General features: G+C 38.4%; 7 protein-coding genes and 1 long non-coding RNA gene across 14 annotated transcripts; 4 read left to right on the top strand and 4 right to left on the bottom strand.

Annotated features, from left to right (window-relative positions):
• Nucleotides 1-29635: 29635 nt before the first annotated feature.
• Nucleotides 29636-41248, bottom strand: LOC105043830 (probable methyltransferase PMT2). Its single transcript, XM_029264185.2, has 7 exons — nucleotides 41109-41248; nucleotides 37110-37758; nucleotides 36510-36720; nucleotides 36053-36344; nucleotides 34707-35096; nucleotides 31923-32000; nucleotides 29636-30276 (listed from the first exon to the last, which is right to left on the bottom strand). Exons 2-7 carry the CDS (start codon nucleotides 37752-37754, stop codon nucleotides 30048-30050), a joined length of 1845 nt encoding a protein of 614 aa, XP_029120018.2. The 5' UTR covers nucleotides 37755-37758; nucleotides 41109-41248; the 3' UTR covers nucleotides 29636-30047.
• Nucleotides 41249-48506: 7258 nt separating this feature from the next.
• LOC105043829 (eukaryotic translation initiation factor 3 subunit B) lies at nucleotides 48507-56357 on the top strand. The gene is made up of 11 exons (XM_073255575.1): nucleotides 48507-48745; nucleotides 49038-49278; nucleotides 50837-50983; nucleotides 53531-53659; nucleotides 54171-54302; nucleotides 54383-54460; nucleotides 54562-54686; nucleotides 54772-54970; nucleotides 55057-55589; nucleotides 55702-55810; nucleotides 55917-56357. The coding sequence occupies exons 1-11, from the start codon at nucleotides 48624-48626 to the stop codon at nucleotides 56259-56261; spliced, it is 2160 nt and encodes a 719-aa protein (XP_073111676.1). The 5' UTR covers nucleotides 48507-48623; the 3' UTR covers nucleotides 56262-56357.
• A 2170-nt stretch (nucleotides 56358-58527) lies between these two features.
• On the top strand, nucleotides 58528-72355 carry LOC105043828 (5'-3' exoribonuclease 4). The gene is given in 25 exon segments (XM_019850128.3): nucleotides 58528-58879; nucleotides 58978-59080; nucleotides 59153-59229; nucleotides 59314-59505; nucleotides 59592-59711; nucleotides 59829-59891; nucleotides 59974-60090; nucleotides 61930-62094; nucleotides 62305-62382; nucleotides 64162-64239; nucleotides 65327-65398; nucleotides 65580-65660; nucleotides 65751-65846; nucleotides 67032-67102; nucleotides 67346-67474; nucleotides 67576-67652; nucleotides 67745-67785; nucleotides 68275-68349; nucleotides 68443-68600; nucleotides 70951-71055; nucleotides 71244-71319; nucleotides 71398-71480; nucleotides 71599-71944; nucleotides 71946-72044; nucleotides 72046-72355. Coding segments are annotated over 25 exon segments (2757 nt in total). The 5' UTR covers nucleotides 58528-58675; the 3' UTR covers nucleotides 72097-72355.
• A 4518-nt stretch (nucleotides 72356-76873) lies between these two features.
• On the top strand, nucleotides 76874-81887 carry LOC105043892 (uncharacterized). 6 transcript variants are annotated; one of them, XM_073255580.1, is made up of 5 exons: nucleotides 76874-77201; nucleotides 77286-77424; nucleotides 80576-80643; nucleotides 80907-81021; nucleotides 81290-81887. In XM_073255580.1, exons 1-4 carry the CDS (start codon nucleotides 77042-77044, stop codon nucleotides 80945-80947), a joined length of 408 nt encoding a protein of 135 aa, XP_073111681.1. In that variant the 5' UTR covers nucleotides 76874-77041; the 3' UTR covers nucleotides 80948-81021; nucleotides 81290-81887. The 6 variants fall into 6 exon arrangements, 5 of the variants coding, with proteins under 5 accessions (XP_073111681.1, XP_073111682.1, XP_073111677.1 ...); XM_073255581.1 differs by having other exon boundaries at nucleotides 77298-77424; XR_012140635.1 differs by having other exon boundaries at nucleotides 77303-77424; nucleotides 80576-81021.
• A 3556-nt stretch (nucleotides 81888-85443) lies between these two features.
• Nucleotides 85444-96198, bottom strand: LOC105043826 (uncharacterized). Of its 2 annotated transcripts, XM_010921542.4 has the most exons (5): nucleotides 95728-96198; nucleotides 95584-95637; nucleotides 90416-90541; nucleotides 86589-86668; nucleotides 85745-85874 (listed from the first exon to the last, which is right to left on the bottom strand). In XM_010921542.4, the coding sequence occupies exons 1-4, from the start codon at nucleotides 96112-96114 to the stop codon at nucleotides 86624-86626; spliced, it is 612 nt and encodes a 203-aa protein (XP_010919844.1). In that variant the 5' UTR covers nucleotides 96115-96198; the 3' UTR covers nucleotides 85745-85874; nucleotides 86589-86623. The 2 variants fall into 2 exon arrangements, with proteins under 2 accessions (XP_010919843.1, XP_010919844.1); XM_010921541.3 differs by lacking the exon at nucleotides 86589-86668 and having other exon boundaries at nucleotides 85444-85874; nucleotides 95728-96186.
• Nucleotides 96199-100319: 4121 nt separating this feature from the next.
• On the bottom strand, nucleotides 100320-101854 carry LOC105043824 (expansin-like B1). Its single transcript, XM_010921540.4, has 5 exons — nucleotides 101660-101854; nucleotides 101439-101545; nucleotides 101175-101356; nucleotides 100765-100897; nucleotides 100320-100663 (listed from the first exon to the last, which is right to left on the bottom strand). The coding sequence occupies exons 1-5, from the start codon at nucleotides 101805-101807 to the stop codon at nucleotides 100460-100462; spliced, it is 774 nt and encodes a 257-aa protein (XP_010919842.1). The 5' UTR covers nucleotides 101808-101854; the 3' UTR covers nucleotides 100320-100459.
• A 4075-nt stretch (nucleotides 101855-105929) lies between these two features.
• On the top strand, nucleotides 105930-110104 carry LOC105043823 (uncharacterized). The gene is made up of 2 exons (XR_831767.3): nucleotides 105930-106244; nucleotides 108014-110104. It is a non-coding gene; the product is annotated as an uncharacterized lncRNA (long non-coding RNA).
• Nucleotides 109270-119993, bottom strand: LOC140857142 (phragmoplastin DRP1E-like). Its single transcript, XM_073255582.1, has 15 exons — nucleotides 119710-119993; nucleotides 119546-119609; nucleotides 119324-119431; nucleotides 115953-116054; nucleotides 113359-113409; nucleotides 113206-113267; nucleotides 112104-112194; nucleotides 111880-111944; nucleotides 111544-111738; nucleotides 111332-111451; nucleotides 111170-111240; nucleotides 110251-110476; nucleotides 110106-110156; nucleotides 109656-110024; nucleotides 109270-109576 (listed from the first exon to the last, which is right to left on the bottom strand). The coding sequence occupies exons 1-15, from the start codon at nucleotides 119848-119850 to the stop codon at nucleotides 109448-109450; spliced, it is 1845 nt and encodes a 614-aa protein (XP_073111683.1). The 5' UTR covers nucleotides 119851-119993; the 3' UTR covers nucleotides 109270-109447.
• Between the last annotated feature and the right edge of the window lie 24186 nt (nucleotides 119994-144179).

A 144179-nucleotide genomic window follows, 5' to 3' on the forward strand; every position in this document is an offset into this window, starting at 1 on the left:
CCAATAAACCAATTGACTTGATCTAATCAAGTCCAAACTAAATCTAATTAAATTATATTTAATTAAACTTAATTTTAGTCTATTGGCTTAATCAAATCAAGCTAATTAGCAATCAAATTTCTAATCGATCCTCCTGCAATACTGGTACTAGGTTAAATATCAATCGTATTGATCATTTAACCCTAGAACGATTCTTAATAATTGATCAACCATCCAATCGAATCATAAACTCTAATATGTGTGACCTCATAGGTCTGAATCTAAGTCAGTAGTATAGAAATAAATTCTTGTACCAATCGAAGTGACCATCTAACAATGGTACCCGACAGCCAGATAGGTCGAATGTGTAGAACAACATCCTTAGAACCCATGCGGATATAGTTTCCATATAATTCATCCCTTGACCAAAATACTCATAGGACACCTCAAAGTTCAACTGTCAACTCTGATCAGGTTGTCCACATTGTATTTCAAAATATCAAATCCATCTGATAGATTACCCTGGCCAAGGTTTTGTTAAATTGAAATACAGCGACTCATTCTTCTCCAACTCTTGGAGTGGTCAATCCCATCTCGATCACACTCTGACTTCGCAAGTACTTGACTGTGCCCAGAAGCTTCCATCACTGAATTAGAAATTTAATTAGTCCAGTACCAAAGCACAGTGAGTTGCTTGCAAGTCACTGAAGCGATCTCAGATCTAAGGGACACTTATACCTATATCCCATCAGAGACATTCTCGACAGCAGAATACTCTGGAGTTGGTCACGTTTAATGATGATGTATCCTTATATCTCACCTGTATGCCATACCAGTATCTCCACACTCCTTGATTAAGAGGATAACCAACTTATATGGCCTACAGCGACCTATGCTCGATAGAAGCTGTCGTCCTTATTAACAGCCTATCATTTGGTCGTGAACAATTTTAAGAACTAATCGATAAATCTTCTCTTTATCAAACCTAAATAGTCCTAAAGACTTCATCACAAAACGGAGTTCATTAGAAGATGAAAACTTGTAATGAAAATATCAAAAATATATTTTATTTATTAGCAAATCAATTACAATACAAAGTTGCTCAACCATCAACAGGTTGACGATTGGTTTTTGGGACATATTTTCAATAGAGTGGAGTGTGTAGATAGGGAGGCATGACTCTAAGAAGACTATGTCAGGTGCATCAGTTACACAAGCACCGACAAAAGAATGCAGTGGCTTCTCCAGAAAAGTCCAGGACAACAATTGATGCAGCTGTCAAGCAGTATGGTACCCACAAATAAACTCCAGGATGGTACAAAGGAGCAAGCAAGGATCTTCAATAATGGAGACAGTCATCCTAAAGGCCTCAAAGGGAGCTCAGCAGCTGAAGAGAGTTGGTGGAGATAAGGATGTTCGCACAAGAGGCTGTCAGGATATGCAGCGACAGCAGGATCGTGCAGGAGGACATTGCCTGGTGTGCCAAGACTTGGACACATCAAGGTGAAGATTGTAGAAGTTAGTGTGTACTACCAAACCTTGGAGGCCACAGGAGGAGTCAGAGTATTGGCTTCAAGAGACTAGGATAGTTTTGGATCTTAGGGCTAGGATAGGAGTGGTCCTACGGAGATAGTGTATAGCCCTCTATGGGCTTGAGGTTTGGATATTCAGGACTTTGAAGAGCTTGGTTAAGGCTCCGGATATCTGAAAACACAAGATGGAGCAAGGAACCAGAGTCAGGACTAAAGATTGTAGAAGAAAAGCAATTTCAGGATACTGAGTCGACTCAGACTGAGAGTAGGTTGACCAAGTCTCAGAAGAGATGCCAAACAGAAGACAACATCTAAAAAAATCTGGCATAACACCAGTTCCAGATTAGTCGACCCAGTCTGAGATTGGGTCGGCTCAGTTGCACGTTTAGAGCTGCATGGGATTTTGCATGGGTCTTGGATTGGGTTTGATCTTAGGTATCTTAAGACCTAGTTTGATAGGTCTTAAGAGGAGCTAACTCAGGGTTTGGACTGAAATTAAGTTCATGGAATGAGAACATGTGAGACATGGGTGTATATGGGCTCGGTGAGTGGTTTTATGTATGGGTTAGCTAGAAAAATTTTTGGTCAGGACTATTAGTTATGTATATATATTATATATATAGATTGTATTAGGGCTTAAATATAATAAATACATTTGATCTTTTTCCCTAACTCTCTTCTTTCTCTCTGGTTCCAATGTCAAAAATCCTAGCGTCTCCTAGTGTCTCCATCATTTACTTCTATATTTTTTCTTCGATTTTTGGATTAACATCCAGGTCCATGATCACTGTCGTAGGCGATCAAGAATAAAAAACCAACTCAAACTATATAGATAGGGTGAGTCGGAATCATTTTCATAGGGATTTAAGATGATTATCTTTTTTTTTAAGAAGAAATAAAAGAGAATTGATTGTAGAAGGATTAAAAAGAAATAGAATAAAAAAAATTAAAATTAAAAGTATAAATCAGAGAAATAATCCAGAAATTTGAATCCACCGTACAAATTAGATTTATTTTTTTTATGTTGTAAATTTAATTCTTGTGATTAAGGTATTAGTATATCTTATTTCTGAGTACGGACTGTATCAATAGATCATAGCTCATCCTATCAAAGTATAAACTATTTAAATTCAATAACAAGATATAAAATTTTAATCTAACATACCACGATCTATCTCTCCTAAATCAGAGACCGTATCCAGAAATCATGGTACGTCAGTAGAGGATATAGAACATGTAGGCTAAATCAATACCTTAAAAAAATAAAAAATATATAAAATAAAAATATAATTTTATTGCATAAAAATTAAATATAATGAAATAAAATAAAAATTTATTTACAGGTTTCATAATATTTCTGGGTGGAAGAGATTTAGCCACGCATCAAGATCTTTAGCTCCATATTCATTCTTTCTTTTGGATCTTTAAATTTTTTATTTTTTTTTAATTTTTTTTTATTGATTTTTTTTCCTCAACGCTTATTATCTCTGTTTCTTTTTGTTACCACGGTTTTCTTTTTATAGCCTTCAGTGTCTCCGAGTTACAGGCGTATCCGGACTCTTGATTCTTCAGAGTTCTTATTTGTTTCGGTCCTCGATCTTCGCCATGTCCCAGGCTCACTTGTGCGACACGTTTAAATGCGTGCGTTCCACTCTTCATGCAAAGCCTGAAGTCCCTGGCTTTTTAAATCACCCAACCTCAAAGCCCGTGCACACTTTGTTTTGATTTGAATTCCATGACAGCCCCTAGACCCTGCCTGTTTGCTCCCTTTTATTTAACTTAAACCAAACCACTGTCATAGCTCATAGATGGGCCTATTTGAAACCGCCAAACCCACCAACACCCATCACAGTAGCTGGAATCTTCTTTGAACTGGCACAAGACCCCATGCAGATCTATATGAACCATTATTCACCGTGCCTTTTCTTTGGGCCGAGCAGAGCTTCCGTGGATCGGGCTTCTAGATAATTTGTAGGCTGTTTTTTGAATCACCGTTCGAGATTCATTTAAAATTTAATTTATTTTTAATTTTTTTTAACCTACAAATTAAGCTCTTTATATTGATAACTATTTTTTCTATAAAACACAAATAAAAGCATCGATTCTTAAGAAATAAAAATTAATTAGTATATTTTTGATGTTTTATTGAAATATTTTTTTACTTATCATATCCTCCAACTTAAATTTTACTCGTCCTCAAGTAAAAAATAATTTAAAATTAAATATCATTTAACTTAAAGTTTCAAATTTATCAAATAATTTTAAAAAAGTCCACTGATGTTTAGTAGAGCGTGAGTGAAATATGTCATTGGAGTATTAATACGAATCAATATGAGAGTTAAGTTAAGAACACTAAATTTTTTCTGAACTTTTTCTAAATTATCCCTACCTCTGTCTCCAAATCATTGACCTTCGTATGGACAAGTATATTATTACTTCTGTCCTTCATTTATTATTTTTTTCTTCTTCTTTTTTAATATTGTACCGCTATTGAGTGTCTTAACCCCTTAAGCTTTCTGTTTGATCCATGTATCGAGTTTTTAGCCAATGACTCCCAAACCAGATGACTTTAGGACACTAGATATAAAATACCTCTCGGACCTACTTACTCGAAACAAATAGGCTACGAGTTAAAACTAGCTTTACAACAAGCTTCTTTGCCCTGCATACTTTTTGACGCGAAACTCAATGCTTGCTTAGACAAAGAGGCCTAGTTACTCAGCATGAAGTACTTGAAAATATATATATATATATATATATATATATATATATATATATATATATATATATATATATATATATATATTATATATATATATATATAAAGAGATGTATAGTTATCCTACATAAGTCCATAGAAAGTAAACTCTTCTTTGATGCTGGTAGAAAAATTTAGAAATACTTAAAGAAAACTGTTTAAGTTCTAAACTTAACTCTTTATTGAGTTTTCTTAATACTTGATTCCTCGATATCTCACAAACTCTCTGGTCTGTATATCAATTTTTTTTAAAAAATATTTGGTTTAACTCGATTCTTAAGTGTAATCAAGTGCTTAAATATTAAATACTAACTTACTTGAGAACTTAAAAAAAATTTTATATTATTCTCCCTCTCAACTTACTCGACATTGTCCTCAATGGAGTAAGAAAAATAAAGGGTGCATACAAAAAGAAAGAAAAGGAGAGATGTCACCTGATCTAGAAGTCTTTTCAAAATTTATTCTCCCCCCAACTTAGCCAATATTATCCTCAAATCTTTACAAAAGATACGAAGCAAGACTCTAAACAAAATACAAAAGAAAGCAAAAGCTAAAACTGGGTTGCCTCCCAGAGAGTGCTAAATTTATCATCTTCAGCCAAACCACATTTATCGACAGGTGATTCCATACAGAGCGGTCCTTTATTCTGAAAAAAAAATAAAGATCAATTAAAATAAAGTAAAAAAATATCTGCATTGTTTCTCAAAAAGTGCTAAATTTAACGTCTTCAACTGGACGCTAAAAGAGTGCTTATCCTACTCCTACTTGAATCTTAACATGGGTCTGTAATTCTCTATGTGATTCAGGCTCTTCCTCAAGGTATTTTCTACTTGAGACCATTATGTGACTCATTCTCCTGATAACTAACAATTCTTCCTCTATAATTAGATCTAGGTATAACTTAAGTACTAGTCGGGTTTTAAGAGACCTAGATCTATACACTCAATGTGCTGAGGGAGTGTTTCTGGATCTCCTATTATTGCCTCTTCCTTTATAAGCAGAGGTTCAACCAGTGTCATGAGAGGTTCAACAATTAATTTTGAATTTAGCTGAGTGTAATGGTCACTAGGTGTGGATACCTCATTATTATTATCAATTTCGGATATCTCCTCCAGTTCCTCAAACCAAATATTCTCAACTGATTGAACTGGTCTTTAAGTTTTAGACCATTCTGAGCTCTAGGGTCATCATTTAGTTGGCTTGATAATTTATTCTTTTCTAGTTTACTAACCGCTATAGTTGATTGGTCCAATTGTTTAAATAACTAGTCAGTGGTTTGCATGAAATTATTAAGAGTATTTTAATGTCTGAGGTTGATTGCGCTAAACATCTAGACTCTTTTCTAATGTGTTGACTCCTTCCTCAGGATCTAAACCTGATTGATCATTTAGTGTTTGGTTGGGCCTTAGATAAGGTTGATAAAAATTATGAGCTCCTAATGTTGCATCTTGTGACCATGTAAAATTGGGATGACTTTCCGACCCTGGGTTATAGATTGGTGCATAAGGTTCATTTATGTAGCTTTTATTGAATGCACTCTCCTGTATGAACTCAGTTTGGGTTGGGTTCATCAAATAAGGACACTCTTCTACAACATGATTTGGTACATCGCATCCAATGTACATGGGTGCTAGCACTTGGTTAAATTGGATATGTCTTTCAAATTCTAAAACTTTAATTTTATTGATCAAAGTTGCAATTCTAGTGTCTTTAAACTTCCTTAAATAAAGGTATGCATCTTCGATTTCAGTGAATGTATAATGCATGTTAATCGTTTGAGAGTCAATTTTAAAATTGTTAGCCGAGGATCTAATTCTAGACGGTTGGATAGAGCTAATCAGATAACACAGGTCCAACAAAGTTCTAGGTTGTCTATTGAAATTCATTTCTTCCTCAGTGACCTTATAGGCTTGTAGGCTTTAGATTGCATCTGGCAATCGTTATTTTGTCTTAATAGAAATTTTTTAATTTTTTAATTTTTATTTTTTAAATTTAATATATGAGAAAAAAAAGAGGAGAAGAAGAAGAGTTCTAGAGATGAGAATCCTAAGAGAGTCCTAGATCGATAGATGAGAAAGTTTTAGTTAGATTTAATATTCGTAAGTTAGTAATCAAGTTATGCAGTCTATTCTATCTAAAGGTAACTCTAGATCTAGACAGCTCCTAACTACAAAGGTTACCTTGAGCACTCCAGATAAAAGACTAGCCATTCAACTGACCAAGTAAGTATAAAGTTGGAGAGGATTCCCCTGTTGCTTTTCTTAGACACCAACTATGGCCAGATAAACGAATAAAATTAATTAAATAACTACCTTCCTTTAGAACGTAATTTCTGAACTACTTTTCTAGACACCAGTCAAACTGACAAACTCTAATCCGGTCTAACTCTCAGGATCCCTGGTCCTATTGAGCTCCAGAGTCCTTAGAGGCCAACGTCTAATTGATTTTGGGTTAAAATTTAAATCAATGTAATATGCAAGATGGTGGTTTGTAGGTCAAAAAAAGGTGATGAAATCTCCACCTTATTTTATTTAGGATTTGTATCCTTAAGATGTTTTATGAACCTATGTAATGCAAGAAGAAAAGGTGGCCAGATTTGGTAATTAGTCAAAAATAAATTTATTTGTTTCACTTTTTAAGTTTGTGATTAAGTATCTAATTGTCTAAGTAGATTATGAGGTGTGAATGTAGAGATTTTTTTTTTTAGAAGAAAGCAAATTTGATAAAGTAACTAAGCAAGTTAGAAAGCAAATAAAAAGAAACTAAGAATAAGACTAAAAAAAAATAATCATGCCTAGATCCCTAATAACGGTGCCAAAATTTGATCGCTGTCATAGGCGATCAAGAATAAAACTAACTCAAACTATATAGATAGAGTGAGTTAGGATCATTTTCACAGAGATTTAGGGTGATTATCTTTTTTTTTTAAGAAGAAATAAAAGAGAGTTGATTGTAGAAGGATTAAAAAGAAATAGAATAGTAAAAATTAAATTAAAAATGTAAATTAATTTGTGAAAAAACAAGTCAAAGAAATAACTCAGAAATTTCAAATCCATCATGCAAATTAGATTTTTTTTTTATTTACAATATTAATTCTTGTGATTAAGATATTAGTATATGTTGCGGCCAATCGCCTCGTCGGTAACCGATCGTCGGGAAGCGTGCACCTGCAAAAGGAAGTCCGCACTGACCGGAGGTGGCTCCGGCGGGGACCCTCCGACGATCAAGTCAGAGAGGTGACTGGGGCAACAGTGAAATATGACAGAAGCTCTGAGAGAGGGAGAGGGAAAGAGGAGCGAGCCTGGTATGTGGAAGAGACGGGCGGATCGATCCCTCGCACTGTTGCCTCCCCCGGATATATAGTGGAGCACAGTATGGGCCGTCATTAATGGCACGGACAAGTGAGGAACTGTCAACTCACTGTGGACTGTCAGAGTCGCCGTGAAAACGTCATGTTGCCGATTGTGGCTGTCCAATCACCAGGGTTGACTATGCCCTGTGCGAGAAATGCCCCTAGGTAGCCGTGCCGCATGTCCGTGTCAGAACTGACAACGATTGGCGGCTGTACGGTGGTTGGAGGAGCCGACCGACCCAAAGTCGGTAGCTAGCTGAGTGGTGTCGGGCCCCTCCATTGGTCGGCGAGCATCATGTGAGTCGGCCATCAGTCCACTGGGTTCAGTCGGTCGGGATGGATACGCCCGACATATCCCCAGTCGGCGATGGGTTGTTGAATGGCCGGTGATGGCATCCGTCAGTTGGTCGCCCCCGACCGACGATCGGTCGGGTTCTCGCCAGTCGGAGTCGGTCGATCCGTCAGTCGGTCGGGCCGTCGGTGGTCGGTCCGCCAGTCGGTCGGTCGGGCCGTCGTCGATCGGTCGGGCCGGTCGGAGGTCGGACCGAGTCGGTCGGTGGGTATCCCCCAACAGTTGCCCCCCTCCGCTCCTAAGTCGGGTGGTGAGCTGGCCGATGCTTTCATTCGGGCAGCAACCCGGACGACTGGGAGTGGATTTGTCGCATGTGTAGATCCGACCGTACCGCCGGATGATCCGGTGTCAGACGCCTCATGAATGCCAAGCGATCCGGACGTCTAGTCGGTGTCAGAAGTCACGTCGGCGTCAGGTGTCAGACGCCATATCTTGTCGTCGTCAGACTTACGTCGGTGTCAGAAGATCGGACGCCGGACGATACGGCGTCAGACGACCGGATATTCGGCGCCGATCGGGGAGAGTGGGCCGCTGTCGGACGTCCCATCGGGAATGCGAATCGGCGCGGGCGCAGTGAATGCGGAGCCGCTCCCCGTGTGCCGCGTGTCAAGGTGGTTGGCCGGCGCCCCCTCCGGCATTTAATGTGGGCGGTGCGGCCGTCCCGGGATGGGGCGCGTCGACTCGTCCGTCAACCGGCGGGCGCCACGCGTCGCGCATCTGCAGGTCTTTGGTCGGCGCGGAAGCATCTCGGCCGTCGGTCGGCCCTATATATATAGGACCTACCGGACCCCTGACCCACACTTGCAACATTTCGCTGGGGAAACTCTGTCCGGGCGATTTCTCAGTCGTCGCAGGCAGAGCTCTTCTTCGCTTGCGGAGGGTCCATCTGGTTCGTGGTCCCCTCTTCTCCTTCTTCTTCCCTTTCTTCTCTTTCTTTTCTTTCGGTTCCGGCATAATGACCAGGAATCCGACCCAGGGAGCTCGGTCGGGGAACCCGACCGACGACTCCCGATCGGCTCCGGAAGATGAGGCCTCCTCGCTTTCGGGGCCGAACGTCGATCGGCTTCGGGAGCACTATCGCATCCCGGAGCAGTTTCGGCTCTCTGCTCCAGGGGCCGGCGGTCGGGTCAACAACCCTCCGCCTGGCGATCTGGCGCTGTACGTTGAAGACCTTCGCGCGGGTCTTCGACTTCCAATTCCGGAGTTCGTCCGGAATCTACTTGATTACTACGGACTCCGTCCGGCGCAACTGGCGCCGAACTCTGTTCGTTTAATCATTTCTTTCGTGCTGTTGTGTCAGCTCTTGCCGACCAACCCCCGCGTCTCACTCTTCCGGGCATTTTTTGTGCTCCGACCCCACCCTAAAGCCCGAGGGTGGTGGCTCTTCAACCCCCGGAAGGGTCTTGCTTTCATCACCGGTCTTCCATCGTCCATTCATGGGTGGAAGAACCAATTTTTCTTTGTTTCCTCCTTTTCTCCTTGGGGCTTTCCTTCTCGTTGGGGTGTACCCCGAACCGAGGCCAATGACAACAGTCGGGTGGAAGCGGACGACTGGGAGGACTTCCACCGACTGAAGGATATGTCGGTACCGAGGCAGAGGGAGCTTGTTACCGAACAAGCTCTCTATGATGCCGGCTTGAGTCTGGTCCCCCGAATAGGTATCGCCCGATCCTCCGGCCTTTCTTTTTGTTCATCTTTTTGGTCGGCTTTTGGTCCAGCCTTTAACGTTCTTGTCGGTATTGCAGGGACACCACCGAGGATGAGGCCGACGGACGTCGAGATTCGGCGGTTTGCCACGAGGAAGAGGCCAGCGTCGGGGGCCGGCCCTTCACTCCCTGCAAAGAAACCAGCCCCAGCCCCGCCGACCGTCGAGGCGTCGGCAACCGACCAGTCGGAGCTGGTCATTGCCCTCGCGGCTCCGACGGTCCAAGCTGAGGAGAGGCCGACTGAGGAGGCGGCCGAAGGAATATCGGCGGCTTCGCCGGTGCGGGTGGAGCCGGATGGTGTTCGGGAAACCGAACATCGTCCGGCGGCGTCCGTTGGAGCAACGGGGGGCGCCGGGTCAAACTCCAGTGTCCCGTCGCTGCCAGTCCCGTCGGTCGGGGCGGCTGATCGGGGGAAAGCCCCGATGGAGCCCGCGGAGGAGGATAGGTCGGGGAGCCGCTCGATGCCTCCCAACGCATACTACCCCGAGGGTGCGTCGGCGTTGGCCGACCACAACCTTGCGAGGAGGTTGTGCCAAGGGATCCTCCTCCCAGCCGACGTAGAGTCGCTGCGGTCTCGGCAGGTGGCCGAGATGCTGTCGCGTTCTACCCGACGATGGTTGAGGTAAGCTTTGCATCACTTTTTCCTTTACCTTAGAAATTTTTCGTGTTATGCGATTCTGACGAAGCTTTTTTCCATCGGCAGCTGATCTTCATAATGTCCGAACTGGAGGTCGGGTACCGGAGGTTCGGCAACGTTCGGGCAGCCTTCAAGGAGAAGTCGGCAGCGGCCGAGGCTGAGAGGGCAATGTTGGCCGACCAACTCCAGCAGTCGGCCGACCGGGAGGCTAAGTTAGTCGACGAGGTCTCCCGGCTTGGGTCCGAACTCCGGTCGGCCAAGAAGGAGGCCAAGCACAAAGGTCGGGCCGTGCGTCGCCTTCGACGTGAACGAGATGGTGCCATGCCGAACTCCAAGGGGAACGCGAGCAACTTCAGGGCAGCCTGGAGAAGCTCGCGGAAGCCGAAGAGGAGCTGTCCATCGCCCAGATCGACGCCGAAATGGCGAGGGTCGAGGCGGAGTCGGCGAGGCAGGAGCTCGCCCGTGCTGAGGATGAGGCAAGGTCGGCGAGGGAGTCGGCCGATCGGGCGGTGGAGGACTTTCGGTCCTCCGACCAATACCGGGAGGAGATGCTCGAATCGGGCTTCGCCTCATACCGGGTCGGGTTCGAGGACGGTCGGGACATCGTCCACGCCTTGTACCCGGAGTTGGACGTCAGCCGCGTCATCCCGTCGCTAGCCGAGGAGGAAGGGGCCAAAGGAGAAGGGACCGAGGAGGTGGCCGACCAGCCGTCGGGAGGCGTCGTCGTGGCGGAGGAAGCCATCCCGGAGCAGGTGCCGACCGAAGTTTCCTTGCCGACTGAAGCCCATCCTCCGGCCGCCGACCCAGCGCCGCTCATGGCCGAGACGCCGATCATCCCCGATCCTCCGTCGGTCGAAGAGATCGACTAGGACGGATGATCGGCCCTGCCGACTATCTTCGCCTTTTTGTTTTTCGAAAATACATGTAACCGGGCTTCGACCCGACTTTGTAATTTCTTTTCATCAATGAATGAAACTTTTTCTTTTTCTTCTTGTTTGTAATGCCGATCATTGCTGCGATGTCGAACTTTAGTCGCTAACTTAAGTAAGTTGCCGACTCTCGTAAGTCGGTAGAACTTCGATAACTTGCGCAGCCCTGAAAGTAGAATGTGTCCTGACTTTAGGTCGGCTTCCGATAGTCGAAGTCGTCAGTCGGGTGCACCTGTTGAGTCGGGAGCCGACCGAACCTGGTAAAGGTTCGGTAGTCGGGCTTCCGTAGATGCGCTTAGTCGGTCGTCGTCCGCCGCAGTGTCGGGGGAACGATAGCAAGTCGGGTCCCCATACTCTTGCACCGGGTTCTGTGTCTTCCGACATACGGTAGCAAGCCGAATGTCGTTCAGCCGGTCGTAGGTTGGTCGGCAAGTCGTAGATGCGACTAAGGTCGCGTCGTGTGATAGACGGTGGCAAGCCGAATATCCCTCGACCGGCCGTAGCTGGTCGGAAGTCGCGACGACAGTCGCGTGGGCTTTTAGCCTTTCTTCGGTCGGGGCCCGATCAGCTTGTCGGCCGATGGTTCGGCCCGAAAATTCGACCGTAGAAGGAGTATGAACCCCCGTCGCAACAGATGCATCGGCCTTTGTCAGGGGCGGATGTGTTGCCGAAAGTCGAAGGAGTGGAACTCCCGTTCATAAGAGTCCGTCGGCCCTTGTGAGGGTCCGACGCATCGTCGAAGGAGTGTTAACTCCCGTCATTGTAGATGCATCAGTCCTGGTAAGGGTCCAATACGTTACCGACGATGAGGTCGTCGGTTTTAGGTGGATGCTAGGTCCACGTCGATACGTCGGGGCTGAGCACCGATCATTAGTTGAAGAGTTAAAACTCCAAACTTTCAAGCTGAACTTGTATTCCGACTTTTGAATTATAAAATTCACTGGTAATACAGTTTCAAGTTGTCGGCGTTCCAAGTCCGGGGAATGGGCTTCCCCGCAAGGGTCTCCAGCCGATAGGCCCTCGGCCCGAAGGTGTCTGCAACCTTGTAGGGTCCTTCCCAGTTGGGAGCCAGCTTCCCTTGGTCCAAGGGCTTCGACACTTCTGCCTTCCTCAAGACCAGGTCGCCAGGCCTGAAAAGCTTCGGTCTGACCTTGGCGTTGTAGTACCGGACAACCCTCTGTCGGTATGAAGCCATTCGATTTGAGCCTCATCTCGTAGCTCGGGGAGGAGGTCTAGGTCGGCCCTCCGACTCTCGAAGTTGTCTGGCTCTTGGTACTGCTCGACCCTTGAAGATGGCAGGCCAATCTCGAGCGAGATCATAGCCTCTGTCCCGTAGGCCAAACTGAACGGCGACTCCCCGGTCGGGACGCGGGGGGTCGTTCGGTAAGCCCACAGAACGGAGCCCAGCTCGTCGACCCAGAGACCTTTGGCTTCATTGAGTCGGGTCTTGAGTCCATGGAGCAAGGTTCGGTTGGTCACCTCAACCTCACCATTGGACTGTGGGTGCCCGACTGAAGTTAATCGATGCCGGATGTGGAACCTGGCACAGAAGTCTCTGAAGTCTTGGTTGTCGAATTGCCTCCGTTGTCGGTGATGATGGTGTGCGGCAATCCGAACCTGAAGATGATGGACTTTTGGATGAAGTCCTCCATCTTCCGCTCAGTGATCCGCGCCAAGGGTTCGGCCTCGACCCACTTCGTGAAGTAGTCGATGACGACAACGATGAACTTTCTTTGGCCTGACGCTGGTGGGAACGGACCGAGAATGTCGACTCCCCACTGGGCGAAGGGCCACGGAGCGACAATGGGAGCGATTTGGCTGGCCGGTTGGTGCTGAATATTGACATACTTTTGGCATGGCTCGCACCTCCGGACCAACTCTGCCGCATCCTTCTTCATGGTTGGCCAGTAGTAGCCTTGTCGCAGGACCTTGAAGGCTAGGGACTTGCCCCCCAGGTGATTCCCACAAATTCCTTCGTGAACCTCTTGGAGAGCGTAGTCAGCGTCGGTCGGCCCCAAGCACCTGAGCAAAGGGAGGGAAAACGACCTTTTGTAGAGTCGGTCGTCCATGATCGCATATTGCGAGGCCGACCATCGGAGCCGCTTGGCCTCCGCGGGATCTTCGGGACTGATCCCGTCGGTCAGGTACCGGACGATCGGGTCCATCCAACTTGGTTCGGACGTTAGCTGTTGCACTTCTTCGACCCGATCGATGCTCGGTTGCTGGAGGTTTTCGACGAACGTCCGACCCAAAGAGTCGTAGGCCGACGTTGCCAATCTGGAGAGAGCGTCGGCACGGGCATTCTCCGTCCTGGGGATGTGGGAGATCTCGAAATACTCGAGGCGTGCCACGAGGTCCTTCACTTTCTGAAGGTACTTGATCATGGTCGGATCTCGCGCCTCGAATTCTCTCTTGACCTGCCCCACGATCAGCTGAGAGTCGGAGAATGCCCGGAGGCAGTCGATGCCCAGCTCCTTCGCCATCCTCAAGCCGGCGAAGAGTGCCTCGTATTCGGCTTGATTGTTGGAGGCCTTGAAGTCGAACCGGAGGGCGTACTCGGTGACCACCCCATCCGAATTTGTGAGCAGGAGCCCGGCCCCGCTTCCCTGAGCGTTGGAGGCTCCGTCGATGTGGAGTACCCAGGTGGAGATCGGGTCTGGCTCAGAGACCGCATCTCGTCCCGGGTCTTCTGCTCCCGACTCTCGGTCGGTCGTCGGGCATTCGACGATGAAGTCGGCCAAGACCTGGGCCTTCAGGGCAGGCCTTGGTCGGTATTGAATGTCGAACTCGCTAAGCTTCATTGCCCACTTAGCGAGTCGTCCGGATGTGTCGGGCCGGCGCAGTACTGCCCTCAGGGGCTGGTTGGTGAGTACCACGATGGCGTGGGCCTGGAAGTACGGTCGAAGCCGTTGCGCGGAGACGGTCAGGGCGAAAATTATCTTTTCCGTCTCCGAGTATCTGGCTTCGACGTCGTGGAGCACTTTGCTGGTGTAGTAGATGGGCTGATGAGTTCGGCACTCGTTTTCCCGAACAAGCACCGAACTGATCGCCTCGGATGATGCGGCCAAGTAGAGATACAAGGTCTCCCCGGCTTGCGGCTTCACGAGCAGCGACGGGGAAGCCAAGTACCTTTTCAGATCTTCGAAGGCCTGCTCGCACTCATCCGATCAAGAGAAACCGTTCGCTTGACGCAGAATCTTGAAGAACGGGAGGCACCTTTCAGCCGACCGGGAAATGAATCGACTAAGAGCGACGATTCTTCCGTTCAGCTGTTGGACCTCCTTCTTGGTGTTCGGATGACGCATGTGAGGATTGCCTTTATCTTCTCAGGGTTGGCCTCGATCCCTCTCTGAGAAACGAGGAAACCGAGGAACTTCCCTGAGGTCACTCCGAAAGCACACTTGGTCGGGTTGAGATTCATTCGGTGTCGTTGAAGGGTGCAAAAGGTCTCCTCGAGATCCTGAACATGGTCCGGGATCTGCGCGCTCTTTACCAGCATGTCGTCTACGTACACCTCCATATTACGCCCGATCTGGTCTTTAAAGACCTTATTGACGAGTCGCTGGTAGGTGGCGCCGGCGTTCTTCAATCCGAAGGGCATCACCCGATAACAGTAGAGGCCCTTGGGAGTTACGAACGCGGTGTGCTCCTCATCTTCAGGCGCCATCCGGATCTGGTTGTACCCGACGAAGGCGTCCATGAAGCTAAGCAGTCGAAATCCGGATGTCGCATCCACCAGCTGGTCGATCTTCGGAAGTGGGAAGCTATCCTTTGGGCAGGCTCTGTTGAGGTCGGTATAGTCGATGCAGATCCTCCACTTCCCGTTGGCTTTCTTGACCATGACAACATTGGCGAGCCAATCGGGATATGTGGATTCTCGAATGAAGCCTGCCTCGAGTAGCTTGTCCACTTCTTCGTCGATGGCCCTCTGCCTCTCTGGGGCGAAGGACCTTATCTTCTGCCTCACCGGCTTCACCGTCGGGTCGATGTTGAGTCGGTGAGTTATTGTTTCTGGAGGGATGCCCGACATATCTGTTGCTGACCAAGCAAATATGTCGGCATTGGCCGTTAGCAGCTCCGTCAGTCGGCGTCGCTCGGCGTCGGGCAATTGAGACCCGACCCAAACTTTCCTGTCGGGACTTTCTCCTATCGGGATCGCCTCGAGCTGCTCGGCGGGCGAACCCCGTTCTTCCTCCTCCCTTTGGTCCAACTTGTCGATGGTCAGAGGATCCTTCGTCTCGTTGCTTTGAGCGGAGATTTGGAAGCATCGCCGGGCGAGCTGTTGATCTCTGCGCATCTCCCCAACTCCATTTTTGGTCGGGAATCGAACAAGGAGATGGTATGTCGAGACGATCGCCTTGAGGGCGTTCAGTCCGGGTCGTCCGAGTATGGCGTTGTAGGCCGAAGGAACTCGGACGACCGCGAAAGTGAGGGAGACCGTGCTTTGCCGTGGTTCGGCGCCGACCATCACTGGCAGGGTAATTTCTCCCTCTGTCGTGACGGTGTCTCCGGCAAAACCGATCAGGGGCACAGGGACCCTCCTAAGTCGGTCAGTTGACAGTCGCATTCGGGAGAAGGTCGAGTAAAACAAAACATTTGTCGAACTTCCATTATCAACAAAAATTCGTTTTACATCATAATTGGCTATTGTCGCCGACACAACAACAGCGTCATCGTGAGGGGTTTCGATGCCCGAACGTCGTCTTCTGTGAAGGTGATTACGTCGTCCGGGCGCGATCTTTTCGTCGGCTCCCCTCCTGCAGACGTCCCCGGGCCCAGCCGCTTGGAGATTATGTTGATGACTCCGGCCATCGGCTGGTTAGTCGGCGCCTCTTCAGTCGGTTGGGGGCGTCGATCGGTAATCGGTTGGATCGACGGACCCTTCCAGAATTTGCCGAGGTACCCCCGGTGGATGAGATTTTCGATCTCATCCTTCAACTGGATGCACCGCTCGGTGTCGTGGCCGTGGCTCGGATGGAACCGGCAGTACTTCCGACGGTCGAGGCCTTTTGCCTTCAGAGGCGGAGGCCGTCGTAGGTATTCCTCTCCCTCAATCTCCATCAGGATCTGCGCACGGGGAGCGGAGAGAGGAGTGTAGGAGTCGTACCTGGGACGCACTGGCCTCGGAGTCTGCTGCCGAGATGGCTTTTGGATTCGTCGGGGTGGTGAGACCCGACTATCGGTCGGGGGCCTGCTTGGTTCGGCGGGCTCCCGACCTTTTCTCCGCTTCTCCTTCGGGCCTCTAGGCTCGGCCAAGCATCGGTCGGACGCTCCTTCGTCCGCGCGCATATACTTGTATGCGCGCTCCAGTAGTTCGGTATAAGTCCGGGGGAGGGTTTTGTCCAGAGAATAAGTGAATCGGGACGCCCTCAAGCCCCGCTTCATGGCTGAGACAGCCATGTCTTCGTTGAGGTCCCGGGCCTCGAGCGTGACCGCGTTGAATCGCGCCACGAAGTGTCGGAGCGTCTCGTTTTTCCCCTGCTTGAGGGAGAAAAGGCTGTCCGACGTTCGCGGCGGCTTTCGGCTAGTGCTGAAATGGGCCACGAACGAGTGCTCGAGCTGCCCGAAGGAATGGATACTGCCCGATCGAAGACCGGAGTACCAAGTCCTGGCAGCCTTGCGGAGCGTGGCGGGGAAGCCGATGCAGAAAAGAGCATCGGTTGCCCCTTGGATCGTCATGAGAGCTTTATAGCTCTCGAGGTGGTCGACTGGGTCGGTGGAGCCGTCGTATGGCTCCACGTGCGGCATCTTGAACCGGCTTGGAATCGGCTCGTCGAGAACCAGTCGGAGAGAGGTTGGGCGGTCTGGAAGTCAAGGTCGTTGGAAGACTTCTGGCCGTCCGTCTGCAGTTGGGCGAGTCGGCGGTCGATTTCCTCGAACCGTCGCTCGTAGTCGCCCGCTCGTCGATGCTGGGAGACCCCAGGAGTGGAGTCTCCGGAAGATTCTGAAAGGGAGGCCGACGGTGTGTGCGGCCGCTTCTCCTTCCTTGCCCGTTCCAATGGGGAGGGAGAGGGCCGCTGGGACCATCGGTCGTCGCGCCGTGGTCGTCCCTCCTCCTCTCCGTGGGAGTGCTGTTGGGAGCGCTCGCATGGAGGCGACGGGGATCGACGCGGTCGTCGGCGGCTGCTCCTGGAAGGCATAGGTCGGGCCGTCGGTTGCTGCTGGAGGCTTTTGACTGCATCGGTCAGTACGGTCATCTGCCGTACGATGGCCGCAATCTGAGCCTCCGTGGTCACTACAGGGCGTGGAGAGCTAGGCTCCGCCGCCGGTGGTGGTGGAGAGGCCTCTTCCCGACGGGAAGAGCGCCTGGCCGACCCAGTGACTCTCGATCGTTGAGCTCTTGTCCTAGTCATACTGGCCCCCTTCCTGGCGCGCCAATCTGTTGCGGCCAATCGCCTCGTCGTCCGATCGCCAGGAAGCGTGCACCTGCAAAAGGAAGTCCGCACTGACCGGAGGCGGCTCCGGCGGGGACCCTCCGACGATCAAGTCAGAGAGGTGACTGGGCAACAGTGAAATGTAGACAGAAAGCTCTGAGAGAGGGAGAGGAAAAGAGGAGCAAGCCTGCGTATGTGGGAGAGACGGGCGGATCGATCCCTTGCACTGTTGCCTCCCCCGGCATATATAGTGGAGCACAGTATGGCGCCGTCATTAATGGCGCGGACAAGTGAGGAACTGTCAACTCACTGTGGACTGTCAGAGTCGCCGTGAAAACGTCATGTTACCGTGTGGCTGTCCAATCACCAGGGTTGACTATGCCCTGTGCGGGACAATGCCCCTAGGTAGCCGTGCCGCATGTCCGTGTCAGAACTGACAACGTCTGGCGGCTGTACGGTGATTGGAGGAGCCGACCGACCCAAAGTCGGTAGCTAGCTGAGTGGTGTCGGGCCCCTCCATTGGTCGGCGAGCATCATGTGAGTCGGCCATCAGTCCACTGGGTTCAGTCGGTCGGGATGGATATGCCCGACATATCCCCAGTCGGCGATGGGTTGTTGAATGGCCGGTGATGGCATCCGTCAGTTGGTCGCCCCGACCGACGATCGATCGGGTTCTCGCCCAGTCGGAGTCGGTCGATCCGTCAGTCGGTCGGGCCGTCGGTCGGTCGGTCCGCCAGTCGGTCGGTCGGCCGTCGGTCGATCGGTCGGGCCGCCAGTCGGTCGGTCGGTCGGTGGGTATCCCCCAACAGATTTTGATAGGCCAAAAGCAACGTGGCAAACAGTGAACACATTAAGATTGTATTTGATAGCTAGCAATCTATTCAGAGTGCTAGTAATTTAAAGGGACCCCATCAAATTATCACATTTGGTATACTTTTTAGATTGGTAATTCAAATTATCTTCCATAAGATAATTTGGATTATCAATGAGAGAGGTGACTATCCAGATTATCACGTATTTGATAATATTGTTATAAATTTTTTAGACAAAAATACCCTCAAGAATCCGAACGATCTTCTTCCTCACGATGGGCAACAAAAAGAGGAGAGGCCAAAACCGACGTCCTCCTCCACAAAATCCGACCGACAACAATCTCAAAATCGATGAATCGACGGACCTCCACCATCTCCCAACCGTCGACAGTCAGTAGTCGTAATAACCCAGATATATACAAAAAAAAAGGAGAAAACAAAAGATATCGGGAGGAAGAAGACTCCCGTTGAGAGTCTTCTTCCCACCGTGAAAAGGAGAGGGGAATCCGAGTAAAAAACGGATTCCTCTTCTATAAAACCCCCTTTCCCTCCCTTTAGGTTTTTATCACGGGATTTTGAGAGATTATTAAGAGTTTAGAGAGATTTTTTCAAGATTTTTGCTGCGAGTTGTTTGAACAGAAAGAAAGGATCGTCGGAACTCTTCTCAACCGCCGGAGCAAGGTAAGCTCCTCCCCTTCTTCCTCTCCCTCTTCCCTTTCTCCCTTGGCCCAAAGCCTCGTCGCCGGCCACCGTCTTTGCCGAAAATCAGTCGCAAAAGAATCTCCTGTTTTCTGAATCTTTCTTTGATTTTTGCCGGCCGAACCTCGCCGCCGGCCGTCCATTGCTCACCGCCACCTCCACCTGTTGCCGGATCTCTGGCCAAGCCACCGGAGCCCGAGCCACCGAGGGGGGGACCTCACGGTCCTCCCCTGTTTCAGCCAAGGGAGGCCGTGGGAAGAAAAGAAGAAGGAAGAAGAAGAAGAAGAAAAGAAAAGAAAAGAAAAAGGAAAAAGAAAAAGAAAAGAAAAAGGAAAAAGAAAAAGAAAAAAAAGGAAAAAAGAGAAAGAGAAAAATAAAAATAAAAATAAAATAAAATAAAATAAAAAGAAGAAGAAGAGAGAAAAATTTTCTCTCTCCTCTCTCTACCTTCTCTCTCCAATTTCTCTCTCTATTTTCTCTCTCTAGATCTTTCTCTCTTTTTATGAATTTTATCTCTCTAGAATCTTTTTACTCTCTCTGACTGCATCACGGACCCTAATATAAATTTGAAATAAAAATATGATGATCCGAGATTGCTCCGAAATTCGTGCGGTAGATCTGATCCCAGTCCGATTCTATTTGAAATTTGTAACACTTGATTTATGTTAAGTCACCCTGATAGGACCTCTGATGATCTTGACCATGATTGCCTCATCGAAAGAATATGAAGATTTCTCTCTCTACTTTCTTTCTCTACTTTCTCTCTCTAGAATTTTCTCTCTCTTCATGAATTTTCTCTCTCTAAAAGTCTTATGGATCAGTGGAGGATCTAGATACTTAGATAAATCCTAATTTTGATTAATCCTAAGAGAGGTCCTCAATCTGTGTTATTAGAATCGATTATCGGTAATTTTCTCCATATATGATCTTTATACTTGATCAGGGTTACGAAGAGATGATTGTTTGCAAATGATATCGAGTGGAATATTTTGTTAAAAAATTCATAAATCAAAGAAGAACATTGATTTTTGTGCTTGGATCAGTCACCGGTAAAGGTAAGAATCTCTGTACATGATCATCATTATATATGTTATTTTACCATTGGTTTTATTTCATTGATTTTGCATCGTTGGATTTGAGATCGATGAATTTGTTATATCTGAGACATTATTATTTATTTATGTAATTTTGAGCATGAGTATGCTATATCAATACATATGTATCAGCGATTGATGGCATGATTATGTGTATGACATATTTATTTCACTGCAAAAGATGAATTGATTAATGAAGTCAAATATTTTAATTTTATGAAAAAAAAAGAAAGAGAAATATGGTTTGGATTGGCCTTGTTATGTGGAATAGCTTGCCAAGAGCTTATGCCTGGGATAGCCCCCACAGGCTTATGTGTGGAAGAATATGATCCAAGAAAGATCATGAAGAATCTGATCCGAGAAAGATCATGAATGATTTGATCCGAGAAAGATCATGGCCATTTTGATCCGAGAAAGATCATGAATATTTCGATCCGAGGAAGATCACAGAAATCGATCCGAATAAAAGATCGTCGCATGATCCTGGTAGTCCAAAGCTAAAGCCAAAGCCAAAGCCAAAGCCAAAGCCAAAAAGAAATGATTAAAGATGATGTGATAATAGAAGAAAATAGAAAGATAAGACATGAAACAATCGTTGAATAAAATTGTTTCACTTGTTTAACATATGATGATGCATCTCTTTTGATAAAACAGATAATCTATAAATGTTGGCAGTATTCTGAACAGTGAACATCGATTTTTATGTGATATTGCCTATCATTATTTTCAGATTATATTATTATATTGGTGTGATATGAAAATTCTTACTGGGCTGTAAAGATCACACCCCTTCATTTTCTTTTTCTTCTCAAAGTTACAAGATGTCCATGGTTGGCTATGGTATGGATTTGTGAGTGAGCGGATGCATAGATAGAGTACCGTTAATACCTGATCAGAGGATTGAAGGAATGTTAATTATAATTATGCAAGTTTTATGAATTATTGTTGAAATAAATTATTATGGTTGATAAGGTTGTAATGATTTAATTTGGCCTTGCATATTCTTTAGGGCTTGTTCTAAGGAGTGTGCGGCCATCACGTATCCGACCCGAGTGTTGGGTTCGGGCGTGACAGAATGGTATCAGAGCTTAGGTTATGATCATTGGAGATTACGATATAAATGATTAGAATGTGATAAAATAATATCAAAGCTTAGGTTTAAGATCACTAAGATTATGAAGTGATATCAAAACTTTATGTAAGATCAGTAGGATGTGACAGAGTGGCATCTGAGCTTAGAGCTTAGGTTATGTTCATTTGGAGACAATGATACAAGTGATTAGGATATGATAGAACAGTACTAGGGTCCAAGTCTAAGGTCACTAAGGATTGTCATATAAGTGATATCAAAACTTTGAGATTATAATCAATAGAGTATGATAGATAATATTAGAGTCTGAGGTTATAATCATTAAGGATGTGATAGAATGATATTATAATTTAGGTTATGATCATTAGAGAATATGATTTAAGCAGTATTTAAGCTTAAGATTATAATTATTTGAAATTATGACTTTAGTGATATTTAAACCTAGATTATGATCATAAGGAACATGATTGACATAAAAAAAAAGAATCAATATTTGGAATTTGAATCAATAAATACTATGATGAAACTTTATGTATAAGTGGTATATGATGACTATAATAAAATTGACATGTTATATCTTAGATTTCAATTAGTAAGGTTGACCTAAGTATGAAAGAGTTGATCTTGAAATGAAGTGGGAGGTATTGATAAGTTATGTTGAGTATACTAGATGATTTTGGAATATAAAACTTATATGATCGAAGATCATGATACTTTTTCTAATTTCGATGATAATTGACTGAGCATTATGAATTTTGGACTTATCAAAAGAAAGTTAATTAGGGTATGGTCTAAGAAGAAATTTCATCATATGAGAGAAAAATATTTTTGAGTATTGAACCTACAAGAGGATCATATATGAAACTCAATTTTAAATGAAAAATATACTTGAATTTTATTATGAGAATATGAGATACACATCTTGGTGAAATTTTTTGGTTACTCAAAATATCATATTCTGAATATGATTCCTTGATCTTTCAAGTTGCATTGAATTTCAAGTCAAAAGCTTACTCTTCTAAGTGGTTCAAAAGTATTTTGATATTATTGTTAAATTAAATAAGAAAATTTATTATGTCAGAGAATGATATACAGTTTATGATGAAATCTTTTTAATAATTCATATTACTATCTTTGGATTAGATTTTTTTTGTGATTATTGAAGATGGTGAAGTGTATTAATCATTCAAGTCAAAGTTCGGATTTTTAAATTAAATTAAGACATTTTGCTAGTGTTAAATTTTGAATGACTTATACAAGGGACAAGATTTTCTATAGATTTATCGATTAATATTAAGGGTTGTGATGAAGAGAGCTCTATAAGAAATAATCAAGTTGATTCTACTTAAGGATGTTGGCTTGAGTTCTTTTAGTTGTCAAGTTAGAATTAATTCTTTTAAAAAAAAAGATTGATTTAGAAATTATCTAAATGATTGTAAGGTAAATTTAAGATTAACTCCAATTAATTCTAGACATGTCAGATTTTTGAAGAGTGATGAAACTTATGCAATGATTTCAAACATAGAAAGTGGATCAAGATTTAATTTTTATATGCATACCCGAAGGTAGTAAAGATAAAGAAACTTAAAATTTTGCCCTAAGTCTTATATGAAATTTGAAGGTTGGATCTATCTTGGATTGATCTAACATATAAGGATATTTTATCTTTGATAGACTTATATAATTTGGTAAGTTGAGATCAGAGTGTGCAGCAAAAGCGTAATGGTCTGAATTGATTAGAAATATTAATCCTTTAAATCAAAAGTTATGATGGAATACATTAGTTGCAAATAAGGAAGATTTTATTGATAATGAAAGGATGCTAGAAATTTTGATCTAATCTGATCATAGCCTGATAATTTTTGTCAGTAGGTTGCTTCATTGTAGATAAGGTCAAGAAATTTTAGATATCTCAAGTTTATTAACAGCTTGATAGTTCTGATATTAGTTCAAACTTAGAATGTCCTGATATACATCTCATATTTTAAAAAAAAATTTAATATTATTACTTAAACTGATATAGAAGATTGAGATTTTTCTTAAGATGAGAGTCTATATATAAAATTTGTTGGAAGATCAAGTGAAGAAAGAAATCGATGATTGTGAAGAGTGATCGATGTTTGACCTTTATTTATTTTCTATCAAGGGTAGTCTGAGATAATTATGAATTTTGAGTGAAATGTATTAGACAAATAACGGTGGTATATTAATACAAGTCTAAAATATTACGGTTCTTCGAAAAAGTTGAGAAATCAATAAGAAGGGATGTGTTTAAAATTTCAAATAATTTTTGTTATAACAAGATCATGAGAAATAAATAATATATATATATGACATTATCGTAAGTTTGTGAATGACATGAAGAATGTATACTTTAAATAGGTATCTCGAACGACGTAACCTAATTTCGAGGACGAAATTATTTTGGAGGGGAGAATGTAATAACCCAGATATATACAAAAAAAAAAGGAGAAAACAGAGGATATCGGGAGGAAGAAGACTCCCGTTGAGAGTCTTCTTCCCACCGTGAAAAGGAGAGGGGAATCCCAGTAAAAAATGGATTCCTCTTCTACCCCTCCCTTTAGGTTTTTATCACGGGATTTTGAGAGATTATTAAGAGTTTAGAGAATTTTTTCAAGATTTTTGCTGCGAGTTGTTTGAACAGAAAGAAAGGATCGCCGGAGCTCTTCTCAACCGCCGGAGCAAGATAAGCCCCTCCCCTTCTTTCTCTCCCTCTTCCCTTTCTCCCTTGGCCCAAAGCCTCGCCGTCGGCCACCGTCTTTGCCGAAAATCAGTCGCAAAAGAATCTCCTATTTTCTGAATCTTCTTTGATTTTTGCCGGTCGAACCTTGCCACCGGCCGTCCATTGCTCACCGCCGCCTCCACCTGTTGCCGGATCTCCGGCCAAGCCATCGGAGCCCGAGCCACCGAGGGGGGGGACCTCACGGTCCTCCCCTGTTGCAGCCAAGGGAGGCCGCGGGAAGAAAAGAAGAAGGAAGAAGAAGAAGAAGAAAAGAAAAGAAAAGAAAAAGGAAAAAGAAAAAGAAAAGAAAAAGGAAAAAGAAAAAGAAAAAAAAAAGGAAAAAGAGAAAGAGAAAAATAAAAATAAAAATAAAATAAAATAAAATAAAAAGAAGAAGAAGAGAGAAAAATTTTCTCTCTCTCCTCTCTCTACCTTCTCTCTCCAGTTTCTCTCTCTAGATTCTCTCTCTATTTTCTCTCTCTAGATCTTTCTCTCTTTTTGTGAATTTTATCTCTCTAGAATTTTTCTACTCTCTCTGACTGCATCACGGACCCTAATATAAATTTGAAATAAAAATATGATGATCCGAGATTGCTCCGAAATTCATACGGTAGATCTGATCCCAGTCCAATTCTATTTGAAATTTGTAACACTTGATTTATGTTAAGTCACCCTGATAGGACCTCTGATGATCTTGACCATGATTGCCTCATCGGAAGAATATGAAGATTTCTCTCTCTACTTTCTTTCTCTACTTTCTCTCTCTAGAATTTTCTCTCTCTATTTCTCTCTCTAAAAGTCTTATGGATCAGTGGAGGATCTAGATACTTAGATAAATCCTAATTTTGATTAATCCTAAGAGAGGTCCTCAATCTGTGTTATTAGAATCGATTATCGATAATTTTTTTCATATACGATCTTTATACTTGATCAGGGTTATGAAGAGATGATTGTTTGCAAATGATATCGAGTGGAATATTTTGTTAAAGAATTCATAAATCAAAGAAGAACATTGATTTTTGTGCTTGGATCAGTCACCGGTAAAGGTAAGAATCTCTGTACATGATCATCATTATATATGTTATTTTACCATTGATTTTATTTTATTGATTTTGCATCGTTGGATTTGAGATCGATGAATTTATTATATCTGAGACATTGTTATTTATTTATGTAATTTTGAGCATGAGTATGCTATATCAATACATATGTATCAGCGATTGATGGCATGATTATGTGTATGACATATTTATTTCACTGCAAAAGATGAATTGATTAATGAAGTCAAATATTTTAATTTCATGAAAAGGAAAAGAAAGAGAAATATGGTTTGGACTGGCCTTGTTATGTGGAATAGCTTGCCAGGAGCTTATGCCTGGGACAGCTCCCACAAGCTTATGTGTGGAAGAATATGATCCGAGAAAGATCATGAAGAATCTGATCCGAGAAAGATCATGAATGATTTGATCCGAGAAAGATCATGGCCATTTTGATCCGAGAAAGATCATGAATATTTCGATCCGAGGAAGATCACAGAAATCGATCCGAATAAAAAATCGTCGCATGATCCTGGTAGTCCAAAGCTAAAGCCAAAGCCAAAGCCAAAGCCAAAGCCAAAGCTAAAGCTAAAGCCAAAAAGAAAGGATTAAAGATGATGTGATAATAGAAGAAAATAGAAAGATAAGACATGAAACAATCGTTGAATAAAATTGTTTCACTTGTTTAACATATGATGATGCATCTCTTTTGATAAAACAGATAATCTATAAATGTTTGCAGTATTCTGAACAGTGAACATCGACTTTTATGTGATATTGCCTATCATTATTTTCAGATTATATTATTATATTGGTATGATATGGGAATTCTTACTGGGCTGTAAAGCTCACACCCCTTCATTTTCTTTTTCTTCTCAGAGTTACAAGATGTCCATGGTTGGCTATGGTATGGATTTGTGAGTGAGCGGATGCATAGATAGAGTACCGTTGATACCTGATCAGAGGATTGAAGGAATGTTAATTGTAATTATGCAAGTTTTATGAATTATTGTTGAAATAAATTATTATGGTTGATAAGGTTGTAATGATTTAATTTGGCCTTGCATATTCTTTAGGGCTTGTTCTAAGGAGTGTGCGGCCATCACGTATCCGATCCGGGTGTTGGGTTCGGGGCGTGACAGTAGTCATCGGAAAACAAGAGGAAAATATCGATCAAGGCAGGATCCGACGACCCTTGTCCCCCCCTTTTTTTTTTGTTTAGTTAATCGGGCCACCAGGAGCTACGTCCGATGTCGCCACCTACCCAGATGTTGCCATCGGAGTTGTCGTCGCCTCCCCGAATGGCGGCCTACAGTCATTGTGCGGAGAAGAAAGAGGACACGGCGTGGAGGAGCTGGCAGTCCCTTTTTCTCCTCTTTTTTCTTTTTTGTCTGATGTGAGTAAGGAAATGATCGGGCTTGGCGGGGATCAAGCAATGCCAGTCGCTTCTGACGGTGTCGTGCCAGACAACCACGGAGGATGGGGTGCAGAGGACCGATGGCACGGGTGGATGAAGGTAGCAATGGAGGCGACTGCAGAAGGTACGGGTTGTTGGTTCGTCGGGGGGCCAGGGGACGGTGCAGGGGGTGGCACGGACGGTCGAGGGGCCAGGGGCAGTGCCAGAGATGCGACTGTCGGGGGGACCGAGGGCGGACGGCCAAAGGGCTGAGGGCGGAGCAGTCGAGGGTTGGGGGGTTGTGGCGTGCGAGAAAAGGAAAAGAAAAAAATAATAATAATATATTATATTATATTATATATATTATATATTATATATTATAATATTTTTTTATTCTTTTATTCTGAAAAAATAAAAATTTTGTGCATGGGGTCTGATTTTTAATAAATTTGATTTAAAAATATTTTAAAAATTTGATATTACATTATCAGTAATTTGATTGTCATACCAAACATGTCAATCAAGATTCTTAATAATTTTACTAAAATATTACTTGTATGTACCAAATACAGTAATCAATATTACTAGTAATCTATCCAGATTATCAGGTAATCTAAATTATCACTACCTGGCAATACACCAAACACAATCTAAAGGCATCTTTGATTGGAGAGAGTTGAGCTCTGAAATAGAAATGAAAATGAATGACTTATATTCCAACTATTTAGTCGAAGAAAATCTTATTTTCATTTTGATTCTACGGAAAAATAGAAATGCTCCAACCCTCCATAATCCAACGGGTTCTTTTCTAATATTCAAATTTGATTCTGATTTTAATCACGAGTCAAACATATTGAGATATAATTTTTTTGATTCCTATCCTGATCAATTCCAAGTCTGAATCGGTTGTGAAACAAATGCATCCTAAAAATCCATCATACACACCTTCATTTTAGAAATACTTTATAACTAAGAGGCTTATTGGTGTTTGTGTCAGTGAGTGAGAAACAGATGAAAGATATACTCTACCAATGCGGGCAGCTGATTTAGGAATGTATGGCCGAGATGAGTCCATGGACCGGTGGAGCCTTTCATCACTTTACCACGCTTTGGAAAGCGCCCAACTTGCCTTGGAATCACTCTTAAAAGAAAAGAGGTCCCGGCCTCCCTCTTAGAAATGGGCATCAAAGTGTCCTTCGCTATCTTACGATACCTCTCGGCCTTTTGATCTAACCTGTTGCAGGTGAAGGTCGTTGTACTTTTCTCACATTCCAATTCAAACAAAGATTCCAATATTCTCGCTAGTGAGAGTTCTTATGGAACACGCACTGTGTGATGTCCCCACCCACCAATTGCAGTTCCATTTTCCATTCTTTAAGCTTTTTCTCATATCTAGTGCCCCACATTCTACCATTAAAAGATATTGTGGTGCATGCATGTTTAAACCATAAAACCAAATCCTATCTTATGAGACTTGTACAATCGACTTATTACATCTCATAGCAATTTTTAGAGTTAGAACGCATGTGATTTACAATCAACTCATTGGCGGATTTACCTGTTCCAAATAAGTACTCGAATCATCAGCATCACAAGCTGGACCATAAGATCACAATTGGACAAGCCCATGATTGACCTTCCATTCGTTGTGTCATTCATATGAGGCCCATCTCTTTCGCAAAAGTTGCTAAATTCTTCATGAGTGCTACATGCACGAAATCACAACATTCTAACTGAAATTGTCACCAGGCCAACATTGGGTTACGCAAGGTTGGTCTGGAGCACTTTGTCATAGTGCTAGATATGATTATGACTGCCCAGCCACATAATATGAGCACGGGGGCAATATTCATTTGAAGATTGCCCCCACCTAACTCCCGCCTAGAAGATTTCCAAGATATATGTTGTTCAGGAGGAGAAGGGGAAAACTGTTGGTGGAACGTGGAAGGGGATTCTACCGTCTACCCTTTTTTTTTTTTTCTTTCTTTCTTGGGAGTAGGTCTAGCATGTGAATTTATTAACCGAGCCACTTGGCACCTCCACGTCCACCAAGTTCTTTTTCTTCTGTTTAGAAGGGAACCGGTAGATGATGGGCTAGCAACAGCGGAGAGTAACCCTCCAAAATATTCTTGGTAGAACAATCAAAAATTCTACCAGCTTGGTCAGCCGTCATACTCAATGAAACCAACTAGTTGAGTGGCCTCCAAGAGAGGCCATAAGTGTGTCACACACATCCAATGCTGAGGAAACTGACCAGCTAATTGCTTAGCCAATGGGCTACAAAAACTAGAGACTTCTATCTGAGTTAAAAAGTGATATACAGCTAGCTTACGTTATTGAAAGAAAAAGAAAGAAGGAAAGGAAGGAGCTTGGAACTTCAATGACGTATATTGCAGCTTTTATAAACTAATTAATTCTTTATGACCCTTTCTTCTTTTCTTTTTTTTTTTGTTGGTTGCCTATCCGGGCCTCCACCGGGAAACATTAGCGTGGAGCACGTGTAAATATTTTTCCAATGTAAAAATGTTTCAGGGCTTTTTATGGTTGGAAGAAATTGTCCATTCTCTTTCCATATTAGAAAAATTCTCTCCCAAGAAAAGTGGTATCAACCCCACCTACTTTGCCTTTTAATCACACGTTCAAAATTTCAACTCTACGTATTCTATTCACCCTACTTAGCTCCTTAAGCACGCATATTCTTCTCCAGAGTATCTCACCAGACCCAAAAATTGCCATCCGTCAAATGATCGAAGCTGTTGCAGTTCAGCACCACTCTTCCAACATGAACCAATGGGTACATCCAACATTTTAATAGCGCCCATGGTAACAAAAGCTACATAAAACAAGCAGATTCCTCATAGGAATCCACCAAACTTTAAAGATGATTTTGGAATCATGCGTTATGTTGGAGAATTTCGTAAGTTGCTGCTGCCACCTACAGTTTCAAGTTCGCATTCCCAGTCGATGCACGCTCGTTCATTCAATGGAAGTTGATGATCATAATAATACAAATTATGGCAGAACTTTATAAACCATTCGGAATTGACATAGCCATTTTCTTTACCAAAGAAAAGAAAAAGATCTCCGAGATAATAGCTATTTTCAGTAATCAACCCATTCATAGTTAGAACAAAACCCAACAGTCTCACCTTGCAATTCAACTCAGTTCGCATTAAGTGATCAAATAACTTGCTAAATTCAAAAGCATGGTCACAGATAAATAACTTAATAATCAGTTCAGCCACTCCTATGACATTCCTTTTAGGGGCTGTGAATCTGATCACAATACAGCTTGAAGCTAAGTTTGCCGTGGATACAGTACACTGGAGAACTCTATTTTTGATCCTCTAAGTGACGTCTAGAGAACTCAGCTTGTCTACCTGAAGCCCTCTCAGAAGCATTTACTCCTCCATCTCAAAAAATATAAGTTAAGAGTTGACATAACAACATTGGAACCAGATGATGCCACAAGCAATGAAATTTCAATATCCCCACGTTCCGAAAGGTGGGAGGATAATTTTGCATCTCTTTCCACCGATGCTCTAGTTGTTCACTCCTTAAGAAGTATAATTACCTCCATTGCCAACCCAATACTGTTTAACAGTGATTAAAATCTTTTCAGGCACAAGAGGACCATCTTCATGATCCAGCATCTTGGTCTTCCACCGCATGCCGCTCACCATTTTCTTCACCTTGTTCAAAACATCAACATCATCACGGAGTATGACCGAACCTTCAGGACGTAAGATGCGGTCCATTTCCAAAAGGATATCTTCCATTTCACACCTGCTTTTTCAACATATGCTGGATAAGTTTTTCAAAGATCAAACATGTCAAGACCAGAAATGCTACCCGTGCACTGCAAACTAAACATGCTGTCTAATGTTTTCCATCATCAAGCCTAACAGCCTCGCTACATAGGACTATAAATGACCGCGACATCCAGACACAGAAAAATATAGTTCCTCCTTAAAAGGAGAGATTTAGTCTCTCCTTATCTTATGATGGAACACCTGATCAAGGGCAGTGCTATAGCACACATACCATACACATTTTTCATAAATAAGGTTTCATCCTGGCATATGAGCAGTACAATGCTAAACCTAACCTGAAGGTTTCAAACTGGAGTAATCAGTTGGGGTATTTAACCTTTTTCAGTAGATCGGCAGAGCGTGCACGCATGTAGAGGAAGCAGCAAGCAAACTGCAGAGCAACAGCTTATGGCAGTAGCAGGAAGCAATAGCAAATGAAGCATCAAGAAATGAGAGGGGAGGTAGCATGGTAAAAGGCCAAGATGCAAAGCAAGAACGGAAGGCCAACACCTGATAAAGCTGTTGGAGGGGGAGCAAGAATGGAAGGGGTGGGGAAGACAAAGATTAGTGAGCTAGGAAAGGCATCTAGAGGGTGCTTGGTTGGGGGGAGTGGGGGTCTGAAATCGAAATCGGAATGGATGACTCCCATTCCAACCGTTTGGTTGGGAGGAGTTCCATTCCGATTTCGATTCCGAAGTAAAATGGGAATGGCCTAATCTACATAGAACACAATCCCAACTCTTCTATATGGATTCAAATTTTCATTCCGATTCTGATTCCGATCACGAACCAAACGCTTCAAGGGATTTGGCCATTCCGATTTCAATTTCAAGCCACTCCGATTCCGATTCCGGTCGTGAACCAAGCACCCTCCTAAAGTAGATAAATAGAAGGAGGGAGAAGTATAGGCAAAATGTTAGGCATCACAACCATGACCCACCTTCTGACCTGCCCATCATTCTCACCTCCATGATTGAGCAAACTCCATGGAATGGGACATGGTGGAACCAAGGAGAATGATTTGAGGGAATATAGAAAAGAGGTCAAAGGAGGAAGGAGAGTACTCTACCTGTATGCCAGACACCCTTTAGTTTGCTTTAAATTACAAGAGAAACCTTCAAATAGCGGACATTAACTTTGACTGCTACTTCTCATTGGCACTCAGAGTTGTTGCAGCAGATTAAATATGTGATGAAACAAAGATTTAACAAAAAAAAAAAAAAAAAAGGACAAAAGTTTGTGGAAAATTTACATAATTGAGGTACGGAGCATAGAATTTGCCCTCGATCTAAGATATTATAGTACTTTGATATAAACTGTTTATCCTTCATAGAACCACTCAATTGTTTTTTCTTTCCTTTTTTTTCTTTTTTTCTGAATGCAAATCAAGGACTTCATCTTCTCTACATAAGTGCTCGTTCTCATGAAACCATGAAGCTGTTTCAATACAATTTCATATCGAAGGCATCCTAATTATTGCTTCTAGTTCAACATTTAGCAAAGAGCTTACTTCTTAACTAATGACCAATGGCAGTAGCACAATTGACAGCTAAGGCAGAGATCATAATTTTAGTTTTGGTTTCTCAGAGGAAAGTGAAAAAGAAATCAGAAGCAACTTACTTGTTCTTATATAAGCTGAAGAGACCACTTGCATGTATCAGATCATATGTCCTGGGGTACGTAGAGAAGGCTTCACACCTGGAGCAACATTATAAACATGCAGATTAAATTTATGTAAAACAAGACATCAAGAATCTTTTAAGTAAATTACCAGTCATGAAACTGAGACATCACAAATGAAAAGGCAACAGTCTATACTTATGGGAAACCCTATATGAATAAAAGTTACATAAAACAAGATGCCAAGAATCATTTATGAAAATTGTTGGACATGAAACTGAGACCTAGCAAATGAAGAAAAAACAGTTCATACTCATGAAATGCCCTATATGCATTGTAGCAATTACCTGACTTATATTTGAAGTTCTATCAACCATGTCACCATAAGTCAGTCATTGACTATGCAACTAACAAAAGGACTATTAGATATTAACTAATACAATGTAAAACATGCTTTCTAGTTAAGAAATATGCCACTTCCCATGCTAAAGGCACTCTCATAATCCTCAACAAAATTATCAAACACCGGCCCTTGCAGACCACCTTTATGATCACAGTCACCTTAAATGTTAGCAACCATCTGAAAATAAAGCTTGTTTTAGGATGAAAAACTTTGAGATTTTAGAAAAAGACATTTGATTATTTAATAACTAATAATTTTTATTTTCTGATACCACAGAACAATTAGAGACCAGCAATGGAAGAGTAACTTAGAAGAACAAGAGTGTTATCTATGAAGGATGGGTAGTTCACGGTGACCAGTCTGCATTTTTAAATAACCAGGAGGGGTAGTTCACAAAACATGAAAAAGCATAAAATGACATTAGAAAAAAAAACAATACCCAAAGCACTTTCTATCCCACAAAAGAAGAACATCCAAAACACTTAATATATGGGGGTCTTTAATTCAAAATGTAGTCACTAAGATCTAAAAAATGGGACATTATCCTGGAAATAGGCAATAGAAAGGGCCTGTCTGGGAAATCCAGCAGGATTGGGCTGGATTTCCTGTTGGATCATGGATTACATAGTCCATTTAAGTAAGGCCCCTATCAAACCAATGATTCTCCACCCCAAATCCTGTGGGATGAGAAAAAAGGCCTCCATAGGTCGTTTTTTCATTCTGCAGTCCAACAGACAAGGACTAGGCTTTAAAAAGGAGGCGCTGGCTAAGCTAACAGGCCCAATTCCTATAGGAAATCCAGCCTAATCCTGCTCGATTTCCCAAACAGGTCCTAGGAAGTATTCAACTGTCAATTCACATTCATGGGAAAACAGCATCATAATATACAATACAAAAAAAGAAAACAAAAAAAAAAAGAAAAAAATCTTGTCATACTTTTACATCTCAGCAGAGGGATTCCCTTTAAGTTTATTAAATATTTTTACATCTATAATTAGTGTTTTCCGGTGTAGTACTAGATCATGGAAATGAGCTTAAAACAATCCAAAATAAATCTATCAAGGATTTGTGTAGCTATCACCACTAGCATGAGGTGAACCAAATTTAGGTATTGAGCAACTGCCACTGTTTTCTCCAATGCAGCTGCTGTGAACTGAAAAATTGAGTGGGATCTGCCACAAGGCCACAAAACAAGATGTTTTCTTCTCTATATCAGACCAGTTTCTCCAGACCATGACCTCCTACTGTAGATGTTTTATTGTCTTTGCTAATTAATGTTCTAATCCTAAATCTATTAAATTTACAAAAATTTAAATAGTAAGCAGCTGATTAGTCAATCCTAAATTCCTAATCTTCTACAGCATATTGCTTATCTATTGCCTTTCCAAGTGGAAACCCTCACCGAAGGCGCCATAACAGGAGCTGGATCCCTTCTCTCTCTGTCCCTTGGCTCGCAACAAGCAGATAAAATACACCATTGTGCCAAGAAAAGATCCCAAAATCAGGACCAACCACCACTATGACAAGCATGAGAAGAGAATGAACATTATATCAAATGATTTTGGCTGGGAGATCAACAAGATGATTCAGATGGGTGGAGAGAAAATTCACACAAAAAAAAGATCCTACAAATTTCTCCCAACCATGCATGTCATAATTGAATTATATCATCCAGAAGAAAAAGATCACTACTGCAAGTTTATCAAGTGTCAGTAAGTTCTACATTTTATCACTATACTCCAGGTGATATACATACATACATATATATGTGTGCTCGCATGTGTGTGTGTGTGTGTGTTCATACTTACAATCCTTAAATAGAATAATCATACACTCAAGAATAACCATCTATATATGCTGAAGTGTTTCAACCCTAAATTGCACACTGGTAGCAGTAATACATGGGACCAAATCAAACAACCCAATGAACAAGAGCAACCCAATGAACAAGAGCAAGAAATACATGCTCTTTAAACCAGATGTGGTCTTATAGGTAATCTTTATGCTAACCCACTTTTGATTTGCTCAGGCCTTAAACAGATGGTATCCATATCACTCATTCAATAGATAAAACTTTTGTTCTGTAATAATCTCCTTCATATCTGTTGATGACAGTAAATTCTAATAACAAAGGTAACCATAGCAACCCAACATCCTTTTGTAAGCGGGGCTTAACTTCAAATCCTTAAATATAAATGGCTAGGAGTGGTTTAAAGCTCAAAGAAATCATGATAAAGGCTTACAATTTGCAGTAAAGAGGTAGTCTGTTGATAAACAGTGCAGAAACTGTGCAACATCTAATGAATTTCAGGTAAAACGGACTTGCTCAAAATATTTCATACAGAAGGGTTTTACAATGGAAAACCAAATGGAAAGCATACCAGTCATGATATATGCCAATCAGACCTCGCTCGTAGATAATGCCCAAAGTATCTATCTCTGAGATGGTAGGAACAACATTCATTACCCATGACTTTGGTGATTCAATTGCTGCTGCAAAACTTCCAAAACCTGCATTCATGTCCATTATGTTTCGATACCTCCCTGAGCTGATTAAATTATTCATCTTCTTATAAGCATTAACATGCTTCTTCCATAATGTTTTGTCCTCCTCGTAGGCCTGCTTTGTGACACCTGGAACATATCCCCCAGCTATTCTGGGAGGAACAGCAGATAGTCTATCTGGAAACCTTTTTAACTGTCCTCCAGCTACTTCATCTTGATTGTTTACTGCTGGGAAGGGAGTTATGCATACTTCCATCTTCTTGTACCTACAATATATCAAAGAAAAAGATTAATATCAAAATAACCATCTGAACTTGCCATAGTATGTTACAGATAGAGAATAAGGTAGCGTTTCTAGCAATAAAAGACTCTTCTGCTGCCTCAATGTTTGGCGGAACTGGGGAGTGACTTTCCACATTTCTATAGTGGAAAAAACACCAGTAAGGGAAAGGTGTTACTGTGAGGTAGTCTGATACACATAACATGTGGTCCCAGTAAATGTGGTTTCCACCACTGCAGGGTTTGGAGAGGGTCAAATATACATAGCCTTATCCCTACATGTGGAGAAGCTATTTTCGTGTATCGAACCCATGACATCTAGGTCACAATAGAGCAAGCTTTCCGTTGCGACAAGACCTACCCTCTCTATAATAAAATGTTTTTTAATAAAAAAAATCCTTTAGCTTCAGATGTCATAAAAAGGCATAGGCATCCTCTTTTACTTTCTCTATAACCAAAAGGACATTTTTAAGTTCAAGGGGCAATTCTATCCAGAACAATACTTTGAAGGAATGATAAATCAAGTTGCTGACATAATTAGATCATCCTTTACGTCAAAGATACATGGACAAATGAATCACTAGACAGTAACTTTTCTTTGCAAAACCAGAACCACTCTTACTACAAAACTGCACCTCCCTAGCATGTTCTGTAAGAATTCAAACATTTTAAACGACAGGGCATAATTCAGTCAAAAGGATAACTTACATACCTAGACTGCTGACATAAAGCACTGTCAATACATTACATATGGCATACGGATGATGGCAAATAAGTAAAACAATGTATGCACTCAATTACTGCCAAAAATATGATACTAGTGTTGGCAGAAGTGACTAGACCAATGAAAATAGTGCAAAAAAAAAAAGCCTTACCAATCCACCTTCATATAATGCAAATAATGAAAATATAAACATGAAAAGTGAAATATACAGAAGCATACCAAACATCATCAGAATTTGCAGTTTTGCACGTCCTAACAGAAAGATCTTTTCTCCTATGGCATGCATCTGCATTTACTTCCTTCTTCCAAATAGCAATATCTCCTTTTTCATACTTCTTTTCCCAGCAAAGCATTTCAGCCAACTCCTCAATTCTACTCTGTTCCTCCTTGAGCTCATCCCTAGATCGCTTCCATGTCTTATAGTAAGTCTTCCAATTAATAGGAGGACCAGACAATATCCAGTACCCTCCAGGTCTGAGGACTCTATCTACTTCCATCATGTACATCCCATCTACATAAATGAACCAGTGTCTTAAAAGATATAGATGACAGAGCGTGTTAAAGAGCTGAAGAATATTAAGTCAGTTTGCAACATAGTTGAGGACTTGAAATTGTTGTGAAGATGGTGTAAGTCATAAAATTATGTTTGTTTCTGTTTGGTTTTATTAATGCCCACCATTTGACGTCCACGGAATCAAGCAGCGAGAACATTGAGCCATATCAAAGGCTCTAGATGGATATGGAAGCTTTATTGTTCCAAGCACCCCAATTACTGCAGGAACACCTCGCTCTAGAGCAAACTGTACTTGAGCTTCATGTGAGTCCCTTGGTGCAAAGGACATAGCCAATACATTTCTTTTTAGGAGGTAAGCACCCCAGCTTGCAACCTACATGGACATTCTGGAAGTCAGTCCAACAACAATAATGAATCCAGATGCACCAAAAATGCAAATAAGCAGGTAAGAACAAACTGATAAACCATAAAGAACAAGGCAAATAGAAAAAGTGAAGATAGAATATTTTCTTAAATAGAAGTAATTGTGAATTAATTTCCTAGACCTTCTCAGCTTTCCACTGAGTCAGTTTCTTTAATGTTCTGAGACCTTCGCATGGTCCATCAAGGTTTGGTGCTCCCATAATATACCAAAGTTAAATTAAATTGAAAGGACTCAGACACATGTGCGCAGAAACACATGCATGCACGCATGCGTGCACACACACACACACACACAGAGAGAGTAAATTAACAAATATATGACCTCAGGTTTGAACATACCCCACAGCCAGTATCAAGTGCAGTTCTAACAGTTCCATCCGCAATTGGAATAACAGATGCAAGTTCATCAATATATGCATCTGCTCCCTGAGGAAACATTGTTCCTCCACCTGGAAATTTAAATACATCACCCTCAAGTTGAACCCAATTCTGAACAGCTTTCTCAATCGTCAAGCTTTTGTAAGGAACATTTGCATAGGGGACATAGTCACGGCTCTTTGGCCAGGGGAAAGGAGTCACATAACCTTCAGGTGCTGGGATCAGACAATGTAATTTCTCATTCCCAGGCGGGCAGTGCCTCTCTCTGTAGGCCATATTTTCTCTTGGAAATTTCATTGCTCGATTTTGATCTTGACAGGGACTATAATCTGTGTAATGAACGTCACATGGTTCAAACACTTTCACTTTTAATTCAGAAGGTTCCAGGCTAACTCCACCACTATGATGAGTCTCAAAATTTAAATTTGGCAGTGTGGTACAATCTGTTTCTTTTGTAACCATAAGAGCTATGCTATCACCCCTTCCAATACCACTCCTTTGCCATGCACCTAGTACGTAGAAGAAACAGCACAGCCCAATCACAATAATTATTGACATTGAGCTGCGAGTCCTATGGTCTGTTGGGCTCATGTTTGGGGCCATCATATACCTGAAAGAAATGAAATCTTACTTTAGATTGTCTAAATAGAAAATTAAATTTACAAATATGCATTACCATATTAACAATCTCAACCAGTAGTAGGTGACAAAAAACTGTGTTTATAGAAGCAGACAGGCCCCACACCCAAGAGTGAATATAAATAAAAGTTGCAATATTTATTGGATTTGAACAAATAAACTGAGCAAAGTAAAAAGTTACAGCCTCACAGGTTTAAAGAAAAGATAAAGCTTGTCAAGTAACAAATTCATCAAAGAATAATTACCACTCTGCTCATTTAATTAAGTTGTTCATCAGTTGCATGTGTTTTCCTACCATATTTGCCTATCACAGTCAATCACATGTAAGGCTGAGATTCTTCACCAAAAATCGTCGAAGACTAAGTGGACAAGCAACCAGTGTTCCAAATTCAAGATCTGATGCACAATACTTCCAATTTTAAAACCAATTCTGTCTTCTATTTCCCAATAAAGGAGAAAGGCTTATTTGATAACTTATATTAAATTAACAGTGTTTGTCTCATTCCAAGCAACCTTTTCTCTCTCGTATATTCTACACTTAGTTCCATCTATAAAACAAAGGTTCTGCCAAATATACCTCATCATCACCAAATTATTAGGAGCGAGCATACATATGGGCACTAAAGTAGGGAAGGTTTTAAATCCCGTGCGATGGAAGTGTCTCGGTTTCTCCATAAAAAGGGATATCCCGCTGGCTTATCCTGTGGGGATTGCAGTTTTGGTCATACATCCTAGTAGATATCCTCCGTCTCTCTTCCCTTATTCTTTTCTTTCTTTTTTTCTTTCTTTTTCTTTCATTCTTTTCTTTCTTTTTCTTCTACCTTCCTTTCTTTTCTTTTCTTTTTCTTCTTTCTTATCCCTTCCTTTCTTTCTTTTTTCCTTTTTCTTCTTCTTTCTCTTTTCTTTCTTCCTTCTTTCCTTCCTTCTTTTTCTTCTCCCTTCTTTTCTTTTTTTTCATTTTTCTTCTCCTTCTTTCCTTTCATTTTTTTCTTTTCTTCATCTTTCCTTCTTTTCTTTCTTCCTTTTTGCTTTTCTCCTATCACGTGAATGGGTTTCAGAGTCCCGACCCTGTCTCAGTCCCATTTTCTCATGATGCCTCCCATCCTACTAGGGCATAAAACCTTGGCATTAGGATTTCAATCCTATTGGTGAAAAATAATAATGGCCATTTATCGAGAACCACACTATTGATCCTAACCTACAAAATCTGCAATACCAAGAAACCAAAAAGTCATGCTTTTTAGAACTCATTTACCAAGACATCCAATGGGCAAAAAATACCCAATTTTGGTGGCTTGATATAATGTTTTGTTATGATGTGTATTTTTAAAGAATATAAACCGACTAGGTTCATACATGTTTTAAAATGTATTGATCATAATCAGTGATGTGGATTTATAATTTATATGCATTCTCATCTATTAAACATAAAAGGACTACTAGTACCATCCATCTGGTGCCTATTTGGTGCATAGGCAAATGACATAAAAAAAAAAACATGTTTTTTTACGTATTTCAAATGTTGTTGATTATGATCATGTTCTTTTTATGTATTTAAAATGTTGTACATGATCAGTGATGTGTATCCTCAATTAAAAATGCCCATCATAGATTTTGCATGGGTGGAACTGAAATCTCAAAAGATTTCTTCTCATTGATCAAATTCTCGAAAACTTCCAATTCAATCATTTGGCATGGCAATGGTTCCGTACCTATTCTGCAAGAAGGATCACTACCTTAAACTTTTGTCTTTGTTTCCTCATCTGAGTTGTTGGTAGATGAATAAACAAAAGTTGAAACAGTACTAAAAATGCGTAAAAGACCATATGTAGTGTATGGTTTAATTTATGTTTTCTCCATTAAAGAAACAAATAACCCTTTTATGAATGTTCACATTGATCAAAATTCTTTTATTGTGAGTATTTTCTTTCTCTAGACAAGCAATGTGGTCACAAATTGCAGATTGGGTTACTCTTTAAATTTCTAAACTTGGACCAATAGACAGTTTAGAAAATACTCATGAAACATTTGTACTTCATATAACATTTGTACTTCATATAACATTTGCAAACATATATATGTATATATATACACACACGTATGACGTATGCATGTATCTATATTATATGAACCTAAATTCTGAAATAGATACAAACATAATGCTGAGTTCAATTAGGATCATCTTCTCCAAAATTCAGTACAAGATCATGAGTTTTTCTATTTTTAATCTAGTTGATTGATCAAAACATGGTGGAAATTGAAAAGAATGCTTTAAATATGATGTCAGTTTTCCCGATGTAGAGCTTATCATGAGCAATGATATCAAAAGGATCGTCTTATACACTTCAGAAGATAGAATCTTCCATATGGGTCGCCATACCCACTTTAGAATCTTCACCTGCACCTACTTCTTGACACTTCTGGTCTTTTCTTAAAAATTATTAGAAATTAAAAAAAAAAAAAAAAAAATTCTTCCATAAATGGCTCATCTTAATGCCTCTTAATTTCTTCTCAGCTAACAAGTGATATTAAACTGGAGAGTTTCACTTGCACGTCTCTCATCTCCCTTTGACCATAGTAGAAAAAAGTCAAGGAAACCCTAAACCTGGTCCCTATCCTGTTAATTATTTGCTCCTTTCCCATAGCTTTCTCATCAGATTCTGATCATCGAGCAGGGGGAAACCCAGGGACACATTCAAACACTTGCTCCCACATCAACTGCATGTCCAACAAACTGTGGTTTCAACATCTCGAATCCTTGATGGCTTTATGAAGGGTTCTTTGCTCGTAAAGCTTTCCTAAATGGAGTTCATAATAAATGGCAATGGACGTCTTAAATCTTCGTCACCCTAATCATTTTCTCATCTCCGAAGAAAGAAACCTTAATCACTTCCAGCTTCTACGATCTTCTGCTTTCAATCAATCCCTTCTGACCCAGAAAAAAGAGAATAGACAGATCTAACTCAGAGCAAGTCACCAGCTTCTTCAACCAAAGCATGCTTCCCCGAACCACTGAAATACGAGTCAAGAACCCCTATTCTAGTCTCCGATCTATTCAAAAGCTATGTTACCTCCAATTATACCAAAACTTCATCTCCTGATCCCTCTTATTTCTGACATCCAGCCTCCCAAAAAAAAGGGAAAAGAAAAATGAAATCCAAAATATTCAGCCCGAAAAGAGAAAAGAAAACACAAATTTAAACACTCGGAGCGTCACCAAGCTCACAGGATCAAAACAAAACAAGAAAATAGTTCAGTTCAAGAAACGATCAAGACATCAATCACTAACGAGATAACCAGATGAGAGAGGGGGGAGCGAACCTCTCAAGATGCTCGGGCTTGTCACGGGCCCTCGGTACAATCCGGCGTAGAACTCGAAGGGAGAGCCGGAAGAGGGTTAAGGCGTGGATTTCCCCCTTAAATAAATTGTGCCGCGCCGCGGTGGAAAACGACGCGGGAAGTCAGAGAGGCAGTCCCACACAATCAGCGTACTGTAGGAACTAGGAACCGTGGAGCTCTCTTCCCGACGGAGGTCACCCAAATCTGAACCGTCCACCGGATGGATTGAAGAGCCCGCAGGTACTGGACGGCAGAGATTGGCAGGACGTTCCATCGGAGTCGTCGGTGATGGGCGAATTAAAGTGGGCCGGTGCGAGGGCGATGTATTGAGTGCCTGCACTGCGAACCGAGAGGTACTCCATGGCGTTCATCGCAGGATGGACGGTCGTACATGAGCGCGTGACGTATGTTGCGTTATTTGATGGCCGTCCATCCTGCGACGGACGCTATTTATAGATGCACACCATTATACGATACCGCGCAAGTGATTTTTTTTTAAATATATTTTTTTTAAAAATTTATTTTCCAACCTATCTCCCAATCCAACTTATTTCTCAAACTATCCCAATTGTCGTGGGTTGACGGTGACACGGCGAAGTCGGATGTTGAAGATGCGATCTCAAATTTGAAATCTCGTGTTAAACTGAGATGGCAGCCATAGATAAAATAAAATTAAAAATAAAATTACATACACAAGGTGTGATTTAGGCAAAATCGTATCTTCAACATGTTTTTTTTTTTTTTCTTCTCCCGTGCATCACGGCTGGCCTTCCTTCCTTTTTTTTTTTTTCCTGCTCCGCTTTACCGAAGAGAACGTACAGAGCGACGCGAGCGGTCATCAATGTTTGCGCAGAGCCACAAGGGCTCAAGGAGAGAGGATGGTGGCAGTGCAGGACTGTGGAGGGTGCAGGAGGTGGTCGGATGGGGCACGGAAGGTGCTTGTGGCCAGAAAGGGGGTCAGTGGCATCGGAGCAAGGGACTCGAATTCGTCAGAGCCGAGGAGAGGAGAGAGGATTTGATGGTTGCGCGGAGCCGGATGCAGCAAAGACAGTAGATGCAGCGCAGATGATGATGGAGTGGTCCCGCAGTCTGGGCCTCATGAGGCGACCGCGGATCGTCGAGGGCAAGGGTGTGTGGTGGGTGACGGAAGGAAGGGAACGGAAGGGGAAAGCAAAAAAAAAATAAAAAATGATGAGGAAAAAAAAAATAAAAAATGTTATTACTTAATTTAATAATAAATTAAATAATAATAAAATATTATTATTTTATTAATAATAAAATATTATTATTTTTGATTAATAGTAATAAAATGTTATTATTATTTTTGATTATTTTTGCCCAAGAATTCTAGATTTTTTTAAATATTTTTTTTAAAATAATACTTTTATTGATAATTTAAAAATACTATTTGTATAATAACATATTATTTTTAAAAATTTATTTCAAAAATTAATAATAAAATATTATTTTAAGAAAATATTATTTAAAAAATATTATTTTCAAATAATAATAAAAATATTATATTTTAATAATAATAAAATAGTATTTTTAAAATTAAAAAATAAATAATACTTTAAAAAATAAAAGTAGGGGAGGGAGGGTGCGGGGTGCGATCGCATTGGGTGCGGGAGGAGCAGAAAGTGCCCGGAGCCGGGGTGGGGAGGGCCGAAGGGGAGAGGGTTTGGTGGTCGCGTGGAGCTAGGTGCAGCGGGTGCGGCGTGGATCTGCCCCCGCACCCTCCCTCACCGTTGATCATGAGGCCTAGGTCATGGCCATGCCTCGCCTCGCTGTCATCCATACTGTACTCACCGTCTCTGCTACACCTGGTTCTATGCGACCACCAAACCCCTCCCCTCCCTTTCCTGGCCCCGGATGCTTCCCGTGCCTTGAGGCTTCCACACCCCACGCGACCGCCCCCCGCACCCTCCCTCCCCTATTTTTATTTTTTAAAGTATTATTTTTTCTATTTTTTTAAAATACTTTTTAATATTTTTGTTAATATTTGAAATTAAATTTTTTAAAATAATATTTTATTATTAATTTTTTGAATTAAATTTTTTAAAAATAATATGTTATTATACAAATAGTATTTTAAAATTATTAATAAAAGTATTATTTTTAAAAAAAATATTTTAAAAAAATTCAGATTTCTTAAGCAAAAATAATCAAAAATAATAATAACATTTTATTATTATTTTATTAAAAATTAAAAATAATAATAATAATTTATTACTATTAATAAAAAATAATAATATTTAATTATTAATAAAATAATAATATTTTATTATTATTTAATTTATTATTAATAAAATAATAATAATATTTTTTTTCTTTCCTCATCAAAATATTTTTTTTATTTTTTCCCTCTTTCCTTCTCTTCCTTCCGCCGCCCCACACCCCACCCCCTCCCCCGCACCCCCAACGATATACGACTGCCTTGTGAGGCCTAGGCCACGGCCCCACCCCGTCGTCATCCACGTCACACCCTCCATCCTTATCGCACTCAGCTTCATGCGACCATCAAACCTCCTCTCTTCGACCCTAGCGAACCCAAGTCTCTCAGCTCCGGTGCCACCAACTCTCCTCCCCTTCTCTCTCTGGCCACAGGCGCCTCCCACACTCTGCACGACCACCCCAGCATCCTCCACGGCCTCACACCGCCGTTGTCCCCTCCCTCGACCTCGCCGAACCCAAGCCCCTGTGACTCCGTACGAGTATCGATGATCGCCCGCGCTGTTTTGTCTGTGCTCCTCGGTAGAGTGGAGGGGGGGGCAAAAGGAAGAAAGGTGCGGGGGAAGAAAAAAAAAGATAAGAACACATTTTCTATATGTAATTTTAATTTTATTTTATTTTGCTTATGGGTGCCATGTCAGTTCAAATCCGAAATCGCATCTTCAATATGCAATTTTGCCACGTCACTGCCAACTCACTGCAACCAGGATAATTTGAGAAATAAGTTAGATTCGGAGGTAGATTGAAAAATAAATTTTTAAAAAAATATATTTTAAAAAAAATCCCCACGCAAGCACTGCGGTATCCCCACATTTCATTCTGATTGTACGTGGACCCAATTGATTGGCTCGTAGGAGAATTAAATGTTGATCCAATTGTTTTTTGGGTTTGGACTTGATAATTCGGATGCAAAGTTTGTCATTATAGTGAAGGAAATGTTGCGCTGGATTTTTTTATAGGGGTCTGGCCATCCTTGATCAAAATTCGATTTATAGACTTGTTGGACTTCATGGTTTCTCCTACATGGTTTGAGAGACAGTATTGAGGCGATATAGGCTTTATGAACAGACTATGTAATTCATGTCCAACAGGAAATTCAATCCAATTCTACTGAATTTTTAAAACAAACTCTGACTGTCTTCACATTTTCTAAGTTGACCATGAACCAGCTCTATTTATTTTTAGTTATCTCCTTTGTCACTCTTCTCTAGAGTCTAGTTTACTCTTGAGCTTGAAAAAAACTTGGCTGATCATGGAAAGAATTATAATCGGACCGTCATTGTCTGCCACGTGCATATATTAAAACATTCATTAAAAAAAAGATGGTTATATGATGTTTATCTAAACTGTTCAAATACTTTAAAATTTATCTATTCATCTTTTCTTTGTATTATGTGCGTGTGGCCACACATATTTTGATGGACATTTTCGAAGCATACTCGACTATAATTCCTTCCATGATTGGCATGACTATAGAAATTTTATCCCTTAAGTTTTCATATACGAGATATACGTCACTTATGCCTAACTACACTTTGTTCATATTTATTTTACATAATTAATTATCTTAATGCCTAGATAGACCGGTGTAATCGCCAATTACTCTCAAAACAAAGGGGGAAGAAAAGAAAATCATATCCCACTAGTAGACATAGAAAAAACATATATGCATGCCCAAAAGTATTTCTGCAGGAAGTCGGCAGAGTAACATATACCAACATGACTTACGGATAAAAATTACTGCTCAAGCTTGACAATAGTTTAATTAAAGGTTGTGATAACATTGTATGAGATCCAAGGTAGATATCAAAGAGGAATTAAAGGAAAATAAATAATGCATGTAGAGCTTTAGAAGTATTAAATGTCCGGTTCGTGGGAATGAAATAATCTAAACTATTTTAATAATGTATTGATCATTGAACTTTGCTTTTTTCAATTAGCCCTTATATCTGGTTCTAATCCATAAACATGTTATCCCATCTATGCTCCTGCTTTTCTTCTCTATCATTCCACCTCTAAGTTAACCTTTGTTGTTTTGAAGCACCGATCAACTCGACTTTCATTGATACAGATATGCAACTGACATATCAACACCCACCTCCAGACTTCAAACTACGTCCTGGAAGCCAAGGTCATATTCTCAAAGGACACATTACAAAATTTCTACATGATAGGTGTAACAAAGATTTCTATGTGGGTTACCAATCCAAATCAAAGAAAAAGAAAATTGATGTTTTATTCGAGCCCTTAACATAAACATATGCAGATCGAATGCACTGGTTAACACAATAATAGAAGCATTGCTTTTGAAAAATTACACTTCCACCTGGAGAAAATAAAAGCATTTTCTATTTTGGCAGATGCATGGATTATGATAAACTCATTTGGGAGCACTTCTTTAGCTCTCTCAAGTGACAAGTATCTTTGCTTGATAGGTGAATAATGCCACCATGCATGTCCAATGAGACTGAGAAAGTTCTGCATGACTCAACCATGATCAGCATTTTCTGCTCTGCAAAAAGCATTATGGTTCTCTCAACCTGCCCATCATGTCAAAAAGCACATCAATGGAAATCATAACAGAGTGTGCGCATGACACTTGCATATGTTAGAGATGAACATAGATCTAGATATCCTAACAGCAACATCAGCTTTTATAATATGGTCAAGATTTACATGTGATTGATAAATAACATTGTTAGTTCTCTTTTGAAAGTACCATCATTTGGAATTGAAGTATAGAAGTTACTATAAATCTGGTCTCTAACCATGAAATTAATTGTGAATAAAGGAACACATTTTGGAAAACATTCAAGATCTTAGTTGAAAATGCAATAAGAGAAAAAGAAGGAAGGGCGAGGATCGGGTGACAGTATTAGTTCTTGGCAAATCTGTTGGTTCTACCAACCTTTGCACATCCAAGGGCAACCTTGCTCCTGCACCAATCGCCAAGTAAGGAGGAAGTGAGGCTCTCAAATTTTTTACCATATCACTAAAAATTAACAACATGCAATCATTGTCCCTGCCTTGTTCTTAAAACTCCGGATTGTGATGTAAGAGGTTGAACGAAGCAGGGCAGCAGCACTAAGAAACAAAATGATTTGGGTTATAATATCAAATTGAAAGCTAAAGCTCCAATTGAAAATAGTGTCTTGTGAGCGAGTCCGGGTTGTAACTTTTATGCGAAAGAAGATTCTTCTTCTTTCACTACATCAATTGTTGAATTGCATGGTATCTACTCCAAGATTTATGCTGGAAGATGAAGACAGACATTAGAGTGCTTTGAAATCTATGCAAAATACAATCTAATGGTTGGGGTTGTGAAAAAGATCAATTATTTTTTGGTGTGGAAGATGCAACCTGAACGACTTGCGAGCAGCTCAAATTAAAGTTGAAGGATCTAACTGAAAATTGACATTTTTTGTATTCAAATAAAGGTCGGTATAACTTGCGAGTCTTATATCGGACCTCGTATAAATTAAGGCAAATGCTACGATGTTTCAAAAAGCTATAATGGTCATTTTCATTTTAAAACAAATTGAACATCTGATTAAGAAAGAAAGAAAGGTTAAGATTATTTACTGACTGTTTTCTGTAATCAGTCATGATCATGGCTGGTGCATGTAAATTCATCAACATCTAGAGGTAATAATATATGAAAAAAAGATTGGAGCGGTGAATTAGAAAAACTTTATGAACTTTTTTAGAATGGTTTTCTCTATCAATTCTTGATCCCACGACGATGGAGTCAATGCTTCTCCATCTCTATTATCGAGAAGTATTGAAGAGAAGCCACTCTGATATCGGATGGTGACATTTCATCATTGGTGCTCGTCGGTAGTTGTGGAGGATAAAATCATAGTATTTTCTCATTGATGTTCATCAGTGGCATGCTACAGCAGCAAGGATGTCATGGATTTATCGGATTAGTCTTCTCATATGGATGTTGTTTGTCAGATTGGTCTTCTCCATCAAAGTACGTCTTCCCCCTGTTTGAATATTTTCTGATCGATCGATCATCCAAGAAGTACTTTCTTCTATTTCTCACTGATTGTCTATTTAGTGAAATTCTAAAGTAACTTCTTGACCATTATTTTTTTCAAATTTAGTTCTTTCATCAAACGGTAAGGAGATAGACAATCATTTGTCTATCACTGATTGTCTATTCACTCATTGTCTCTTGGATTTTATTCATCAATGCATCATTTGTCTGCCCTCATCTAAGGAAAGGAGATAGATATATTTTTTTTTTCTTTTGAAGGTGTGTGGGGGGGGGGGGGGGGGGGGGTGGGGGGTGTGGAGGTGGGGTGGTAGCGGGGAGATTATTTTATAGTGCCGTTTGTTATTTATTTAGATATCCATCTCTGTGTTAAAGTCATGTACAGAAGTTAAACTTTCTAATTTCTAGATATTCACCTTTCCCATAGATCCAGTTTGAGTTTTATTTATTTATTTATATTTATTATTTGAGATTCAGAAATGTTTGGGAACTGTAAATAAGAATTGGAGTGATATATGCATTGTGATAATCAGATTGCTGAATCGTTTAGTAGCATTACGGTTTGTTTTATAAGTGGCTGGCTACGTTATATCGTCACAGGATTACAGATTTGCATTCTCTAATATTCAACTGTCCACGTGTAGGGCTTGAACTAGGGGAAAGTTCTGAGTCATAAGAGTTTTGGAAGTTCGATTCTGCTATGCAGATAAACACCGAAAGAAATTAGATAATTCTGCCATGCAGATAATACAAGAAATTAAGGGAGGGGAGGGGGGCGGCGAAGGGAAGGGGATGGTGCCATGGAAATTAAAGAAAATCAGATTTTTTTTAAAAAAAAAAATCTATGGTTGACCGGTTTATAGGTGCGATGGAAATTAAAGAAAATAAGATTTTTTTCAAAAAAAAAATCTATGGTTGACCGGTTTATAGTCCGTTGAGATTGAATTTCATTAATTAATTTTATATAATCAACTGTCACGATATTCTTTATTTTTTTATAAAATATATTTAAGCCCATAAATTAATCGTGCGGATCGCGTCCACTTCGGTCCCAGCAAACCCAATATTTCGCTCCTCTCCCTCGCACGTGCGACGGCTAGGTTTCCAGCTCTCCCGAAGAAAAAGGTGAACTAGGGTTTTATTTGCCTGTAGCGCATTCTCGTCTGCGTTCTAATTACTTTAGCGTTCAGAAGAAAAAAATTACATCGATCCGTCCCCTTCTTTTATTTTGACAGTGTTCGGAGATTAGTATCTATTACGAAGAAATGGCGGAGGTGGTCTCCATGGCCGATATAGAAGCAACTGCTCAGCGTCATGGAATCGATCTATCTTCAGTTGATTTGGATTCGATCCAACTACCTCCGGGAGAGGATTTCGGCATCAAAAGGTAATCTTGGTTCCGATATGACAAAACCGTAGCCCGCTATTATTTTTATTTATGCAAATCTCATTCGCGAAATTACTAAAAATTGCTTTATCTGTTGTTTTCTGCGTTATATCAAAAGAGTTTTGTTGAAAATTAAATTTTGTTGCGATGGAACCAAACCCCAACCATAAGTCTAAACCCCGCTGTTCTTCGTATTTATGTCCAATTTCATTCGAGACGTATTGGAAGCTGCATTTTTTTTTTTTTGCGTTGAAGGGTTGTTAAAAATTTTAATAGAAAACGAATTTTGCAGTGACGATGATGAGGATATCCACGAGGAGGATTCTTTGGAATTTGAGGCTGGGTTTGGGAACATCATTGTGGTGGATAATCTGCCGGTGGTTCCTCCAGAGAAATTCGAGAAGCTTGAGGGTGTTATCCGGAAGATATACAGTCAGACTGGCGTGATAAGAGAGGGAGGACTTTCGATGCCAATGAATCCGGATACCCAAAAGACTCTGGGATATTGCTTCATCGAGTACAATACACCTCAGGTAATTTACACTGAACTTGAAATGGTTTGTTAAGTCTTTCTTAGGTTGCGTTTGGTGGCCCGCAATCTATATTGCCAGCAATTTAAAGCAATTTAAAGTGGACCTACCAGATTAATGTGTTTGGTTTGCTTTTTGGGTGGCAATTCATATTGCTTTGGCAATCTAAATTATCTCTCGAGACAATCTAGATTGCCTTGATGAGAGGTGGTTATCTAGATTATCACTTATTTAACAATGTTGTAAAAAAATTTTTAGACAAAATTATCTCTCAAAAAAAAAAAACCCACACAAAATTCATCCTTCCACCCCCTCCCCCGATGGCTCTCACCCTCCACTTATTATATATAATAATATGATATAATATATTACAATATAATATATTATTATTATATTTTTATGGTAACTATATTATATTAAATAATATAGTGTATAATAATATATTATAATATATTATATAAATCCTATTATATATGATAATAAATTATATTATATTGTTATATTATATTATTATAATGTATTATAAATTTAATATAGTATATAATAATATATTATAATATATATTATATAAATCCTATTATATATGATAATAAATTATATTATATTGTTATATTATATTATTATAATGTATTATAATAATATCTTATATTAATATAATAATAGTATATAATATAATATTATTATATATAATAATATAGTATATTATATTATAATAATTTATTATTATATTAACATATAATATTATATATTGTATTAATATATTGTAATATATATTATATAAATATTATTCTATATAACAATATATTAATTATATTGTTATATTATTATATCATAATATATTGTCATATATCAATATATTAATATTATAATAATATATTTTATTAATATAACATAATATATAATATAATATTATTATATATAATAATATAGTATAATATATTATCTTATTATGTTATTAAAATAAAATAAAATACTATATTATATTATATAGTTTATTATAATATCATAATATAATATTATAATATACTATATTAAAATATATTATATTATATTATAATAATTATATAAATATCATTATATATAATAATATAATATAATATAATTATTATTATAAGGTTATAGGGGTATTTTAGGAATTTGATTTCATATTACCGGTAATCTGATTGTCATACCAAACATGCCAATCAAGATTTTCAGTAATTTTACTGCAACATTACCTACATGTACCAAATACAGTAATCAACATTACTGGTAATTTAATGGTGGCAATCTATCTTGAAGGTATTCTAGATTACTTTCCAAGATTATCTGGCGATGCACCAAACGCAACCTTAGACTTTTTAGATCATTTGTACTCGCCACTCGGTACCTCTTTTTCTGTTATTATTGTCATTGATTGTGAAGTACAAGGGACTGAAATATCATAATCCATTCGATTTCAATGAGAGGAAAGAGGTGGATTTTATTTACTATAATATGTTAAGTTGTTTATTACCACCTTGTCGTAATCATCTAACAGTGGTTTCTTGTTGTTTTTATCTCTCTTGGGCCATGGTAACAGGAAGCAGAACTTGCAAGGGAAAAGACAAATGGTTATAAGTTGGACAAGTCACACATATTTGCTGTTAATTTGTTTGATGACTTTGAAAAGTACATGAAGGTTCCAGAAGAGTGGACCCATGCCGAAATTAACCCATACACTCCTGGGGTAAGCTTCTTTAGGACTGCATTGTGTTTTTGAGTTTATATTGAGGATCAAAAGGTGGTAATCTCTATTTCATTTCTCAAGTAATAATTGTATTTTTCAAGAAGGCACACAGCCAAGCTTCGCATGATTTGTTTTGTTTTTTCATTGTCGATTGCTTTATAGGGATTGTCTGCATTGTTCATCCATTTCTCTATGTTGTTTTGGTGATATTGAACTGGCATTTCTTCATAGAGGGAAGCCAATAAAGTTTGCAGTTTGCAACTCATTGTACACAACAATTTGATGTTGCTGACATGATGCAAGTTGGGAAAGAATAAAAGCTTGTGGCAGGACATGCCAATGCAGAAGAGTGTAAATATGTGTTTCTTCCATCTTTGCTTCCCCTATTTTTATTTAAGAATATTAAGTAACATAGGAGTGTATTAAAACATTTACTAATGTTTTCAGTCCTTGGTAGCAATGGGAAAATTGAACTTGATAGTGGTGAAAACTAGGCAAGATTTATTCAGAACATTTCCTACAAGAATAAGGTCTGCTACTTGGTTCTTAGTTTAACCATGATGCAGTTTGCCCGTGAATTAGATTTGTTCTCCTTGTAGCATTTTATTGGTACACAGATGCACAAACATAGGTGCAACCTTTACACAATCAATGGATATAGGACTGATCCAGAAATAGTGGTAGCTACTCAAACAATGAGCCGCCATTGAAATGAATTTAGGCACAAGAGTGGGGAAGAGGAAGTACTTGGGAAAAATATTATCTTTCTGATCCTACAATTATAGTAGTGTATGTTTAAAGAATTCAAGAAAATCATGAAGCAATTAGCAGTGCATGTACCGTCAAACTCATAATAATAGTAGTTAGAGTCAGCTCAAAGCTTGACTTACCAGGCCTTAGTGTGAGATGGGCTTGGGTGGGTGGGATCAGTATTTCATCTGGGCTATTCGAGCTGGCTATGGGCTACCTTGAATGGCTTGAGCCAGAAATATCATTTATATTACATAATGTTACCACATCCGTTATGCTTATATAGAGTAGATGACATACCAAGTGAAGCACTTGTGATAATTTGTCTTTTATCCTCCTTTGTCTCAATTTTCTTTTTCTTTTTTCCTTTCCTCTCCTCTTCGTTTTTGCCCAGTCTTCTTGATGGATTTAGATGATGGAATGCCGTTTGACTGAGCCCAGCCAGTTAATTTAATCAACCCAATTGTGTGATAGTTCTCTTCTACCATATCTTAGATTTTGTTAAAATTTGTACATCCTCTACTATGTGCCACTGGTCTATGACTTTTTTTAAAGTATTTTATATGTTGGGTTTTTAACTAGTAAATTATTATATTAGTAAACTATTTTAATGGTAGAAGGAACCTATTCATGCGTTGCAAGTTCTTGGTTGCCGTGTCATCAGTAGCATTTTGTAAGTAATCAGTCTTCTCACCTTCGCAGTAAGGCTTCCCATGAAACATTTACCTTGTTTTTCTGCCTGTTGTTGATTTTCATTTATAGTTTTGTTTCTTTGATTCTTAATTCTGCTCTGATCTTGACTGACTGATTCTATTCAGTTAAATGTCCATGAATGATTCAAAAATTTTATGATATTTTTGTACATTTTATTGAAAATTAACATTTTGCTAATAAGAAATAAATGGAACCAATTTTCTTTCTGGTATTTCCTCTAGTCAAATGGCTGTGCTGCATTCTTAGAAAGCTCTACAATGTCAGGTTGCAAGGAAAAATGTCTAATAAAGAAACCATAATACTTCGAACTTAATCGATGGAGATGAACAATATGGATGAATTTTATGAATACTTTATGAAGATGGATGAAATTTAGACTTGTTATTTATCCATGAGTGTAGTTGGTCTGATCAAATTCCCCATGATGCTCTGAACATTTTTCTTTTTTTTCTTTTCTTTTTGTGGTTGGTTTTGGGGGGGGGGGGGGCGGCGCTGCAATCAGGTAACCCAAAGTGTTAATTAGGTCAATCCAGTATACAACTTTTATAGAGGTTATTTATTGTTTCAAGATATAAAAAGAAAAATGTGAAAGAAACATGAAAGATGAAATGTATGCTTTCAATATCTGAAATATGATTGGGTTGAGGAAATGTTCATTGTTGTTGCAGAATATTGAAATGATGTTATGCATTTTTTCGATCTTTGAAATATGATCAGGTTGAGGAAAGAGTGGGTGATGATGTGGTAATCATTGATACGTTCATTATGGAATTGGTACATTCCAATTTGGCTCACACCCAATGCCAAGTGTGGCTCAATAGTTGATATTCAGGATAACTTTTTCCTCGTCAGGAAGTTTAATTACCTCTAGTTAGTGGGTATGTTGTGTCCCCTGTCATGACAAGTAATAAATGCACCTCTGGCCACGTACGCATTCATAATCAAGTTTCTTTATTAACGACACCATCTTGGTAACTTTATAATTAAATACCAAGCTAGGTGCATGCTGATGCATCCTTAATTCAGAGTTCTTGATGAAGATATGATGATGGCATTTCTAAACTTGCAACTGCTATGTTACAGGAAAATCTACAGCAGTGGCTAACCGATGAGAAGGCTAGGGATCAATTTGTTATTCGTGCTGCTACATTTACTGAAGTTTTCTGGAATGACCCCAGGCAACTGATGCCCGACCTTGTTTATCGTCGTCAGGTAAGCATTTGTTCTACTCCCAAAATATCTGCATTGTGCAGGTTTCTTCCAAGACAAGGAACTTATATTTAAAAGAGAGTGAGCATTTGATAGTATTGTGATCTTTTTGTGACAGCAAGAATCTTTTGAACTAAATTATCAGGGGCCTGAGAGGATTTTATCACTAAGAAACTTATGGCTGCTGATTTTCATGTGATGATCATGTGTTGTTAGTGCTTTTTTTCTTAAAATATGTGGTGGGTTTATTATTTGCACTGAAAAACTTTAAGCATTGATTTCATGGATGTGGAAATAATTTCATCATATGCATACACACATGCATATATGTATATGTATTTATATATGTATTTGAGGATTCAACTGGCATTATGTAATCTCTTACATCCATTGGAAATTTAGAAATTTATTTGCCTGCTATCAGAATGTTACTTACCTTATTTTGTTTTACTTTTTACCTCTGTGTCCATTATAAGGCAATTAAGAATTAGTTTTCATCTTCTCCATTTGGCAGTACTGGACAGAGAGTTTTGTCCAGTGGTCTCCTCTTGGGACATACTTGGCAACAGTTCATAGGCAGGGTGCTGCTGTCTGGGGAGGTGCTACCACATTTAACCGTTTAATGCGTGTTGCCCATCCACAGGTTGTTCACTTCTGTTAGTTTTGCTTTTGTATTTGTTAATTATTTGCTTATGTTGTGGCTGATACCCATATCTAACAGGTCAGCTGATTGATTTCTCTCCTGGGGAGAAATACTTGGTCACATACAGTAGCCATGAACCTAGCAATCCTCATGACACACATGTGAGTATTTTATATCAGTCTGCTCCTTATTCTTCTATTCCTGCTTCCTCACTCTCTCTTCACAGTCAGTTATCTCTGATGTCCCCATGATTTTCTTTTAGAGAGTTGTACTAAATATTTTCGACGTGCGAACTGGAAAAGTGATGCGAGACTTCAAAGGAAATGCAGATGAATTTGCAGCTGGTGGAAGTGGCGGTGTTTCTGGAGTTTCATGGCCTATATTTAGGTTGCTTTTTATTTTATATGAGTGTGTCTCCTTTTATCGTAGGCCCTTGGTTGCTGGTCCTTACTAATGTCTTCCAATATTTCAGGTGGGGTGGTGGCAGGGAAGACAAATATTTTGCTAGAATCGGGAAGAATGTGATTTCTGTTTATGAAACAGAGACTTTTACACTGATTGATAAGAAGTCTTTGAAAGTTGAAAATGTGATGGACTTCTCTTGGTCTCCTACTGATCCTATAGTAGCGCTGTTTGTTCCAGAGTTAGGTGGTGGAAACCAGCCTGCCAGGGTAACAAAGTTCTTCTTCAGATTATGTTGCTTACCACATATATTTATGTAATCCAGTGAACTTAAGGGTTCTTGTTTTACCAACAGGTAAGTCTTGTTCAACTTCCTGGCAAAGAGGAGCTAAGGCAGAAAAACCTTTTTAGTGTCAGTGATTGCAAAATGTGTTGGCAGAGCAATGGAGAGTACCTTGCTGTCAAGGTTGACAGGTACACCAAAACAAAGAAGAGCACCTATACTGGCTTTGAGCTCTTCCGCATCAAGGAAAGAGATATCCCAATTGAGGTCCTTGAGCTTGAGAATAAGAACGACAAGATAGTTGCCTTTGCATGGGAGCCTAAAGGCCACAGGTTTGCAGTTATTCATGGTGATGGTCCTCGGCCCGACATAAGCTTCTATTCCATGAGAACTGCTCACAACACTGGTCGGGTCTCCAAGATTACAACTCTCAAGGCCAAACAGGCTAATGCACTCTATTGGTCTCCTGGTGGCCATTTCATTGTACTTGCGGGGTTGAAGGGTTTCAATGGCCAATTAGAGTTCTACAATGTTGATGAATTAGAGACTATGGCAACAGGGGAGCATTTTATGGCTACTGACATTGAGTGGGATCCTACGGGAAGGTGATCCTATACGCAAGTCCATTTTATTATGGATGCATTAACTAATTTTTTAGGATCCAGTTTCCTCTTGAGTGAATGTGGATTATGTGTTTAACTAGTTGCAACCGTGCAGGTATGTTGCAACCTCTGTTACTTCTGTCCATGAGATGGAAAATGGTTTTCATATATGGTCCTTCAATGGAAAGCTTCTCTACAGAATTCCGAAGGATCATTTCTATCAGGTAAGGACTTCACTCCTAGTCCTAGGCATGAAATTTTCATTTGGCCTCCGATCTTCTGCATTCTGATGTTTGGGATTCCTTTGTCAAATTAACTGGAATGCAACAGTTCTTATGGCGACCAAGGCCACCATCATTTTTGAGTGCTGAGAAAGAGGAAGAGATCGCCAAGAACCTGAAGAAGTACAGCAAGAAGTATGAAGCAGAGGACCAGGATATGTCCTTGCAATTGAGCGAGCAAGACAGGAAGAAGAGGAAAATGTTGCAGGAGGAATGGGATGCGTGGGTGAGCAAATGGAAGCAGTTGCATGAGGAAGAAAGGGAGCTGAGGTTACAGTTGAGGGATGGGGAGGCCAGCGATGAGGAGGAGGAATATGAAGCCAAAGAGGTGGAAGTTGAGGAGGTATTAGAAGTTCAAGAAGAGGTTGTTGCATTTGATTTGGATCAGGAATGAGTCTTAAGAACGATTTTGGTGATTTAAGTCTTTGAGCCTTCTGTATCAAAATTTCACATAAACCAAGAGCTGTCAACGAAATTTATTTGACCATTATATTTTCTAGCTACCTGCAAGTGCATTAATTGAATTGTGGCTCGAGTATCAGAACTTGAGCTAAGTGGTGTGTGGACGCTCAAAAACAATTTTTTTGATGCTGTCTTAACCTTCTCATTTTTTTTTAAACATCAGTCTGTAAGGAGAACCTGGACGTATATAAGCCAAAGAAAGATGTTGTAGTGAGACTGCTGCTATCAGGTCGGTCGTTTTACTTGCTTATGCTGCAGTGCTAATCAGATCACGGCTGGACTAGGAGCAATCAGTATCTTTTGAAACCCATTGTTGTTGAGCAATTTGTCGTAGAATGGTCAGGTTGTGATAAGAATGTGTTTATTGATTATTTAAACTGCATCATTTATCTTAATTCATGATATTTACAAATGTTCGGGCACTAAAAATTGTTGTTGTGGTGTTTGTTATAGATGGTCAGGTATAATTTCCATGATAACGGTAATGGTAGGATGGCAAATGTTAAGGTGAGTAACGAAAATGGAAAATCTGCGTCATTGATGTAAATTGAAAATCTGCATCATCGATCTTGCAAGGTAATTTGGATTGAAAAATGATAGAATGTAATGTACCTCCACTCCATTTGTTCAGGTTCTTGAAAAGTAGTGGTTAAAACCAGTTGAGGTACTTCTAACTTTTGATTTAATTATTTCTGAGTGAAAGCATTCCCTATCAAACCTAACTTGATTTCAATTATTTGTACATTTTCAACTGGCATTCATTAAAAGATACCATTTGAAGTATTATGACGCAAGCGGGCTTTTCACTGGGGTTTCACCATTGATGATTAGATTTGATACTGTGCACCTTCCAAATTCTAGAGTTAGATCAGGTTTTTCATTTGTAACAAGATGTCTGCTTGTGTTGATACTGGGCGCCAACTGATATTTTTTATCATTTTTTTAGTTGAATAATTTTTATTAATAAATAAATCTCAAAATCATGTTTAGATATAGTTCTTCATGTTCTAGCATATTGATCGAGATTTTAGCATCTGGGTCTAAAAATATCAGCCGAGATCTCAAAAATTCTAAGTTCTCTTAAAATTCTCCCACTTAGCATATCAACCTAGATAAAATAAGATCTCAGTTTATCTCAATTGCAGCCACTCATTGGGACAACTGATATATCAAGATTTAAAGACCTCTTTAGATAATCTCTTTTACTCTTAAAAAATAAAGATATATTTTCACTTGTCATGCATATATGTCATTGGGCTTACAATTGTTGACTTGGCAACTCCACGATAAATCAAAATGTTGTATTTGATAACACGTTTGCAAGTTGCACCAATCTTTCATTGCGGCATAAAGAATTATTTGTATATATGTAGTTGGCGGTGCATAGCATTATCTAATAAAAAAAATTAAATTAACTCAAAAATACCATGCAAACAAACTCTTGGTGTATTGCAACGCCATTGCTCACTCTTAGGAGAAAATATTTATTGCAACAATAATACTATGTCAAATTTGTCACAATCTAATGAAAAGTCTGTATTTTATAAAGTGCTGTATATTTTATCGATTTCTATGAACGATGTCTCTGCTAATTATTAATTATTAATTTTTAATTAAATTATTATATTTTGATATGATATTACCGTTACAATCAATATCTTCTCTGCTCGAGGGTCGCATCACAATATGCAAGATAACAAAGCAAATTGACTGCAGCAAGCAACCCCAGTGATCTTTTTGGCTGAGATATCTAAGTTATCATTCCCATCGCTCAAAGAATATAGATACTGCTACGCGTACACCCGCGATTGGCAAAGAACAGGTTAAATACCCCAAGTACGGTGATCTTTTCCCCGCTGGTTCACGGAACACCAGGCTGGGGTACGCACCGGGGTAAGGCATTATCCATAAAACATATATTACGACCCAACTAATTGCGGTCCTAACCCAACCCACTCCGCTAATTAGTTACGTGTCAGCTGCTTGTTCGAGCAAATGGACCGTTTTGACGCGATTGAGCCGGGCCGAACCCCTGTCCGTCACACGTGCTTGTCCGTGCGCCGAAGACTGAAGTCACCGAGCCTATAAGTAGGTTTAGATCCCATCAGCGTGGGGCGAGAGGTTCGGGTTCTACCCAGCCAAAGATCCCCTATCTATAAATATTTTTTGGTATAATAACGCTCCTCTATTTAAGTTCCAAGGGCCGCAGCAGTTATTTCTCCGCGAGGGGTTCGGAGCCCTAGCCTCGCCTCTCTCTGTCGCGCAGCCACCGCCCTGCTACCCTCGCCAAAACCCTAAAAACCCTTAAAAAGACAAGGATTTTATGTGAATAAAGCGAGACAGAGAATGGGGATTCCCGCTTTCTATCGTTGGCTCGTGGATAGATACCCCCTCTCGGTGGTGCCGGTTGTAGAAGAATTTCCCAAGGTCGTCAATGGCGTCCTAGTCCCTATAGATAGCAGCAGTCCGAACCCTAATGGCGTGGAGTTCGATAACCTCTATCTCGACATGAACGGTATCATCCATCCTTGTTTCCATCCGGAAGACCAGGTGATACATAATCTCAAGTTCTTCTGTTTGATCTCTTAACACAAAGGTTTTTTTTTTTTTTTTTTTTTAATTTCCTTTTGTTGTCTTTCGAATTTTAGCCCGCTCCTAATTCGTATGAAGAAGTTTACAAGGCGGTGTTTAAGTACATAGATCACATCTTCTACATGATCCGGCCGCGGAAGCTTCTTTACATGGCAATCGGTGAGTGGGAGCTATTAAAAAGGCTAAAAGTGTAGCTTTTCTGATCCGAAGCTGATTTTTTTTATGATTTAGATGGGGTTGCGCCGCGAGCAAAGATGAATCAGCAACGAGCAAGGAGATTTAGGGCTGCTAAAGATTTGGCTGATGCTGTGAGTTTAATGTGCAATTTTAATATTACTGTTGTTTAATGATATATTCTTAGTGATCTTTGATGGGGTAAAATAATTTGTCAGGCGGCAGAAATAGAGAAGCTAAAAGATGAGTTGGGCTCAGAAATTGAAAAACTAACGCAATCAAAGAACACTAGCAAACTGGATTCAAACGTTATAACACCCGGAACTGAGTTCATGGCCTCTTTGTCGGTGGCCCTTCAGTACTACATTTACTTAAGATTGAACAATGATCCTGGATGGCGGGGCATCAAGGTAGACCTCTGACTGTTGCCCTTGCTTCGCCTCATGTACATTTTTATTTAGTGAACTTATATTTTGAGTTTGTGCAAATTTCAAAGGTCATCCTATCTGATGCCAATGTGCCGGGTGAAGGCGAGCACAAAATAGCGTCATATATCCGAGTACAGAGGAACCTGCCTGGATTTGACCCTAACACAAGACATTGCTTGTATGGGTTGGTAAAATTCTTCTTCCCTTTTTACTGTTCATCTTTATTTCTGTCTGTCATTTTTATTACCCCTGTTGGCCTTTGTTTCTTTTTGATGTCAAAGGAATGTGTGCCTATGTTGTTTTAGGATGCTGACTTGATCATGCTTGCACTGGCAACACATGAATTACATTTCTCTATTCTTAGAGAGGTAAACACTTGATGAACATTTCACATAATTGTTGTATCTAATGAATTTTACCAACTGATGGCGATTGGACTTTATCATTCAGGATGTTCGTGTGGCACGCAATCATGAAAAAGTTAAAAAAATTGGTATTTCTGGTAAAGAAGAGAGGAAGGAGTTGAATTGGGATGTTAATAATGACATGCCAATAAAAAAATTCCAGGTAAATGCTCCCCCCCCCCCCCACGGTATGATGTAATGGCTCAACCAGTCTAGGTTTTGCAACAGTTAAATTATTATTGAAATATTGCCTGTTCTGTGTATTTCTGCTAAAAATAACATATTAAATGGGTAATGCTACTGAAAGTGTTATTTTGAAATATGCTTACCTTCCTCTTGATCCCATGCCTCATGAACATGCGATTTGGAGGTGGGTTTTTCCATTTGTGTTCATGTGGTCAGTAATGGTAAAGAAATATTTGTTGCTGGTATAAATTGTGGCTTTTATTTTTTCGGGCTTATCTGATACATGGAAAAGATATTGAGAAGGATCCACAGGGCTGACTATTTATATGAAAACTATAAGTATACATTCTTTTACTAGTATTTGCGATTGGTTTTATGGATCATAATTCATTAGTTTATCTGACAGGTTAAGTTCCATATTATTGTGTGCTCTTTCAATATGCTTTTCTTAGCTTTCCTGCATTCTTTCTCCTTTTAGATGCTTCAACATAGATTCAGGCATTGCTATTTCATGGGGCTATTTAGATCTTCATTGCAAATACGCATATTATGTAAAATGAGTTCTATTTACTTTCCCTTAATTGCTGCAATTCTCATGCAGCACTCATCATATTCTTACAGCACATCTGTCTTGACATTCTCATTTCTGTTATGTTCTTGTTTTCCTGGGCTTCCTTTATTGCCCAAAATTATGTGTCAAGCAACATTGCATGCGTTAAAACATTTCTTATATCATCAAGGAATGCAGCTGGTCATGTAGAAACATCCTGAAATCAACTTTTTGCTTCATGCACCTAGCTTTAAATTTCTAGTATATATCATAATATATCTCTCCATTCTTTTGTATAATATATTTGAGATAGCAAAACCACTCATACTATGGTATCTTTTGATAATTAATTTACTGAGGGCCTTATTTTTATTTCTATTTTTTATTAAAATTGCATTTGGTTTTGTTGATTTTTAGGCTTTTATTCTCTCCAAAATTCCAGTTTAGGATATAACTGTCGTATTGACAGGAGCTGTTTGTATTTAACATCAGCATACATCTTCTTGAATATTCACAATTAGTTTATTTATGAGAAATGTAAGCGTAGTGTTGATGTGGAAGGCAGAGATAGTGTTTCATTGCACAAAATACACCGTTGCTGAAGTATTACATGATTGCCTTGCTATTACAGTGTCTTCATAAGTATATTTTATATCATCACAGTCCTACATATTATCCTGTTGTTTGCATGTACTTTTCCCGCTTCAATTCTTACTGTTTGTTTCAATAGTTATAATTGATGTTTTGGGAATTCTAAAATTTTGTAAAGGTTACTTATTGGCTTATTGGATATGTCTTGAAATACCCACTGATTCTCAGAAGGCTCTAAAGCCAAAGTTTGTTATGAAGAACCTCTAAGAACAGCTTTTCTTCTTCAATCTATCTGTGTTGGCTGCTTTATATCTAGTTATTCCTTTTTTTTTCTTAATGGAAAGCTGATAGTTTCGTCAAAGACCATATGAACATACAGACTGGGAATTTCCAAAATCTGACCTTACTTTGAGAATATAAGGTTTTACTTGCTTCATGTTTTTCTGGCACCATCACCTACTTGATTCACTACCTTCTTTATTTTTTCTAAGATTTTGCTTGGTAGCACTTAAAGAGTGTGAGTTTATATGGGAACTATTATCATTTCAAATATTGCAGAAGTTCACTATGGCAGTTACTTTGGAGCACAAGTTTTCATATATTATTCTGCATCACATCTTTGCCAGATTATCAGATCACAAATATATTATGTTTGCAATATTGGTTCTTTTGCAGTTCCTCAACATTTGGGTTCTGAGAGAATACTTGGCGCACGACTTGAGAATATCTGATGCACCACTGAAGATAGATCTGGAGCGCTTGATTGATGATTTTGTCTTCATTTGTTTGTTTGTTGGCAATGATTTTCTTCCCCACGTCCCATCACTTGAAATTTCTGAGGTTTGCTATGGCAGAATATTACTCTCCCCTCTCTTTTCTTTTCTTTGTTTGATATTAAACTTTGTCTGAGATGCATCTTTGGCAGAATATTACTCTTAACTTTAAAGTTTTACCTGCTAATTTTTGTTAAATTCCTTAACATGTTATTAAAGTCATGCTTTCATGTATTCTGTCTTCGTGCACACCACTTATTTATCACTGCTGATGTAGGGTGCAATTGATCTGCTAATGATGGTGTATAAAAAGGAGTTCGCTAGAATGGGTGGTTATTTGACCAACTCTTTTAAGGTTTGTTGTTAGCTTGCTTTGATTGCTCAAGCTTTAAAAAACATTGCCTTATCCTCTATTCTTTTTTACCATCCTGAGTTCTAAAATGTAATACTGCTGTCTTTCCTTATGATATAGTTGCATTTTTTGATTATTTGGTAGCTGCAGAAAAATTATTACTATTGATACCCTGAATATTTCTTTGTTGTCGGATAGTTGAATATCTATCAAGAGAGTAGAAGCTTAAGTAGTTCATTCTGTATCTCTTCTATCATTTGACTTCCTTGAAGTGGACTTCATCAGCCATAACTTCATCTTCATTCAGCCAAATCAAAAGGTTAGGAAATAGTATCTTCAAAGGCAATCCTCCTAACTGTATGTTTTTAAAATCTCACATGTTAAAGTACCACCATCTCCCGTCTCCAACTTGGAATCCAATCTATTGAAAAATAACCTTAAGTTATGAGATTACTTTTTCCAAAATGCCATGGCCACAAGTTTCAAGCTACTCAAGTAAGTATGCTTTCTTCTTGTTCTTCTATAATTTTTGTTCATAACTTACTTTATTCGAGGATGGTCTGGAGATTACAAGTCTCAACAACCACTTGGCAAGATTGAAATGGAGTCTTTTAAATGTCCAGTCCTCAGACCAGCTTCTTAGATACACTGTAATCACCACTTGATATATAGTATAAGATCTAGTAGCCAACAGAGACGCACACATAGAGAGAGAGAGAGAGGGTTTGCTCTCCCACTGGTAGGATTGAGGCCTCGGTTGTACCTGTCCTGCAAAATCAATATACATTTCTAATCGAGGGATCCACACTATCTGTCATGATTTATAGCATCAAAAACATCAAGAAATTACAGATATGTTGTTCTGGAAGCCATTTCCCTATGTGCAGTGGTCTGAAAAATAGACCATTAAATGTCCGAATGTGATATTTCCAATGATTTATAGTTTGGAAGCATTGTAATCTGTTGGATCTTGGTTCATACATGTTTCATGATGCCTATGTGATGATCATCAACTTGGAATATTAAATATATGCATTATGCTATAGTTTAAGACAAAAGCACTCTAGCATTATTAGTTTATGTGCCTACTTGGTGTTATGAGGAGGCCTGCAGGACACAATTGTTGGTTTTTAAGTACCTTTCAATGATGTTGGTTATTGTGCATAGATTATCTTTTGGGAAGAAGAGCAGGCACTCTGCATGTGTGCGCGAGTGCATGCATGCATGTATGTAATATTGACCTTTTTGGAGATTTTTCTGTTTTTTCTTTTTGGCAAAGACATAATTTTTTGGAGCTTGCAATGTATTTGTGACACTCAACCCCTCTGCAAAGTTTTTTTTGGTGCTACATGAAGTACATGCGTGCTATTACATGGTCTATAGATCATTGGTCTGTCCCAGGGTGTGATGCACTGTATGTACAGGGCCTGGGGTGCATATTCACCGCGGCATGATGATCCACGATTACTAGCAATTCCAACTTCATGTTCCTGAGTTGCAGAGAACAATCCAAACTGAGGAAATTACACTTCCTCAGCTAATGAAATTAAAATATATGTATGGTAGAGTATATGTATAAACTCGAATAAAAACGTGTACCAAAACTGAACATTTTATATCTGCTTCGGGGTTCATGGATACTTGAAGCAAGTAAGGTATTTTACTTGTCATGGATCAATGTGCAACCAAGTTATATATATATCTTTTCTTTACCTAATTTATTTTCTTTCCTTTTTTGGTTTTATAAGGTAACCCCCCCTCTCCCTCTCTTTTATTTTACAGGTTGATTTGGAACGTGTTGAGCACTTCTTACAAATAGTTGGATCTCACGAAAGTGCCATCTTCAGAAGACGTAGCCAGGTAGTTTCTTGTTGCTGATTTTCAGAAATTCATTTTTTGACTTATGAAAAGTGTTAACTGAATTTAGTATTTTTGCGGTTCAATATCTATAGTTTTAACTTTATGAAGGGTTAAAATCTTTCTTGGCCTTACAGTTCTTTTATGCACAGAAGAAAATTTGGAGGGGTTTGGCCCCAGAAATAATTATTTGTCTTTCCCTTGCTATCAACTATAAAAGATAACATGAACTGTGAAAGAAAGCGTTATTAAATTAAGCACAGCTGGATGATGGAGTTATCTTCCAAAGTAAGCTTATTTTGCAGCTTGTGATGCAATGTGGCAAGGCACAATTTTTTACTAATTTGCTTGTTGTCATGAAGTAAAATGGCTTTGACTATGGAGATTACAGGATGGATATAACCAACTTCAACAAGATAAGGCTTGTTGGGTATGGTTATGACAGCTTATTGGTTGCAATCAGGCTTGATACTAGAAGTTGGAATAAAGTAAAATAACAGAAACGTACATTTTTCAGCATATCTAAATATTTCTGTGCTAAGATTTCTGCTTCAAAATGTATAATGATCGATATGGCTGTTACATTAGATGCTATGTGAAAGTAATAATTGAAGAGGGGCTCCATGCTGGAGCATAATCCTACCTTCCGTATTGCTTCCTTTTTCTTTAAAAGACAAATATCATATGCTTTAAGAGAAACGGGCGGATGGGGCTTACTTTTTCCAAAAGTGAATTTTCTTTTCTAGCTGTTGCTATATGCATGGACACACCAAAAAAGCAGATGTGAATATATATGAGAGAATGGAATAATATCAGAATAAAATTCTATATGTCTATTAAATCTTGTAATGTTGGACTTTGTTAAAGGTTCTTAGGGATTTTTTTTTAATGATAATGGCTGATAACACATTATTTAATTATAAACTATCAATGTGCTTGATAACAAGTATTTGCACAACAAATGTTGTAGATGTCAAGATACATTGTTGATCTCTTGATATTGTGTTTTCATGTCCCACACTGTAAGTTCTCTTAAGTTCATTGTAGTTATTTTGGAATTAAGTTTATTGATCAAATTGCTCTTTTTCAGGTACAGAAGGAAAGAGAGATTCAGTTTGGAGCCATTTCAACTATGATGGGGATTGAACAGAACAAAGCATCTGTAAGTTTCTGCCTTTTTGTTTGAGTTCCTCTCCAACATCTTACGAGTCAGAACTATGGGCATGCTCTTCTCTGTTTTGCTCTAACAACTTTTGCTGATCTGAGATCTGCTATTAACGAGAACCTTGTATTAATAAACAATGTGAGAATTTTATTAATGGAACTTTCTGTTAATGCTGCAGAGCTTGATGAGAAAATCCACAAATTTCTTCAGTAAAAACCTATTAAGTAGTAAAAAGTCTGATTTTGTTATTGATGATCAGGTTTGTTTGGAATCTTTTGTGAATTTGGTTCATTGCTAGTAAGCTACATATTTTTCATTCCATTTGTTAACTTGAATACATGAAGTACAGGTAAAGTTGGGAGAAGAAGGGTGGAAGGAAAGATACTATGCAGAGAAGTTTGAAGTCAAGACTGATGACAACCGTGAGAAACTTAAAAGACATTCGGTGAGGAAATTTTATAAATGGAGTTGCATTGCTTCGTGCTCAATACTGAGCCACCTGGCTGTCTCTCATTTATGTTACATACTATTATTCTTTATGGAAGTAGCAATATGAATGCATTGACTGCCCTTGGTGTTCACTTCCAGATGGGCCGCTATTACATTAATTCCTTTTGGCTTTGTTTGGGTACTGGCTAGGGTGGATGGCTATCCACTTAACCAGCCAAACAAGTGCAAAAAAAATGAGCTATTAACTTTATTTGGTGAACACACTAAAAAGTGGCCTGACCAGGTTAAGTTTATTTCATTGGGGAACGTGAAATACATTTAACCACTGGAAATCTCCTCTCTCTCTCTCTCTGCTACTTCACTTTTTTCCACAACTTATGCTGCTAACCCTTGAATGTCAGTCAAACAACAAATAATTCTTTGTAGTGGTTAAAGGTATCTCAACACCGAACCAAATAGGGCCTTTAAAGCTAGCTGCTATTTAAGATATAGGCATTCTCTTCTTCCATGATGTACATACAAGGTTATTACCTTTCTTTTGTCTTGTTTTATATATTATATCTCGACAGATATAATATATTATAGTGCAAATCTCTTCTTGTTGTATATATGTGGATATATACAACACACACACACACACACACACACACACACACACACACACACACGTACTAGCGCATGCGTGCATGCACGCACGCATGGATATATCGGTATATATGTGGATATATACATATATACGTATATATGTGGATATATACAACACACATACGTATATATATGTGGATATATACATATATACGTATATATGTGGATATATACGTATATATGTGGATATATACAACACACATACGTATATATATGTGGATATATACATATATACGTATATATGTGGATATATACAACACATACATATATACGTATATATGTGGATATATACAACACACACACAGACACACATATATTTCGGTATATATATATTGGCATATATGTGGATACATACATATATATCGGTATATATGTGGATATATACATATATACGTGTATATGTGGATATACATATATACGTGTATATATGTATGTATATATAAATATATAATATCTGACTTGGTGCAAATCTGTTTCTTGGTCTCAGACAAGGACCAAAATAGTTCAGGTGCTAACTCACATGTTTATAGTGTAGGTCTTGAAATATGTTGAAGGGATCTGCTGGGTCATGCACTATTACTACCAAGGAGTCTGCTCCTGGCAATGGTATGTTGGAAATCCTACTTGATACTTCTGTGCTGGATGTTTTCCATATGGTTCATCAAATTGTTATTGTACTTTTCAAGCATTCTCTGTTAGTCTTATTTTTATTTATTAATCGACAAGCTCCATGTCAAATCTGTGCATTTCCTTACAGGTTTAAATTTAGCTTGTCCAATTTAATTGAAAGCATTGTTCCTTTGATGGCTATAATGATTTAATTTGCCTTGATGATTTTCATGTTTTCAGGTTTTATCCATATCATTATGCTCCATTTGCTTCAGATTTTCTTGATTTGAAACACTTGGAAATTCACTTCACACTTGGGGTTCCATTCAAGCCATTTGACCAATTAATGGGTGTACTGCCTGCAGCAAGGTATTTTTTGACTTCATCCTGTCAAAGTGGAAAAGACTTTTCTTGCTTACTGTTTACTGTGACTATGTCAGTTGATTGTTCTGGCATTGTACCTTTTGCAGCGCACATGCACTGCCATTGTCTTACAGGAATTTGATGACTGATCCATCGTCAGCCATAATTGATTTTTATCCAGCAGGTTTGGCTGTACTGTGAATATGCACATTCCTACTAAGTTCTTTGGTGTTTTTGCTGTACTGAAGTCTTATTTGGTGCTATGATTTTGTCCAGATTTTGAGCTTGACTTGAATGGCAAGCGTTTCTCCTGGCAGGTAATGGCTGCTTTGAAAAGATGTCTTCCATTTTTTAACTGTGCTTCAGATTTGCTTTAATTCCTACTTCTTGTGGTCAATATTGGCATATTTCTTCGTAGCCATCTTTGCTGGTTCTTCCTGATCAAGGGGGTTGGTAGCTGGATTTATGTCCTTTTGGGTGGTCTTGATGCTTAAAAAAATTTTGATGCATTTTCGTGGTCACTGCAAAAGATTTAAACTCCAATTTTTGGCATGTCTTCTTCATTACACTTCTGTTGGTTGCATTGTAAGATGACTTCCCGATCCTTATGGGAACATAATCTGTCATTTTTTCCTCAAGTGTTCTCCTACTATTAACATCATGTTTCTCGTCTTATTTAACAAGATATTGCAACTCCATGAGTATCCAAGACTTTTTTTGGCAGTTGCATAATTACTCAACCTTGTTTTCTAACATGATAGGAGATTTTGTTGACCAATTTTCACTTATTTTTGTCCTGATTGCAGGCTGTCTGTAAACTACCATTTGTTGAGGAATCCCGCCTTCTTGCAGAACTCAAAAAAGTGGAACATACCTTAACAGTATGTTGTATTGGTTTATTACTGACAATTTGGCCATCATCACTGTCATTTGAAGTTCTCAAATCATCCTTGGCCTCAATCTCTGCTCTCTAGGATGAAGAGAAGCAAAGGAACAGCTGGAAGTTGGATATGCTATTTGTTCACATTTCACATCCGCTAGCATCAACAATTATTTCTGTTCACAGCCGGAAAAAAGATCACCCAAAATTATCTAAGGCCAAAGTCAAAAGGAAAATTGATCCAGAAATAAGGTCTGTTACTAAAAACCATCTTTATTTCTGTGAATGCATCACACGATCCTAAGAAGCAAATGTTATGCATATATCCTTTTTTAATGAAAAATACTTAACAAATTTAGTTGCTCAAAAATTGAAACATTGGCAACAATTTGCTATTTCTTTAAATTAATGTTAGGCAGGTTTAGACGCATGTGATTGTCTTAGTGCATGAATTAGAGTCACAAGCATAGTTGTTCTTTTTTACATAGTGATCTATTAGTTGAAAAATGCTCCTTCTGCAAATCGCTTTCTTTAAATAATGTTGTGAGACATTAAAAAGGGAATGGCATTATGAGCAAACCGCAGGAATGGGAAATCAACTTTTGAATATATAAAAGGACATATGGCTTTGCAGTGATTGTGGAATTCAGGAGCCACTCATGAGTTTGTACTGGAACTGATGTGGCTGTTATCTTTGCTATGCTTATTACGATACAAGTTGACTAGTTTATTGAAGGGTCTGCAGTTGCTTCATAGCTGGTTAGTGCTTGCTACAGTGAAATAAAATACATTAGATTGCAGATTTTCCTATTAGACTAGAATTAGTTTGGGATTGACATCATTGCTGAATTAATATCTTAAATGTTATCTCTGTGCAATAATCATGCACAAATTTGATAACATGAATCAGGAAACCTTAGAGTGCGTCATCTTTAGTTTCACATCCCTCACATAGAAAAGGATTGGACCATGGGACATCTTGGCCTTCAGATCCGCTAAAAAGCAAAGGAGCTCCTCAGAGAGGAGCAATCAGAGGGCAGTTGAAGAATTCTCAAACTTATAAACTCTTCTTTGGACCCTTGATTCCCATAAGTTAGCACTTGCAAATGGCCAAATGATTAGGGATCCCAAAGACCAAAGAATAAGTGGTGTGACATGTGAAACAAGAAACAAGAGAAAAAAAGAAAGCGCAAGGTTGTTAGTAGGTGAGAAAAAAAACAAGAGAGCAAGGAGGGTTGGTCAACTCGGCTGGGGATGGGAGAGGGGCCATATGGTTTCTCCTGATTAACTCAATCATTGTAAACCCTTGGATTATTTTTTGATTTTCCTTTTAAATATGGATAATTTAAAAACTCTGAATCCCAAATTAGTGTTTTCATGCTCCGCACAAATGTATCCCCATGGCATCAGTCACTTATGTCATCATGTTTGACATGTGATGACTTTAGTGGCTAGGACATTCTCCACACAATTAGTAAATATGAAGGAAAACTAGCTCAAATGAAGTCTGATTGATGCGCCAAAAAAGTACATTGGATGTTAAATACTAACTGAACACCAAAGCCACAAGTGTGACACAAAAGCAGGGCTCATAAATAACCTAACACCGCCCTATGCCCTGAAGAAATTGCCCCAAAAAGTGCTGATAGAGTACAAGAAAGTACTCTGCCAGTACAAGGAAAAGAAAACAACTTTCAGCAACAAAATACAAGGGACCTGCATGAACAAAAATGGCCAAAAAAAATGTTTTCAGTTGTGAGAAGCCAAGCCCGCGTACACTGTTCCAGGAACATGTTAACAAAGTCATTTTGTTCAAATATCCTTAAATGCGGAGTTGGAGAAAACCCTCCAACCTCATTACCCCTGCAAAAATCTAGAAAATGATGGTTTGAATGGACATGTTTTTAGAGGCATTCAGTTCAGTGATTTTGCATGTGCTATAATCTATTTCAATATCAAATGAACAACAACTACAAAATCTCACTTTTGAGGAGCTTGGAAGAGGAAGTGATGGTTGTTATGCCTCATTCTCTAATATGATGCTATTCTTCTGCACCATATTAAGTCATAAGGTGGTACATATTGCCAAGGTTTTGAAATCTTGGCACTGGGACCTATATTGGTCAAGTGCCACTCTTGTATAGTGTGGTGTTGATTGGCATTCGATGAAAACAATGAAAAGAAAAGTCTTCCATCCTTTTCTGACTCCACATCGGTCCATCCTGATGTCCTAGTAGTATTGTACTGCACCTGGTGGTGCAGGTTAATGCTACTTGATGCTGAGCAGTTCCCTTCAGCTTACCCTGGTTCACCTAGAACAGGGTACTGGGGAGGTTTCCTGAATGCAGGTCCTTCATCAGTCTGGTCTGCCTTGTTACAGCTGGTATGGATCAGTATGGACCAGAATCCTTGCTTATTGCTAACTTGTGGTAAGCTTTTCAGCGTAATTCATGAGGTTTCAAGAAAACATGCTATGATGCTTAGCTGGAGCTGATACTTCATATAGTTAACATGTTGCATACTGTGATCAGCTTATAGAGTTGGAAATTGTGTCCATTTTCAAGTGATTCAGTGGGCCTAATAAAATGATCGTTGCCTGCAGTGGTGGAATGAATGGAGCCATGTACATTTCTGATAAATCTGTTTGCTCATTTGAAATCTATTCACCTCTTGGAGGTATGGAGACCATAACCAAGAATAAAACGCTGTGAGTATTCTTGTCCTTGCGTTTCTGAACTTTAGATGCATCAGGTAATTGGAATATTTTTTTTTACCATATCCCACAAGCTTGGAACAAGCATTTACTTATTGTTCCCTCGGTCTCTTTCTCTGTATCATGAAAGAGGACAACCAGTATTTCTGTTGAAAATTATTTAATTAGTTTAATTTTAACAGATTTGTCTATTACAAGGTCCCACCAATTCAGGAACACATCCCCAGATTGCCAAAAGGAGCGATCTTACCTAAAAAGGTATAATCTTTTCTTTCACTGCACTATTTCAGTGATGCTTGTGATCTTGAGTAAGCGACATATGCTCTGTTCATGTAGTCAATTACCAAACAAGATATGCAACCAGCCCCAGTATTGTGGCATGAGAGAACAGCATTACGCCGGCGTATCTATTTTGAAAGGTGATCCTCCACTGCCCTTTCCACTCGTCTCTAGTTGAGTATTTGTTTAGTTGGTATCCTATGTTTCACCATTTCATGGCACTTACAATGATAATTTTTTGTGCAATGAGGTACACAGACCTATTTCTAATTCCATAGCTGGCCCTCACTTGTCAAAAATGGCTCGCCAGCTTGTATCAAATTATTATCATGAAAAGAAGCAACGAAGCGATGCTCATGAACTTGATGACCATGCTATGGATGATTCATGTCACAGGAAACAGAGGAACGTAGAACAAAAGATCAACCATGAGACAAACAGCAAGCACAGTCTTCTAGGGAAAAGGAAACGCAGGGTTCGCAATGACAGGAGTAGAAAGATTTTAGGACAGAACTGTGAAATCAGTTTCAATAATAATAGCAGCCTAGGGAAAAGGAAACGCAGAGTTCGTGGCCGCAGGAGGAAGAAGATCGCAGAACAAGAGAAGAACTCGGAACCAGGAGCACAAAAGCAACAATAGCAGATCAGGGAAAAGGAAATGCAAAGAGAACTCCCGCAGGAAGAAGACAGCAGAAGAGAAAAATACATGGAGGTAACGGTAATAATGGCAACATACAAGAAAATACAAAGCGGTAGCAAAGTCATGGAGGCAGAGAAGCAAATACAGCAAGCGACTGGCGCTCTTTTTTGTAGTGTTCTTTTCATTTGTTTTATTAGTTGATCATTTGGTTGTTGAAGATTTGAAGTGGATGGTCTTCTGGTGGCCATTTACCGGGTCGGCTGTACTGGAATTTGTAGTTGTAGCCAACGGAATGGATTATGAATGGTAGATAACTATGTATGCATTTTTGGAGGCTATCATGTTTTCCCTACAAACTGGCTATTTGTTTTTTAACGATTCTGACTCTCACCAAAAAAAATTTAGCTTAAAGGTAGTGTCCAGTGCATAGTTGTTGTGTGATTAAATATATATTTATAGAAATTCTCATGTGTTCATGTGTTGAAATTTGATCTAAATATATCTAAATTTAATTATAAATATTATGATTGATCTGTAGTTGATTTAGTGTTCTTGAGTTTTTGTTGGTGAGATTGGATTTATTTTGGTATCATTTGTAATAATTTATAATTTTATTAAAAAAAATTAAATAATTTTTTAAAAATTATATAATTTTATATAATTGATATAAAATTAAATATATATTTGTAAGGATCTATATATATGTTTTAATTTGTTTATAAATCTATTTTGCTGAAACTTGTCAAGCAACACTTGTAGAACTTATTTTCTATTGTTTGCTACATAAATCTCTAAGTCACAACTAACCTCATTAGTATGATGGCACAATATTAATGTGTGGTTGTTGATATTTACAGTATTTGCTAATAATATAATATTTTTAGTTAAACCTTTTATAAAACTATTTATTTAATTTTTATGTAATAATTATGATAATTAATTCATATAAGATGTATTGTTTTTTATCATGCCGTTTATTGAGTCCGCGTTATGAATGAGGCGTATCCACGCGATGGACGAGGTGCCGTCGTCGGTGAGCAGCCATCGGAGAGTCTGAGCCTTCGGAGTGAGGGATGGGGACGGTGTTCATATTCGATCCCGTAGAGAAAGCCCCGGGCTTCGCCGAGGAGCACGGGCCCAAGCCTTCTGAGGTCTATGGGTTCGTCGGTGCCATCACCACCGTCATCGCCACCGGTACCCCCCTCCTCCTCCTACGCCTCTTCTCTCCCCCTGGTTCCATTATTATTCCTTTTGAGTTGACGGTAGAACTTCTTGGGATCCTTTGTTTCTTGGATGCAGTTATCTTTTCGGTGTGGGCCTACACCCCTGAACCCTGGCTGCATTATTTGGGGATCACCTATTATCCCAGCAAGTTTGTAATTACTCTCTTTAAATATCGTTCTTATATGATCTCGTGATTCTTGATCGCCACTTTTGTTGTTTAGTTTGGCATTATGTAAAACAGGTGACTTGCAAGTTCATTGAAATTTGTTCCTTATCAGGGTTTTGTCTGACTGGATCAGTAATGACTCTCCTTAATCTTGTCAGTGTGTGATATGATCCTTAGGGATGAAATATCGAGAGGTCAAATCTGCTAAGATTGTTTTATTTTTGCTTATCAAAACCCTATCTTTTATTGCTTGCTAATGTATATTCTACCCGTTATTGAAGATCTCCTGAATTTTACCTAAATTCATTAAACGGGTGGCTTTTTAGTTTATATTTTCAATCAAAAGGCATAATCTTGTTGTTTGAATTTGTGATGTAACTTTCATAATTTACTTTAAAACATCATGTTTCTTACGTATTTTTTAAATTAATGTTCTATTGTCGGGTATTGGGCATTTGAGTTCCAACTTTCGGTATGGTAATGTTGGACTTGACAAATTTTTTTTTTTTTTACTAGGGTTTAAACTTTGTGTTAACTCCACCTCCGACTTCCTTAAACACAATGTTTGGTAAGCCTTGTGCTACATTATAATTAGTAATGATGAAGTCTTCTAGCATTCCTTGATAGCGACACATGCGTGAAAAAACATAAGAAAGAACCTCAAAAGCGATCCTAAGTAATGTAGTTAATTACTTCATTAATGTTGCCAATTTTAGAAACGTCTTAATTATTAATGCGATCTTTTACCGAATTATGCTCATTTACAAGAGTAGCAGTTATGGGAAAATTACAACAGTCTTTCTCAGTCTGGATAGAAATATGTTTGTTATTTTGATTAATAGTTCAAATATTCTGATACTTATTATGAAATGCATATGTACTTGATGAACAAGAAACAATCACTTGGCATCTGGCTGCAGCATGCCATGTACTGTTGTTTAATCTGGAAGCATTATGTCAGATCCCACCATCCGAGCACACTTTGGGATGAGGTTTGCTGTTTGAGGCATAAATAAATGCACACTGCACATCATATTGCAAAAAAAAATCATTATATGTGCAATTTATATAAATTTTGTAGGAACCTGGAAGCTCATTCAAGCTGGAACTGTTGAATACGTCCTTTTTCCTGCTTGAGACCTGCATAGATTTAGTAAGTTGTTTTGTTGCGATTATACAGATAATATAAATAGCCCCTTATACTTCCAATGCAATATCAGTGATAGCCTTTGCAAATGAAAATCCACACTGTTGATCATTTGTACAATGTCTATATTGCCCAGAAGCCAAAAATCATATGCTTTGAATGCCTCTTGTGCATCATGATTTACAATATATGCATGTATGTATTTATGCATGTTTATCATCTTCTAAGCATGATCCAGTGGCTTGTGAACATTATGAACGCCAACCATTGTTTCCGATTAATGACTTGCATTTTCTAGGAATGTGGTATATGAGGTAAATATGTTCTGACACCCAACTAGTTCTTATCTCTGATTTGACCAGCCACATCCATGAAAAGAAAATAGATATGTGACTTGTGTCCAGTTATCCTGGGCTCCTCTCCTTGTGGGGAAATTTTTACATGAAGTGGCAATCTGAGAACATCTGTCTTGAAGTCTTTGATAGCCTGTCCAAAACAGAGTTCAGATGCCAAGCGCAACTTATTCACTGGCTTCAGCTGTTTTTCTTTTACATTACGGATGACTGTGTTAAGCAAACTCACAGCATCAGCTGCTATTTGTAGAGTAATTTGCCTCAACCCAGAGCATCATCTTGCTGGGTTGTAAGTTTTTTCAGAGGTTTATTGTTCTTGATAGATATACTTCAAAGGGCACGTCCTTTTAGTTCTATACTCTGTATCATGGGTACGTTCTTCAGCTTTTACACGTTGCAAGCTCAAGTCATTTGTGGATCTGGGAACTAGTGAGCGCTATCTACGAATTTTTTTTTTTTTTTTCAAAAGGTATCTTAAACATATTTGGTCAAAAGTTGTTTCCTATTGATTCAACTCTAACTTAATGTTACCTATTATTACTTTCTTGTGAGTTCTAAACAATTATGTTAATTATTTCATGAATCAATTGTTTGAGCTTTTCTGGAACCTGGTTCAATTTCAGCCTTCTAACTTTGACATTCTTCAACAAATGACATTATTCTTTCTAAACTCAGTTGATCAATTATGATTCTTAACGTGGCTAAGTTGATGTGGACTCTTGAAATGGCAACTATTTTATCCAGCATAGAAAATTCAAATCTATAATTGTTTGATAACTTCAAAATATTACTTGCGTACCATCTCTGTGCTGGTTGTTGGTGGTGGTAGCTAACCCCCGTGCTTACACGTTATTTTCTTGGGTGCCGTCTCAGGAGCTTTGATCCACCTGGATCTCCAACATTGTTTTTTGACAAAAACAGGATCTCCAATTATTTCAGCAATGGTGATTCAGGGAGCACTGGCAGCTTGATACAAATATAATTAAATAACAAATCAATTTCATGTTAAGTAATTCAAAAACTTACAAATTAAAGTATTTTATTAGTAATGAAAGCAGGGATGAGTAAAGAAGAGTGGATGTGGAAGGAAACTTGGTTGGATCATAAAGCCACTCAGATTCAAATATAAGAGCTAGATCATCAAGTTTCCTCTTGTGCGTGATCATTGACTAGAAAAGTTAACAGTGCATCATTGATCTCATTAGGAGTCTGACTTGTCTGACATGAATTGGGGCGCTTAAGTTGGATGATAGTGAATAAGTTCTTACATTTTAGAACGGTGACTCCTTAGGCCTAGATATACATCTCCCAAGGATGGGTGAGTCAAAGACTTTTGACATAATTTAGAGTTTGGACAAGATTGAATGGATTTGGGCTTAGATCCGGTCAAATGGAGGTTCTATATCGATGATTCAAATCGTTGGATGTGATTTACTATTTCTAAAATACTTGCATATAAAAAATTATATGATTTGAAGGTCTTTAGTCTATATATAAAGTGATCAAAAATTATATTTAATTTAATTTTATTTAAGTTATTCAATTTTTGATTACTAAATGCATAGGATAGGAATTTTTCAATTATATGATTTTTTATATACAAGTAGTTTTGAGATAATAGATCATATTCAATGGTTTGGATCATTGATGTAGGATTTTTATTATAGAATTTTGATCTGATCGGATCTGAATCTAAATCCGATCGATTTGATTTTATCTAACGCATGCTATCTCTCTCTATATATATATATATTTAATAAAAAAAATCTATTTCTTTCGATGATGGAACGCACGATCAGGAAATAAATAAATTATATTTTTCTAACATGAAATAAATGTTTGTATTGCTGATTTACAATTAAATGTTTAAAAATTAACTTTTACTTATAAAAATTTCAAAGTATTTCTGATTTACAATTAAATAATCAGAATTAACTTTTACTAAAAAAATATTTCAAAATTAATCAGAACCGGACACCGGTTGAACCGGAGTACGAAGGCGTATGCGTCCCGTATGGAAACTATGCTCCTCCATCTCGTCGTATTTCTTTTCAAGAAGAGCGACAGAACCCCACGCGCTTGCCGGGCTATAACGATGGCGCCCGCGCGGGATCGGCTCACATTCGCCTCCTCCCTCCTCGCCCTCCTCATCCTTCGTCTTCTCGCCACCGATGCGGCCGCCGGCCTTGCACTGGGCGCGCAAGCGATCGTGCTGCAGCTTCTCTTTTCTTACGTATCTTCTGCCGGGCCCGATCGCCTACGCCGCCAGCAGCTGCAGTCTCCGCCCGCCGGCGCCTGCATGGTCCTCCAGGACGAACTCCTTAGCAACAGGTAACTTGTCCTCCTGCCCTTCCATTCCGATCGGCTCTCCGTCCTCCGGTTCGATCGGATGGATCTTTATTAATGTTCTTGAAGGCCCTATATTAGAGCAGGTACTACACCAGCCGGCTCTGGATCGGGACGCCCTCTCAGGAGTTCGCCTTAATCATGGATACTGGGAGCACCGTCAAAGTATGTCCTGTCTTCCAACTGCGACCAGTGTGGTGATTATCAGGCGAGCTTGTGACCAGTACTATTTAAATGGAAACTGTTTAAGAGTACATTGACAATATATTTCACATTCTTGCAACTTTCTTAACCATGGCTTAAGCATCTCAACTGTGTGGCTGGCTATCCTGAAATTGTTAGAGTGAGACCTTGGTTAATTTGTTCGCTTGGTTTGAACTATTGTTCTATGTGAGAGTTTTCTTGGAGAGGAATGCACCATTAGCATAAGTTTTGTACACTTTGAAGTGGTCCTCAGACCTGAGGTTGTTACATTCCATTATTAATTCATTTTGGTTGCTTTGGGGCTTATGTACAGATTGTTTGGAATTCAGGGTTTTAGCGTACCAAATAATTAGGGTGGTCTGGAAAGTAAATATTATGCACAAATTGTTTTGTCATTGTTTTCTAGATCAAGAAGTAGTTCTTATCTTTGATCTAATCCTATGATGAAACGACTGGGTTTGTGATATGTATGAGTTTGAAAGTTGCATATACTCTTTCTGAGGAATATTACCAGAATTTTACATGGTTGAGGGAATATATACAGTAGCTGCCAACTTGGAAGAGATTCTCGATTATTGCTTTATTTGTATTGGGTTTATACATGATATGCCTATCCAATGTCACTATGAGGGTCTATGTTTAGTGTCCTGAACTTCACGTAGCATAGCAAGACCTCACGATCATTGTATGATACACCTGGAGATTGATTCACTTCATTAACCATATCTACCTTATTGTTTATCCTTTCCTTCTCCATCTACCATTTACTAAGCAGATCCACTGAATTACGGTCTTACTTCTTCAGGTATTATCATGCCTCATGATTGCTTCAGCTCTTGTTAATTAAACCTTCAGTCTATGATTTTTTATGACTTATGAGTATCAAAACTAGGGTTTAATCCATATTCTATGGTATTGTATGTGCAAACATGCATAATTCTTCGATTTATCAAATTGTAACCAGACATGTTGGTCTATAGAATTTAAGTAATGTGCTATTGCCCTCTTGTTTAGCATTTGCTACCACACCGGAGATAGCTGGTGTGGAAGTCTAACTATGTGCAATGGTACAACACATTATGCTGGCTATCTAATAGATTGTTATCCTTTGGTTATTTATTCAGAGAATGAGTTTGCACTTGTGTCACCCATCCAGAGTTTATATGCATTTAGTCCTGGGTAATCTGACTTCGCGCTTAAAATGGACCATGCAAATCTTAGGAGGCTCCACTAAGAAGAGGTACTTTTGTTTGTGTTGAAGGTGGTAAGAAAGGTGTTTGGGGGGGGGGTCAGGGGGTGGGGGTGGGGGAAGACTTAAGGTAACATGGATGGAGGTTGTGGGGAAAGATATGTAGATACTAACATTAGAGGTGGCCCTAAAAAGGAATATTTGGTAAATGAAGATCCATAAAGCCAATGAGAAATAGTTGAGAAAAGGCTTGATGATTATGATTATGATTAGGACTTAAAATAGGTGATACACCAAATGAAAATTTTAGGCCTTCTAAGAGATGCAAGTTCATCGTTTTCGCATGAAGAAGCATTATCAAAGCATTTGGATGAGAAAACTTCTTTTTTCTTTTTTAGTCATCAAAATAATTCAAGATTTTAACTAACTGGTGGGTTTGATCAAAGCATGCGTAACTATTTTTCTGTATACACATAATGTTGTCTATTACAGGATTCTGACTGTTATTGGGATTCTAAGCATCCATATTTTTATGATCTTTATGTTCCAATGGAACTGCTAGAAATTTAGTTTCTAGGCTGGTTTATTTCTTTGATACTCTGTTACAACATATCATTTTGGGAGGTCTGTGCCTTTGATCCTCTTTGAAATGACATAATAAACAAGATATTGTCAAACAGAGGAATTGGTGTAGATTGCCATTGTTTAAGATTGTTAAATTTATGTTCCATCTGAGTTGTTTTAGTTTAGAATTTGGTATTTATGCATTTGTGAATGTTTGGAAGATGTTAATTTGGATTTAAGATGCAGGTAACTTAGATGTGGATCTTGCATAAAAATCAACTTAATTATCAATTTTATGAGCATTTCTTTTGTTTTTTGAAAAACAGTATAAATTTAGGGGTCCCTGGACAATTTGATCTCTAGGTCTAAATACGAGATAGGTGATGGTCTAAACAAGTGCGTATCAGACATTTGAAATATATGTATCATATTTCTGGTAATATGTATCCAGCATTTAGCAAATGTGGATCACCTGTCTCATACTTCTTTTCGGGGGCAAAATTTTCTGTGAACCTATAAATGCGTATCATTTTGGGAAAAAAAAGACCCTAGCCTTTACTACAAAGTAAATAATGGGTGGATTTTTTATGCAAAATTCACAAACATATAATTGGGATTTTGAAATTCTATCCTTTCTAATTCTATTAGATTTTCTCACATTACTATCCAACCCTTCTCTCAGTTATTGTTTCTGTGTGGAGCTTTCTGTACAAGAAGTTGACAGTAGTCTATCTTAACACAGTATACATGTCATTATCTTGATGGATTATTGTATTGTGTTTTCATGACTTTGTCTTTATTGCATGAATTGCGTTGAAAGGCTCTATCATGGGCATATTCATATCTTGATAGTGGTTCTTTGTTATTGGCTTGTGTTTAACATGACTGCAACTTCCAGCTCTGCCACATCATATAGGTGGTTTTTGTTCTAGAAAATTGATATTTAAAATTTAGATTTGTAACGATCACTGTTGTGTCTTAAGAGTTATCTTTGTTCTATTTCTTTATTTTCTATATTATTTGTTTCTTGTATGGATATAATGGTTTCTCATTTATTGCTGTAGAATTAGATATTATCCTTTCTCCTTTTGCACCTTAATTTTTATTGTTCAAGCAGGTGGTTCACAATCATCTTATAATGGTATTGTTTCTGTTTCATTGGGAACTCAGTTGATTTGTTGGTTTAAGAAATAATGCACAGTAGTTTCAACTGGGTATGCCATATATTAAAAGCAGAAGAAACTGACCACTTTCAAATTATCTTTATGAAAATATAACTTTTTTCCCAGAACACTGAATTGGCTAGTTGTCCAATACTGAATGTTGCAGCTGATGATCTTTGGTTCATTTTTCTTTTTTTTTTTTCTTTTTTTTTTTTTTGTGATGTGTTGATCATGAGCAGATACGTCTCAAGCAAATTCCTGGTGCGGACCCAAATTACAAAGACATTTGTTTTTCGAATGCTGGAAGGTAATATCCACAAACCGAAGAATGGATGTTTGTGACAACAATTTGTTTCCTATTAGATCAAAAATTACACTTTTGCTTGGAGTGTGTCCAATGATGCCTCTGAACTCTCAAAGACCTGATGGTATCTGGCAAACAAAAGCTGTCTCTTCTCCTGAAAATTGCTTGGTTCTGGTGAGATGACTGTGTAGTTAGAATCTATGCTTAGCAATATGTTTGTCAGTGATTTTCTATTCTTGGTGTTTCTTGCTTATTTTGTTGCACAGGTGACCTACATTTGTTCTCTGTTTCATCTTATTGCAAATGAAGCACTCAAAGGTCCATGATACTTATTTCCTGGGAATCTTCCAGAATGGATACGATGCAATAACACTTTTGGGGGTATGTTATATTTGGTTTTTAGTGGAACACATATATTTCTTTGAGATTTTTTTCTTGTCTGCCTCGTTAACTTTACAACTTTGTCACTGTTGCTGACCATATGATTTGTTGTCCTTATCAAATGCAAGTCACCCTTTTCCTTTTAAGTGAAATCTAATTCCTGTGTATTCTTTCATGATCTAATGTCAAATTTGGGCAACTCATTAGCATAATGTCTCATCTGACTGGAATTGTTTTTCACCATACCCCTGTTACTTATGCTTATCAGAATGAAAGAGTTGGGTATCGGAAAACTGTCTGAGTTGTGGGAGAAATAGCATATACAGGGAGCCCCTTTGCCAGCGCCTTCAACTTCTCATGGTGTCCCTCCAATTCCCAACTTCACCAGAATCATCAACTAGCGGGATACAACATAATGTGCTACCAGGTCTAGTTATCTGCACCACTAGCTAACTTTTTCTGTATGCATTTTACTTGTTAGAATGTTTTAAGAAACACTAATAACTTTCTGCCTGCATTGAAAGTTTTTTTTTACTTTTTTTTGGGGGGGGGGGGGGGTGTGGTGTGTCGGTTGGATGTAATTTGGTTGTGAATGTTTCAAGCAATTTGTTGCTGAACTACTGATTGCTGAGAATGTCTTGGATAGTGGGGGGACACATGAAGGTTCCTTGTTTTGATGTTAAAGTTATATTGAGGAAGTTGTGGTTTTCTCTTCTAATACCAGCATCAAAACAAGAATGGATGGACCACCGCCCTATCCTCTTCTTTAGTTTTACTGATTATTCCTAAATTTGGTCATTTACAAGTTAAATCTCTTCAGTGCCAATATGAACAAAATCAGTTTACAATTCATGATGTATTGATCATATGCTTGTCGGTGCTGCTATTTAAATCCTTAATGTCTGTATTTGTGCATGAATATGCTATGTTCTTGATAAGGCTGCTAACTTGGTACTGGATTGGGTAGGGTCTAGATATCTCCCAACTCGGACCTGGACATGTAGGAGGCTTGGTCTAAATTTTTGACCCAAACGTTACCCGTCCAAGACTTGAGTCTGAGTCTGGGTAGCTGAGATTCCCTTCATCCGCTCAAAAGAATTCATGATGACATAATTTTAAATTATTATTATTAAGAGCTACAAGATGTGAACATGATGAGGGTAAAGAACATATAATAAATTATGGATAAACCATCAGATTCAAATTGGATCCAAGTATGGGTCAGTTTTGTTTCATAAAAGTCAATTTCATAGCCTTATGTATTATATGATTCACTCTGGTTTGTATCCAGGATAGTAAACTTTTGCTAGACCTAACCTAGATTCAAGAATTTTTGCTGGTCTTCTTTGGACCATACCTGGCCCATAGGTGTGCGAATTTGGACTAGGGCCAGGTTGGGTTCAAGTTGGGTCAGGGGGTATAATGGATCAAGGTTATTAAAATCAGGATCAAGTCATGAAGCAGGTTTGACTAGATCGGATCATTGATCAGATCACAAATTTTTACATAAAATACATGTGAAAATTGAAGTATGAGTCAGATATAAAGTATAATGGAGAACAAAAAAATCCATACATATAATGAAGCAAACATTGAGTCTAGTTCTTTGAATGCAAAGCAGGTGAGTGTATTCTCTGCTGGTTCTCGCTACAGACTTCGTGCTCGCTTTCTTGTGGTTTACATGTTGTGGTGATATTTGCAGTGTCCTGACAAAAAGGTGCTATCTAGTGAGATTGATAATGCCAGATCTGTGCATCATGGCATTTATTCCAGGATACTACATCCAGATATGCTGTAAATGTTACTAATACTACCTGTGGTTTGCTATTCTCCCCAAGCAGTTTTAACTGATACTTGCAATCTTAAATACTTACAGGCCCATTTGTTGAATTTCATGAGTATAGATCAGATTTCATTTCTAATAGAACGGCAATGATAATATCACTGTTTGGCATTATTATATGCATCTTGATAAACAGCTTGATATGTATTAAATAAAGGTCATACTAAATTTACTTTCCTTTTTTTTTTTGCCCGGTAGGGCATACTTTCTCATTTGATTGAACATCGTGTTCATCTTCCTGAAAATCTTGGAAGTTACAAGTTGATGGAATGGAATGTTAAGCCTCCATTAGGACTGTATTGGATCCTATCCTCTTAGCTACAAGATCTTGTTATATAATGTTTCCTGTTTAAATGATTGAGTGTAGAGCTTGTCATATAATGTTTCCTGTTTTTTTTATATACTTTTAAGTCAGATCCCCCTCTTGTCTGAAGATGTCTTGGCTATTCAAAAGACCTGAGTCTGGCTGTTGTCATAGTGTCTTCTCAAGCAGTAACCTATTATACCTTAATCTTAAAGATGGAATCAACGGATGAAATATGGTTTGATGATTAATTATAGCACGTCATAGAATATGTCTTGGGCCAAATAGTAAGAACATCATAGTGTTTAGATTCATTCAGATTATTTTTGTTATTACCATGTAATAAGTTACCAAAGTTATTGTTAGCAAAAACAACAACAACAAAAAAAAAAAGATATGGAACTCATTACAGATTGAAGGATTGATCTGCAACTTAGCATGATATGGGTTTCTGTACTCTGGCACAGATCCGCATCCATGTGTTGCCTAATCCACATCCATGGAAATTAGCCCACACACTGATACAGGTGGATGCATCGTTAGAGAAAACATAATTACAGGTTTCTGGATTGAAGTCAATCATTTTATTTAGCCAGATTTGCTTATTATTTTATCTATACAAAGCCTTCCCATGTTTGTTCAGCTTTTTGTTTGTATATTTTTTTGTTTAACACTACTGTTCAGGTCAGATTTTGTTATAAATTTTGAAAGATGTGTTTGGCTCCGATTAACCAGCGGTAGTTAATTTTATTTTACCTGACTTCAAGAAGCAAGTTTGTCTAGGAGAATCGTTGCCCCAATGATTGCTCAATACATATCTCCTTTAGAAAGTTTGCAAAAGAATCATAGAAAGAGATTTGCAGCTCTCCTTGATGTGCTTAGGTGTATTTCTACAGTCTTGCATTTGGCGCATGATGATAGCTGGCCTAGTGCACAAAAGTGCCTATGTGCCAATTCCTCGCATTCAAAAGATGCATAATGTCACCTCTTCGAAGAAGCAAAGCCTCTTGAAGCCCATGTTCATGATATAGGATAACCATGTCAGCTCATGTTTGGAAGTTTTCTTTGACAGCATAAAGATCAGAAACTCATTTCTAACTCTTAGAGGGTAGATAGACCAAAAAGGGTGATGAAAGAACTTGCTATAAGCCCTTCCACTTCTTTAATCCACCTTTTGCTATAATTTTATGCACAGGCCGTTGTGGTAACAATATACGTGATTGATTTTGGGAACTTCAGTTACTGTGATACACAGTATTTCAGGTTTTCTGCTATGGTACTTCTGGAGACAGATCCGGTTCTCGGAACATATGTGCGTTCAGATGCTGCTCTTCTAGAACAAGAGCTCGAGCCTTTACAGAACAGAATTTTGATTCAAAATCACTATATGAACAAATTTATATTCACCTATAACCGGCAACATGAAGAAAGTCACCGTGACCATAGATCCACAGTATCATATTTTGATAATGATATGTTCCTGCCAATTTTGCGATACAGTTTTACAAATGATATGTTATTCAGAAATAGGGGTAGCAATCCGATTGGGTCAAACAAGATATGGGTCAGATTGGATCTAAAATCTGTTAACCTGAACCAGATGAACCTAACCTAACCTATTTATTAAACGGATAAAAAATCTAGGCCAAAACTTGACCAGATAATTGAATCCAATTTATAATGAGTTGAAACAAGTTAAACAAATTAAATGGTTATGCATTATGTTCCTCATTCAGAGAACATGCTGGTGGCCTATGCAGCCTGTTTAATAAAATGTTATTGCTTTCCGTGAAAACAGCAATCTTTAAAAAAAAAAAATCACTACTAAAGAATTTTGGTCCATCCCATTTGTTTTCTGGAAAGCAATCCTCGAGATAGATTGCAGTACGCTGCAACAAAACATTTATTCCATCTAAAGCCAACAGATGCCCGGCAGAAAAGAAGTGCACCAGCTAAATACTACCAACTCCAAAATGGAGACTGGACCAATCTAAATGAGAATTACTATACGCCTCAACAAACCAAATCACAAACATCGAATACTTGAATGTTTACAAATTATATATGATAGCTGATCCACCTGCTCTGACGGCAAATATTGAATCAGAAATAGGAATTAGCCTATGGCCAAATTCTCTAGCAGCTATTCCTAGTTTCTAGCCATTCTTATTCTAGCTAAGTGATAACAATTACAATGTCTCCCTATACCCATTCCGAGCATCTCCCTTGCCGATGAATAGATTACGAGCAGACTCAATCCACTCATTATAAACAGTTACTGCAAAAATATGGTGTATAATTCAAACCACTGATGGTTATGTGGAAAGCCATCCTGTACCATCCCTTCTAGAACTGTATAAAAGATTATACAGATAATCCAATAATCCTATAGGCTTTCATGCACAACAGAAGCACAAATCACAAGAACTGCTTCTAACATAGAAACTTCTAAGATTTACACAACTTTTTACCTGCTCTTTCAAAGCTCTTTTGTTGTTGCTAATATCAAGCCGTGACCTGAACGGTGTCTCATTTCTCCTCAATCTCAATATCTATGATGTCAGGCTCAGATGTTTTTGCTGAAGATTCACCTCTTCCTCTTGAGAAGTCATCCCTCGGTTGCCATACAATGTTCCTGCAGCTTGTGCAACGGATGACCTGGTTGCGGTAGCCTACGAACCGCCTCTTACAAGCTGGGCAAGCACCCTGTGAAACATAGGAAAAAGGTTTTAGTCAGGATCTGAACCTCATGGTCCAATGAAAAACTTGATTAACTTCAGGTATTATACAATTCAGTATAAAAGGAGGCGAAAGGGATGATAATGTCATGATCTTTGCTTTTTTCTGCAACTAATCCTGCCACAAAATAATATGAGAATCATCATAGCCCACAACATATCAAAAGTACAGGACAACTGGTATGATACTCCAACAGCACTGCAATTTATACCATGTTTTCAACATTAGCCAGCTACCTAGCCATTAGGTGGGACAAATCCATTGCATTACTAAACTTATAAAACCATTGTCTTTGACAATCTGATTATGCCATGATATTGAATTGTAGAGTGACAGATGAAACTACAACTTTGACCTATCATATTCAGGAGCATGGTTTGAAGTGCTAGGTTTGGTACTCATTCTGGTACCATGCTGATCTCAATACTGATACTCAGTACACCCCCTGTACCAAGTATCATTTATATATCTGATATCATGAGTTACAGTCCAACGTAGCCGACCACCTTTGCTGGTCTGTAACATTCTACATTGTTGAGACATGAGATGTCAATCACTTAAAAGCAAAAATATTTTTGTTTCATTGGTTCTTGCTCACAAGAAAAACTTCAGTTTTTTTGGATAGGTAGTAAGCTTCATTATCAAACATGAAATTTTTCTTTTTTTAAAAAGGGCGCATACATGGAAAATGATATCCCAAGCCAATGTTGTCAAGATCATGATGAAGTAATGAATCTTGAGGTGGCAGCAGCACCCTGGGGCTAGAAAAACACACAAGATACAGGAAAAGGTTGGAAACATGAGTCAACTGCAAATTAGCTAATGAAGAATAAAAACATCCATAAACATATGAAGTTCAATTTCCACCACCATAAGCCCATATTTAACAAGTCCAAAATAACAAACATCTCTAGTTGTGGAATAAATTTATACCACATGTATGTATCTATTTGACCATTAAAGAAAAATTAAGTTCATAGACCAAATATAGTTGACAAACAACCATATCCTTCATGAACATTATCGGATTTGAATGTGAGACCACCCAAGAAGTTTTTTCTTCCTCTACTTGTAGTCCAATCCATGGCATTATAAGATTGAGTTTTCATGCTCCCAAGGCTATGGCACTATAAAAGCCAAAACTCATTCAAAACGTCGTAATTCAAATTACCCATTCAAACAGACCATTGCTGGGGAAAGGAATTTTAACAAATGATTGCAGGAATATGAAGATCTGCCTATAGCTTTTAGCTCCTCAAACTGTCAATTTTTTTCCCCTCACCCATAAAAGGTTCTAGTTTATGAGTCATAGTAGTGATATAAGCTACTTATTAAAAGTCGTGTACCATGTTATTTAAATGTATCCACTTGATTATGTTGGATACCATGATCAATGGGTTCAGACAATCCATGATACACATCTAGATCCTATAATCTTATCTAATCCAAATCCAAGAATGCGATCCAGATTATTTGTGACCAAGGTTTATGTACCCAGCCTTTTAACGGTCTTGCCCCATATTATGATGCTACATCCTAGCTCTTCGAATGGTTGAATGGTCTAATATTCTAATATCGTTGCACTTGGAGACCAATTTTTTATTATTTATTTTTTGTTTGTTCAATTTTTTTATTTTTAACTTTTTTGTCCTAAATGAGTATTTGAATGAATATGCTTTTTCAGTCAAGGATGGGAATATGGTGCTGGTCCTGCCGTCGACACCCATGGAGCAGACCACATTGTTGTAAGGGAAAATAATTTTTTGTTTGTTCAATTTTTTATTTTTAACTTTTTTGTCCTAAACGAGTATTTAAATGAATATGTTTTTTAAGTCAAGGATGCGAACATGGTGCGGTACTGCCATTGACACCCATGGAGGAGACCACATTGTTGTGAGGGCAGGCTAAGGGCAGGGTAGCCTGCCCTCCTTTCTTTTTTCCTCTCTCTCTCTTTCTCGGTCTCTACCTGCACTAGCCCCTCTCCCTTGACTAAGCCAAAGAAGTGAGCATGCCCCCACTTCTCTCTTTCTTTTTTCTATTTCGAAATCAAGCAACCAGTTGGCTTGCACCTTATATTAGCCGAGCTACCCTTGGTATCGGTCAGTCCTAAATGGTTATAACCGGGATGGGTGGGATGTCCCAACCCATTAAAAGATCAAAGTTCAATAAGTGTCCCAGTCTTGGTATGTTGTCACAAAGGTATGATGCTAATGATACTGCCCCATTCCGGTGAGACTTAAATCGTCGTCTAGAACCATTTTGATCTAGATCAAAAAAACATGAGAATAATGTCAGATGCAAAAGCATTTCCCTAGAAGTTTGTATATCATCTCCCATAATTGCCCTTTAAATATTATATTTCGTTTTAGTTATCTATCTCCAGAAAAACACCAATTTATTAATTTATAGCACAAGAAATGCAACTATTACAATTCTTAAGCCCAAAAAAAAAAAACTATTTATGTATGTACGCATCGACGCATGTATGTCCGTATGTATGTACATATGTATGTATGATGTATGATAGATAGATCGACGACAGATAGACATGTACACAGAGAGACAGATGGATGGATAGACAGATAGATAGATAAATAACATAAAATACTGGAAAACTATTTTTTATTTTGGAGAGATTATAAGTCTGCAAAACAATGAACGGTAGCAATATAGCTATGGAGCAAAAACATGGTATGAATTATATAATTTACAATACTAGACTAGTAGTCGATCAAAGTATCTTAAAACATTTATGTATCAAATTTCAACTAATTTGGATGTTTTTGAGCTAATATTCAAACCAAAACATGATGTAGTAGTGAAAATTTAAATCTCGCTCCCTGTTTTTTATTCAGATTAATAAATCAGTCTCCCAGCAACAAACACAAAGATTCAAAACTAGCCTCCCTAGTTGGAAAAATGAAGTCTTTAGCATCAGATCTACCAGCAGAAAACCTCTACTACTCATTTTGCCCTACAAAGTTATGAGGTTCTTATAATGCATTTTCCTTTTCTGTCTCATGTTCTCTAAGTTATAACCATTGTAGCCTCATGATTATCTTGAGCATCTCATCACTTAAAATAATAATAAGAAGATATCACTTTCAATCTTTTGCTTGCCCTTTCATCCTCAGAACAGCTAACTAGATGCTGGGTTCATTTAACTGCTAGGGAAGTTAAGATTCTTGTCAACATTACTGATGAACTGATGAAAAAAAGCCTAAAGTAAGATGACTGATATCATGGTTCCTTAATCCAATGGTAAAACATTAGGTTTGGTCATAACAATATGGTCAAACAACCTACTTCTTATATGGTAAAGCAACATGTGGGATCTTTTACTCAAAAATGTTCAGGTGCATTCAACATTCACAAATGATGAAATGTCATACAGTTACATGCAGGCAAAAAGGAGATATTTTGTCAGACCTGAACTAGGATGATATCATGGCCCGACAAGAAGGTGATAATTTCTCCTCCTGAAATTTATAACAAGCACCTATCTTGGCATAATAGGTTTTCCTCAATTTGCATTATAAATACAATATATCATAAAAAAACAAAGGCTCCATTCTAAATGAACTGTAAATATTAGTATTATTCAGTTTTTATAGAAATTAGATTAGAGGAGACAGATCATGTTCTATTTGCTAGTATGCTCTAAAACCTAAAAAGCCAAGATAACATAGATTGACATAATACTCCCCTAAAAAATATTTTCCAATCTTAAAATTAATGCCTTTCTTGCATCTGACGTGAGATCCTATTCCTACAATTGCAAGGTCAGGAAGGGTAAGACATATGCAGCCTTACCCCCATGTTTGGTGAGGCTATTTTCGTATTTCGAACCCATGACCTCCAAGTCACAATGAAGCAGCCTTATCATTGTGCCAAGACACACCCTCTAATTCATACAATATAATAGGATCAACTAATTCATAGTTTCGTAATTTAGATTTGTCACATGATTCACCTAAGTCTAGATATCATCTCCAATTCAACCTATCACACCTATCATTTTATGCAGCTAGTTTGACTTGATGTGAATCAAAGATAATCAGGCAACATTGCTTAATTCCCTGACTTCGAATGAACATCCATTATACCATTAGTTGCAATGGAAGTGTAACCACATAGCATGTGAAAATGTGATCAAATAGGCATATACTTCCTAAGTCCGGACAAACTGCACAAATAAGAAACACCAATAAAAGGGAGCAGTTTCACCTGAGATAACTATTCATGAGCTTTAAGAAAGAAAAAAAGCATGTTTCAAGATTGAATATTGAAAAGATGAATTCCAAATTCATTCCATCCATTTGTGATCAGCAAAACAAGTCCTTCATCCTTCATCTTATCAAGAGATACACACGAAACATAAGGCAGCCATATCCAAGAAAATATATCCCATCTATATAATATCGCTTTCAAGAATCAGAAATAAAACAAAAGAATATCAAATTTTGAACTAAAGAAAATTGTTCAGTTTTGGAGAAGAAATCATATACCTCAATAGCAAAGTTATTTGCAAAAGCCCCAATAAGAAGAGGAGCAGCAAATGGTAGCACCCAAGTAGCTAAAATGATGAACCTGAACATCCAGCCAGATAATGCAAACCAAAGAAAGAAGATTGTCTACAAACAAGAAAAATGTGTTAGTGTGTTAGGACATAAAGAACTAAGTGCAAGATGCAACCAAAACTAAAAAAACACTGGAGGTTCTTGTGTCACATATATGATTAATCAGGCTGAGAAAATGACACATGACATCAGCACAGATGAAGCATATTTTTTGTTAAGATAATTTGGATATTGCCATTTCCAATCATCCCAAGCAAGTTCAAATTAGACAAGTAATTAATTCATGAAAATGTACAATATGACCAGTTTACAATGGAAACTGTACATGTAATTCTAGCAAATATTTACCTGTTTGTTCTTCTGTCTTCCAAATGTTAAGAACAAATGAATTATCTATAGTTGGAGATTATCTATCATTTTTCTAACAAATATGGTCTAAACTCCAAACTGAAAATGTGATATCCTTGTCACCAAACTGAATAATGGGCCCTGAACTCCATACTACTTCAGTTATTGAATGCAGTTCATGTATTGCCTCTAAGATCCCTTTCACAGAATGAACACTCTTCCAATTAAAACAACGAAAAACAAGCAAATGCATCACCTATACTTGAGATTATCTATCATTTTTCTAACAAAGCTGGTCTAAACTCCAAGCTAAAGACGTGATATCCTTGTCAGTCACCAAACTGAATAAGCACCCCGGAAGTTCATACTACAGTTATTGAATGCAGTTCATATATTGGCTAAGACCCTTTTAACAGAATGAGCACTCTTCCAATTAAAAACAATGAAAAACAATATGCTATAACTTACTTGGTTACTGAAAAGTCAGCACAAATGTATAGCAAGCAAATATAATGATAAACATTAATTTAAAGAAAAAAAAGCATGTAGACCATTGGAAAATGTTGCTCAGCCATTTCTTATTTTTCCAACACTTCTGCAATGATGCAAAGTACATGGAAAAGGGCTCTCATGTTAGGATTTTTGTTTATATCTAAAAGAACTTCCTTCCTGTTTCATCCATCACATTTAAGTTGTTGCCAATTCAGAATGATGACTAAATATAAAATCAAGAAGTGATCCAATTTCTTGTAGTTCCTATATGCTTTCCTTATATTAATTCCAAGCAAAAGGACTAGCAGTATTGTAATGGAATATTAAGATGTTACATAACAAGATAAAGACAGATCACTACATATTCCCATCAGAACTGCACCAGCACAATTAACTCCAAATTTTTCCCAACATCTAGAGACTTATCACATAAAATTTTCATGACAGCTAGAGAGATAGAGACTCGAAGAATCATAAGCCTAGTTTCAGAAAACTACTAACAGTATATGACTACTTTTCCAAATTTGGCATTTCCAGCAATAGTAGCAATGATGCAAGCTTTCCCATCACTAGTGTGTATCGCCAAATAAGAAACTAATTTTCTTACAAGGACTGAAGTTTATTAGACTCCCATACATGTTATCTTTTGTCCTTTTGTCAACTCTTTGATTTTAAAAACAAGCACATGCTTAAGATGAGGATTTAAATATTTGCTAGTACACAGCTTACACAATTAATCTTTAAAGATACCAAAGAACTTCAAATTCTTGCAACATTCAGATTCTGGATTCCAGCAGCCTCTCATCGTCTAGCAAGAAACTGATCCTTAAAAGACTGGCCACAAAAAGCTTCAGATATTAAAGCAACGATAGTTTGGCTTCAGAAAGCATGTCACAAATCTACACTCACCAAATCGTTCACCACATTTAGACATCCTACAGTATATATGAGGTACACAAGCCTAAGATCAATCTATTAATGAATAACAGACCAGTCTTTCATCTGCCTTCCTTCAGAAAATCCCAATCCTCAACATTCAACCCCATATGTGGCCTTTGACATTCTATCCAACATCCTATTTCTTTGTCCCTTGAACACTCTACACTGATTTATTGCACAAAATTACTTTACCTTCTTAGTTTCCTTTCGAAGCAAAAGAATTTGGACCCTTTCAATGTCTTAAAACACATCATCCTTTGCTACCTAGGCACCTGCCTTAACATTCTGCATCATGTTTGAACTAATACTAGGTGTTGCCCAATTCGTACTTCCATTCAAATAATACATCATATTTGATATATTATATTCCAATTTTTTGATTAAAACCATTTCTTAATACATCCTTGCTTTTGCTAGTCTCTTGTGAATTGATTATTTGTGGATCATACCCTAGAAACCTGTCAAACACCTATTTTTTTTTTTTAAATATTGTATCCTCTCCATCATTTCCACCATAATGGAGTATTTAAGGAGTGCCCATAGGATGGGTTGCTCATAGTTGAGCCCAGATCAAGATCAGGCACTAGTCAAGCCAAGGCCAGGATCTGGCTTTGAAGTAAAACCTCAGGCTAAGCCTAGAATAGCTTAGATTTCTTTGGCTATGAAAGACCCGGATCACCGTGTTAGACTTGACCATGTCCAATCTCTACTTTAACATCCAATGCTTTAAAGCAGCAGACCATGCACCACAAGGAAGATAGGCAAGCCCAAAAAGATCACACTTAAAATAATTCTCTATAAGATACAACATAGGATGCCATACTTAAAGTATCAAAGACATTTCCCATTTTACATGATCCTAAGCTCCTTTTATGACAACTTTGTACCACAAGACAATTTTCTATATATTTGAAATTCACACAATCTAGAAAATTGTAAATGTTTCAAAATATCTATGAAAGAAACTCAACCCTTGCCATCAAGCTGCTTTCCATTTTTTCTCAAGCAAGAGAGAAGAATTAGTAAAAACCTTTTTAAAAGAAAAAGAGAGTAGACTCATTTTTGTGCCCTGAAAAAAGAGAGGGGGGGGGGGGGGGTGTTGAGTTGGGTTGCTAAGATTAATAGATTTACTGGCCTCATATTGTATTATGTCACCACAAAAATGTTATTACATTGAGCAAATCATGCAAATATGGTTAGTCGGTTACTACTTATCAGACACAAGTATATTGATAACATACTCTAAATAGATCTATGTGCCTAAAGGATGTTAGTTTCATTATCAATTTATGGATTGTTATGATGTAGAATGCAGCTTCACAATGATTTTTATCAAAAATCAGTGATAGACAATAAAGTAGTTTCTGATTACCTTTAAATATTTCAAATTAACAATATTCACTACAGTACAGCCAACAAAAAGTCTATATGTAGTTTATGTATATTTTCACAACCCTTTGATCATGTTCTATATCATTAATGAAAGAAAATAAGCATGATGTCAGCTCCATTCAACATGATATACAAATTGTGCCTAGCTCCTGTTACCACAAGCATGATAAATTAGGGCTGAATGTGCACCTATACACAATAGTTTTGCCCCTGCATCCATCCACCAACTGGTGTTCCCTTTGATGCCACTTTGGAGTGCATGTTAAAGGAGAATTGTAGCTGGTCAGTGTTTGTGACATTGGGTGCACATTATACAGATTATGTTGGGCCATAAATGGCACAGCAGGAGCATGTGTAGGAAGAGATGTGGGATTGACCATGGCAATGTGAAGGGAGTTGGGGGGGGGTGTTGTGGAGAGACACAGGAAGGAAGTGCAGGGTGAGTATTTAGAGAGTTTTTAAAGGTGTAACACCATAAGTAGGATTTTCCTACTAGAGTCGGCACACAATAATGAAAGATTGGTCCTAGCAAATACAAATCAGCCTTGGCACAATATGCCCCTTTTTGAGCCTAATCAAAATGACATGTCCCTAGTTCAAGATAGGCCAATTCATAGACCAATTTAAACCAATGCACCCTTATTTAAGATTTGAGAAGAAATTTGATAATATATTGAAGTAGCAAAATGACCTCAAGTATATATTATAGTCTTCATGCTAGGATGTGATTGTTGAACTGTTAGAGACAGAAATGCAAACATGATAATGAAACCTCTAAGATGCTAATAGTGGGCCAGCCAATCCAGCACTTGCCCATCTTGCAAAAAAAAACTAGAAATATAGTGCATCAAAACATTGTGTTTTCTAGGGGAAGTATTAGCAGCATATGATCTCTTTTCTATGATTCTCATTTCTCACCCTTTGTGAGGTGAAGAAAGTGACCTGCAAGCCTCCTTCCGAATACAAAGTTAATATGTTGTTGGATATTCAAGTGCATAGCTATTTGGGCACTGAAAAAAAGCACATTGAAAAATAGATGACCACATACAATGACATTGTATAGAGCACGTGGGCTTAGTAGAAATGGTGCAGGCATTGCACTTCTCCCTCAAATAGTAGGAGTGGTATACTTTTGTAAAGAAGCTTCTATATCTACATGGACTCTAAGACCTTAGACACAAGCTTAAGCATATCTATGCCTCAATTGTTCATGGAAGTCTATGGTTTGTTGTGCAAGTTGCACAAGAGAGCCTTTCCTAAGTTGTCATGGGGGTTCAGATGGTCTAGTTTCTCCGATACTTAAATTTGGACAGGTGAATGGTTTCAAGTTTGGCAACCTTATGTGAAGAATGAAGGAGCTAAATATTGTTTTCATGCTATACCTGTTGAATCCATTTATTCAAAAAATAATCAAAAAAAAAGTTACGCTCCCGTATCCAATCATTGAAAGGAAAAAAAGAAGCACAAGGAAGATTAATTGCTTTAAGACACTAATTTCCTTCTTAAATAATAATATATGCATGAGTCTGTGCTTTCAACTATTAAATCTAAAGAACTAAAACGGATACTGCTGAGCTAATCTCCATTCCCAGTATATGCGAGCTTGTTCATATACCTTTTCACAAGGCTACATTAGAGAGGTAACTTGCCAAAGAATTAAGTGATCAAAAACCAATTAAACTTTTATCTACGTGCTATGAAGGAAAAAGATAACTGTGCTGAGGGGAACCGACAGCAGACCATAAGAAGGCACAAGAAGCCAAAAAGCAAGTCGTCAGAGACAATTGGTGATAAACCAACTCAAAATCAAGAAAAGCAACCCTAAATCAATAGAAGAAGTATCCGGCACATATCTAGTTCAATATTCACAACCAAGAAATCAACAAAGATGAGTAACAATAGATAGATCTGACAAAAAAACTCACAACAAAACCTCTGCCGATAGGTGTCTCAATAAAATTACTCAGCTCTTTCCTGTACTGCACAAAATGAAATTGAAAACAATAAGAATGACGGAAAACAAGAAAAGAGAGAGAGAAGGACCGATCAAGAAGGAGCGGGACCCTAACCCTAGGCCAGTTTCTAGCGAAATCCATGGAGAAGGAGCGCCATCGCCTGCCGATCCCAAGCTCGTGGTCGAGTTCCCGGGCTCGGGATGTGGCGGCGCGTGCGGCGGAGCCTACGCGCTGGGAGACAGAGAAGCGGCGGTCGAGTCGCTCCGCGGTCCGGCGGGCCTCGAAGACGAAAAGCTCGAATCCGTCGTTGGCGCTCCGCCAGGCGTCCCGCAGGGCCTCGCCGGAGGCGACGCGCCTGGCGAAGCCGTCGAGGTCGCTGCGGCGGAAGGCCTGGACGGGGGCGGCGGCGTGGTGGCGGCCGGGGAGGATCGGCGCCAGCGAGGGATGGGCCTTGGGATGGAGGAAGAGGGGGTGATGCCATCGCACGCTCGACGTCGCCATGGCCACGGCTGCGACGGGACACAGCCCGCAAAAGATTCAGGTAGGCTTGAGAAGAGGCGCTTGGTAACTTCGGCTTGGGGTGTTGTGTGGCGCATGGTGCCCACAACGGGAAACGAAACGGATGGCCAAAATTTAGATACAAGAAGTCTGTAAAGCGGGAAACGGAAACGGTTTTGTTTTCCTTTGGGTGTTTGGTGGGAGTCTGGGGAGGCGCAACACAGGGCGCATGTTGCACGAAGGAAATCTGTTACGGAGATGGGTAGAAGAAAATCCAACCCAGGGCTAGAAATACATCTGTGCCACATCCGAGCACTTAAACGCCGAACTCATTCTTCCACTCGGTATGTAACGTAGAAGAGTCACAGACAGCTTACATAAAGCAAGATAAAATCTGAAAGTAACTGGAAGACTATAACATAGATACATGGCAGCAATAACCCCAAGGCCAAAGATATAATGGCAAAATGGTCCATGTAGGTGAGGAAACGGAGCAAAACACATTTGCATCCATCCAACAAACCGAGATGTGTCATATGGAACTGAAAGAGGCCATTAAATGCATGAGAAGCAGCCTAATGTGTCACTCCTATTGGCTTTGCGAGGAATATATGAAAAGGAGAAGATGACACTAGATTGCCACCATTTGAAAACATCTTCCACCATAGGAACAATTGGACTTGATAAAAGGGAAGAATCTATGAAGAGTGGAGGGATCACTTTCAATCTTATTATGGTATAGAAAGAAGGGTATCATTAGTTCCACATTGATTGTAAGTTAAGAGAGACTCTAACTTATATGAGATAAGATCTTCTCTGTCACATGAGATATTTTTTAACGCACAAAACGTGAGGTTCTATGCCATAACGATCAGAGGTCAAAACGAACAATACCTCCCGTATGCAGGAGTAGAGATTGATCCGTTCGAGCCATGAGCCCTTGACCACAATATTGACACCCACTATGAGATGATGTACTTCCAACAGATTGCGGTGTATCTCCACAACCTTATCCAAAGTCTTCCTTATTGGGGGGCTATATTGTGGTATAGGAAGGAGGCATCATTAGTTCATATTGATTATGAGTCAAGAGAAATTCTGACTTATATGGAATGGATCTTCTTTCCCATGTGAGGCCCTATGTTATAACGGCTAGAGGCCGAAACGAATAATATCTTACCTACGTGGGAATAAACATTACTTCACCTACGTGGAAGTGGAGACCAACCCATTCGAGCCATGAGCCCTTGATCACAATAATTCCAAAGATGAGAATTATGAAACTATAAACCAGCACATATGAAAATAGTAATTTGTCTACGATGAATAGGAGCTATACATGAAAAATGCACCGAAGCAGTAGAGGAAATGAAGCCATTAACCAGTCTCCATTTGTTCTAACCAAGAACTTGGTTGTCTATAAGTAGGGTTGCAAACAAGTCTAGGGACACATTTAATTTGCAAGAAGAATTTTATCTTATTGAAATATTTTGTAGAAAGCAGTTTTAGAAAATTTGATTGACCATAGAAAAAAGATATAAAAAATAAATTTTTCAAAGTGATTTATATTTGATTGAACATATATTTTTATTATGTAAAATTTCTTTTATGCTCTTAATAAATTGACCATGAGGAGGAAAAAAGACATAAGCTATCGGGTTAGGGGCATTTCTGAGAAAAGAAGTTTACCTTTGTTCCTAGTCCATAGGAAATTGGGATTTCCATGTTCCATGTGAGTTTTCATTTCTCATGAGAGGTAGAAAACTTACTCCTATAGAAAGACTGCTTTTTTATCTCTCACATTTGAAACCTTCAATCAAACATAAGTTACTTAAAAAAAAAAAAAAAAACAACAACAACAAAAGTTTCTTTATCATTTTCTTGTTAACCACATTTTCCTTTTCCTGCAAATGAAACAAGTTCCAAGTGGTATGATATTGCCTAGGCTTGGCATTAGTTGTTCAAGTTTAATTCATATAAGTTCTAACTTTTAAGCTAAGCTTTCATCATATAGATTCGAATTTATTATTATTATTATTTCACAATTCCTTAGTTTTGATGTTTAGTTTATTTACAGGTCAGGCTTTAAAATATCTGTTTGAGTCTGGCTATTTTTTTCCCCTAATTGAGATAGTCCTTCCCAGTTGCAGTCAAGCCTACCACAAATTGTTTATAGAGGTGTTTGGTTCACAACCAGAATCAGAATAGGAATGAAAATCGGAATTGCTTGGAATCGGAATCAGAATGGTCAAATCTCTCAAAGTATTTGTTTCGTGATTGAAATCGAAATCGGAATGAAAAATTGAATCCATAGAGGAGAGTTGGGATTGAGTTCTATATAGATTGAGCCATTCTCATTCCACCACAGAATCGGAATCGGAATCGGAATGTGACTCCTCCAACCAAACGGTTGGAATGGGAGTCATCTATTCCGATTTCGATTCCAGACCCTCACTCTTCCAACCAAACACCCCCATAAATTAGTCTTTTATGGTTGTAAGAAGTTTTTGTGAGCTGTATGAAGATTGAATAATAAAGTATGATATCCTTCCAAAAAGTAATAAAATGCGATCTCTTAAATTCATGCTTCTAGCATGTTTTGCTATTTGGGAGATGGGTTTGAAAAGCATCTTAAGTTTGGCCTACTTGATTGCGATTGGATCCAGCCATTGATTTAGGTCAAATTATGATGATGTGTTTATTACCTAGATTGCACTTGGGTTTAGAAATCTCAACCCAATCCTCAAGTTGATTTGGTTCTAGATTTGATACTTGGGAACAACCCTCTCCAAAGTAGTATAACTCAAATTTGATATAAGTTGGAGTAAATTTTTACAATCAAAATTCAATCAACAATCATATTGAACAAAATCCGATGTCTAAACTAATGAAATTATATTCAGATTTTACTTCCAGAGTTAGGTGATCATAGGTTTTGGTGATTGAATTCAAATCAGGTAGGACCAAGTTAAGGTCAGATATATACCATTACTTCTGTTATAAATTTGCTAGGTTTTGATAGGTCCAGAATGATCTTGATTGCACAAAAAATGAGAAGATCAATATAAATTGATAAATTGGGTCAAACACCCTCTTGTTTTTATAAGGAAAAAGAGAAGTGTTCCATTTTGGTTGCTCCATTTGATTTATTTTATACTCATCCAGAGACCAAATCGCAAGAAAGCATGTTTGAGTGATTTCCATGCATACCCTGAGACACACAATGCATATGCACAATAGAAGATTGGGGGCCACGCAGGTTCACTTGACATCATGGTTATCAACAATGCATTCTAACAAACTCACGTATCTCATGTGCCTGATTTTTAAAGATAATTAAACACAATAGGAAAATCTTCATTAAAAAAAAAAAGGGTTATGCTTTCAGCTTCTGTTCAATAAGGTAATATACAAAATGAAAACAAAATCTCAGGAGAGAACGGTGAATCTAATACTCCTCCAAAGTAGGAAATGTTACAAAACAACAACAACAACAACAACAACAACAACAACAACAACAACAACAAAATTCAAAAAGCTACCAATATCACAACACCAGCATCTAAGCATATTTTAGCAATAAGGTATCAAATTTTATCCTTTTGAGAGAGAGGCAAAAGTCTAAACGGTCGCTTTCAGTCTTCTCTGAGAATAACACGCACTAAAATCCGCAAGGGACGAGTCTTTAACTCAGAAAAGTTCGAAACCAGATGATTGTATCAAGCTGTGAAACTCCTCTGAGAACCAATCGGTCGGGTGATATTCACCGCATCTTTTGTGGTAGGAATGTCCAAGGGGAGGAACGAATTTTTGCTTTTTTTAATTTTCCATGGAAGACCCTGACATTCCTAAAATATCTTTATATACTACAGAAACTTCATGAGCCTTCCTCGAGGAAAGTGAGAAAAATAAACTTCTTGAGCCACCCTTCCGCAAGTCCTTAAATGCCACCTTTCTAAAAGTCTCATTTTTCGTGGTCCTTTGTGTTAAATAAATACACCTAATTAGTCAAATCATTCGACCTTTAAGAAAAAGAGGCGAGAGAAGTATGTATAAGAAATTGGTGCGCGTTTACGAACGTATTTAAATTAAAAATTTAAACTCGAAATTATCCATTCTTCCTTGTCCACACGACGTGCTCGACGCCAGCATAGATTGACACATCCATGGAAAAAACAATAGTTTTGTTCAATAATATGAAATCGAACTTTATAACAGGTCTGTTACCAGAATATAGTAATTATTCCAAACAAAGGTTTACATGATAAGTGGTAAAACAACCAAAGGAATAATAACGAACACATGGATCAGTGTCATAATACAATAATTTTAGGTGTACTATCAGCATCTATTCCACTTGTACTCCTGAATCATAGATTGCTCCAGCCGTCCAGTTTTGTGATATATTGTTTGTTGGCACCAGCCATGCGTCATCTCCATCATCTCCTCCGCTCAGTAGCATCCTTACAGACAGAGGTCCACTTGGGGGAGAGACCACCGCCCACACGGCTCCATGGCTCCTCTCCAATAGCTTGCATGTGAAATTCACAGTCTGCATCCATCCATCCAAAGCTAAGTTTCTCATACAGCATAGCATATAAGAAATATATATAGATGCATCTATGAAGTAAAAGAAAGGTTATGAGGTCATACCTCACATAACTGAACAGCAGTAATGTCCTGATTTCCTTGCAGATACCATATTTCAAAGGCCAAGTAGTATGGGAAGTTGCTGCTCTCATCAATCTTGAAAGTGATGTTCTTATTTGGGTAGCTGCAAGAAACTCTGGAAGTCCATAGCAACATATCATTTATACCATGTCCATGTGTCATTTAATCACAATATGTGAAGCAGTACATGAGTACTGAATCATATATATATATATATATGTTTGTGAGGCCCATTTTTCTAAAACAACTAGAGAACTCATCATGAGAAATACCAAGCTGGCCATAAACGAGTGACTGACTGGTTGCCTTTGGAGCTCTCTATATATAGCTAATTATGCAAGCATGCTAGGAGATTATATCTTGCAATGGAGATGATCGGTTGCAGAACTCACCTCCGGTACTCGATGCCGACCCAGCCAAGAGCTAATAGAGAGGCACCTGCGTCAGCAGTCTGACCCATCTCAGCAAAAGCATGTTGGCTAAGAATGAAGTCGGTGTTGTCGCTCGCTCCTGAGTCTGTGATCACGATCGTTACGCCATTGGTTGAGCAGTAGTTACTATTGGTACATCTTACCTAGCAAGAAGATATGAAGAAAAGTTATATAAAGAGAGAAAAAAGATCTTATGCTGAACTAATGGAGAAGTTTGTAGGTTACCTGATAGCAGGCACCACATCCTACACCATTCCTATAAAGATTGGATGCAGCTGAGACATCCCCACCATTGAGTGTTGCACCAAATGAGCCATAACCACATGCCCCATCTGAATTTGGATTACACAACATGAACGTTACAATATTGAAAGTAAAAAAAAAAAAAAAAAGGAGAACGAGAGTCAAAACAAATTCTATCTCATGCATATGTGTGAGTGCTTTACTCTCTGTTCCCTCTTTGTCAGAGTTTGGGTAGTAAGCTGCCTTCGATTGGGTGAAGCAGTTGCTGCATGTAGTTGCTGAGGCCAGAGATTGGAATAAGAGCAGGGAGAAGAGGAGGAGGAGGAGGAGGTGTTGGGAGGAGAGAGCCATTGAAGCAAGACAAAGTAGTTTTGAGTGCCAGGAAACAAAGAAGAGAGGATGGTAAGGAGGGGAGGCATGGTTGGAAGAATATATAATGAAACTGGAGGACACCTACCAATGGGTAAAACTTTTAGGTTTTGACCTTCTAAAGATTTGCAAGTGAATGCCGTTGTTGACGTTCAAATGGAAGGGTTTGTCCGCAACCAAGCACTTTAGGACCTGATCAATCTAGGTTGTTAAGAAGCAACAATTGTCTACTTAACTGGTCCCCCTACTTTATGTAATTTATATGCCCACATGGTGGTATCATGTATTCTTTTTTATGACCTGTTTCTAAATAGGGCACCTATATTAATTTCTAGTCCTTGAACAGTTGCCTTGCATGTCTAAAACAAGTAACATTATCTGCTAAAAACACTGGTAAATTATGTGTTAGTACATGATGCAAGAGTACTGTACTGTATAAGAGGTGTAATTTCATGTTCAATAAGAAGCAGCCTCATTTCAACTATTTGGTGACAGTTTTATAAATACTTTGCACACTTTGCTCCAGATCTGCTAGTTATTTATGGTTGTTCTCATTTCTGACATCTTCCATCCATGCTATATTATACGTTTCCTCTTCTTCTTGAATCACATATGATTACCTTTTTCTTACCAAAACTTCTCTTAATTCATCATTTTACATTCTATATTGTTGCAATGAGCTCTCTAACTACAACTTCTCTTAATTTGTAATCTTACATGCCACATTGTTTCAATGAGTTTTCTGCTTCGGTGGGAGAAGGGTCACCTTTATCATATTCATCTCTATATTATGTGTTTTCAGTATGCCACAAAAAAATATCATCAAATCAATAGAAGAGCTTGGTTTTTGTTGACCATTTCAATTGGTGTCTTATAATATATAATTATTTCTTGAGCGTGGGATGACAGTTCATGTAGAGACAGTCAAATGTTTTGGTAAAAGACAACTGTAGTAGATTGCGAGAAGATTTAACGTCCAAGAGGCTTACATCTTTGATGAATGATAAATGATGAATAATTATCACACGATTAACATCGTCACTGACACTGAAATATCCCTTATCTTAAATTTGACATATCCTTATCAAATTATTCTTTAGAATTTAGGCCTTCGAGCGAAGAACTTCCGAAAGAAGAAGACTGCGGGAGTTGGAAGAAAACGCCGACGCCCAGCTGGAAATCCCTGCTATTGGCTTGACCCAGACCTTGATGTTAGCAAAAAGTAGTTGGAAAAAGGCTAAGTGCTTCTGTACCAAGAAGAGGTAGAAAATTCTAAAGGTGGTATGTGCATCTTTGTAACCATTCCCACTTGTGCCTATAATCACTACAGATTCTTTGAATTCATGAATGAGGAAGGTGAGTGGAAATATCAGTTCTAGTCATATCAGATGACCATGATGCTCGTATCTTCCTTTTCTCACACGCCCATGGAGAAGATAAGTACTGACGACATGGTCCATAGGCTAATTAGCCTCCTCTAGTAAAGTACATTCCGAGAAGGTGATCAAATAAATAGAAAAAGTCGTAGCTAATCTTTAGCCAATATGAACTAAATATTGGGGTCTAAATTCCTTCGATCCGATCAAATCAGTTAGGCAGGCCAAGCACCTTAATGGTAGGCCATGGGAGAAGGATGGAACTCAGAGCAATGAGATGCTATTACATCATGCGTGACACAAGGATAGCATCCTATAGGCTTGGTAGCATCATAGCACGGGAGCCAGAAACATGTCCGACTGATGGTTGGCCATCTATGAGGCAATGATAACGTTGTTCACAAGCAGCCGGATACTACTATACCCAGGCATGGAATGTATGTGCTGATGTATCCTCACTTGATTGGTGGAGTACAGGTTACTTTTAGTAAGAACAAAGTCTTGGTGCAAAGGTCTGAGCCTTAAAGGTCTGTTTGTGTGGGAACATCACTTGCAACCATTATGAGTTCTCCTGGTTGGGCTTGTTTTAATTAGCTAGACATAATGAACACCAACTTCATTATTTAGAAAAAGGTAGACATTTAAAGAGTAAAAGCAAGGACTAAGTGGACCCGAGCCACTTTACAAGGATCAATCGCAGCATGGGATGGCAATATCCTGTTTCTCTTCTTTCTATTGTTTGGGGTTCGGGGTGTATCTTTTGCACGAAAGAAGGATTTGCCTTCCTCCACACGAATCCATCATTGGATCATCCATTGGTCGCTTTGAGATACATATATACAGGCAGATGAATGATGATTTGGATGCCTTGAGATCCGTGTGAGTGGTGATCCAATGGTGGATTCATGCGAAAGCCGGTGAATGCTTCCTTTTGCGCAAAAGATACCATAATAAATCTGAGTCTGGCTACTATGGTTGCATGTAGAGCTATAACCTGATATCCTCTCTCTCAAATCCATGGTAAGAGATAAAAAGAGTGCATCCTAAGAAAGTCGGAGGACATCAATAAATTTCCATTCATTTGTTCTTGCTTAGACCTAATGGTGGTCGAACCATGAAAGTTCGTTGGGCCAGTAGTAGACACATATAGCTTGGTCAGATCAACTATACTCTGAAGAATTAATGGTTGATTCAAATGCTTTAACCAGTTCGACTGGGTTGAGTTAAGATCTGGTTTTAGGTTTTGGTGTTTGGGCTACACAACATGCAGCAATCACTTGAAAACCAAGTAGATGGATATCTAAAGTCTCCAAAATTTGGCTTTCCTTTAGTGCATGGATGGTAAAAAATAGACAAAGTAGAGGAGGTTTTCTTTTATTTATTAGGACAGAGAATGGATTGAAACAGCCATATAACCCACATTATGATGATTGAATGGAACAGAAGCAAGCAAAATCTAGGACCGCAAGGCTAGTAGAGTTTACTTTGATATAGTTAAAGCTAAGAGAGTTGACAGTCTCGACAATCACTTCCTCAGGAGTCAGGACAGAAGAGCCCAAGCACATCCCAGTTATACCTCCACCAAGCCCAAATTATTAGTAAATAAGAGGACAACAGCCCAAACACCCCTGAACATTGTCCAGAGGAAAGGGAACTCGAAAATAAAAACACTGCAACTTATATTGGATACAAGCTCCTTGCGGTCATTTTTGTTGATATATGTTCCAGTGATTGGAACAAAGAGAACAGAAATGCACGTATAAATTCCTGATGAATTGATTAAAAAAAACTGGTGACATTTTTTTTTGATATAAAAGGAGACTAATGTGCGTTAGCACAATAGTTACTAAAATTTATTAAGAAAAAAAAGAATATAAAAAGAAGGAAAAAAAAAAGGAATCCTCCAAACCAAATACTGAAATTCGAATTTGAAACTGCTGACACCTTGGAGTAAAACACAATGGACCATCAACCTAATACATATAAAAATTTATAATTTCTCTCAAAAGATGTAAAGATTGTAATTTTCTTCTGATAAAACTTCATCATCTCTTACTAGATACTCTCCCCATATCTCTATATAATTTTTTTTTGGTAAGAAAAATGAGAGTTGGAGAGGGACGGGACGATCCGGCGCATCTATCTTCCCGTTCCGAATTTGGATGAATAGGCGGATCACTTTGTTGGAAGCAAAAACTTATTCCGCTGGGATGCCATTTCGTTGACAAGAGTATCCCCAAGTCATCATGCTAAAGATCAAGTTACTTGCAGAAATAAGCTGCGGTTGGAGAGGGACAGTTCTCCACCGTCCACCTTTCTCTCATGTCGATTTTGTTGGTCGATCTTCCACGTTTGATGCCCTTGGATGACTCCCAATTGCTTACGCGTGCTCATTAACTAGAAATGTCCTATGAAAATGACAAGATCTTTTATTTTTTTTTGATGCATCTGAGAGAAAACTTAAAGACATCAATTTGCACATTTGTTATTGGGAAATACGGTAAAAATCCTTTTTATAAAAACCAAAGACAAACCATTATTTTCGTGAGTAGAAAATGAATTACATAGATAAAAGTTATGACCAGAGTCAACACGTAATTAGAAGACAATATGATGGTTTTTTTTTTTTCCGTCTTTGTGTTTTTATTATTATCTTTCTTTGGCTCGAGATGAGTTTAGTCAAGATAAGGCCTAACAGTTCTTTTCTCACTCGTTCACCATCAAAGAAGGCATGCGCCATTCATATTCATGCGCCCTCGCTGTCTAAAACTGGGAGGCAAGGTTGCGTGCAAAAACTCGATTCTCTCGGGAAGAAAAAGAGAGGGGAAAGTGGAGATAGTCGCGGAGGAGATTCCGCGAATCTCCTCTTTAACTCCATCTTCTCGTCTCTCTCCTCGCATGCTCTCTCTTTTTTCCCTTCCCCTTCGGCACCACAAGCACCACCAACCTCATCTGAAACCTAGAGGAGACTATCGCCACACGACTAAAGATCAAATTGCGAACACCATTTCATGCAGGCCCACAGCTCCCACCAAGCGGAAAGGTATTGATCTTCCAATAACTAGTCCCTTAGATTGTGAACCATCGATAATAAGTCAATATTTGACAAATTGGATTCAATCTGTGCACGTTGTCTAAGTCATTTTTCCGATTGTTTTAACAAAAAAGGAAAACGCTGGGTGGTCCACCACACATTTGATTACAAATGACATGAGATCTTATATGAGTGAGTTATTGCTTACTTTGCTGTTGAGATTTTACCTTAGTGGTTGATCCTAATTGTTGTCCAGGGTGGAAATCATTCTTATTTATTAGAATTAAAATTCAGAGAAATTATTTACAATAAAAATTCTATCCAGACTTAATGATATTGTGGATGACACATTCCATGATAGAAAGCGATAGAAAGTCATGGATGCTTACAGATGGATGATATGGTGCAGTTGGTGGTGTTAGAAAATAGAAGATCTTAAAATGAGAGGTAGCGGTTTAGGTTAGCCTGCAACAAGGATAAGTTATTGAAAGATGCCAGGATGGAAAAATCTGATTTGATTTTATCACGTAAGATGCTTGGTCAATGATAACTTGCAATGCTACAAAGTGGGCAAGAAAATGTGAAATATAAGCTGAATTTATATTTTTCTTATGTTTGTGACTTCTACATGAATATTAGTGATGTAAAACTCAGAGCTAGTGCACATAGTGGAGGTCCACTGGTTTATGTTAAAGGAATAGGAACGAGCAGATAAAAGGCTCAAAGAAATCTGGACGAGAGCCATGACTGCTAACTTGCACATAAAAAGAACCTATACGTCTTGCAGCATCTCATGGACACGGTAATGAATAGGATCTGAGTCGCAGAACCATCAGTATCAAATAGTATTGCTTTAAGTGCAATAAGCACAGGAGCAGAACATTTGCTGAAAAAAATTTAAGAAGGTGTTTGGTTTATAACTGAGATCAAAATGAAAATTGAAATGGATTGAAATCAAAATCAGAATGACTAAATCTTTTAAAATATTTGTTTCATGATTGGAATCGGAATGAAAATTTGAATTCTTATGAAAGAATAAGGATTGAGTGTTATATAGATTGGACCATTCACATTCTATCCCGAAATCAGAATTGAAATAAGATTCCTCCCAACCAAACGTTTGGAACGAGAGTCACTCATTCCCATTCTAATTCCAGACCCCAACTCCCTTAACCAAACACTCCCTTAATATCCTAAGCATCTGTATCAAACACAATGAAGATCTTGGCAGTTTATTTCCTGACTGGGATCATGAAAAGGCACAAATTTCATAGATGACAAAGAAGCTATGTTCTCTAGGCAATTCAGTGATAATATTTCTCCTGATATAGTTTGCCTTCTGAGATTTGAAGTAGCTGGCATCTCAGCAGTTGATGGCAGTCCATGGCCTCCGCTTGTGCAATTGGAGTCATGGCTTGAAGCACACTGCAACCATAATTTACAAGAATATTCTATAGTGTTAGTAATGAGGTAGGGTCAAGGATTTATCCTATGTGAGATATCATATTATCCAAGGAATCTAGATGCTGTGAGAGCAAAGGATCATCTTGATGCTTGGGCTCATGAATTCTTCCAACTTGTGGTGGTTGGTAGCGATGCGATAGAGCCACACCATTTCCTATCCATACTTGAAAAAGACTCTCAAGGATGTCCAAGTATCCCCTGAACACATTTGTGTTTGAGGCTTTTCTTCCTTGGGCTGTTATCATGAATATTAATAATTCTTCACGATTTTTGTTCATTCTCCTGCTTAAATATTTTACTTTTCCTTTGGGAAGGATTCTGCACCAGGGATAAAAGCTGATGTGGTGGCTGGGATGCCTGTAGTAAGTTTGACAACAAGAAATCCAGCACAGTTACTGATGGATGCAGGGGCCACCTTCCTCATCTAAAAATTACAAAGATCCAAAGCTGTTGGCAGCACTGGAAGAGTTAGAGCAACGGCAACTAAGAGATCAGTTGATACTTAGAGAGGTAAGGTGGTACTGGTATACTCATGCACTTGACTGCTGTTAGAAAAAAAAGAAAAAGAAAAAGAAAATAGTGCACTCCAGTGGTCGTATGCATAAATAGGTTTATTTTTCATGTATATCTTTAAATTCTTTCCTGTATCATCTGGACTGTCTTCTAATTTGCGATTGCCCGCTAATCTCTCTTACAAACAGATATATGCATGTTGGAAAAAGTATCTAGAGCTATATCAAACAAGTTAAGCCACTAACCTACAATATTATTCATGTTGTACCTCCAATGCCGTGGACTCCATGATGAATGGGCAAAAGAATGACAAAAAGAAGAATTGAAAGAATGAGATATTTTGCAATTTTAAGATTTTCAAGATGCCGCAGATCATCATTTTATAATGGATTTAGCATCATAAAGCTTCTAGATTAAAGAGCAAATTACCTACGACAATCACTCATGCTTCTCTCTTCCTTTCCTGAGAAATTACTTGCATCAGTTATCAGTTCCCCATGCTTCTCTCTTCCTTTGAATATGAATACAGCTATCTGCATCCAAGTAAATCTCAAGTCACAATCCATTTAAAATAACAAAGAGTTGCAATCTCAATATCACCTGATAACTTCAGAAATAAGAGTACCTGCATCAACCACTAGTGCATGCGCATGTCTAGACTCCACCTAAGACAACCATGGTTAACTACCGGACCGCCCTGATTCTCACACAGCAAAATTAGACATGAACCCCGAAACAATCTTGCTTCCATGCGTTCATATGCACATGCTAGTAACGAATGATTCTATCCATGCTGGTCAATTAGATCTCCAAACTGTTCTAAACTAACCGAATTAATTATAAGTGATAACCCACGAATAGCAGCCACACTTATCTTTTGCTATTTTTGCCTTTTGCATGCCCATATATCAACAAATTAGTTAATTTATATCATTTTTTATCCTTCCATTTTTAATAATCTGAAACCTTTGCTAGCCTTTTGCGAATGCTTCCATAAATAATACAGCTCAGGAATCAAAATAGAATGCAAGTAATATAATATACAACCTTTCTGTCACAAAAGGAAAATGTAGGATGTGCGATATAACGCTGATTGGCAAAGAAATGTTATATGAAACTGCACAGTATGTATGTAACAAAACCAGCAACAGACAGAAAGGGTTTGAATAAAATCTCCACTTGCACTACGCTAATTATACAATATACAGCAAATGTTTAACTATTGACCCATATCCTCATCTCGCCCATGATACTGCCTCGATTTCATCCCTTGCAGATTTATACAATTCAAGCCTTTTAGAACATTGCAGCCTGCGCTCCATCAATGCTGGATCCTCATCCAATAGCTGTGCAAGCTGCTTGCCCTGCATAAAAGAGCTTAGTTATTATGGGAGTTGAAAGTGAAAGAAGTGGCTGTACATACAGGCAAGCATGGAAGAGAACCTCTTTTTTCCCCACTACTGTATAGAAATGATTGAGCAAAGATCGCTTAGCTTCTCGGACTTGACAATAGACCGCTGCCTTTGGAATGGAGTTCTTGAGCGTTTCCGACACCATCCCTATGTAGGAGGACACATTCGATGCTATCCTCCTGAAATGTCCATCAGTGTATCGATCAACAGTGGGTCCAGTAGGATTCCCTCCCTTCTCCACTTCCTGTGGGAGCTTCCGGAAGAAATCTACTGTTAAATATGACGATTCCATGTCAACCAACCGCAACACTGTTTTATGGCTATCTTCACGGAATCTTTCCAAGGCTTCATAAGAGGCAGCTGCTAGTTCATTTTGGAGGGTGGGAAACCTTTTCAACTCCTGGTATTTAAATAATTAGCGTGTCATGTTATGTAGAGTGACAATGATCAAGATGGTCGAATAAAAATGCTTAGCACTGACCTGGGTCTCGCCAATTGACTTCCTTACCAACTCCTTCAATACATAGTGTACCTGCAAAAAGAATATCAGGAGTGCAGCTAGAATCAATTCCTAACCTAAGTACAACATGAAATCATACAGAAATTGTAGAACTGATGTATCTTACAGCATCCACTGATGCTTCTGCTGGGCCTCGAAAATAACTGAGTGCATTCTCAATCAGGCGACGGTAACCTTGCTCAGGAGCAATTAGATGGGGCTGATAACCGTCTGCTTCTGAGACCACTTTCTTTACATTTTGAATAGAAAGATACCGGTCAAATGGAAGTTTCTTAAGCGCAGCAGGGAGCTGATTGTCAAAAACTCCATATATTCTATCACCACCTGGTCGCCTGTGATTTGTATTGCATACATCTTAGAAGCCAATTGTGAAATGTTTTTTTTTATTATCAAGCATTGTTGATTATTATGCAAAAAATAAAACAATGTTTAGCGAATTCTGCAAAAATTAACTAATTTCATATTTTAAAGCAAAGATTTTTGTTTTTTTTTTTTTTAGGCTCTCACAAAGAATCAAGTGTTGATGGCATGGGGCATGATGGCCACTGGCAGGAGCGAGCCCTTCTAAATGGTTTGAGGTTCAACAGTTCAACATATATATTGGTTTTTTCCTTCTAAGAAACTTTCTCTATGGATCGAAGATTTCAATTTGAATTTGAAAATCCACAAATACTGTAATGCAGCTCCCCAGGCAACCAATCAAGTAAACATGATCCTAGGATCCATAAAATGAGTCTTGGCATCCAAAACAACATGTAAACCTAGGCATTCAAAGAAAAGCAGCACCTGCCTCATAATGGAACTAAAGCGAGCAATTAGCTTACTTCAGACATCGCGACTCATGAGTAGCATGATAAGTTGTTCCATCTAGACATGTGAACCACATCAAACTGGAAAGTCAGGACAGAGTCCAAACACAACTACATAGCATGATATGCAAATAACATTCGGGTAAGACTTGCATGGCAAAAGCTAGTTAACAACCAAATGTCAGAGATAAGAATAAACAAATTTAAGGCCATTACCCTCCATCTAGATGCTCCTTGAATATTTTGTCAAATGCACGACAAAGTTCCAATATGGTGTACAATTGAGCCTGCAGGAAAAACATAATTGTGCATAAAATAATATTATGATTTCATCAAATTTCCAAACTCCAAGACTTCATATGAATATAAATGCCTCACCCCTGCATCAACAGCTATGGGTCTTCCAAGATGGTCCATCTCTGATTCAAGTTCATCAATGCTTTTATTTATCAAGGATGTGATACTTGGAATGCGTGCCCTGATTACAGACTCCAGATGCTGAAATTGAAGCCCATAATTAAGAATGATGCACTCTCCAAGATCTCGAACAAACAAACACCTATAAAAGTGAAGAAGCCAAAATATGTTACCTGTGAAAGGAGTTTAGCAAGATACTCTGAACCCATTTTACTGGCCAAGTGTGAGTAGTCAGGACTAGTTGCAAAGTACTCCTTTTCCTTTCGCCTGGCAACAATCATGTTGACGTTCTTATTAATATCTGCTTGCGAACGGTTAACAATACCAACCCAAGGGTGCTGCAGCCTATAGGATCTTCCTTCAAGAACCTTTAAAGCAAGCAATAATAGGATTAGCAATGCTTAACACATGTTAATGTTTTCAGGAAAAACCATTAAGAAGCCCTGTTTGAATTTATTTTCTCAATTTTTCAAAATGTTCTCAATTGAGTACAAGGAAATTAAACCTACATCAAGTGCATTTGTCCCCTTATCCATCAGATCAAGCTTTGTCAACACTCCAAAAGTTCTTTCACCTAATCCAAGTTCAAATGAAGCCCATCACAAATTTCACACACCAAAAAATGTATTATCATCATCAGATGTGCCAATTACAAAAACAACAGTAATAGCGTCATGATCATCATCATATTTGATGCTGAATTTACCACTTTGCTGCTACTGTTACATTGTACCTGTTGGATCTACTTCCCGGGCAAGTTTAATGGCATCAGATGTTGCAATGTCTTGATTGGCAGGAGATATTGCCAGTATAATGCAATTGGGCTACAAAAGAAACCATATACAACCATATGTAAAGAAACCATATTTAGGAAATTAGGATAATTTAAGAAAGAGAAGCATTCAAAACTCAAATGATACCAAAAAGGCAAAATTTTCATTAATAAATGAAACCAAGAATTCAGAATAAGTTTATCCATATTGAGGGTAATAACTTAGGAAATATGATTTTACATTACATAACCAGATAAGCAAAAAGACAAAAGCTGATATGTATATAATGCTGCATTTCTTTCACTATACATGATAAAAAGTTAGATAAATCTTTGCAATCTTATCCATAATGATAAACATGATAGCCTGTTGTTGTCAATCAAAACAAACAGTTATTAACAAGATATGATATATGAAAACAATCCATTAACATAATTTAGGATTTCTATTGCCAAGGTACAACCACTGAAGTCAGAAATTTTAATTGATTCTTGTTAAGCCAGACAAAAGGTTTCTTGGCCAGAAAAAAAGTTCAGGGCACAAAAAACCACAACACCAGTTCTACCTACCCACCCCTCTTCCCTTCCGAAACCAATAAAAAAATAGATCTGCATATAATATTAAATATATGTATGCATCTGTGCATAAAAATCCATTATAATACCTAATCATGAAGTGTTATCTAGTCAATTTGGGGATTCAGTTAATATATGACTCAGATAGATTATTGCAGAAAAACAAAGAAAAAGCTGACTGCAAACACAGATGAATGTGCCACCAACAGCACACGATTTTTTTTAGAAGCCTCCATGGCTGTCAAAAACCAGAATATGAATTATTGTTAGAGGCAAAAAAAAAAAAAAAAAAAAAAGCAATCTCATAATGACCAAGTGGATAAAACTTTTACTTCTGATCATAAGGTGCATTAGTTAATTAGTTAAGTAGAAGCTCACAGTCCTGACAACAGAAGCATAACTCGAACAACCTAAAAATTACAATTTGTACTGTTCCCAAGGGAATTATACAAGTTATTATCATGCATATTCCGGTGACATGGCATACCTTCTCGACATATGAGCGAACCATATTTTCAATCTCTTGAACAATGCTTTCAGGTTGCCCCTCTGCAAAAGACAACATTATTATTGTTGAATGCTTAAAACTTAAGTTTCCTATAAATTAAACAGATAGGCAAAAAGTATATACAGTATGTACCTACAGCAACCTTTGTCAGACCAGGTAGATCAATCAGTGTAAGGTTCACAACTGCCGCAATCAAACAAATCATTAAATATTGCCAAGATATGACATATGTGGACCCAAAAATCTATAACAAACACAGAGATCTGAACATGCATAAAGCATAACAAAGATAAAACATACTTCGACAGATTTATCATCAAGCAGAAAAACCTAATGCACAGACACATGGAACAAAATCAACAATATGCATAGAATATCTGCAGCATTCAACAATCAAAATCTACTTTGGTCAAGTTGGCAATATTATTAAAAAAAAAAAAGATTGAGATTTGAGCAATTCTTAGTCAGTTATAGCTGTTTTAGTTTATAAGGAAAGGTAACAAACTTTGTTTAGTAATTACCCACGAAATTAGTTACTTACAAAGAGGGACATAGGGACATCCAGTTCAACTTCAACAAGCAACTCACTCATGCTAAGAATACTGCTAAAAGTTCAACAATGACTATTGCCAGAATTATTAGCAGAAAGGTCCATATGCAGGATCTTCATATGATTGATGTAGTAACAGTCTAGTAGATAGGATGATTGATGTAGTAACAGTCTAGTAGATAGGTTTGAATGCTTTCACTAAGCCAGGGGAAATTGGATCACTGACTGCTTGCATCTTCTCTCAATTCTGAAGCATGAAAAGTGCAATTGCACTATTCTGTTCCCTATGGTTGTTCCTCTCTTGATAAGCACCATACATATGCCAGTTGAAGAAGTACTGCAACATTATATGCATAAGACACCTAAAATATTTACAAAATAAGAAAGCTTCACCAAAAGCTTCTACAACATCAATCTGGCAGCTGAAAACAAAATATCGCAAGTAATGAAAGATAAGGGACAAGAGCTTTCAACTACAGTTAATATATATACTTCAAGAAAAGCATCAGTTGCTAGTGCATGTCCCAAAGAGTTCATAAATAGTTATAAGAAATCTTAATCTTACCAAAGTTAATCACATGCAGAAAACAAGTATCTTATCACATTTTCAAGTTAAACATGATCTAGATGATTAACGGAACAATGCTGTAGTGCAAATACGAACACTTTCAGAAGGTTGTCCAAAATTTAGGAAAGTACACCTGGGAAAATACACACACACACTCTCTCTCTCTCTCTCGCTCTCTTAAACATACTCATTTTGGTAAGCCATGGTTGATCTAATTGGAAGGAAAATAAAATTATGCCTCACTTCTGGAATGTAATTTTTCTCTCTATCACCTCAGTTACCCACTAAAGCATTTTAACAACCCCCCTCTTAACCAACACCCCCCCCCCCTCCCCAACCCAAAAAAAAAAAAAACAGTAAAACAAGTTGCTGAACAGCCTTAGACCACCAATTCATCTGCTTGATTAAGAACCCATACATGCTGATAGCTAAGACTGCAAAATGCAAAACGGTTTTAATGTTATTGTTTCCAACACAACAACGACAAGAACTTTGTATCGTAGCTACATCATACTGACAAACAGAAGGAAATTATTTTTGAAGATTAAATCAGCTGACCTTTTTGTTGCATTTATCTTGGCAGATCTTGGCCGCTAAGCGTTATCCACCCTTTTTCGGTTCAGCTTTACAGCTCAACAGATTATCTATTACAATTCTAGAATGCTTTACAATCAGCTCTCAACCTAATGAAAATCCTCCATGAATTGGTTTGACTTCTAAACTTTGGGCAAGAGGCAGTGGAGCAGGAAACTTGCAAGGTAGAACGCCTGACATTATTGGGTATACAGTCTGAACTCATGTGACCCAGGAGTTCAAGATTAGGCATGGCAAAGTTTTTTAAAGGGAATTCCATCATCTATTAGGCATAAGTTATAAACCAAGACAGACATGAGATACAAATAGCAAGACAAAAACACAGTATTATGCAGCAAATGACTTCTAATATTAAATTGCATCTAAAAATTTGTAACCAAGTTCAAATGCTGATCATAAAAATGCATTCATTTGCCTTGAGCTTTAATAAACCATATAGATCATTCAGCTTGCTTGTACAAGTGGCTTTGAAGATATATAATATTACCACTTACCAAAAAAAAAAAAGGAGAGAGAAAAGGAATGATGTATTATAGAAGTGCAACTCGAAGTTAATCTCAGTCCTAAAATTATCTCAGTAGACCAACAAATGAGATAGGCTTTTCTGCTCAGAACATTATCCATCATATGCTTTCAAGTTTTCATTATATTCTAGTTATCTGACTCTTTTAATCCTCAGAAGTTTTATTGGCAGGGACAAAATATTTGACTTATAGGATTTATGACTGAATGTCCAATATCTCCAAAAGTAAGCATCACTCTTCATGAGATGTCCGAAATCCATTCCCAAAATGAGGAAAAGTCTAAAGTGAAATTGAGGAAAAGATTAAACCCAAAAAAAAAGAAGAGAAACAAGGAAAACTGTGCTAAAGGTAATCATGAAAGCATTCATGGCACTGAATCAATTTTCATCATGTTTGTTCAAATGGATATGGTAAGCATTATATCATACTCATTGCTAACCAAAAGATAAGTACAGAGGAGATAATCGAAAATATTCAACAATGTCTATACCATTTGGTGAATAAATGCTGAGATGAATGGGAACAGGAGAAATTTGTTTCGTTTTGCCCGTAAGGCTATCAGTTTCATCTTGAATTTCCTTTCGCACAAGAGCTACAAAAAAAAAATGTAAATATTAGAAGACACTTTGATTAACATATGATTTATTAAGGGAAAACAAGAATGGCAGATAACATTAAAATAATTCATAATGTAGTATTGGCCGCACGTTTGGAAGTAGCCCAAATTTCTCATCAACTTACATATAATTGAGCCATACTATGAAATTTAGCAATCCAAGGGGCGAGATATTTTAACTGTTCGTGCAAGTCGCATGTTATGTTTAAAGCTGCATGAGAGTCAAGAAGACGACCAATGACATTGCAAGAAGGTTCGCCATCCTTGTATCGGACACCATATGAGTACCATCCTAATACAATACAATATCGTTAAGCTCGGTATAAGGGTCAGTTTGGCATACCGACACTCAATACCTCCCCCCCCCCCCCCCAAAAAAAAAAAAGAAAAAAAGGAAAAAAAATGTATCAGTTCAGTACTGGTATAATATGGTACGGTTGGCATGTACCAATACTGACTGGCATGGCATGGCATACCATGGCTGCCAGCCCCAGAAGTTTGGACTTAAGGAAGACCAAAACTCTAGACCTAACATCTGGACTATTATTAAAACCATGTTGTAAACCTAATTTGATTTGGAAACAGTAAAATTTTAGCCCTGCATAGTTGGATCAAAACTTAATCAAATTCAATTGGATATAATCCAAACTCAATATACAGAATCTTGGTTGTACTAAAGCAGCAAGAAGCAATGGCAGAAAAAGAGTGAGCTGGGCATTGAAGAGAAAGTAGTGCTCTCATTGAATGATAGGGCTTCCAAAAAAAAATGAATGAACTTTAATACTCATAGATGGTAAATTATATAAAAAATCAAAATTAACCTTCACTTTTTTGCATTGACTATTTCTATATAGAACATGCGACAAAGATGAAAGGAGCAATAACTAGTAAACACTGATTCGGAAAAATGTAACATAATAATAGGTCTCCAAAACCATTATAACAATAAGCATGTCAGTATAACAGCAGTTATTTTCAAACTGGACTAAAGCAGTAACAAAGATTAGCGACTAGACATGATCATAACATTATTTTGTCCTTTGGCCTTACATTCTGGTTGTTCATACTGCTATTAGTAAAAGAAAGGATCCTTGGATCTGGTTCAAGAATTTGTGTCTCTCTTTTCTTATTCTGTTTCCTTCAGGCCCCACCCCCCACCCCCCACAAATATATATATTTTTTTGAAAAAAAAGACTAACTCGATTAATTTTAGATGGATGTACCAATATAAGAAGGGGACAAAAGGATCAGCCCCTGTTTGTCTACATTCTACCACAGTTATTCCAATCAACATCTCTTCCTCATTGAATGCATTTCACTGCAGTCTAGCTTATTATAGACCTAATAAAATATGCTTTATGCTGTACTTTCCAGGCATAAGTTGAATCTCACCTTTTGGGCATATAGGTTTGCCACTTTCTCTTATGAAACGATCATCATGTTGACAAATTTATCAGTCTACAACATTAAATATTCCTTTTTTTTTCTTTTGAGAAAAAAGGTGTTACCCCACCCCCTATCCAACCACTTGAGTGCAAGCAGGATTCAGATGCAGGTCACTGGGTCCCAAAGTCCAATGACTTGACCAACTACGCTAGTTGGCAGTCACACCTTACATGTTCTTCTCAAGGGCTACATATGTGAGGTCATGTAGATGGTTGATCCTCCATTCACCTTCAGGTAGTGCTACCAAGTTTCCTTGACTATTACGAAGTCAATTGCTAAGTAAGACTAGTGCTCCAAAAGGCAACTTAGGAAATCCCATAGGCAATCCCTTAAGTGGTCACAAATTACTCTTGGCAGCATGTCCCACATGGTAGTGTTATAAGCAACGCCTAACATGTCAAAATGTTGTAGAGATCAATTTAATTTTCAGACATTTTTCCCTCAGAAGGCCAGTTGTTTAGTAAGTTCAATTCTCTGAAAAATTGCATAGATGGCTGCTTGGACACCCACTTGATTGGCACATAAATACCCCTCAGGCTCAGCACATAGCATCTCAACTGGAACCTTGCATTCTACCTAGGCCACTTCAAACCCATTTAAACAAGCACTTAAGCAATATCTCTTGATTTATCCAATATAATGATAAACTGCTGTGGATCAATGTAGCTAAAAGTGGGACGAGTCCTCAGGATTTATAATCCTCTGATGAAAGTAGTATATATGAGAAATGTTATTAAAACTTCAGCTTCTATCAGGTCTCAAAAGACAACAGATCAAAAACATCTAATGCAGCAAAAGCACCAAATCTGAACTTAAAGGATAAGCTTTGGTAAAATACAACAGCATTGAACTAAAGCATTGTATCGATCAATTGATCTGAATAAAATACAAACAAGGCACATATGGAGGTACCACCTTTAAGAAAAAACTAAGAAGAAGTAAGAGTTGTGGTGAAAAGAACATGGAAATATTGCGATAAAGAGCAGGAAACTAACAAAGAATTTGAAAATGTCAACTATAATCCATAATCAAGATGCAAAAGCATCAATTATATAATTATAATTTATAAACTAATGAAGAATGCTCAAACCACAAATAAATGTTATGAAGCTGATGAAGCCAAATCATTAGATACATGCTAATGCAGAATGATATATGATTCTGAATAATGTTTATGTCACCTCTACCTCACATCACTAATCATTGTTCTTATAAGCCAGATCCACCTATACTCTGAGACACACAACTGGTCAACAATTACTGAATATCCTCTTTCTGGGCTATTAATCATCCAGAAGAAGTGATTGAATTTACCGTTGCAGAAACAGAACGAAAAAGACCGGCACCATTGCTTAAGGTTGAAGCAAAACCATCAAAAAACTGCAGGCATGCTAATGTCACAAGATAACCCTGAATTATGCATGGAGTTTGAGCCTCAACCACTTTGTATCAATTCATAGAGTCAATATTTAAACATATCAATTCAAATAGTCAACAACTTTGCAGCTGCACTTTCTCCCAAACAAGAAAGTGTTTTTTTTAAAGGTGCTTTTATCTATATAAACCCTAAAACTGTCTAAGTCTAGCCAAACTCTCTGAAATATCCCCTCAGATTTACAAATTTTTGTGGCCAAGATAGTGAAACACAATCTAAATATTTCTTCTCATTAAATGATATAAAGCATAAGCAATTCATATCAACGGGAGCAAGATCAAGAAACTATAAAGTAGCTCTGGCAGAAACCATTCTTCGAGCAAAGGGAATCAGATAGAACTTCGTAGGAACAAACACAACTCACAGAAATCAGAGAATCGCCTCTTCGGCAAGTGAAGGAATTCGGCATACTCCCCCTGCCCTTCCTCCGTCTTGTGCAGCTGAAGCACCAAAGGCCGCCTCGTCACAATCCCTTCAGCATGGGAAAAAAACAAGATAACATTTTAAATTGTATACTTAAATCAGCAATTAGAAAATAAACGAGAGGAATTGAAGTGCAAGAGAACCAAGATTCGAGGACTCTAACCAGATCCACGAGGAAGGAAGTCGCGCCCGACAATGCTCTCCAAGACCGACGACTTCCCAGAGCTCTGGTCTCGGAGCGGACCAATATCGAGGTCAGACGAGCAAAAAGAACGGAAAGATCTGTAACAAGATCGAGGTCAGAGTGATTTCTGAGGCAAAGAGCACCTGTCCACCGACGACGGCGACGGAGGGAAGCGCCTCCCAGAGCGTGGGGAGGGCGCCGTCGGCGCCACCGTGGTCCCCGAGGACCGTGCAGGCCCTCTGGATCCGGTTCACGAGACCGATCAAGCTCTCCATTGTCGTCATCTCGGACGCCGAACCCTAACCCTAGAATTCGAAAGGGGAGAAGATTGACTGAGAGAGAGAGAGAGAGAGAGAGAGAGAGAGAGCTCAGGTGGAAGATCGCTTCTGGTGGCCGGTGGTGAAGGGTTTTGTTTCTGTCAAAACCACCCGATCTCTTCTTATTGCTTTGGTGCTCTTATTTCCGGTTATGTCCCTCTCTTTATCGTGCCTTCTGGGATTTGAGGGAGATTTTAGGAAATTTGACAGTCGGTTAGAATGCATGAGACGGTGCGCTCGCGAGCGGTCGGAATGAATGGACGGGGCTTTCAAAATTTTTCAAATGTTTTCAAATGTCTCCGTTGGGACTTTGGGCTGGGGAGGGATGCTGCGGCTTTTTTACGCTCTGTGGCGGCGGAGGCCGTTAGAGCTGATTACAGTTGTACGGCCCAAAAGAATATTACCCAGCCGCTAGTTTGGTTTGGTTGATTCCATCGAAGCTTAGATCAAGTTGGCTTTAATGCTAACCATATATCCTAATCTCACTATATATATATAAAGTTTTTTTGGGTTAAAAGATTATATATATAAAGTTAAAGTATTTTAGATCAGCTTCATTTGATTGTTCCCCCAAGAAAAAACGTAGAATCATGCACATGTTTTTTTTTATAAGAAAAAAAAAAATTATGATTTTCCATTAGTAAATATAAAAAAATTTTGGATTCGAAAAGTATTATGTTACTACCTTAGGATGAGATGGTCCAAAAGATTCAAACTTGCAGATGTTTACAAGTAAATGAATAATAAAATTTTAAGTGCTCTGAGAGTTATGTGGTAGATAATTCAATGATGGATTCGAACATTCTGTCACCAAAAGATACAATCTTGATCCTTTTAAAACATACGTGATAAGTTTGTGTAACTTACATGTCCTGTCAAACAAAAAAACAACATCTGGATTGGTCAAACCGCATGAAGCGTTCCATACATAACCATATTGCATCAACTGAAATGAAGGCTCGAATTTTGTCAGAAAACCGTACTAGATCTACTCTCTGCAATAAAGATTTTGGCTCGATGCTCTTCAATCCATGGCTTAGATATAAAAGAGAAGACCAAAAAAAAATTTCCAGTTCCAAGAATCGCATGTACGTGGAGTAATCTAGTCCTCGCATCCTCCTCCATTTATGCACCATAGTGGCCCAAGCAGATGGCATTGTTGGTGCACGACTTGTTCATTACCCTTTTGCCCCCTTCTTATTAAAGAAGAGGGTATCGTACCAAAAAGAACAAAAAGAGAGAAAGAGAGAGGGAGAGATTAAAAATGAAAGAAAGGTATGGAGAGGACAGAGCAGCTGTGATGGTGCCCTCTGATCTGCTGAGAAGTTGACGTCTGAACCAGGTTCTAGAACACCGTTCCGTATAGAATAGTTTTACAGGAAAATTCTCTGTGCACCGCGAGCGGTGCAGAAAATTCGATTTGTAACGCATGGTTTTATTTGGTTGATCTATATAATTATTATTTTTTAATATATATTTAATTTTTATAATTTTATTTTTTATTTAAAATTTTAAATAATAAAAATATTTTTATTTTTTAAAAAAATTATCACATTTTGTATCTAAAAAATTATAATTTTTATCCATTGGATCTCGTAATATAATACAAGATGTCATAATAATATGTATAGAATATTATAATTTTTTTTAAAAAAATAAAAATATTTTCGTTATTCAAAATTTTTTAATAAAAAAGAACAGCTACAAATTTTCTAAAGAAAAAGTACAGTTACAGGTATTAAATACACATTGAAAGGTAGTTAGATAAAAATATTCCTTCCATATTATGACATATAGGATCATATTATAGCATCCTACATTCATGAAGTCATAATTTGATGCAGGATATCATAATATATATAAGATGTCATAATTTTTTAAATTATATTATGATATGTTATGTATAGAAAATTATAATATATCACAGGATGTCATAATTTTTTTAAAGAATAAATATATTTTCGTCGCGTAAAATTTTTAAATAAAAAAAATAAAACTGTAGGCATTAAATACATATTAGAAAATGATGGCTATATAAATTACTCATGTAAAATAATGTATTTCATATCAAATTTTTTATACCAATCGTGATGCACAAAAAAATTTTTTATAGTGTCACGTCGGATTACCTCTGATGCCCATCAATCTACTCGGACCAACTATAAAAATGGCTCCACAACTCTTCACTCAAGCCCAAACTATATGAGCTGGGACCAGGGTCAGTTTGGCTTAACCCAGCTGGAGATGCAAATTGAGGAGACGTACGTGGTCCATCCGATTTTTCCTTTTTTCCTCCTTTTTGGTGATCATGGTCCATCTGAGTCAACCAGGAATATTTCATACGAGGACAAAATTAGATCACAAAAACGAATATATTCTGGTAGGTGATTGAGTTGGGGCTGAAGCCTGGTCCCAGTAAAAACGTTCTTGTCTCCGGTTTGAATTCGAAATTCAAACTGAGATCAAGGCAGTGGCTGACAAGGGACAAAGCATGTACTCTTGTCATTCATGCCAGCATCTACCGAGTCCTGTGCTGCTACCTCAAATGTCCTTGAGGCCAGTAAGTCTTTGTAGCATGCATTTGGCTTGAGAACAAAATCTTAAGTTGAGGCTGACGGTGCAACTGGGCTCCTTTCAAACCGAGGATATATCCAAGCCTTTCTCATAAGATGGGCCTGAAACAATGTGGTACATTTAAGGCCCACAAGCGAGCCAGCTCATTTGCATCCCTGGTTGAGGGGCACCTCTCACTCCCTCTGACATTTGGGGTTCATATTTTATTTCCTTGATGGCAATCGAGAGGATAGCTGCCGTCTATATGACATGCATGAAACCTGGGAAAGTAAAATTGTACATCTCATAGGCTAGGTTGAGGCAGTGGTGGTTCCAAGCTCTTTGCATGTTATCTCTACCAAACCTCCCCGTCTTCTTCTTCTTTTTAACCCAAATAATCGACAATTTTAGCTACATAGTTTGTCCTTATGCTTTGTCTTATTTTATGGAAGGCCCAAGAGAAAGATGAGACATCTAGGCCCGCCAGTGGGCTCTATCGGTTTGGTTTAGGACCCATGCAACCATGTGTGTGTGTGTGTATATATATATATATATAGGTAGAAGGAAAATTTTTTGTGCACCACAGGCAGTGTAGAAAATCCAACATAGAGTACACCATTTTGTCCGATTGATACATGTAGCCACCGCTTTCTAACATGTATTTAATTCCTGCGGTTCCACTTTCCAACATGCATTTTGTTGGGTGGATGTCTGGCCAGGACACCACCTCCCAAGATCCTTTCAGTACCACGCGATGCAGCAGGAAGAAAGAAGAAACAAAACAAAAGGAAAAACAATCAAAATACGTGGATCAGCCACAAAAGGGCTCGTCTCCACGGGGCATGCAAACTTCACTATGAAAAAGAAATTTTACAAGAAGAGACCTCACCCTCAACTCTTGTACACCCAATTTTCTCTCACATGAAGTTTCCCTCACAAAAGCGCTCTCTCTCTTGGAGACCCCCCTGAACCCCTGAAGAGCCTGGCGACCGCTGTCCAGGAGCCTCCTGCTCCTTCTCTCACAGTGCCTCACGCCTCTCTCTCTCCTCTGGTTCGTACGGCGGCAAGAAAACCCGAATCTCCACAACCTCTGTTCGTCTCAGGCCTTTTAAAGGCATAAACTGACTTTAATCCTTGATTAGAGAGGGATTAGGAATCCTAAACATAGCCAAAAACCCTCCTGGACCATCGGATCAAGATCGGGAATCACCTGGGCCCTCCGATCGCGCTCCGGTCCACGGAATAGTGTCGTGGACCGCGAGAAACGCGTGGGAAACGCGGTCCTGGGTCGTGCATCCCACGCGGGCCTAGGTCCCGCGTCCCACGCGGGCCTGGGACGCGCATCCCGCGCGCCGCCGCCTGCGGCCGAGCCACTACCGCCCGCCGCCGGTCGCCGGCGGTCCTCCGCCGCCTTGATTCTCGTGCCGACTTCATAAGCTCGTATCTCCTCCATCTGAGCTCCGATTCAGGTGATCTTGGTCTCGTTGGACTCCATTTTTCGCTGCGAACCTCGCTGTGGGTTCAATATGGGCTGAATCTCGAGGCGTCAAATCCTAACAATCTCCACCTCGACTCGATATTCGGCCTCCTCCAAACTCCGAGAGCTTCTGGATCTCCTCGCCCCCATGCCCTGGGGCAATCGCCTGCTGATCATGGATGGGCAAACATGAGAGTCGAGCCAGGCTGCTCGATCCCATCTCCGTCGTATGCTGTGCTCCTCCTGACCTGAGACCTGCTCGGGGCATCATCCTGCGGCAATAGGAATCTTACCTTGCGACGTCGCCTCTCGTCCTCCCAAGTCTCCTGTCTCGTGCCCGATCCGCCTCCTGGAGCTCCACCTCACTCTGGGCTCCACCTAGCTCCCGATGCTCCACCTCGCACTGGGCTCCCTGCCAGGTAATAATGTCCTCTGCTCCCCTTCTTCCCCTCCAGCACAATCCTATCGCCGCGTAGCACCCTCAGGATTCCTCCACCAGCTACCGTCCTGTAGCCTTTCGAATCCAGTCTGCTAAGTGAGATAAGATTCCGCCTGAAATCGGGTATGTATCGGACCTCCCCCAATCTCCTCACTGCACCGTCATGTGTCCTCCAGCTGACCGTCCCAATGCCTCTGATCGCACAGCTCGATCCATCCGGTAGATATACAGTGCTCTCACTATTCTCCAGGGAGTCAAACTGCTCCTCTCTGCAACACACATGATAGGGGCATGCAGAATCTAATATCCACTGCTGGGAAGAAGTAGATACCTCGTCAGATATCTCCAGGACATCTCCATCTGAATCGCTGCTGGCCGTCGCTACAGCAGCCACCGTCTGATTTTTCAGTTGAGGGCAATCTCTGGCTAGATGCCCCAACTCCTCACACCGGTAACATCTGGTTTTGCTCAAGTCCCTCCAGACTTAGACCGCCCTCGTTGCGATCTCCTGTCGCTCCGTCTACCGCCTCCTGCTCCTCCAGAAGCCACCAAAGCTGAGCTACTGCCACCTGAGCTCGAAGCTGGGTTCTCCCTCCTGAGAACCTCGTTCTGGAGTATCGCCGCGGTAACCTCGTCCATCTTGATAGTGCTCTTCCCCACTAGAAGAGCAGTCACCAAGGACTCGTATGAAGGGGGAAGCGACGCCAGCAAAACCAGCGCCCTGGTCTTCTCCTCAACGTTCTCGCCAATGCTGAGAAGGTCGGTGAGGATCTTCTGGAAGTGGCTCAGATGCTCCTGCACGCTCTGTCCCTCAGTCATCCGCAGTTGGTAAAACTGCCTCCAGAGGAAAAGAGTGTTGGTGAGAGACTTCGCCATGTACAACTCCTCGAGCTTCGACCACAGCACCGTCGGAGAAGTCTCGCTCAGCACATGGATCACCACCTCATCCGTCAGGTACATGCGGATGGTACTCACCGCCTGTATCTGTAGCCGTTTCCAATCCTGCACCTCTATGGTGGTCGGCTTCTCATCGCACAAGAGAGCATCGATCAACCCCTGTTGGATGAGCACGTCCTTCATCCTTGCCTGCCACAAAGAGAAATTGCTCTTACCATCGAACTTGTTGATCTCCATCTTGATTGTTCTTGTTTTCTCCATCTTCAGTCTTGCTCACCACTACTGCAATCTACGTCCTTGTACCACCTTGCTCTGATACCACTTGTTGGGTGGATGTCTGGCCAGGACACCACCTCCCAAGATCCTTTCAGTACCACGCGATGCAGCAGGAAGAAAGAAGAAACAAAACAAAAGGAAAAACAATCAAAATACGTGGATCAGCCACAAAAGGGCTCGTCTCCACGGGGCATGCAAACTTCACTATGAAAAAGAAATTTTACAAGAAGAGACCTCACCCTCAACCCTTGTACACCCAATTTTCTCTCACATGAAGTTTCCCTCACAAAAGCGCTCTCTCTCTTGGAGACCCCCTTGAACCCCTGAAGAGCCTGGCGACCGCTGTCCAGGAGCCTCCTGCTCCTTCTCTCACAGCGCCTCACGCCTCTCTCTCTCCTCTGGTTCGTACGGCGGCGAAAAAACCCGAATCTCCACAACCTCTGTTCGTCTCAGGCCTTTTAAAGGCATAAACTGACTTTAATCCTTGATTAGAGAGGGATTAGGAATCCTAAACATAGCCAAAAACCCTCCTGGACCGTCGGATCAAGACTGGGAATCACCTGGGCCCTCCGATCGCTCTCCGGTCCACGGAATAGTATCGTGGACCGCGAGAAACGTGTGGGAAACGCCCACGCGGTCCACAGACCGCGCCGTGGACCATCCGGTCCACGGTGGACCGGGGCAAGAGGCCAGCAGGCCTGGGTCGCGCGTCCCGCGCGGGCCTGGGCCTGGGTCGCGCGTCCCAAGCGGGCCTGGGTCCCGCGTCCCACGCGGGCCTGGGACGCGCGTCCCGCGCGCCGCCGCCGCCTGCCGCCGGTCGCCGGCGGTCCTCTGCCGCCTTGATTCTCGTGCCGACTTCATAAGCTCATATCTCCTCCATCCGAGCTCCGATTCAGGTGATCTTGGTCTCGTTGGACTCCGTTTTTCGCCGCGAACCTCGCTGTGGGCTCAATATGGGCTGAATCTCGAGGCGTCAAATCCTAACACATTTAATGCATGTAGTTTTATTTTTTTATTTAAAATTTTAAATGATGAAAATATTTTTTTTTTGAAAAAAATTATGACATCTTGTAGCATATTTATGATTAAATTATAATTTTTTGTATATAAAAAATTATAATTTGGTCCTAAGATATTATAATAGGAAAGAAATATTTTTGTCCAACTACTTTTTAACGCGCATTTAATGTCTGTAGTTCTGTTTTTCGTTTGAAATTTTGAATAACAAAAATGTCCTTCCTCTTTGAAAAAATTATTATATCCCGTGACATATTATAATATCATGTGTTAAATTATGACTTCCTGTATACAAGATGTCATAATATGAGAGGGGTATTTTTGTTCAAAAATTTTTCAATGCACATTTAATACCTGCATTCTGTTTTTTATTTAAAAATTTTAAATGACAAAAATACTTCCACTTTTTGAAAAAAATTATGACATCGCATATTATGACATCCTGTGTCAAATTATGACTTCCTGCATGCATGTAGGATGTCATAATATGGATAAAAGATGTTATAATTTTTTTAAAAAAGTAAAATATTTTCATCATTCAAAATTTTAAATAAAAAATAAAATTATAAATATTAAATATATATTAAAAAATAATAATTATATAATTTAATTAAATAAAATAATATATTTTATGTCAAATTTTTCGGATCATCTGTGGTGCACAAAAAATTTTTAATAGATAAAAAGTGAATCCACCACCACCGTCCTTCACAAATGAGCATGTCTGTTTCAGTTGCAAATTTGCTACTTCTCAATGTTTCGTACCGCTACTGGTCGTTGTTTCATGGCAAAGCTGGTCCTGTTAGGATCAAATATCTTATATGCGGGAACTAAGCTACGGGCATAGTTCATAGGTTGCCAATAGGTTTCATTATTAGTTATTTTATAAACTATCACTACAGTAAAAATAATAAAAAATAATATTATAAAAGATATTTTATGATGCTAATAAGCGTCGTCAATAAACATTACGGTATTTCAAAAAGCGTCGTGAAAGTGTCGCTTATGTAAGAGTGGAGACGAAAAGTACCGACGTTTTTTAAAAGCATCGCAATATTTTCTAACGATGTTTTAAAGCATTGTAAAATTAAATTTTAGCGGTATGTTTTAGCGTTGTTAATGATAAGGCATCTTCCACTCTACCAAGATGCTTTTCGAAGCGTCGGCAGTTAAGTCACTAGCGACGTTTATAAGCATCGTTAATATACTGTTTAACGCTTATAAACGTCGTTAAATTTTTTAACAGAAAAAAAAATATACAGATTTTATATACAAAAAAAAGAATACATATATTCCTGTATAAAATTATATCAATTATTCAAATATAAATCTGTACAATCACCACCATTCACACCAAAAGCAAACTTCAATAGCAAATTTATCCAAACCCAAAGATATTATTTTATATAAATAAAAATAAAGTACTAATCATCCATTACGATCAAGAGTAATATAAATAAATATAAGACTATAATAAAAATAAAATGATGTCAATCTGCAGGCGGATGGTCGTCGCTGTCTCCACGTGACGTGTCGCCGTTTCGACGGATGTCTGATGTTCCTGGAGCCTACAAGAAACATATGAAAAGCTTGATTTGCATATCTATAAATAAAAATATATAGATCATTAAATTAATATAAAAATATATATTTAATAATATGTATTTATCTGAGATGGGCCATACATCTCTAATAAAGATGTAAGCCGATCAATCTGTCCCCTCATGGCCTGCATCTCGGCACGGTTTTGTTGCATCTCTTCCATCTCAGTGGCACGACTCTGTCTAATCTCCTGTATATCTGTCTCGAGTCTGCGGATGCGTGAATCCTGAGCATTTACTGCAGCATGCTGCATATATCTACTAACCTCAGATAACTGAGTGGGGGTGACTCCTACTCCATAACCCCTCATTTGGACGTAGCGCTCTGGTCCCATCAACTCTGTGAACACTTCGGCCTCGATACGGCTTTGCTGCATAGATGCTGCGGACTCGTCGTCACGCTCCGCAATAAGAGATGTAGCCCTCTCCTGTATTTATTTTGAAAACAAGAGTTATACATTAATAGCTAACAAAATTAAATTAAAATTACTGCAAAAAATAGAATATTAATAATGCCGTACATATAAATCTCTTGACTCATCTCGAACAAAAGTACCATCCTGATGAGTATGAGTCATCCGATAAAACTCCACTTTACCGGATTTCCTCCTATGCTCATCCACCTACACAAATAATTTTAATTTTAAGCAAACAGTTATAATAATTTAAAAAAATATATGAGTATCATGATACAGACATGGTCCACGATACATAATGATATTAGTTATATAAATATTTCAACATAAAAATTAGAAGTTAATTATGAAAGTTTGAGGAACATACAAACTCATGTCGGAGTCGTGCATAACTCTTCGACCCCGATGTATGAGGAATAGACTGAGCTACTCGTGCAGCTCTACCAATAGCAGAATAAGTCTGTAAAATAAAATAAAGAATTTGTTATATGTATAATATATAATATACAATATAAATCAATATTTTTATAAAATATTTAAAAGAAAAGATAATGAGCAGATAATATACCTGTGTCCTCTCGGAGAATCAATAATGAACCAACTCCATCCACTGATGAGGGGGTACATCAGGAGGACAATTCCTAGCAACCTCCTCCTTTGTCATACCCTGTCTCAATAGTCCCTCTTCAATTGTGCTCTATATTCTTTTCATTTGCGGTTGAGAGACTTCATTACAAAATCATGAGTGGATGGAGGGAGAACAAACTTGCTCTATAAAAAAAAAGTTAAATGAAATAAATTATATAAGTGATTAACAATTAATATACAGTATGAGCATCAATTCATTACCTCTATAACTCGGAGGAGCTCAACTTTGTATGTTGGAAGCATGTCATTCCATTTTGCATAGCCCAACGGACATAGCTGAGGCCTCCGAGCAACAGTCCCCAAAAATGAAGTCAATAAGCAGGCAGCTTTCTTAATTGGCTGACCTAGCTGATTGCACTCTATAATAATTCTCTCGCCCTCACGCATCTGCCACATATCTCGTACTACTGTGGGTCCGCGTCTGTGGCGTACTCTCCCAGATCCGTCTGCAAAAAATACATAAAAGTAACGATATCATAAATATACATAAAATAAAATAAAAATAAAATTATATAAAAAATAATATATACCCTGCACGTGTATCTTATCATCTGGCTAATGAACAGGAGGATCGTGCTGTGTTGATGATGAAGAAGGACAGGGCTCGGAATGCTGTGCAGCTGAACTGGCCTCAAGCTGCTATGCTGAAGAAGACGTACCAGCCTCTGTCTGTGAAAACTGGAACTGCACACCAGCATATCATCCCCTGTGATGCATGATGTCACCTAGCATTTATATAAATAAAAGGTAGAAACAGTTAATATATGGAGTAAAATAATACAATAATTAATACAAATTATATACATCATAAATAATTATTATCAGTAACAATCAAGCAGTAGTGTTTCCTTCAAATTCTGTCCTAACCAACGTCGTCGTAGCATTAAAATCATCAGCTGGTACAAAATTATAGGGCATACATTGTGTATAAGTGTCATCGTCATCATCCTCTATTTGGTTTCCCATATCATATAAGTCTCTAGGTTTTGTTTTGATGACAGTAAACCAATCTTTATCTTTTGCGTCTTATACATAAAATACTTGACGAGCTTGAGATGAAAAATGAATGGATCATTCTTCAATAACACACCAGTGTGTATCAACCTTGAAAAATTTACAAGTGTAAATCCATTTGCATCTTGTTTCAAACCTCTTGGTGAGTTTATATCTACCCAATCACATCTAAATAATTCTACTTTAAATTTTCTATAATAATCCAACTCATAGATATCTTTAAGTGCGCCATAATAGAATTTTCCATCCGCTTTCACCATAACACCGCTATTCTGTGTTTTTCTAAATTTTTTTTATTCTCTAGTATGAAATTTAAAGCTATTAATTATGAAACCGTTATATCTATTCACAATCTTGTTAGGTCCTCGAGCAAGAGTTATTAGTTTATCTGAATTATTTTTCTTCATCATCTTTGATACCTAAAAAATTATATGAAGTACTGTTGAGTTATCTGATATTAAATATGTATCAAAAATTAATGTATCCTATAATTAAATATAAATCACACATGATTCGAAAGCCACATAGAAAATAACTCGACCAACCATCGCTGTTCAATCCTTGCATTAGGACGAATGTTATGATTGGCTCATCTCTGATAAATTAAAAATTCACTGCATAAAATATAAATATATCATTTAGAACATTATATCTAATATAAAATTTAAATCTTGATGTCATGCCTTAAATATACTAACCTGCGATGGTCAGATATTATGTCACTATGAAGTAACACATAATGATGTGCTTGTGCTAAGGATTTTTGATCAAATACAATACTTTCAGCTCTTCTCAAGAATTTTTCAGCAGTTGAGAACTTATACAGTTCTGCATTCTCCACAAAGTCATTATACTGTTGAGGTCGACTAAAAATAGTCTGTACACCTTGAAGATATCTTGAACAAAATGTCAAACATTCATCCGCAATATATCCTTCAGCAATCGAGCCTTCGGGATAGGCTCTATTTCGCACATAATCTTTAAGACGCACAAGATATCTTGAAGAATTAAATATTTATTAAAATATCAGTATGCTGTTGTTTCTAATAAAATTATCACAAGATTTAAAGTTTGCAATAATACCTCTCAATAGGATACATCCATCTATAATGTACCGGTCTATCAACTTTAACTTCTGAAGCTAGGTGAATGAGCAGTTGTACCATAATAGTGAAAAATTCAGGAGGAAAAATTTTTTCCATCTGGCAAAGTATAATTGCAATATCGGATTCTAACTGATCAAGTTCTCGAGGATCAATAATTTTGAACATAATGCCTTAAAGAACGACGATAATCGAAGTACAATTGCAACAACTTATTTCGGCAATGACGATCTTAAAGCTATTGGAAAGATATCTTGCATCAATATGTGACCATCATGACTTTTAAGATTTGAAAATTTTTGATCCTTTAGATGCACACATCATGAAATATTTGATGCATATCCATCAGGTACCTCGATACTTTTCAAAACTCCCAAAAAATTATCCTTTTCTTGAGCAGACATTGTGTAACATACAGGAGGCACATAAATTCTATCATTAGTAAGCATTTTAGGATGAAGCTCCTGTCGGATACCCATTTCTTTTAAATCAAGACGTACCTTCATGTTATCTTTGCTCTTTCCATCAAGATTTAAAAATATTCCAAGTAAATTATCACAAACATTCTCCTCTATATGCATGACATCAAGATTGTGCCAAATAAGATTATGTTTCCAATAAGATAAGTCAAAAAAGATACTTTGTTTTTTCCATAAATGTTTATTGGGCTGTTGTGTAGATGCTATCTGTGTGTCTTCCTCATTTTCATTCTCGAAATAATTATTTGGATCTTGAAACACCTCTGCATCTATAGTACTGATATTGACTTCCTCTGGTAACCCTTCATGCATTGAGCTTTCAACATCATCCCTTCCTCTTTTTTTAGAGGACTTTGAGTGCTTACCATAGCTGTAATTGATGCCATCCATTTGTCTATGAACATCAGTTCCAGAAGGTAGAATAGGGGCACATCCCAATTCTATAGTACCATCAAATAATTTTTTCTGAAATCGAAATGGATGATTTGCTTCCAACCATCGACGATGTCTCATGTAACAAAATTTACCTCCATGTTTTAACCAAATTGAATGTGTTGAATCTCCACAATAAGGACATACGATCCGTCCCTTTGTACTCCAGCCAGATAAATTGGCATATCTGAAAAATCATTAATAGTCCATAACAAAGCTACCCGTAGTTTAAATGTTTGGCCGTTGGAAGCATCAAATGCATCAATACCCTCCCACAACTGTTTCAATTCCTCTATTAAAGGCTGTAGGAAAATATCAATATCATTGCCTGGACCCTTATCTCCTGGAATAACCATTGACAAGATAAGTGATGATTGTTTCATGCACATCCACGGTGGCAAATTGTAAGGTATCAAAATGACTGGCCAAGTGCTATAGGTAGAACTCAGGGTCTGAAATGGATTGAAGCCATCAGAAGCTAAGCCAAACCTAACACTGCGAACATCAGAGGCAAAATCAGGATGCCTATCATCAAATGCTTTTCATTGAAGACTATTTGCTGGATGTCTCAACATTCCATCCTTTGTACGTCCTTTGTCATGCTATCTCATTGATAAAGCTGTTTTTGATGATGCATAAATCTTTTTCAATTTAGGTATAAGAGGAAAGTAATGCAATATATTTGTCAGTTTCTTTTTACTTTGTGTTGCATCCAATTCATTCAGTACATCGTCTCGATCTTCTTTTTGTGTTATTCATCTTGAAGATCCACATACATTGCATGACTCTTGATTAGCATTTTCACTCCGATATAATATACAATCTTTCGGACAACTATGAATCTTTTCGTATCCAAGATCCAATTTCTTTACTACTTTCTTGGCTTCATAATACGATGGTGGTAAACGAGTGCTTTCTGAAAATGCATCCTTTAATAACTTGAGCAGCATGGTAAAACTCTTTTCAGACCATCCATTCAAATATTTTAAATGAAATAAATGTACAAGAAAAGAAATCTTAGAAAATTTCGTACAACCCGGATATAATTCTTCATCTGCATCTTTCATTAAGGTGTGATAACGAGCTGTCTCATCATTAGATGTATGTATAGGCTCCTCAACATGCATACGCTCCGTATGCGTACATCCATCAAACATCCCAACTGTTTCTTGTATACTACTGGATTCTCCTAAATTTTGAACACCAAGTCCAAAAGCATCTATGATCAAATCCCTTATATCATCATCTCTTGTAGAATTATCTTGTAGGCTAGTGGATCCAAAATGAGTCAGGGATTGGTTACATGATGATGACAACATAAATTCTCTATGAAAAATTCAGTCGGTATAACCTCTTAAAAAACCATTCCATACCAAATATTCTTCAACAATTTGTGGATCTAAAGAAGAACTATTTACACATTTCCGACATGGACATAAAATCTTTTCATTCAAACTACTTTTCTCCATACCAAATTTAATGAAGTCATGAACTTCATCTAAATATTCTTTACTATTCCTTGATTTATTTATCCAATTTTTGTCCATTATAGGATAAAAATGATCGAACTTGCAACTTATCTAAAAATAAAAAAAAATTATACAATCTATATTAATGCAATGAGTAAAAAATATTAGTCATTAAATAAAATTCAAAAAAATAACAGCTATTGTAGTTCATTATATAACTTGAAGACTCAAAAATACATCTAGATATGATATGGTTTACATAGTAAATGCTTGCTATCATCAACTAATAGGTAAAGAAGGTCCTATCCCATTCAAAAAATGTATTAATTCTATAGATCAATTACAGTAATCAAATGATATGCAATAAGAGTCGAAAAAAAATTTCGACAATATTTTTTCTTAGTTCTCCCGTATATGGAGAACAAAAAGAAAATACCGTCCGAAATTTTTTTCGAACCCTCAGCATACCATTTGATTATTGTAATGACCTATAGAATTACTCACATTTTTTAAACTGTCCATACTGGACAATCAATTGATCAAAGTACATAATTCTTTTACCCGTACAAAAATAAATAAATATATGGATATAATAGAATATGTACATTAATCAAAAGACGGATCTATGGTTCTATGCAATGCAATAGAATATGTACATTATTTCTCGATATTTTTTAAAAATATCACTACAATAATGTCATGAATTATATAATGAAGATGAGCTACAAACTAATACATGAAAATTTATTATGAATGTGGGGCACAGTGATATTTCTTAATATTATTAAAATAATATCAAGGATCATATGATAAAAGTGAGCTGCATAAAAAAATAGTTAGTGTTCCTCATTGTTTTTCTTTTCTCATTTTTTTTGATTTTATTAAGCACTGTCGATACGATAGCTTATTGCTTTAATCAATAATGAATATTGGAATACGGTCGGATTTTCAACCGCATCTCTCATATTTAAAAAATTATTCTCCTGCAAAATTAAGTTCAATCATATATATATATATATATATATATATATGGTACAAAATACAATACTTAGTGTCGCACTTGGATAGTGGCTAGAATCTATCTTTAGTTCGAGCAAACTAGTGAGAGAATGCTTTGCAAAGACCAAGAGGTAGGTAGTTGCATCATGAGAGTAGGCCCTTGCAAAACTATTTGTACCATAAGTGTGTGGAATCTACTTTGGAAGGATCATCATCCTTACCAAAATGATGATGCTGAGCTGATATTTAAACTTATATCATTTTGCATTCATAAAGAATGTGGTTGCAGAATAAGTTAATCCATGCTAAGTAGTTTTTTTTTTTTTTTCAAAATGAAGAAACCATGCTAAGTAGTTTCACTTGCTCTAGATTTCAACTATCCATTACAATCTTCAAAAAACTTGCTAGAAAAGAACCTTGAAATTTCTTCCTCGTGTTACATATCCTCGCATGCAACCATTCTCTGAGATAATGCAAACATTGCAGTGTAATGCTTCAGCATCTCTAGCCAGTTATTCTCCCCATATTGACCCAGTTATGTTAATAATATGCATGTTTGTTGCTGAAGCAATGCTGGAAACGAGGGATACAAGTCCTTTTGCATGCCATAAACTAGCATGTCGCCATTCTATTGGATGTTAATATTTTTTTTTTCACTTAAGCCCCTAATGAACACCTTATTGGATCACCACCATCCTCGAAGTAATGGCCCATCCATTACTTGTTCCTCGAAGCAGCTAAAACTCACAGAAAAAAATAAAAAGACGCATTCATGACATAGCAGTTAGAAGTTGTAATCATAATACTAAAAAAAAGAAACAAGAGAATAAAAACGCTTTTTCTATCAATTACACCACGTCTTTCCAATCGAGACCCTTCACACCTCACTGGCCTCAGTGGGCGGAACACCGCGACAAGCACATGACTGCTCTCCCCTGTTTCCGGTTCTCAAAAACTCCATCACGTTTCCGTCACTGGCCACCCAAACACCGCCCCTCAAAGTACCCTTAATTACTGAATTTTGTGACCATCTCTCCGATCGTTTTCTATAAAATGGTTGGTAGGCAATTCCGATGGTTACTTCGTCCTTCTTCCCAAAAATAATAGAACGCAAAAGGACACAGGCGAAGATCTGGACAAAAAAATTTAACGAAACGGTAACGGGAAGAAAAGATAACCTCTTAGAACGGAAATTATGGATCCACCGCTAAAGAATCGCCCACCGTATTCCTCATCTCCTTCCTTTCCTGCTGAAGAGAACACCCGTAGCTTGAGAGCTTGGGATCAAGAGACGAAGGAGAGGGTAAATCGAGCTTGAGATCGAACCAGAGGGTCTTTTGGGCCTGCGAAGACGGCCGCCGGGAGGGGAGAGGGGAGGAGAGCCGGTGGGATGGCTTCAAGGAGGACGGACGGCGTGGATGGCGCGGGTGCGGTATAGACGAATGCGGCAGCAGAGGGGAGCGGCGGACGGCGGTGCGGCGTGGATGGCGGGTGCAGTGCCGGTGGTGGAGAATCGACGAAGATGGGGGTCGGCGGAGATGGAGGAATGGGTGGGAGGGGGCGGCGGTAGATAGATTAGGATACGAGAGAACGGGGGTATTAATCGAATCTAACGACGTTTTTTAGCGTCATTAAATAATGATGCAACAAAGCGTTGGTATTTTCTTTATTTAACGACGCTTTCGCTAAAAGCGTCGGCATTGAAAATGATGAAATTTTACGATACTTTTAAGCGTCGTTGAAGCATGACGCTTTTTAAAAGCGTCAGCAGGTCAGCGCAACCTGCCGACGCTTCCAAAAGCATCGGCACAAAATGATCGCTAACTCCTCTTTTACTGTAGTGTACGTAACAGCTTTTTTTCAGATACCTCTGATCTCTTAAATCCAAGCGAAGATGGAATTTAAATGCTTTTTTTTTAAGATCTATTTGGTTGGGATATGCCAAATTACTAATTTGATAATTTTTGATAATTATTTATTTAAAAAAATAATTTTTATTATATGTGGTTAGTAAAAAAAATATTTCAAAAAATAATATTGAAAAAAAAAGTTACTACATTTAAATTTAGTTGGATATAAATCTATATAGAAATATAATCAAATTTATAAATCTATCTTTCAATATAAAATAATTTTTTAATAATAGGATAGCGTTACCATCTTCAATTAGATTTTTTTTATAATGACTATAATCACATAGTTTTTTGTATATACTATCTCCATCTTAACTTTTTTGTAAAAGTTCTTTATTAAATAAGTTTGAAAAGACATATGAACAAATTTAATAATTTCACATGCAGCTTTATTAAGATTATTCTTATCAAATATGGATTACCATCACTCAAAAATTTATCAAATATCAACTCCTAAAATATTTATTTTATCTTCTCTCTGAAAAATAAAATGAGGCCATCAATTTTTTTTACCATCTCTTTCTTTCATTTTCATACCAAATATAAAAATTTGATATGAAATTTATTTTTTCATGCCAGCATACCCCTAATCAAATAAACTCTCAGGACTCATTTGGTTGACGGAAAGTGGAGGGAGGAAGAGACACTTTCTGGGAAATAGAGAAAGAGTCTTTTACTTGGTTGGAGTTTTAAGAGGAGAGAGAGTAAAAAAATATTTTTCATGAAAAGTCACTTCCTACGTTTCATGAAAAATGGAAACCCATGGGGGAGGTAGGTTTTGGCACTTTCCGTGATATGAAAAGTGGTGGTACTTTTTTCTTTTCTAAAATATTCTTTTAAGATCCATAATAAAAATTTAGTAAAATATCAGTGGATGGTTAGAATGAAATACTGAATAGTAATATAATATTATATTAATATTATCTTAATATTTATATAAATATAATATTAATATTTATTATATTTTAATATTATTTTAATATTTATATTAATATAATATTTTTATTAATATTAATATAATATTTATATTAATATAATATTATATTTATATCTATATTAATAAATTTATTATATTAAAATATTAATATTATATTAATATATTAGTATTATATTAGTACAATAATTTATTATGGTCTAATATTATATTATAATATATTAATATTATATTTATATTAATATAAATATAATATTAATATTTATATAAAGTTTATGAGTAAAAATATATGGTTTTATATCTACTAGAGATATAATAGATATTTTACAGTTTTTCTAGAAAAATAGATGCTCATTCAAACATAAATTACTTTATAATAAGTCATCTTTTCATAGTCAACTAAATGTACCATAATTTTATTCTCATGAAGTAATTTTTTGAAAAATTATTTTTCAAAAAATTATTTTTTGAAATTTTTTTTTCATAAATCAAATAAGTCCTTAATGCAATTATCAAGAATTTGATCATTTTGATAACTTGGTATCTTCTATCTTCTCCCTCCGTCCAGTGAATGCTATTAAAAGTGGCTCGTGATAGCCTGCCCACCAATTGGACACAAAGAATTGCTTTATCCATTATCAGCCATTTAAATACATACATCAACCCTCCTAGTTTGCGTTTGCCGATGAAACTTGACGATGACTGCCACAGGGTTCAAGCAATTTCCCCTTCAACTTGTTGTAATGTAAGGTTTAGTGGTGAGTCATTGTCATAAGGGTATCAAATGGTATTTTGCTAGCTGTGTTGCAATGATGTCACAATGGACGTTTAGACATTGATAACCCTTTTCCGAGGAAGGATATTCCATGTTTTTACCCAAAAAAAAAAAAAAATTCCATGTTAAACTAGATTAGAGGCCCCAGTGACATCAAAAAAAGAAACGTATACTCCCATGCTAAGAGTAAAAATGACATGAATATTATTTATCTAAATTTATTTTTATATTCAAATTAAATTGAATAAAAAAAAAAATTTGAAGATTCGACTAATATCCGTATCCGTATTCATATCCATCGAAAAAAAATGAATATGCATATAGATAGATAACTATCCGATCCGTTCCAAATCTATATATAATTTTATATAATTTTATATAATACTTATTAATTTTTTTAAAAAATATATAACTATATAAACATGTTATTAATTCGATTTATCATCTATTTAGTAATATTTTTAATTTTATATTAATAAAATTTGATTATCTAAGTAAATCTATACTTATATCTATACCTCCAATATCCGAATTATATCTGTATCCATTTAAAATAAATATAAATATAAATTTTTTATATTCAAATAATATCCATATTTATATTTATATTCATCAAATAAAATAATTATAGATATAAATATGATGATATCTGATCCGTATTCAATCCGATTTCAGTCCTATATCATGCTCTCTCTCAGACTTTCTTGGTACACCAAAGCATTGCCTAGAACTTGCTGTAACGCATTGTCACACCATTATTATTATTATTATTTTTTGATAAAAAGTGTCACACCATTGTTGTTCCACTTGATTCCTGTTGGCCATTTGAAAACTAGCATTTTAGTGCTACAACAATAAAGAAAATTGCACCATGGCCCTTGTTCAGTCCTCTTTGTAGCCTATTGGCTGATTCTCCGCTAACACAAAGCAGCACTATTTTGCTTCTCCGTCTAATTCATTTTAGCACGAATAACCAACCTGCTAATTCATTTGCTACTAATCCATTCCTACTAAAGCAAACAGTGCATATATACCAGGGTATTAGCACCTAATTCTCTAGTTAGATCCCAATATTCTTTCACTTCTTTTATGCCCACTCCAATTAAACTGTGGACTCGTTTGAGAGAGAGAGAGAGAGGAGAGAGAGAGAGAGAGAGTCATGCTCAATTGGAGAGATTTTACATACGGTGTCTTAATATGAACATTAAGTTTTTAAGTCAGTTATTAAAATCTGAAGTACATTTCTTAGGTGCCATCCTCAAATGTTCGAGTCATTGCGTATGTGGTGCACTTGGAACAATTGCACAATTTGGAAGTTGTCAAGGGGGCTCGTTGAGAACCGCAAATAGTAGAAGTGCATGCACGACTCGGTTCTAAGGGGCTTGGGGACTCCTCTATTCTGGGAAGTTTCCAAATATGTAATACCATATTATTTTCCAATAGGCATACTGGTATTCTGCATGAACCGAAAGGATATCTATTTGTTGGGATATACCGGTTTATCTCTATATGCTGACTTATCTTCAGAACAGTCCGACCGATGTCCGACTCTATCCACCGGACGGACAGATGACTCCGACAATATTCGACCAAAGGTATACCGGCCAAACAGGTCAATACTATTTCCAACCGGTCGAACGGCCGAACCCATATCACCGACTCACTGTCGGGGGTGGCAGCCGACATCCAACTTCCACAAAGCACCAGATCAGCCGACGGTGTTTTCGAGTCATCAACCGACGTCCCGTCAACCAAATACCGACATATAGTCGGCCAGCCCGTCCAAACGCCGTACAACCGCCATGGGCTGTTGTTCTGCCAAGGATATGCTGTACGACCGTCATGGGACGTTGTCCTGCGAAGGACATGGGTTAATTCTAATGATCTGACAACCCACGATGATTTGATAGCCTCCGTCGATTTGACAACTCTCCAGTTATCTACACCATTAATGGCAAAACCATACCGCATTCTACTATAAAATGGGGTAAAGCAACGATTTTGGTAAGCTCTCTCTCTCTCACCGAGCCCCTAATTTTTCTACTGTTGCCTAGTCTCCTTTCTGACTTAAGCATCGGAGGGTTTCCGTCGGAGGCATCTCTGGTCAGTGAGGACTTCTTTGCAAGTGCGCGTCCCCGGCGATCAAGCGACGAGGGGATTGGATGCAACACTATCTAATCTAAATAGTAATTCAAATATTTATAGATGTTGCATAAGATTTCCGACCACTGTCGGAGCAAGCTGGAGTCATCGAAAAAATATTTTTTATAAAATAAGTTCGATCGGAATCAGCTTCGACAGAATCCTTCGATCAAATCAGAAATCTGGCACAACAGATTTGAAGGAGGGAGAATTGAGAGAGAGAGAGAGAGCAAGGGTTTTAGTGGGCTAGTGTATGCATACCTCGAGGATTTTTTTTAATTTTTGTTTATAGAAAAATTAAGATCAAAGATGGAAGGATGAGAGGTCATTTCGATCGTGTCCCATCGTACGGGGCTGCATGGGCCATTTTGAATGGTTTTGACGGCAGACGTTCCTCTAACCGGTTCGCAGTCGACCATAAAGAAGATGGCCATGTGACATGGGCTCAACTAGCATGCAGCCAATAGGTGAAGTGGCACAGTTAGATAGTATGGTCTGATAGGTTTGTACAAAAATCAAATGATTAGGGTATCTTCCAGCTTGGACCCTAGGCAGGAGATGGCTATTCGATGCTTGACTTTCTTTCGAAGTAAGCAGTTGGAGGTCGGCCAAAATAGGGATTAGCCAAATTACTGAACTCTGCCTATCTAAGGCCTACTAGTCGTCGGGATCGATAATCGGATTAAGATCCGAAGGCCGAGATCGGCTTGATCCCGAGAGGGGGTTTGGACCACGACATAGGTGTCCGGCGGCCCTCAGTTTTGGATGGCACATCCGCTACAAAGATTGAGTTGATTAAGACGATGCAGATTTTGCAGGAATCGGTTCTGCCTTGATATTGGTGGGAATGTACTTCGATCCAGATATGGAACCTGTGTCGCCTCAGTCAACTCAATCCTTGCAGCAGATAATTATATGCCACCCAACAACTAAGGGCTACCCGATACCTGTGCCGTGGTCCGAACTCCCTTTCAGGATCAGGCCGATTCCGGCCTTCGGATTTTAATCCGATTGTCAATCCTGACGGCTAGTAGGCCTTAGACGGGCAGAGTTCAGTAATTTGATTGATCCTTATTCTGGCCAACCCCTAACTGTTTACTTCGGAAGAAGGTCAAGCATCGGATAGCCATCTCCTGTCTAGGGTCCAAGCCGAAAAACACACCAATCATTATTTTTTGTACAAACTTGTCAGACCATATTGTCTAACTGCGCCACTCCACCAACCAGCTGCACGTCAATTGAGCCTATATCATATCACCATCCCCTCTACGGTCGACTGCGAACCGATTAGAGGAACGTCCGCAGTTAGAGCCATTTAAAGATGCCCCATACAGTCTGTATGATGGGACACGATCGGAATGATCTCTTATCCTTCCATCCTTGACCTTAATCTCTCTGTAAATAGAGATAAGAAGAGAACCCTCGAGATATACGCACACTAGTCCACTAAAATCCTTGCTCTCTCTCTCTCTCAATTCTCTCTCCTTCAAATCTGTTGTATCAGATTTTTGATTTGATCATCAAAAGATTTTCGTCAGAGTCAACTCCGATCGAGACTTAGTTTGCAAGAAGTGTTCTTCCAATGACTCTAACCTACTCCATCAGCGGCTGAAAATCTTCCGCAACAATAGACATGAAAGCTAATTTTATATTAATATATAGGGCAATTGCTTAGGTGCACATCATTACTTATGCACACTAAATGTCCACGCACATCTCACATAAAATCCCACGAGAAAAGAAATTAAAGTAAAAGCAAAGATAGATAGATGGAGAGAGAGAGGGTGCGTTGGGTGGGGCGGGGGGACGTACTATTCTAGATTTTACATGATCATTGATAAATTTATAATTCAAAAAATAATATTTATAATTAATATTTGGAGTTTGGCGACTCCTACCAAGCCTTCGAACCAAGAATTTGAAACCTGAAATCTATGTATTTGTATACTCTTGTGTATATTCTGCAGGACTGGTGCATAGAAAAAAAATATGTTGTGGGGGTTGTCTCATGTGTTTTCTTGCCTCGCATGTCTTATGCAAAGAAAAATAAATAAACATCACAAAAAAAGGGAGGGAAAAAAAGGAAGCAAAATAATTTCTTCCATGCAAGAGAAATGTTTTTACTTCTATATTTAGGGGGAAAAAGGGATTTCCATGCAAAAGAAATGTTTTACTTCTATATATATTTTTCCACGCATGCTCAGCACGTAGGGAGTAGAGGGTCTAGTGGGTATTCTCAAAGTGATGAAAAGAGCACTACTCAGTAGATGCACTCTCGCAATGTCCAAACCGATCTTGCTAAAATTTAAATCTTGAAGTATAGAACCATCTATTAGTAAAACTGATTTAGTGCTCAATATTTTAGAAACAGTGCTATTAGAAAAATATGCTTTTGACTTCTCTATCTATTTACTTTATGGGCATCCTCAACTAGCCTTGGCTTGTTAGAATTCTTTTCCCAATGGATTTGGGAGGACCGGGGGTTTAAACACTGGCACTCGGATCCCCCATCATACAAAAATTATAGAGATACAATAATACATGATTTTTTTAATATGCAATATGTAGGCCTTTGTATAATAATTTAAGTTGATGGTCAAAAGCTTGAGTTATCAAGGAAAAGATCAACATTGTACAGAATTAGGATAAAGAAGGGATTAAAACTTCCATTGAATAAAGAGGGGGTTAAAACTTCCATCAAACTTAAGCTTTAATACCATGATAATCAACTAATTGACCCTGAGCTTTTAGGGAAAAAGATCAACATCGTATATCAAATGTAATAGTAAAAAAAAAAGATAGCAATTGAATATAAATATTCTATGAAAATGGCTTTCTATATACATATATAAGGGGTAGAGAGAGAGAGAGAGAGAGAGAGAGATCTTACATTATTTTCTAAATGTGTATAAGATGCAAGGTTATTCACGGAGAATGGCTCAATCAAGAACTGGAGTACATCAAAACATGATCCTCATGTACGTATGTTATTTCCATTATCAAACTTTAATTATTAATTCATGTAGATAATTAAGTTGGAGAGGAAAAGAAATAGAACACCTCAGCAGGACACATAGATTAATACAAACATTAGAAGAATGCCTTCAGCTCTTAATGATCAGATAAGAGGTGTGAAATAGTGGGACTTCCAAACATCATATTGCTTTTCTTCTTGAAACAGCACTGAATGGTTCCCCCTGTGGTAACAAGGGTTATCAAGTAGAAAAAGCTGCCATCCTTGGTGAAGGCGCTGTCTTTTATGCCCTCTATTGCATCAAATATCCCATCTGAAAAGTGAAATCTTAGGAACCAAAAAAAAAAAAAAATCATGGTATAGCATTTTAGTAGAGGCAACCAGACATGCACAAGTATTACAGGCATATGATATGGCTCCTCCATATCCTTTCCAGAAAGTCAAGTTACTTGCAGATTTCATGAAAACTCATGAACCTTGAATAAATTATTCACATATACTATGACATAATTCTCACAACTTAAGCATTAAATACACTCAAACTATTGATGACAATGTCATTTGATGTGGCTTCTTCATCTGCTATATTTATATTCAATATTGTTCATTTGAGGTGATGATGCCACACTCCAGGTTCGAGATCTCTCACCAGTGGATGTGGGAGCCAACAACTAAAGTGAAGACCCATAGACTACATGCAAAGGTTATAATATGTAAAAACACAACCCTCCCCCCCCC

The sequence above is a fragment of the Elaeis guineensis genome, chromosome 4 (genome assembly GCF_000442705.2).
Source record: "Elaeis guineensis isolate ETL-2024a chromosome 4, EG11, whole genome shotgun sequence".
Taxonomy (NCBI): Eukaryota; Viridiplantae; Streptophyta; class Magnoliopsida; order Arecales; family Arecaceae; genus Elaeis; species Elaeis guineensis.

Bases quoted from the DNA above. Each gene is read 5' to 3' on its own strand.
- LOC105043830 (XM_029264185.2), bottom strand. From the start codon at position 37,754: ATGATGGCCCCAAACATGAGCCCAACAGACCATAGGACTCGCAGCTCA. The intron at 36,721-37,109 runs GTATGTTCAAAC...ATGTCCATGTAG, and splicing joins CACTTGATACTGGCTGTGGG to GTTGCAAGCTGGGGTGCTTA. The intron at 35,097-36,052 runs GTATGCTTCTGT...GATATATTGTAG, and splicing joins GCAAATTCTGATGATGTTTG to GTACAAGAAGATGGAAGTAT.
- LOC105043829 (XM_073255575.1), top strand. From the start codon at position 48,624: ATGGCGGAGGTGGTCTCCATGGCCGATATAGAAGCAACTGCTCAGCGT. The intron at 54,971-55,056 runs GTAACAAAGTTC...TTTTACCAACAG, and splicing joins GTGGAAACCAGCCTGCCAGG to GTAAGTCTTGTTCAACTTCC. The intron at 55,811-55,916 runs GTAAGGACTTCA...GGAATGCAACAG, and splicing joins CGAAGGATCATTTCTATCAG to TTCTTATGGCGACCAAGGCC.
- LOC105043892 (XM_073255576.1), top strand. From the start codon at position 77,042: ATGCGGCCGCCGGCCTTGCACTGGGCGCGCAAGCGATCGTGCTGCAGC. The intron at 77,425-80,575 runs GCGAGCTTGTGA...GATCATGAGCAG, and splicing joins ACCAGTGTGGTGATTATCAG to ATACGTCTCAAGCAAATTCC. The intron at 80,644-80,906 runs GTAATATCCACA...TTTGTTGCACAG, and splicing joins TGTTTTTCGAATGCTGGAAG to GTGACCTACATTTGTTCTCT.
- LOC105043826 (XM_010921541.3), bottom strand. From the start codon at position 96,114: ATGGCGACGTCGAGCGTGCGATGGCATCACCCCCTCTTCCTCCATCCC. The intron at 90,542-95,583 runs GTGAGTTTTTTT...TCTTGTTTGTAG, and splicing joins CTATCGGCAGAGGTTTTGTT to ACAATCTTCTTTCTTTGGTT. The intron at 85,875-90,415 runs GTATATGATTTC...TATGTTTCACAG, and splicing joins CAAATAACTTTGCTATTGAG to GGTGCTTGCCCAGCTTGTAA.
- LOC105043824 (XM_010921540.4), bottom strand. From the start codon at position 101,807: ATGGCTCTCTCCTCCCAACACCTCCTCCTCCTCCTCCTCTTCTCCCTG. The intron at 101,546-101,659 runs GTAAAGCACTCA...ATCCAAATTCAG, and splicing joins TGACAAAGAGGGAACAGAGA to ATGGGGCATGTGGTTATGGC. The intron at 100,898-101,174 runs GTGAGTTCTGCA...ATGGACTTCCAG, and splicing joins GTCGGCATCGAGTACCGGAG to AGTTTCTTGCAGCTACCCAA.
- LOC140857142 (XM_073255582.1), bottom strand. From the start codon at position 119,850: ATGACGACAATGGAGAGCTTGATCGGTCTCGTGAACCGGATCCAGAGG. The intron at 110,157-110,250 runs GTAAGATACATC...TTCTTTTTGCAG, and splicing joins CAGAAGCATCAGTGGATGCT to GTACACTATGTATTGAAGGA. The intron at 110,025-110,105 runs GTCAGTGCTAAG...TTTAAATACCAG, and splicing joins AGTCAATTGGCGAGACCCAG to GAGTTGAAAAGGTTTCCCAC.